We start from the raw sequence: 125,004 nt of genomic DNA, 5'->3' as shown, positions 1-125,004 counted from the left end.
GGTTACGCAAAAGGATTCGGACCCGTTCTGCTTTGTTTCCTTTCTAAGGAGGATTTTTCCACACAAGGCAAAGACCTCGACCAAGGATGCTAGAAATTCCTGTTGCCAAAAGATCCACCATCATCTGGGTATGAGTTGAATCTGCTCCTTGAAATTCCATTTCAGAACATGCGACTTAACTCTTAGGGAAAGGAGACAGGGTAGTATGATTGTGCATGTAAATTTTATTACACTGTTTTTGATCTATATACGATTGATTATTGATTTGTATGTCGCATGTCCCTGCTTAAGCTTGCTTAATAAATTTATACTATAAAATTCTAACGAGGTTGGTGGACATTGGAATTAATAGAGTCCTTTAATCTTTGTCCAATTCTTTTAATTAAGGTAAAACTAATGTACATGATTCCAGTAAATAGGAGGCTTCATAATTTCCTTTGGTGAGAGTAAATAATGACCCTGGGACTTACATCTAAGTCACTAAACATAATCTAGCCGGTTCCAAGTGCAAGTTATGATTTAGAAAGTGGGCTACCGTTAACAGAAGTGGTTATTGGAATTATGCAGCTGCGAGGGCTACTCAGCTGATTGTTTCTTAACTGTAAAGGGTCATAACTTCTGGATTGAAGGTAGTTAGAGCTAGACGAATCACTTTCGCCACCAGTTTAAATAGATTATCTCTTATAGAGTACTTTTAGGGTAATACCCAGATCTCAGAGATTTTCCGGACCTGTTAGACAGAGAACTGGTCAGTAGGCAGCCCTGTGAAGTTGTGAGGAGTGGGCGGGGCTGACTATTGCAGGATAACCTTCATGGCGCCCAACGTGGGGCGGCGCACAACTGAGTAGGCGGGCCCCAAAGAAACCAAGTCAGTAAAAACAGATGTGAGACTCTGAATAGCTCACTTGGGTTACTAACTCTTAGGGAAGAGAGTTAGTGGTGACTGATAAGGCCTTCAGTCACAACCCTCGCAGTAACTGTATAGCATACAGGTGAGGGAAAGCTTCTACTGAGGATAGAATGACCAGATCCAGACAGTGAAGCCAGTAGCCAACACAGCCTGGACCCATCCCTACTCGAAAGCGCAAAGAGAGGCTTTGGGGGATAGGCAACTCGAAGACAAAGACAAGTATGAGTGAAGACGAAGAAAGAGGGGGACTGAATCCCCTGCAGAAGCCAGCAATGGGACAAGAGGCAAGCCACATCAGCCGAGATGGGGAGAATCATCAATCCCGCCTTTCCAAATCTATATTATCGCAAATTCCTGTAAAATTGATATTACTCGGTGATGGATTGGACTCCTGGACTGAGATAAATAAGAAGACTTTCTTTGAATCTCACTATACTACTAATAAGGACGTGGCTCGGAACCCGATGGAAATCATAGTGCAAAGCCGGATATACTATTGCACCCAGCTTAAACACGGCCACAGACTGGGGGTCGTCAGATGCCCAGTGAAGGTTACTAAGAAGCCGGAGGTTAAAGGATGGCTGGAATGGTTCGCTGAACTCCTTGAAGGATGGACGGATGGTGAGCTGCGGGTTGTCTACAGCCCCTCCGAGAAGTATGACCGCGTAATAAAAACAGCAACCTTAGCGGCGGGCATTGACGGAATCCTGGTGGACCCGAACGCCAGGGGAGTGCGCCAGTACAAAGAGTACGAGGAGGTCCTGCAGAGACTCTCGACCTACAAAAAAGACAAGGAAAAGGAGCAAGCCCTCGAAGAGGCGAGGTCGGAGGTGGCTGAGCCTCCGTCCCAAATGCCCAGCAGAGCCACAACACCGACTCACCAGCAGAATCAACCTTCGAGGGTTCTGATAGACCTGACGGGCGGCAGCGACGACAACGACGGCGGGGGCAGCAGCGACGACAGCGACGGCGGTGACAGCAACAACGATAACGACGGAGGTCCCTCGGCTCCACCGGGTTCATCACGGAACGAGGACATCCTACCTGCACCAGCCAATGAGGAAGACCCCAAGGGACCGCTCATCGACAGTCTCACTAGGGAGCAGTGGGCAGTGATGGAGGAAGCAGCCAAGGAGTGGTCCCCTCAACGAGGTCTGGAGCCCGGGTTTCATCCCCGAGTCCACAGCACGGGAAAAAAGACTCCAGCGGCCAGCAGTTCCGACGAAGACGAAGAGGAATCGGACGAGGAGCAGTGGGGCCCCGGCCGCCCCAAGAAGAAGACTCAGAAATCGGACACCTGGAGGATGGCCCGAGAACTGGCCGAAATACCACCAGGGACCGTCAACATAAGACTGCAATCCGGGCTCATGATTTATCAGTTTATTGGAGGGATATGGGATCTTGAGGGTGATGGACTAATTGTGTTCACCAACGACAGATACAAGATCCACAATAAAAACTTCCGACGCAACCTTAAGGACCAGGCAGGAAAGTGTTACAAAACCGATTCAAAATTGCTGGAAGCTTCCTGTAGCGCAGCAACTCGAGGAGACGTAATAATAATGAAAGGCCATAATCTCCCTTATGGTGCTGTAATTCTAGTCCCGATTGACGTTTACCAAGAAGGAAAGAGTCTGGAGGAATATCGGAAGAAGATGTGGCACGGACTCGAGCGGGGCCTGACAGCAGCCAGCAACGAATGCATGAGAAGAGTGATAGTGAGTGTACAGGGACTAAGATCGCCAGATCTGCCAAGGGACACCGCCAGATCAATTGCGGAGAACGGAGTGGTGAATATAGCCAGAACCAACAGTCATTTCTTTGTGCTCAAAGAAGTGGTGGTGGTGGTTGACCCCCGTCTGCATCGACTCCGCACTGAACAGGGGGTGAAATTGGCAGCTGAGATGGAGGAACAATGCCGCATTAGTCATCCATCACAAGAAATCAAAAAATATCCCTTAAAAATTCCCCAGAGTGAGGTTTCAAACACCACCCAGATAGGTAAAGCCAAGGCCGTGCAGCCACCCAGGATAAAGATAAAGGAGACACCTGTTGAACCAGGGCTCTCCGCAGCAAGGTACGTTAAGGAGTTCTCGTTTGAAGAGAGCCGCAGTAAACTGAAAAAACCCAATATGGGAAGAGTCAAGAATGAGCAGCCGACGGTCCCGAAGGAAGAAGGACCGATGAAACCAGCTAAGATTCGACCGCTGAACTCCCCTGGGAGAGAACCTCTTCGACAACAACAGTATGAGGACCTCAGCGACCCGGAGGACGAAGAGGAGCAGCCGGAGATCGAGCATCCTGGAGAAGAAGACGAGGAAAGTGATCACGGCAGTGTCTTCTCCGACCCGAAGCAACCACCAACAGAGCACAAGACACTCCGAACAGGACAGCACCGGGGTAAGAAGAAAGAAATGGAAACTTTTGACATCGAGAAACCTTCTGAAAGACTGGCAAGAGACGTGACCTGGGGTCCAGTACAGGCTAAGGACGGACGGAGTACGTATGTACCCGAGGTCGGCCAAACCGAGTACCAGATCCCGGCAGGATGGGCCAGCAGGTTGGGAGACCGGGTGCAGCTCGAGGTGGAAGCGACAATCGGAGAATGGGCTAACATCCTGATGACACCATCCTGCTCCACCCTGACAGCACACTATTCCCTGACTACCAACTTCAGGAACGCATACATTGGAATTATGTATGATGTGATGCTGCGACGACTGAAGAAAGCCGCCTACAAATACTCTAGGGAAACTCAACAGCAGCTGGACGAAGTGTCGGCTGATGAAGAGGAACCTCGGGCGACGTCTTCGGAGCCAGGACCGCAGATTCCGGCGAGACAACCAGAGGTGTCAGCTCAGCCACCTGCCACTAATACAGGACAGGACGCTTACGCCGAGCTGAAGAATCTAAGGCTGGTGATTAGGAGTAAAAACGCAGACGAAAACAATGAAGAATACTTGAAAGATGTTTGGCCAACCGTGCTGTCTACCACCAACCATGAAGGAGCCAAAAAGTTGTGGCTGACCAGCGTGACTACGGACCCGATGGTTGGAACGGATTCAGCACAGAGCAACTACGAAAGGCTGGTGTTGGAGGACATGGATGATGAAGAGTCCCAGGTGAAGAGGGCCAGAGGACGGCTGGATAGAGGAAGCCGGTTGGAACCGCTTTGGCACACACTTAAGCAGACCGTTTCCCCTGCGAGATATGTGAAAGTACTGCGTGAGGTGACAAAAGGACGCAGAGGAGAGATCGTGTTCGTGAAGTTGCCAGTGAGAAGCACAACGGTCGCTCAGATGGATGTAGCAGTGCAGGGGTTCGACCTGGAACAGCAGTACTACGAGGACAAAAGGAAGAAGGAGGCTAGCCAACCGGCAAAGCCACCTGGAAGGGTTAACATCAGACAACCATCCAACTTCCAGAGCAGACCGTTCCAGCAAGGAGCACCGCCATCCAACTTCCAGAGCAGACCGTTTCAACAAGGGGCACCGCCATCCAACTTCCGGAACCGGCCGTTCCAGCAGAAACCACCAGGACCACAAGGGAAACCGACCAACCCTCCGGCTTCATCAAACCAGCCAGGGAAAGGTCAGTTCCTGACAGATGAGGAGTATAGGAAATTGAGCCCAGAAGAGAGGACGGCCCTCCGTGAGTCCCGTAAAGCCGGGGCCGGAGGGTCACCAAAGTAATGGCGTCCAGGTCGCGGGTCATTCTAGAAAATGCCTACTGGGAGGGGGACGAAATCTACGCTAAAGTGGAGGGAGTACCCTACCTAGTGGACACAGGAGCGGAGGTGTCTATGACCCGCAAAGACCTAAAAACAGCAGGACACCTGAAGGTTCAGTTTGCTAATGGAAAAATAGAAGAAATGCCGTATGGAACCTGGAAGGGAGTAGTGTGGGTGAAAGGTCCCTACAACCTCCTCACGGTGAAAGACTTAGATGAACTCAGCAAAAAGAAAGGCACACATCGCAGACTGGAGCGAAGGCTGACAAGCTTGAAAGCAAGATTGGTGAAAGTCGGCCCGACCCAAACAGGATCAGAGAAGCAAGACTGGTACAAGCCGGTCGACATACCAACGGTGACAGAACAGAAACTTGAAGAGAGTGACTTCTCCCCGGCTGGGAAAGAGAAGCTGCGTGAGATCATCGTTACGGCGCAGGTGGCACGGTTCAAGAACGATTGTGGAGATTTGGGCCCAAAGTTTGTTCATCACATCGAAGGTGGGGTTCATCCACCTGTTCGGCAGTACCCGTTGAACCCAGGGGCAGTCGAGGAGATGGACAAGATCGTGAAGGAACTGGGGGCCCTAGAGATCATCAGAGAGGAACTCAACCCGATCACCAACAGCCCCATCCAGGCGGTGAAGAAACCTGAATCGGCTGGAGGGGGTTGGAGGCCAGTTATCAACTTCAAGGCCCTGAATCGGAGAACAATAGCAAACCGAGCCAGTCTAATCAATCCACAAGGAGCGCTGAAAACTCTTCGAGTCAAGAAGTTCAAGTCTTGCATCGACCTAGCTAATGGATTTTTCTCCCTACGCCTCGCCAGACAGTCGCAAGGTAAAACTGCATTCACCCACAAAGGCAAAAGCTATGTGTGGCAAAGGTTACCCCAGGGCTACAAGAACTCCCCAAATGTGTTCCAGTCAGCAGTGATGGAAGTACTGGGGGACGTAGGTGCTACTGTGTACATTGATGATGTTTTTATTGCTGATGACACAGAAGAAGAACACTTAGAAAGGCTACAAAAAGTAGTTGAAAACCTCACTAAGGCAGGTTTGAAACTAAACCTCAAGAAATGTCAATTTGGACAGTTTCAGGTGAACTATCTGGGTTTCCAAGTCACGTCAGACTTGGGACTCTCGGATGGGTACAGAGAAAAACTGACGAACATTCAACCACCTCAGTCAGAAAATGACTTACAGAAAATATTGGGACTGTGCAACTATGTCAGAGACCATGTGCCCAACTATCAGAAATATGCCAAACCCTTGTACCACTGCCTGAGGAAAAGTGAGGACGACGAGAAAGACGGAAAAAGACCCTGGGTTTGGACAGCAGACAATCAACAGAACCTAGAGGAACTAAGAAGGGCCATTCAAGCAGCTGTGAGACTGGAGCCAAGAAGTTTATCAGAAAGACTAGTGGCAGAGATCAGCTGCGAGAATGACGATGCCATGATCAAAGTGAGTAACGAAAATGGAGGCTTGGTTACCCTGTGGAGTTACACCCTAACTTCTGTTGAGAAGAAATACCCGCAGGAAGAAAAAGAGCTAGCGGTGTTAGCCCGCTATTGGGGTGTGCTGAAAGATTTAGCACAAGGACAACCAGTTAAAGTCATCACACAAAGCCAAGTTCACAAGTACCTAAGAAAAGGCACTGTGGAAAGTACTAAAGCAACCAATACTCGGTGGGGAAGATGGGAGGACATCTTGCTGGACCCGGAGCTTGAAATTGGGCCAGCACAACCCACCAGTAAGAAAAAACCACAAGAAACACCTGAGAAGCCAGGACAACCGGAATGGACAATCTACACCGATGGATCCAGAAAGGGGTCCGACCAGTCGGCTTACTGGGGATTTATTCTGAAGCAAGACGGCAAAGAGAGATGCCGTCAGAAAGGAAAAGCTCCCGGTAGTGCTCAAGCCGGAGAAGTGACGGCAGTACTGGAAGGATTGCTGGAGCTGGTGAAAAGGAAAATCAAAAGTGCCAGGTTAGTAACCGACAGTTACTACTGTGCTCAAGCCCTTAGAGAGGACTTGGCCATTTGGGAAGAAAATGGTTTCGAGACAGCAAAGGGCAAACCAGTGGCACACAAAGACTTGTGGAAAAAGATTGCTGAGCTAACACTGCAGTTGGAAATAGATGTTGAGCATCAAAGAGCACACACGCATGAGGGAGCTCATTGGCGTGGGAATGATGAAGTGGACTGTTATGTCCAACAAAGAAAGATCGTCTTTGTCGGTACCGAGAAGTGGGACAGTACTCCCAGAGGACGGGAGGTCCCAGAAGAGTACGTGGTCGAGGTCGTGCGGAGCGTGCATGAGGCCCTTGGACATGCAGGCGTGCGACCTACCCGTAAGGAGCTGGAGGAGCAAGATCTTTGGATCCCAGTGAAACAAGTCCAACGCGTGCTAAGGGACTGTGAAGTGTGTGGTCAATACAACGCAGGTCGCCGAGGGCAGCGGATGGATGGGTTGTCCATCAAAAGCACAGTCCCCTGGGGCTCAGTCTGCATGGATGTTGCAGGTCCCATGGGGATAACAGGAAGAAGAGGTGAAAAGTACCTTTTAGTGCTGGTGGATTCTATGTCGGGGTTTGTAACTACAAAAGCAGCCAGGAAAGCAAACGGCAATAGCGTTGTCGGCATGCTGGAACAAGTATGCAGTGCCCTGGGAATCCCGAAAGAGCTGCGCACGGACAATGGGACTCATTTCCGTAATTCACAGGTTGACCAGTGGTGTCAGAAGTATGGAGTAATGCGAGTTTACTCGCCACCCTACACCCCACAAGCCAACGGAGTGGTGGAACGAGCCATTGGGTTAGTAAAAAGCTGGATAGCTAAAAATGCTAACACCAACGGTTGGAGCACCCAAGCGGTGGAAATAGGGCAGGCCCTGAACGACAGAAGCAGAGCCGAAAGACCCGCCCCTGCGATGGAGCTCAACCAACGGCCGTTCACCACGAAGGAAGTGGGGCGGGGCTCCAGCGACAAAAAGGAGAAGCTGACGCCCAGAGTGCCATTCCGAGAGGGACAGCGCGTATGGGTCAAAGCAAGAGAGCAACCTGTACATGCAGCAGTAAAACCCAAGTTTGAGACAACTGACATCGTCAAGCAAGTACTGGACAGGAACACAGTATTGCTGGAAAGAAAAGGGATCCAAGGAGTTGAGCAGCTCAAGCCAGTTCCTGACTAAAGCGAAACAGAAGCCGGTGAAATGGCCAGTGAATCATGTACCATTCCACCCTATCTCGGACTGGCCACCGTGAAAGGGGTGGTTGTAATTAGAAGAACACCTTCAGGGATTTGGGCAGGACGAGCCCTGAAGAAATTGGATTGGGCTAAAAATGGAGTCCTGTCGGAGGAGAGAGAAATGCTGATTTGGGGAAAAGCTAAGGGTCGCTGTCCAATCTGTTTGGCAGGCAACCAACTCCCCATCATCTGGGAAGGACCGGGCCGTGACAAACCCGTTCGACAAGGAGCTACTGCGGAGGCACTACAACATCTTCGTGTTTCCCCGGTCACGATTTTGAGCAACCTGATCTGCGGGAAATGCCGTGTGAGTTACCTACCCCGGCTTAAGTTGGAGACCCACTGGACCTGGCAGGAGGACGAACCAAGTGGTTGTTTTTGCATGTGGGATGGGGACGATCTAAGCCACTGTTCTGTATGCCGGGACCAGCTGCGAGGGGGAGAAGTTACCCTAACAGGTGAAGCTGAAGGATGGCAGGTGGCACGATTTTATAGCTCACTGCGATACTACAGAACGTATGGACAAGTACAGCCAAACTATGGGAGCCCCATACCCATAGGATTACTAGGGCCTTCAGCTCCCCCGAACACCCCAGAGGAAGCAGACCAATGGGTATGGAGAAGGGACGAGGGGCCCCATGATATCCTGTGGGAATCTATCAACGCCGCCTGGCCGTACGATCCCGCTAGAGCGTCCCTGTCATTCCCACCACTGAACACCATCCATTACCCCATGGTCTTCCGTGTCTTACGACAGCAGGAGTACCAACCGTCGGCTGGGGGGCTTAATGCACTTCCAGATGACACAAAAGAACAAGCCATTGAGGGAGGTTGGACAGGCCCCTGGGAGCTGACTACGTGGGCACATCTGATCCTGGAGGTCATCAATGACTGCACCATTCCTGTGACGGATCTACCGGACGTACCGAGAGAAAGTGGAGTACGCAGCTCGGATCTGTATTATTGCACCACTGAAATAGACGGGTGGGGCAGTAGTACGGTGAGACCGAAGGAGAAGTCCCGCCTATACAGAGTGACGGCGGAGTCCCGGTTTCGGGATGGGATTTTGCAACACCCAGGAGGCGTGGCCCAGAGAGTGGGAACGCCCTCTGATCCCAGCACCACCTGTCAAGTTCAGCTGTCAGTGCGCATGGTCACCGTCCCCTATAAAGGGATCTACTCGGTCGGAGCAACCATTACTACGGTGCCGGACGACCAAACTTTTGCCACCGCGTCCTGCACGGAACCAGAGCCTCCTAAGAAGAAACCAAAGACGCACGCCTGGCAAAAACTCACTTCAGCATTTCCATGGAGGAAGACAAACCAAGACTAACGGACAAACCGGACGGAGGAAAACGAGTCGTCAAGGCTAGAGGTCAGCAAGAGCCCAAAAAACGCAGCGGAAAACTGTTTTTCATGACTAAATTGTTCAAGGTGGGAACAGGAGTCTTATCGGGACTGTCCGACAAAGGCCCTTTTCTGAAACTACCTACTACTTCCATCCTACTAGATAAGCCAAGAGAAGATTTCACGGTCCCCTATCCGCTTACCGAGGCCTACTTTCTCCAATACTTCATATACCTCCGACCCACTGATTTTCAAAACACAAAGGAGGTGAGGGAAAGTGAAGAGTCCACATCACCCCCTGTACATAAGCCATTTTTGTTCGTTCCCTCATTGCCGGCCACGTGGCAAGGACGAGGATCCCCTAACACGGTTAATTATGCATCGATTTCACCGATGTGTCCGAGACCCCTGCCATGGACTTTTAACACAGTGTACCTGAGAATACGGGGAATCGAAGTGCGGATCAGATGGGGTCCCCATTACCTTGAACCATTGCAAGGACTGTATTGTGAAATTTCGATTAACGGTATGATCATCTGGACTACCTCACCAGGTATGGCGAAAGCTATAGTAAAGAAAGAAATGCACCCAGAAGGTTATGTATTTAACAATACCAGACTTCCATTGTTGTTGCAAATAGATAGGGTTTACCCCAATCCACCACACCAGAGGATTTTTACTCCGTCAACCTGGGGGTACCGCACCAGACTGACTTTGGATGGGCAATCATTGTACACCTACATCACAGTACCCGCCCCGATTGGGTACAACCACGACCTCTGGAACGATCCAGCATTGAAAAACGGCACCGCCCAAGGCCCGTTTCCTCGGCCAGACTATTGGAGAGTCTTCCTCTGGAAGTGGGTGTGGAGGGGGTTGGAGCCTGATTTACCCTACCCCTCTCCAATATATAAGACATTGCTGCAGGGACGAGCCACCAGACGGGTTGCGAAGAACCCTACCACACAAAGCCACTTCAAGGTTTTGAAAAGAATTTGTGCAACACCTGATGCAGCTGATCCCAGAGAATCACTGATCTGGCCCTTGTACTAACCAGGATGGAAGAAATCTACCTGCGGCGCAAGCCTACAGACCCGAGTTTGCTGGATGTCACCTCGGATTCGGACAGCTCTACTGACACTGACGACGACTCGGAAACCTCTAACGAACCCTTGCTACGGAAAACGACTACGATAACCGGAAAATCCCTATGCCTGAAAGGGCTGCTAACGCTTCTTGCCTTGCTGTTTGCTGCTGCTGTTCTTGCTACTATCTTCTACTTCATCGGAGTTGGACCGTGGTATCTTACGCATACAAGAGTCACCTATGGACATTCCAAGTACGCTAACTTCAACTGTTGGAATACAAGCACCACGGCTATTTTTGTGCCATGGGACAACGAAACTTCTGTCCAGAATCGAACCGACCTATTCAGCAAGGACAACGGGAAAAAGTACGTGGAACGCCGAGCTTTCGGATTGAACGACTCCACTCTGGACGACCTTCTGAATCGCACCTGGGAGATCTACAACTATGACCTCCTCGACACCGGAGTGCTCTGCTGGATACGGGTTCTGCAAAACAAAGAACGCCGGACCGTCAGATGCAACTGGATTCACCCGGACCGAGGTATGCCAGAATGGCATTGCAACATGGCTTGTCGATCGCTGCTATTGTTGCCAAGTCAAGGGTACTGGGATACCGAAGTAGTATACCCAGCCCCACACAGGTCCTCAGGCTGTCGAGCCTGGCTCCCACGAGGAGAGTTTTGGGGAGACTATCACCTCAACTGTAGAGAGGATGACACCATCCCAACAGCACCAACGGGGAACTGGACCTTCCGGAATGCCTCCCGAGGTAATCTTCCAGTCAATGCAACGATTTCGCCTACACTAGCCAATTTAACTAACGTGACGGCTTTCCTGATCAAACAAGGACCTAGACGGTTTATGTATCAGGCCGAGCAACAGCACTGTTACAAACACCACTTTCTTTGGTTAAATCCTTGCCTCTGGAACAAGTTTGTGAAATGTGCAGGACAAAATTATATAGTATCAGCCATAGAAGAGTACTGGGCTGATTTTTGGCACTCTACACGTCCACACCGTACAGAAATTGAACCCTGGCTGAACAACACGTTCCCGTGGACGTACATAGCCAAAGACCAAACGTTCTTTATGGGAGACTTCCCAGAGGGGACCGTTCGTTCTCACACTGGATTAACGGATCTCTACATTGCCAACTTGCGTACGCAACGCCTTCCAACTCCTGATGACCTTCTGGGCGCTCCTAAAACGGACTTTGCAAAAATTGACAAATGTGTCGCCGAAAGAATTTTTGAGAGCCTAAATGACACCTGCTGGAAGAAAACCCTCTCATCGCCACGGTGCGACCTCTGGCAGGTCGGCAACGCTTTGCACTCTACCTGGAGGTATAACTGCCCTGATCCTGATAAGGCTCCTACGGCTAAATGGGCCCTACGAGCCTGGTACGAGGATTACTATCGAAAATGGGACTACGAGTGGTGGGGACTCCAACAACATGAGTTTGAAGCCTGGGTGACACCATGCCTTACAGAATCAACAAACTATTGGGTACAGTACCAGTACATCGCTACGGTCTACTCTAAGGAACGCATGATTTGGCCTGGGATTTTTTGGAGACCGGCCAGTTACGTCAGCCCAAGACCTTGGCGCATGACTTGTAAAAACAACACCAGAAATATCCTTGAATGTGTAATAGGTTTGGCCAGACGACCCTGCGGAGAGCTCCGAGGATGGGAAAGTTACTGCAAAGACCATTATGCAGACGAGTATGACACTCACTCTTCTGAGGTTACTTGGCGAAAGTTCAATGGAACATGGCGAAGGGCGATAGTGAGTGGAGGAACCTGCACCGATGCAATTCTAGGATATCATCTCCAGAAGCGTAAGAGTATACTTGGTCTTCCTGTTCCGTTCATCCCAGACTCCCTTATGGCCATCGCAGAAGGACATGCTTTCCGTAAGAGTCTGTGTGATGGCAACATAGACTCAGGGTTTGAGTGGGTAGGACCTAACCTTTTGTATTCCAATCTCACCTGCTCAACCACTACAGAGAATTGGCAAAAATGTGGAGAAGGCTCTGATCAACATGACTGTTACTGGTACGAGACTATGGGGGCAACATTGGTGGCCGCTATTTCTGAGGTTGCGGAAGAAGTTGCTCATGTGGTGGAAGAAGGCCTCAACATTGTTGAACAATGGTTGATGAGTGCTTTGAGTCTGCTGTGGCCATACCTCTTGGGCCTCCTGGGCGTCGCTGTCGCGTTGATCATCGGTAAAATCGTCCTGGAGGCGTGGCTAAAAGCACTGTGTCGTTGTAAAAAGAGGAACTACCAGCCCCTCCCCCCGAAGGAGGAGCCTACTTCTGCATAAGAGAGAGCTGCCGTGTGCCTGCGAGCCATTCAACCTTCACCGCAGCTGCCGAGAAGACCTGATCCAGAGCAACCATCATCGGACATCATGGAAACCAACTCTTCGACTAACTCTTCAACCAACTCGTCGGATCCTAACTCACTTTTTGCACCAATTCAAGTGAGTATCCTTGAGCATTTAGGGATTACCCTGGCCTGGGTAGTCTTCTGCCACACCGGTCCTTGGCCTAGGGGACACCCTATGAGGATCTTCGTCGCGCTACAAGGATATGCCAAGCTGATCCTCCGTCCCATCGTACTTCACAAATGGGGGTTGGCTTCATCCCTCTTCGCTTGTTACCTGATGGGCCGTACCCGTGTCAATTGGCGCAGGGGTGTTGTGGTCTGCCTGTGGCTCATCACCGATACCGCAGCCCTGATATTGGAATTGGTCCTTGGGGGCGCACAAGCCGCACGAACCGCCCCATTTAAGATCCTCACAGCTATTCTAGAAGGGCTTTTCGCAGTATCCATCCTCATCTACTTAGCGCGCCAGGCCTTGTCTATCAAGGGTCGGGGACGGCGAATCTGGATGCAAAAGTGGATAATTCTGGCTCTTTGGGCAACGGTTTGGGGGATCCTGGTGGTCCTCTACTGGCTCCATGAGACCTCGGACCTGGCCATTGTTGTATGGCTGATGACCTACGCGGCAATATTCCATGATTCAGCTCACGTCTATGATCGAGGTGAACCAGCTCCAGATCATGACATTCCGGCTCCTGTGATTAACTCACCTTGGCTCGCAAAACAAGCCGGCACACGGGCTTAAACCAGCCTATTCTCTCAGCTTTCGCTTTTGCATTTTCGTCGTTGTAAGTAAATGTAGTTAATCAATAACCACTGATCATGAAGTTACCTGGGTTGCTGTTTCTCCTCAGGCATCAACCTGCTGTGTGGGGTGTGGAATAGCTGCAGAATCTTATGGATTCATTTGGGTTGCATCGTCTTCCCGTTGGTGTCACAACTGCGTGAGCAGTCATTTCACCGATGTAACGGCAATTCTCTGCGCCACTGGGCGAGAGGATTTGCCCTACATTGCGGCTTCCACATCTAGATCCCTGGAACGGGTGCACAAAATCGTGTGGACCTCTGCGTTTGGCCAAGAAGACGAAGAGCTTACAACATCTCCGCTGTACAGGGGACTACAGCTGCCCATAATTCAGAAGTTATGGGAACACCAGCTTACTCGGCAATGCCTCCCAACTTTACATCTTCTGGATGGACGAGTTGTGGCAGTGGGCAACTACCTGCCGCCTACATGTCCCATGTCTCCGGATTTGTTTATTGACGTCGGATGCCAAGCCTGCAGTGCAACTAACGTGAAAAGTACCCAAACTGAGACCCTCAGTTCATCTCACCAAGCCTGCCAGACTGAGGACACCCTTTCCCCATCGTCTCCATCACCAAGTGATATGGATTTCCAGGATCTGCTGGCAGAGTTGGACAGCTACTGCAACAACCCATCAACGACGCCAGACTTCGGGATGGACCTGCCCTCGCCTCTGCAGCCCCCGCAGGAACGAACCACCCTTTCCGTCTCAGGTGGATCTACACTTGACAACGGTTTGGGCGCAGAAATCTGGCTTTCTCCGCCGTCCAATCTGACGGAGTATGAGGTTGTGGATTCCTGGACACCTTCATCATCTCCGGTTACCTGCTACGAGCGGGACATCCTGACTGCCGACTGTGGTGATGGGCTTGACCTCTTTTGACTTTGGACTGTGTGGTTTCTGCGCAGCACCGTCCGATCTCAAGGAGGGGGTGTCAAGAAAACTGGCATAGGGTGTGAGATCTTTCCGGGTGCATGCAGAAAAGGTGCATAGAGGCCTGAGAGAGAATAAGTAATCTTGTAGTTGATTAAAAGTTAATTAAGTTGAATATGAATGAATATAATTAGTAAACTGACTACCAATAATCACATAATAACCTTCTGAAATGTACTTTTTCTGAAATATGATCTGTAATGATTTCTGTAATGATTTAACTTGATTTCTGTAATGATTTAACTATGAAACGATTATGGTTGATGAATTATAATAAGTGAGAGATGTGATTAATTATTAACTAAGGATCAAACTTGTGATAATTTGAAGTCAATGTTCAAATGGGTTTAATACAGGTTAAATGTGTTTAATGATTGTAAAAGATGGAAAAGTGAGTTAGAAAAAGAGAGGAATACAGCACAGTCCTGAAACAGGAAATGTCGCAAGCAGTTCTGAACAGATGGCCAGGGCGCACAGGATGGTTGGTGTGTTGAGTTTGGCTGAAGCAACGGAGAAAGGAGAAGCACGGGACTTTCCACTATGGTCAGCAAAAACAGGTTGAGAAATGTGGGGGCTTTTCATGAGAGACAGAGCAGATGTGAAGAAAGTCACGTAGACCACACCTCCCCATACACACACATGGTGGGGAGATGCATAAGAAGGGGCTGAAAAGAGGAACCAGCCGTTCCCAGTCCGGCGGCGCAGAAGGAGAGACAACTTACAGGAGCAGCTTGAGCTACGGACCGCACTTCAGAACCACGGAGGAGCTCGGACTTCGCACCACCAAGAAAGGACTGGGTCCCATCGCCCCATCTCTGGTTCCTCATTCGACCGTCGGTCTCGTCTCAACCCAGCACTTTCAAACTCTACAACAAGACTTGGAGGAAGGACAAAGGTCCCTCAGGGATAAAGAACTGGGTTACGCAAAAGGATTCGGACCCGTTCTGCTTTGTTTCCTTTCTAAGGAGGATTTTTCCACACAAGGCAAAGACCTCGACCAAGGATGCTAGAAATTCCTGTTGCCAAAAGATCCACCATCATCTGGGTATGAGTTGAATCTGCTCCTTGAAATTCCATTTCAGAACATGCGACTTAACTCTTAGGGAAAGGAGACAGGGTAGTATGATTGTGCATGTAAATTTTATTACACTGTTTTTGATCTATATACGATTGATTATTGATTTGTATGTCGCATGTCCCTGCTTAAGCTTGCTTAATAAATTTATACTATAAAATTCTAACGAGGTTGGTGGACATTGGAATTAATAGAGTCCTTTAATCTTTGTCCAATTCTTTTAATTAAGGTAAAACTAATGTACATGATTCCAGTAAATAGGAGGCTTCATAATTTCCTTTGGTGAGAGTAAATAATGACCCTGGGACTTACATCTAAGTCACTAAACATAATCTAGCCGGTTCCAAGTGCAAGTTATGATTTAGAAAGTGGGCTACCGTTAACAGAAGTGGTTATTGGAATTATGCAGCTGCGAGGGCTACTCAGCTGATTGTTTCTTAACTGTAAAGGGTCATAACTTCTGGATTGAAGGTAGTTAGAGCTAGACGAATCACTTTCGCCACCAGTTTAAATAGATTATCTCTTATAGAGTACTTTTAGGGTAATACCCAGATCTCAGAGATTTTCCGGACCTGTTAGACAGAGAACTGGTCAGTAGGCAGCCCTGTGAAGTTGTGAGGAGTGGGCGGGGCTGACTATTGCAGGATAACCTTCATAGTTCAGAATTCATTAAACATTGTTGCCTCAGACTGAACATTCATTTGAGCCGCATAATTCTGGTGAAAGTTGCATCGAAGGCAAACGAGGACCAATCGGTGCAGTCAGCAGGAGGTGAGGCTGGAGCAGCAGAGGACAGAGTTGTCTTTAGTTTAGCAACAATGTCCAGTGAAGGTTCATCACATTGATTTTAGTTATTGCACGTTAATGTGACATAAAAAGCTGTGAGTAGTGTGTCGTGGAAAAAATACTATTTCCAAGCACTGTTCAGGTGAAATCACTCAATCAGGTTTATTCATATATTGTGCTTGTAGGAGCTTGTAGGACAATCAGTAATGAAGCAGGTCTGGATGAAAAGCTCTCCCAGGCAGAGACAACACATGAGTTTTATACCAAAGATAAAGAATTAACAACAAAGGGTGAGACAGTCTGGTTCTGATGCAGCTGTAGAAAACAACTTCCAACCTTCTACATGTAACCCAAATAGTTCTTTTGGTGAGAGTTCACAATCATTCATATAACATGGCTAGCAGATGTGACCTTATTGTAATTTTTCCATCACAAGTGAAATCACAGGCGGCAACAAAACAGTCTGTGCCGCTCACCTTCCTGTCCATCACATGTGGAACATTAGAGAACTGAAAACAGACACAAATGAAAATAAATGAAACAGTAAATTCTTCTGTTTTATTCAGCAATATTTTTGTCTTACAGTGAAGGTGTAGAAATCAAACCAATGAACATTAAATGTGACACTTATTGGTGATATGTTCGAATAGCAACATCTGTAATGAAAATTAAAACAAGATACGGATTAAGATTCACCATCTTAATCCGGTAGAACATTTACATGTTACATTTCTACAACGTTCATTTGCACTGCTTATTTTTCATAGCTGCATGTTTAATATATTCAAGTAAGGCGTAGCTCTCATCGGCCAACTGGAAACTCCCTTAGGCACTCAGAGAAACTTAGGAACTCCCCCTAATTTACGCCAAAGATCAAAGGGCCATCTGGTCTCTGGTAAAACAAAAGAGCCGACAGCTGCATGCTGACCCCTGTGGTTCTACGGTCATTTGAGCAAAGAAAAAAACATGAGATAAGATTTCACACCATCCCAGATGTTGGTTTCTTGCAGGCTTTTTTGATTTTCTGTGAACAAAACAGGTTTCTCTCCCCCAAGCTCAATTTATTGCCCTGCAGGAAATGCTAATTTTATGGCCTCCTGTGCTGTGGCCGCACAGCACAGGAGTCTGTTCTGTCTGTTTTGTCTGTTCTGCAGTAATAAGAGTTTTTACTTGTTTAAACGACTAGAATAGCTTTCCATTTTATTGATCAAACCTAACCATTTTCACTTATAGCTGACCAGAATGTTTTGTTTCCCAGATGTTTTTCTCCACAGACAACCTCAGCCCAAATACAAGACAAAGAAGTCTAATTAACTGATGAGTTTTATCAGCCTTTTTTATTTTTTATCATAAAGCACTTTCTCCTGACTTGAAGAAAGTTTGAATCATTCCTCACTGGTCAGTCATTCCCTTCAGCAGCACACACAATATGAATTATTTCACCAGGAACTCTAAGTTATTGCAAAGTGACACATAAACAATCAATTCATTTATCTGGGGTGTGGATAACTGTAATTTTAGCTCATACTGATCCGTATGTAAATAGAAGCTCTGCAGACTTAAAGTGAAAGTATTTGCTGTTGCTTCAGATAAGCTGCAGGGTTTATTATAAGTCACATGTTCAGTGCAGGATGGTGCAGGGTGGGGACGGAAACACCCTGCACCAAAAGCCGCATAATTCTGGTGAAAGTTGCATCGAAGGCAAACGAGGACCAATCGGTGCAGTCAGCAGGAGGTGAGGCTGGAGCAGCAGAGGACAGAGTTGTCTTTAGTTTAGCAACAATGTCCAGTGAAGTTTAATCACATTGATTTTAGTTATTGCACGTTAATGTGACATAAAAAGCTGTGAGTAGTGAAATCACAGGCAGCAACAAAACAGTCTGTGCCGCTCACCTTCCTGTCCATCACATGTGGAACATTAGAGAACTGAAAACAGACACAAATGAAAATAAATGAAACAGTAAATTCTTCTGTTTTATTCAGCAATATTTTTGTCTTACAGTGAAGATGTAGAAATCAAACCAATGAACATTAAACATGACACTTATTGGTGGTTTGTTCCAGTAACAACATCTGTAATGAAAATTAATACAAGATACGGATTAAGATTCACCATCTTAATCCGGTAGAACATTTACATGTTACATTTCTACAACGTTCATTTGTTTATTTTTCATAGCTGCATAACATTTAAAGTTTCTCAATTTGAGGTTGAGGAAAACATTGGAACCTTCTGTAGGAAAGGGTTTGAGCAGAGAAGTAGGATTACATCACAGGAAGTTCATCCAGCAAACAGGAAACTGACTGCAGCCTAACAGCATGAAGTTGATGAACATTTCCTGTTTATCTTCTGTTCTTGTTTTCTTTTATTTGCCGATTAGTTTCAGCCTTAAACCTCCGTAGAATCAGAACAAACTTGTAGTTCGCTATATAATACATTCTGTCAGAACTAAGCATTCAGAAAACACAGAATTGAAAATAACTGGAAGAAAAAAAATTGCTGTTTACAGTCAGAAGATCAGTAATTTTAGATTTAGATTTTCCTCTTTTATTCCATCATCAAATATGCAATTGTGGTCTCTGCTGAAAGGTGTCGATAAATTAAAGCACTTAAAACAAAACTGATAAAAAGCAGAAGCTCTCTATGTCTGGCAGAGAAGTACGTCTTCAATTACTTTGATTGCTCGGGCATTTTGTGAACATTCCAGTAATCCAGGTTTATTCTCATGGTAAAAAACATGGACATAAAACACATTTTTCAGCACTTCAGAGACGTCACATCCTGCAGTGGAATAGTCCGGGTCTCTGGTGTGATGCATCAGAACCAAAATGAATGGTTTACCAGATGATGAGACTGGAAAAAAATAATATAAAGTAGTCGTCATGAAGAGTTGAGTTCATCAAAAGAAAATAAACTTCTCTCTCAGTTTAAATCTGGAAACGTGAATTGGAAAAAAATAAATCCTGGCCTCCAACACTAGTCTGAACCAAGAAGTTGATCATACTCTGTAAAAATTCTCTTGTTACAAGTCAAAATGAAATGAAACAGCAATTTTCACTTCAATTTTAACTTATGTTTGGTAATTTAGGTTAACTGTATTATTTTACACAATCAAAACTCCAACAATCCCTTATCCTGATTGAAATATACCTTATACTCTTTTGACCTACAAGTTTAGTTCTGATATGAAATGAAATATATCTCTCAAAGCATATGGAAGTAATTCAAAAGGAGCATAAAATAGGACAAAAGGTTTTGGTTTTTCCTAAGATTTCATTAAAGACTAAGATAATGAAACTTATTTATATCCTTCTGAATAATAAATATATTTTTAGGCCTTACAGTAATCAGACTCTTATCATTGTTGACCAGATTGTTGCCTGATTTCTGGAAGACACTCATGTTTAGCGTGAGTATTTGCCTATTTTAAACAAAAGGGTTTGTTGAAATCTTTATAAATTAGCATAAAAAAATTCGGTAACACTTTATTTGATGGGTTGTGAATAAGACTGTCATGACACCTTCATAAACATGACATAACACCTGCCATGAACATGAGTAAGTCTTAATGAATATTTATGACTGTTATCATAAAGTGTCATTCGGTAAATCATGACACTTTTAATACAAAGTTGACATTATTCAAAATGTCTGTTAAGACAACTTGACATTAACCAAGAAATCATGATCTGACATAAATTTGTTATAAAAGTATTACTGATTAAACTTTAAAAATTATGTAGCTTTATGTTATTAAAGCTAAACGTAAATAAGACGGTGTCATGACAGTCTTATTCACAACCCGTCAAATAAAGTGTTACCAAAAATTCTTCTAAGCATTTAGATGTCAGTTGTTATTAGTGAACAAAGATGAAGCCCTGATTTATTTATACTAACCAGATTGTTGTGCAAGAAATTCTAGTATTACATGTAGACAAAAGTAACGCAGTGATGAAAAACTGGGAAAGGAGATTTTTTTTTTTTTTTACTATGGGGAGGTAGAAGACACAGCAGGTTCATTTTAATTATCCTTTAAGTGCAACAAATAATGTGAGAAATCAAACTATTCAGCTGGAATCAGATGCTGGTAGTGGTGAAATTAATGTAAAGTTGTAAATGATTTTATTACCTGCTTCCTTTTCCATGGCAGACTTTACTTCTGATTCATAATTGCGGCCAACTGGACAGAAGACAATGATGATGTTGCAGTTCTTCCTGGTTGTTTTTTCCAACTGTACTGATGACTTTAAGTTGTTCTTCAATTGTTTTATTATGGCAGTATCAGCACCAAACGTATCACTGGTAGGAGTATAGTGAACCTTCACCACTGGGGCTGGAGGTTTGAAATGGCTGGAAAAAGACCGCTTTTCACTGTTTGCTGAAAAAGTTGAATAATAGTTGCCATTAATGTCTGTCAAACTTTCACACATTACAAAATGTGTAAAAATGGAAGATGAACTTACTGGTTTGATTTGATTGCTCAGGTTTCGCTAGAGTAGGTAGTTTATCTTATAATTGAAAGTAACAGGAATAAAAACAAACACAGTAAATATTATGATTAAACTCTTGGCACAGTTTATGATTGACACTAAAGTAAATTTCAGACAAGTTCAGTCATTAACAGTAAAAGAAAAAGAGGATAAATAATCTCATTATGAATGTATTCATTAAATGATATTTATTTAATAACGGTTTGAATTTTTTTAAATTAAAGAGGTCATATTCTACTACAAATATATTTTTTGTATTAATACAACATTTTACACGAACCTGGTATCTTAGGCAGCCAATTTTTAAAAGTCGTCCATAGAGAGGGGTCATCAGTGTTACTTCCTGATATTTGAAAGAAAAGAAGAAAGTTTCTTTCAGAGCTGTAGCTGAAACTGAAACTAAACATTATGTGAGATCCAATTATAACAAGCATGTTGTCTCCAGCGCAACACAAACTTATCATGACTCAATAAGTACTGGAATAAATCTACACCACACAGAATAACGATCAGCATCTATAACTACTCCACTCACCAGGCCACAACTGTTACCAGGCTATCACTATGTTCATAATCATGTATGTAAGAAAATAACTTGATACTCATAATTGTGCAAAATATTTTCAGGGTATTTGTGGATCTTGTATTATTGAGGCAGAAGACATGCATTACATGATCCAGAGCCAAAAACCCTGGGACAGCTGCATTGAGGATTGTAGCATCCTCATATGGTGAGTTTTCTTCAGCACCAAACTATCTGGAATCCTCAGGTATGAACAGATACATACAGTTACTTTACAGTCTTCAATGTGTGCAGTATTTTCTTGGTGCCTTTTGGTGTTTTTAACAAGCTTCTCAAGACTTATTAAGCCGTGAGCCATAACTGTGTTGCACTTTGGCGCTTTGTGGATTGTTTAAAAATAATCCTATTCTATTATTTGTTGGAGTGACTGTAACAAACAGTTTCTCTGTGGAATCAATATCTTTTTTTACTTCACAGTTATTTTAGCTTAACATACCTGTTGACGTTTCTGAAGAACTCTCATCCCCGTCATCTTGCTCCATCCCTTTATCGTCACAATTCCCGTTTTGTGATTGTGTCACAGAGATTTTCACACAGTTTGTGAGTTAACTTTATTTGCAACAGTTACTAAAATAAAATTGTGTTGACTTACCCAAGTTGTCCATCATTGCAGATGATGTTTCTGCAGAGAGAGCAGGTAGTTCTAACTTAGCTCTTACATAAACAATGATTTAGCTTTCATGTAGCTAAAATTTTGATTTAAAATTTTATCAAAGGAAAACAACGAACCAACAGTCTCACCTTCCAGCTTGTCCTCCTACACACAGAAGAAACATCCAGAAAACAACATGTAAGAATAAAGATATACACTGAATGCGAATGATTTTCCATTGCCCCCCTTTGCAGAGCAAATATGGCCTGACACCATAAAGGCAACCGGACCCACCATCCTATTTGCCCAAACTGTCAGGACTGGACACATGGAAATAATGAAAACCTGCTACTGTTATAACTGTAAGCTTTTATCAACTCTATAGACTTTTTATAAACCAGTTGTGGTTTTGATTAGAGTTAATTTTTACACCACATTTTAATTTAGTTTTAGTCACTTGCACTATATTAATATACTGAAATTAAATAACCTGAATAACAGCATTTCCAGTACAGTGTGAATGCTTCAGTCAAGAAAAAACTATAAAAATGTATTGTTTTTAAATCCTTTTACTCAAGTCAGTAGAAACATTTAATAAATTAAGTGAATTTTATTATTTACTTCATCTTGAAAAATTGAAGATTATTGAACTGAAAATAGTAAGTTCTAAGCAGGTATTAGACATGCCTGGATAGAAATATGCAATAATAAACATCCTAAATGTTGATGTTTAGGAACTTTACAATAGGACTGTGCCATTATTAGCAAAGAAAAACAAAAAACATTAAGTCTTTGTTTTGACATGTAGACAATCCAGTGTATGAGTTTTTACTGAATGTAGCATAAAAGCATCAGGAGGAATTTGTCCTAAAATCTTCGCAGAGTTTGTGTGGGTTAAATGCTCAGGGAGCTAAATTTGGAAAATAAACTGATTATTTTCTCACTATGTGTGAGGACATTTGGCTTGGAGTTGTTCAATTATTACTAATAACATTAATAATTCTGATCCAGAGATTTCATTTAGTCCCCTCCCATTTTCCATCATCGCTGTAGAACTATAATAAACTTTAATGTTCTCAAACTTTTGACTTTAGAAATAGTTGGGAGTTACCTCTGCTTTTTAAAATTGTGTGTCCAACCACAGCTTTGCTCTCTCAGTCCTGTACATAAACATGCTGTATGTTTTCATGTTCAAAGTATTGCATCCATTCAATACATGTCTTTGAAGCTGCAAAAGGACTGTACTGTAGGTCTTCAGAAGACACTCATGTACCTTCACACCACAATCTCCATCATAAGAACAATATCTTCACATTCAATATTAGTGAGAAGTAACTAACTACAACTAGATCTGACTGAATTTCATCTCCTAATATTTGTGTCAATTATCTTCTTCATGCAAGATCCAGTCAAAACATTACAAATTTTTTGTAAGCTTCATCTTGTTGATAGAGAAGTCTGATGATAACTTATTGTCAACAATTCAACACTGGTTTAGACCTGAAGCCCCTTCGCTGGAGAAAAACAAATTGAAATACGCAGACAGGAGCTGTGCACAGGCTACAGAAGATGAAACTGTAAAAACTTTGAGTTCAGCTCTACATACATAGATCTACAAACCCTGATGTTTAAAATCACCTGCTCTGCACAGAAAAAACTTTTATGAAAAAAGCCTGACTAGTCATCTTAGCTTACCTTAGAAATATTGATGGATAATTCAATGTTGAATCCACCCATCGTATTAGTCCTGCTAGCAACACTGTGCTTTACAGGAAAACTGTGATTACAGTTGGGACATGGCTTGCTATTCTTGATATCTGCAAGCTGAGGAGACAAGAGAGAAACTTTTCACTGTAAAGTTATATTACATGCTATTGTTATACAATAGTCAAACAAGGTGATAGAGTGATGATCTTAAACTGGTTTAGAACCTGCAGAACTTTCTGTAATGATTGTAACCATATTGTAACCTACCTGAAACTCCTGCAGGACCTTTTGGTTTTGTAGGACATTCATGCTTAAACCATTTAGTTGAATCAAAACAACTCCTGACAAAATTCTTCGACAAATATTTAAAACAATCGTTGCCAGTTTTAAAAAATGTTTGATAGGAGTTGTTGCTGTCAGGGGTAACACTACCAGTTAATTGTTCAAGGGCAATGAATTATCTTATCGTTTTGCACTTTAGTAAATTAAACAATTAGTTGAAGACCTTTTTTTACTTATTTTTCTCTACCTAAAGTTAAACTTTCTCTGAAGAGCTGAAATGCTGAAGTGCAAAATAAATAATAATAAATAAATAAATAAATAAATAAATAAATAAATAAATAAATAAATAAAGGAAAAATTCCTTTCCTATAACACCGTATAAAGATCTATGAAGTCAGAGGTTTGACCTCACCTGTTCTGTGAAGGTTAACTTGTCCTCGAACAAGGCAGTGTGGTCATCTCCATTGTCCTGGTGCAGACCAATACTGAATTCACACTGGTCATTTTTCTGCTTACAGAACGTGACAGATGGAGAAATCCCAGCTTTACACTTTGGACATTTCATCAACTTCTCAGCCTAGAAATCAAGACAGACCATTGGTGTTAAAAACTAAAGATGATAAAAAGTTTGTTTATTCATTTTATTCTATAGACATTTTCATTATTTCACCTCACAGACTTCAACATTTTACAAACAGAAACTTTTCAAAAATCGGATTTTCATAATTTTTTGAAAATCACAGAAAACTTGTCTTCAACCCCCTAATAACAAATATGTCACAAGAGACCTTACCCTGGATCCTTTGGTTTCTTTTCCCGACTCATTGTTTTGCTTTGTCTTTTTTTGGGGGGACTCAGATGTATCCATAGGAGTGAGGTGTTCTATAAAAACAGGTGATTGGATATTCAGGTAAACAGAACAGACTTCATATTTATTTAATTGTGACGTTGTAAATTTTAAACGATTATGGTCCATGTTTTCATGGATTTTTCCAAAGGTGCAAAAAACACAGCAAGTTTTTACAACAGATAGTATTTTGTTTGATGATTTTTGGTATCAGCAAGGTTATTAATAATGACTATAATTTGATCATTTGATTTCCCAAACTAATTCACAAATATTTTCTATGTAAAATGCTTACTTAAAGTAATCTGAACCTTGTTTCTTCAGTTTTTTTCCATTGTTTGTCATAGTCCTTATAACCAATAAGATTCAACCAAAGTGCTAACTGATGAAATTATGTGTTTTGATTATTAATAGTTTACTGTTCTGTAATAAATAACTCGCTTCATTTTAGTTGAATTAATTAGCACTTTTACCAAACATGACATCCTACAAACCACGCTATTGTCCTGTCTGTCATCTTCAAATTTTATTAAATAAAACTATTTTAGGAGGTTAGTAAAATGTTAGTGTAATTTAATTATACAAAAATGAGAATCAATCAGATCTATTTGAAGGTCTGAAAAGATTTGGCCTCAGATTTCCAGTGGAAAGAGAAGATTTAACTGTGTGCATATTTTGAAGGGAGGCAAATAGTTTTAGAGTGATTTTGCCATTGATATAATACTTTTTAATTGTTAAGCAAATACTGAGAAGAAAGACATAAAAATCTCTATAATGAAGTGTTTTATATTGGCCAAAAATAATGAAAATCTATTTATTCTACTTTGACATCCACGATGGAATGGACATTTTGTGGACATTTTGTGACAAAATATGTACTTGTAGTGAATAAAAAAAGATATGGCATCTTGTTAAGTGTACCAACTAGAAATAGTGCACCAATAAAACTTTGATCAAAGGCAGAAATGTAAATCCTTTTTTAACTTTGTGGGTCAGAGTCTCATCCAAGGACACTCTGCCATGTTGTGGAGGACTGTGATGGAGTATAATGAGTCGTAGTAAGTTCAGTTTAGGTTTATGTGCTAGTAGTTCTCACTTGTGTTATTACTGATTAAAAAATGATTGTCAGAAACACCTTCTGACTCTTATCTTGTTCTGATAAGGAGAAGACTTATCAGAACGAGCACTGAAAATGTTGCTTGAGTTTTCTCCTTACCAGATCTCTGGCTCTCTCCATCCAAATAACAACAGCTCTGAACCAGGGAAATTGAAGAGTAAAAACAATCTAGAGGAAACACACTGGTCTGATCAAAGGCTCACCAGTGTGACTGTTTCCAGGTTGGTAGATCTGGAGGGCAGTCTCCAGTTTGGGCCCTTCTGGCAGACTTGCTGCTTTGTGATCCTTTTCTCCTGCAGAGTAGTTGACCTCCATGTTGTTGTCCTCAGCCCCCACTGCAGCCATCTCCGCCTGTGGAATTTATTCAAACTTCTGATCGAACATTGCGTTTTCGTCTTAAATCAAAAATCATCCCAGTTGTTCCTTTTACATCAAAATCACACCCAATAGTTAAAATATGCTTAACACTGTATCATATCGCATGGCAACTACTATTGTAATGCAAGATTGATAAGAAAAGGCAAAGCAGGATTATTTGTACAACTTATTTGCACACAGGGTGATTTAAAGTGCTTCACATAAAAAAAACAGATGAAGCACATCAGGAAAATATCACATTCAAATGAAAAACAATTATATAGCAGAACCTTTTACATAAAAAACAAGCACCAGAAACATACAACAGATTTAGCTCTGATTTAAGATAAATGTTCAAAAGATTCAAATTTGTCCTACATTGCGTTTTAATGACATTAAATTGCATTATTGCAACACCATCAACATTCTCTCTCCTAAAGCTGCTGCACCTCACTGTTTTCTCTATATATCAGTTTTAACCTTCTCAATGAAGTCGTCTCCAAAGTCGACCATTTTCCTCAGAGCGCTCAGGATCAGAGTATCAATGTCATCGTTCATGTCGATTTCTTCACTGTAGTTCTTCACAGGAAAGATGCAGTTCACTGGGATTCCCACTGCTGAGCTGAAGTCTTTCATCTGAACAGTAAAAACCAGTCAGTCACAGTCTGAAACATTTTTTTGTGTTTTATTGTTGAACCAGGGATGTGCTGTGAGGTCATGAGCCTCATAGCACATTTAAATCTGAGTCAAATTTTCGAATCCAAAAGCCTGCATCTCAATTTTGACCTGAACTGCACACATTATTTTGAAATCCTAAATGCAGTATTATAGTCAAATTATCTCAATAAGATGAGATAATGACTATAAAGTTGTAATACTACGACTTTATTCATTATTTTTCCTTATTTTCATATGACATTATTCTCATAACATTATTACTATTCTCTTAATACCATGACTTTATTCTTGTACGGCTTTATTCTCATCATTTAATTTACTTAATTTTTTTTCTTAGTGTGGCCTTAATACTCAGCATGCTTAGCAAATGTGTAATTTAAAAAAGCGGATTAGCGATAAAAAGAGACAACAATGCGCATGTGTCGACTGTTTGCTTCATTCAGTGTGACACAGCGCCACCAGCGGTGAGATACAGTATTGCACTGCCTCACCTCGGACTTCTTCAATATACAGTACAGACCAAAAGTTTGGACACACCTTTTAATTCAATGACTTTCCTTTATTTTCATGACTATTGACATTGTAGATTCACACTGAAGGCATCAAAACTATGAATAACACATGTGGAAATATGCACTAAACAAAAAAGTGTAAAACAACTGAAAATAGCCCTTATATTCTAGTTTCTTCAAAGTAGCAACCTTTTGCTGTGATTACTGCTTTGCACACACTCTGCATTTTCTTGATGAGCTTCAAGAGGTCGTCACCTGAAATGGTTTTCACTTCATAGGTGTGCCCTGTCAGGTTAATAAGTGGGATTTCTTGCCTTATAAATAGTCATGAAAATAAAGAAAACCCATTGAATTAGAGGATATGTCCAAACTTTTGGTCTGTACTGTAGGTCATGCATGAATTCACAGATTTTCATCCATAAATGTTGAAAGAACAGAAAACAAATTCATCAGTCAAATGGACTTCCCAATTATTTCCCAATTTGACCATTTTTCTAGTCAAAATGAGACATTGCTTCACCTGTGTGCAGGTCGCAGCGCTGAATAAAATGACTGAAACTCACCTTTTTTCTCAGGTACTTGCTCTTGTAGACATTCTTTAAGTCTTTGTCAGTTTCACAGCAGGCTTCATCTATACGTGTCATCATGGCCATTTGAGGAATTCCTGCAGAAATAAAATACACCCAAGTAAATAATATTTGTATTTTTATCAGTAATTGTCAGTGAATGCAGATAAAGTTTCCATCAGATTGGAAACAGAGACCCCGAACTGGACCTTGTTATGGATTTTCTCTGTTAACATGAAGTCTGAATAAGATCATTATCCATAAACTCACCCAGGTCACTGGCTGTTTCCCTGACGCTCTTCATCTTCTCCAGAACTGATGAATTCATCTGAGAAGTGTTGGCAGACATCACACAGACCAGGACATGAACTCTGTCATCAGCAGAGGGGGTCGGGTTGTAGCCTGGGTCATCCTGAGATATTGGAGCAACTTGGTTGAACTGGAAGAGATTAAAGATACATCATGAAAAGTATTTCAAATAGACACACCTCTGGTCTTTAAATCAAGGCTACATTCATTCATTCATTCATTCATTCATTCATTCATTCATAAAGAGTTTTTATAACTTGTTCATGAAGTTGCTGCACCTTGTGACCTTCCTTCACATGACCTTCCAAAGCCAGTTTGATGTCGTCAGCATGAACTCCCCTGTTGGTTCCATCTTCCAGTCCCATGATGTCGTTGAAGACCAGAGGGTAAAGCGTCTTTGCACTTCCTCGTCTTTTATTGAATTTATGAGTTTCATACTAAAGCAGAAAAAAAATTATTTTGATCCAGAGAAAACTCTTGTTGCTGAAACAGTTATTTTCTGACTGGTCCATTAAAGTTTATATTCTGAAATATAAACAGAAGCGTCTTAATTTTCAAACCTTTTTGGTGAAGCTTTTATCAGACGTGGTCGCGCTGGCCAAAGCAGGAATTGTCATCCGACCTCTGAGGACGCTACTGACAGAGTTGATGAAACTGGACTTCCCAGCTCCGACGGGTCCGTAAAGGAGGACCCGGAGGTACCTGATGTCATCTTGTTCTGGTTTGTATTCCTGCACATATTTAAGGTTCTCCTGTTTTTCTCTAAAAACGTAAAGTAAATCGGTTAGTTCCATCCCAAAATGAACAAAATGCATAAAATAATCCAACAGGATACCAACCCAGTTAGATTCAGAGACCAGCAGAAGAACTCAATAAAAGAAATCATCTCAATTTAAAGACTTTTATTTACAAAAATCCTAAAAAATAATGAACCAGGAAATAAAATCCTGTATTTGCCAGCCTGAGGTATTTAAAAACCACTTATTAAATCATTTCAGACTAATCTTTTGGACTAATCCCACTTCACTCTCCATTTGGTCCTTGTCATGAATTGTGAAAGTTTCTATTATTTGTACAAATCAAAGGTCATTTTTTGTAATCCTATTCAAGTAGAAGAATTGCATAAAGCTCTTTTAATTGGACTGTCAGAGAGATTTAATGTTTATTGTATGTCACTACTGGCAGCCTTATCACATGGCTTCCTGGTTATTTTATTAACCATTTTAAAGGGACAATATCATGTAATATCAACGTTTTTCAGCTTCACACCAGGTTATAATGTAACTTAATCATCAAAAACATACCTGGAGTGTTGTCTTGATTTTTTTCATGCATGTTTGAGAAATCCTTTAGTTTCCCATGGCAACCATTCAGCTGTGTAAAACACCTGGGTGGATTGAGTGCCAGGTGGAAGAAACTCCACCTCAGAGCAGCCCTCCCCAGCAGCACTCCTGCTCAGTTCCTCTAAACTAGCCAGCAACAATTAGCAAACAAGTGTGCGTCTACTGAGCTCATCGTACGAGCTCCTTTTCAGTGCAGTGCTGGTAGAAACGTTGCTGAAGGGTTAATAGAGGAGCGATATTGTGATGACTTACTAAAAGAGCAGGAGTTTTTAAAGAGACAGACGCCCAATTTCAAGGTGTCAAATCAGGAGGTAAAATTTCTCTTAAGTCATATTTAATATAACATTGTTAAAACATTTTTATAACTGAAGGTAATATGCTTACTTGATTATGCAATAAAATGGCATGTATCTGCAAAACACATAGCACTGCACCTTTAAGTTTATTCATTGCATATTAGATTTGTTCCAACCCACTCATGAGCATTTTAATCATGAATGTCTCTCACTTCATAATCCTTTTGCTCTTCATTATCCCTGTACTCCTGCTCTTACCTAAGAGCAAAGCTGAGCTTCGACTCCACCACATTCTTATCTTCTGATATCAGTGGTCAGCTCATCTGTTTTATAGTCCTCCATCTTGTAGCAAAGCTTTTTCAGCTAAAAATAATATCTACATTCATTTAAACTGTGTCCCTCCTATATGTTGATGATTTTCCCTACAGTATTTTTTTCATTTATTTCATTTTCTGCTCAACACTTTATTGTACAGTCCATGCAGTTTCCTTCCTGTTCCAGTGACTCTCAAACCCTTTGGGTGAAGCAGCTGTGATCAGAACAAGCAGAACGTCCCACAAAAAGCCCATGTGAAGCTGTGCTTTTTCTTTTTTCACTGAGCTCTGGAGCTGCATTTTTACATTTCAGCAGAGTGACAAACAACCTAGCAGCAGTAAACAGGCTGTTATTGATCAGATGTGACAGTTTTACTGTAAACTCACCCCCAGTCTAGTTCCCTCCACGGTTCATCCAGAGCTGAACAGAAATATGAATTATTATTCTGCAAAGATACCGGAAACATTTCAGAAACTTAATGTGATCACTTACTTGGAGACTCTGCCTTTTCAGCTTCAGACAGCAAAAACAAAAATAAAACATGAATTAAACTGTTCCTGAAAGACTTTTTTCAAATCAATTTCCCATGTTATCCAAACTAAATTATGATTTTACAATCACCCACTTGGAAACTGAGCTTAATTGGAAAAAAAAACAGAAGAGAAATTATAATAAGCTGTCGTTGAAGGATATTCTTTGATCAAGTTAGTCTTTCCAAATGTATTAAAACTGACATAAATAACACTTTAAAATCTTGAAGGCAGTGAATGTGGAGCATTAAATAGCATTGAATTTGACACTTTAACTTACCAGCACGTTTTGCCTTAATCCTTTCCTCTTCTAAGAAAAGAGAAAAGAAAGTAAAATAAAAACTTATGATGGTCACTGCAGAGTAAATAGGTGATTCATAAAGTATCCTGCAGATTTTTTTGTACGATTTGCTGAATCTGAATCAATTCATACAAATATCTAGAAAAGTCATCTGAAGTAAAATATACTGACCAAGTAGACGCATAAAAAATTACTGTGTTGAGCCATTCTGCTGTCGCTGCTGCTCTGCTGCAAAATGAACCAACAGCAACCTTCTCCTCCCTTAAATTATGTAAGTTGCTCTGATGAACCACCTGACTTCTGATAAATCCCTTTTACTTTCACTTTCTGTTTTGTCTGTTCTGCAGTGATAAGAGTTTTTACTTGTTTAAACTACTAGAATAGCTTTCCATTTTATTGATCAATCCTAACCATTTTCACTTATAGCTGACCAGATTGTTTTGTTTCCAGACGTCCCTCTCCACAGACAACCTCAGTCTTGTCCAAAGACTGAGGGCAAGACTTTAAATAACATTAACTGATGGGTCTTATAAGGGTTTATGACAATCTTTAATAATTTTTATCATACAGCCTCATAAAGCAGAACTTCTATAGGAACAGAAGTTTACAGAAGAAGAAGCTCTGGTCAGTCATTCCCTCCAGCAACACACACATTATATCAGTACTGCATTGTTTAAATAGCAATAGTTTGTATGTGTTGCTTCCAACTAATGAGTAAACCAGGGATTACGGAGAAGATTACAAATTGTTATTAAGTTTATTCATACATCTGGTTGAACATTTTATCATCTTCCTCTTGCATCAAAATTTCACCATCTCCAGTCAGTCAAATATTCCATAAATGATTAACATTGTATCATATTTCACAGCAACTGTGAAATATGATACAAGACTACGGTTGTCTGTGGAGAAGACAACCTCAGTCTTCACTGAGATATTGATTGATGAGATATTGATTGATAAGATATTGATATCTTACACAGGTCCATTTAAAGTGCTTTGCGTGAAAAGCAGATCAATCAATCAATCAATCAAATTTTATTTGTATAGCACATTTCAGCAGCAAGGCATTTCAAAGTGCTTTACATCATTACAAACACAAAACACAATGCAAGATAGAATCAACAATAAAAACACAACATTAAGTCAAGTTCCATCAATAAAATTGTAATTGATTGCATTTCAAATACAATCCTAAACAGGTGGGTTTTTAGTCGAGATTTAAAGGAAGTCAGTGTTTCACATCAATTTCCCATGTTATCCAAACTACATTATGATTTTACAATCACCCACTTGGAAACTGAGCTTAATTGAAAAAACAGAAGAGAAATTATAATAAGCTGTATTTGAAGGATATTCTTTGATCAAGTTAGTCTTTCCAAATGTATTAAAACTGACATAAATAACATTTTAAAATCTTGAAGGCAGTGAATGTGGAGCATTAAATAGCATTGAATTTGACACTTTAACTTACCAGCACGTTTTGCCTTAATCCTTTCCTCTTCTAAAAAAAGAGAAAAGAAAGTAAAATAAAAACTTATGATGGTCACTGCAGAGTAAATAGGTGATTCATAAAGAATCCTGCAGATTTTTTTGTACGATTTGCTGAATCTGAATCAATTCATACAAATGTCTAGAAAGGTCATCTGAAGTAAAATATACTGACCACGTAGACGTATAATAGAATGACGGTGTTGAGCCATTCTGCTGTCGCTGCTGCTCTGCTGCAAAATGAATCAACAGCAACCTTCTCCTCCCTTAAATTATGTCGGTTGCTCTGATGAACCACATGACTTCTGATAAATCCCTTTTACTTTCACTTTCTGTTTTGTCTGTTCTGCAGTGATAAGAGTTTTTACTTGTTTAAACTACTAGAATAGCTTTCCATTTTATTGATCAAACCTAACCATTTTCACTTATAGCTGACCAGATTGCTTTGTTTCCAGACGTCCCTCTCCACAGACAACCTCAGTCTTGTCCAAAGACTGAGGGCAAGACTTTAAATAAAATTAACTGATGGGTTTTATAGGGGTTTATGATAATCTTTAATAATTTTTATCATACAGGCTGATAAAACAGAACTTCTATAGAAACAGAAGCTTACAGAAGAAGAAGCTCTGGTCAGTCATTCCCTCCAGCAGCACACACATTATATCAGTACTGCATTGTTTAAATAGCAATAGTTTGTATGTGTTGCTTCCAACTAATGAGTAAACCAGGGATTACTGAGAAGATTACAAATTGTTATTAATTAAGTTTATTCATACATCTGGTTGAACATTTTATCATCTTCCTCTTGCATCAAAATTTCACCATCTCCAGTCAGTCAAATATTCCAGAAATGATTAACATTGTATCATATTTCACAGCAACTGTGAAATATGATACAAGACTACGGTTGTCTGTGGAGAAGACAACCTCAGTCTTCACTGAGATATTGATTGATAAGATATTGATATCTTACACAGGTCCATTCAAAGTGCTTTGCGTGAAAAGCAGATCAATTAATCAATCAATCAAATTCTATTTGTATAGCACATTTCAGCAGCAAGGCATTTCAAAGTGCTTTCCATCATTACAAACACAGAAACACAATGCAAGATAGAATCAACAATCAAAACAAAGCATTAAGTCAAGTTCCATCAATGAATTTGTAATTGATTACATTTCAAATACAATTCTAAACAGGTGGGTTTTTAGTTGAAATTTAAAGGAAGTCAGTGTTTCAGCTGTTTTACAGTTTACTGGAAGTTTGTTCCATATTTGTGGTGCATAGATACTGAAAGCTGCTTCTCCTCGTTTGGTTCTGGTTCTGGGGATGGAGAGCAGACCAGAACCGGAAGACCTGAGAGGTCTGGAAGGTTGATACAACAGCAGATCTTTAGTGTATTGTGGTGCTAAGCCGTTCAGTGATTTGTAAACTAACAACATTATTTTAAAGTCTATTCTTTGAGCTACAGGGAGCCAGTGGAGGGACTTTAAAACTGGTGTTATGTGCTCTATCTTCCTGGTTTTAGTGAGAACGTGAGCAGCAGCATTCTGGATCAGCTGCAGCTGTTTGATTGATTTGTTGGACAGACCTGTGAAGACGCTGTTGCAATAATCAATACGACTGAAGATGAACGCATGGATGAGTTTCTCTAGATCTTGCTGAGACATTAGTCCTTTAATCCTGGAAATGTTCTTCAGGTGGTAGAAGGCCGACTTTGTAACTGTCTTTATGTGGCTCTGGAGGTTCATCAGATGTGAAAAATCTGATTACCGTTTTGGCATGGGTCTCTTTCAGTCAGGAATAAGAAATGCTTGCATGACATTGTTAAAGAATACAGTAAAATTGCCAGAATTTTTGTGACAATTTTACTGACATCTACATTAAAAAAAATCTAAGATTATCCAATCCTGGTCACCCACAATGGCAGTAAACTGGTCATTTTGCGAGTTATATTTTAAAGCAAAATCTTTTATTCAAAATACTCCCCTCCATCTCTCTCTCCTCCATCCCTTCATCCATTCATCAACAAATCTTTAAACATATATCTTTGTGCCGTGGTCCTTGCTAGTGAAACAATACATTTGGAGGAGCTGCTCCCAGTATTACTCTATACTGTTTTCTTAACCTGTTATAGAGATCAGTGACCTTTTCAGGTCAAGGTTTTATAGAATAGATAGAAAAATTTAACTAACCAAACAGCCCCGCAACATGATGCTTCCACCACCATACTTCATAGCTCCTAAAATGAAGATCTTTGTCTCTGTTTGAATTTGTAATCTGCAATCTGACCTTTTATTGTTTAATTTGAGGTAATGGTTTCCTCCTCACTGAGTGACGTTTCAGCCCATGTCACTACTGAAGATGTTTCACTGTGGATAAAAACTCAGTCTTATCAGCATCTGGCATTTGTTCTAGGGTGAATCTGCGCATTTTTGACCGAAAGACATTCATCTGTGGGACACAGAACCGTCTCCTTCCTGATCATTATGATGGTTAGATATTTTCATCAGGTTTATACTCATATATGATTGTTTGAACAGATGAACGCAGCACCTACAAGCTTCTGGAAATCGCTCTCATGGATGAACCAGGCTGGGGCAGCTCCACATTTTTCCTGATATCTTGTTTGATTTCTTTTGACTTTATAAAATCAAACAAGAAACCAGCTTTTACCAGATGTGAACTTAAAATACATCCACATGTCAGTTAACCTATCAGACGTTTCCAAAGTCATGACATCATCATCTTGGGTTTCCCTAACTGTTTAAAGAGACAGTAATCATTCTGTAAGTTTCAGATGTTTAAGATATCAATAAATAAATCTATATCCTGTCCCATTAATGTGGCATTTATCAAATAGAAATCATTTTGGTCATTCTGAGTGACGTAAAGCAAGAGATGTTTGATCTGCCTTAATATTAGGCACAAATTAAAAAAGTCTACGTATCTTTTTATTCAGTGTTTGTAAAAAAAAGATAGGAAATTTGAAACAACAGCGCCACCTGTGACCCTAGTGTTCCTGTTATTTTACAGCAGAGGAATACAATCAATGAAATGTGCCAAATTGTAAACCATGCTTCTTCACATAACCAAATTAAAGCAAAAAATATGCTATTTGTTTCATCTCTACTTCGGGTAGGAACCGAGAGTTATTAAACTGACAAGTTTAGGAGGGAATAATAATGAAGTTTATTCAAACTTCTGACAGAACACTGAATCTCCCTCTTACATCAAAATGACACAATCTCCAATCAACACAAATGGCCAGACATGCTTAGCGTTGTATCTTCTTGCATAGCAGCTACTGACGCAATCTGAAATTGATAATAAATAAAAGGCAAAGCAAGATATTTTTACAGCCTCTTTGCATACACGGTTATTTAAGGTGCTTTACATGAGAAGCAGCGATGAAATACATCTGATAAAACAAAAAGATCAAGTAAATGTAACAGAAGTGTTTGAAAATGATTTTGTATTTTAAGAAAATTAAAAAATCTTAACAACAGTAAGCAATTTTGAGTTTGATTTAAAACAAATTCTGTCTATTCCTTTGATTAAAAGCCTTCCTATTATTACCTTGCATTGAGATTTTAAATCACATTGCAACACCCATCGCTTGTGCCTGTCCTGATTTTATATAAAGTTGGAGGATCAGCTCCCAGTAGTAATTTCTGTTGTTATAATGACCTAACCAAGTTCACTTAAAAATAAAACATTAAGTTTTTATCCATTGATAGAATAACTTAAAAGACAGAAAAGTTGTTCTGTTAAACGTCTCAAGTCCAAAACTGGATTCCAAATTTAAAAAGACTTAACCTACATAACATAATGAAGCTTTCATTGTGTGCTGTACATATACAGTTTATGGAACTGAGCCTGCTACACCTCACTGTTTTCTCTACATATCAGTTTTAGTCTTCTCAATGAAGTCGTCTCCAAAGTCGACCATTTTCATCAGAGCGCTCAGGATCAGAGTATCAATGTCATCGTTCATGTCGATTTCTTCACTGTAGTTCTTCACAGGAAAGATGCAGTTCATGGGGATTCCCACTGCTGAGCTGAAGTCTTTCATCTGAACAGTAAAAACCAGTCAGTCACAGTCTGAAACATTTTTTTGTGTTTTATTGTTGAACCAGGGATGTGCTGTGAGGTCATGAGCCTCATAGCACATTTAAATCTGAGTCAAATTTTTGAATCTAAAAGCCTGCATCTCAATTTTGACCTGAACTGCACACATTATTTTAAAATATTAAACTCAATAGCATATTGTTAAACAATAATACAGCAAGAAAAAATAAGAAATATAGGAGAAAAAATTTCAGTTTTTCATTAAATGTTGTCTACTGTTGATCTCTCTTTCCTTATTAAAACTGAAACTCACCTGGTCTCACCTTTATTTGTATATAAATGCCATATTTCTATCTTTTTACACAAATGTCTTTGTTAGTCTGTAAAACTTCCCAAGCTTGTCTCTCATTTTTATTTATTTTTTTCACTGAATTTAAGGCCAATCAGAAAGATTTAGCATATCGCTCACATTTATTAAAAAGGCTAAACAGGCTATGGAATATCTACAATGGGGTGTTAGTGTCATATTAAGAAATAATAAATAATAAAATTATTACAATAAAGACAAAATTACGAGAATAAAGTTGAGATAATATGACTATAAAGTTGTAATACTATGACTTTATTCATTATTTTGCCTTATTTTCATACGACATTATTCTCATAACATTATTACTATTCTCTTAATAACATGACTTTATTCTTGTACGGCTTTATTCTCGTCATTTAATTTACTTAATTTTTTTCTTAGTGTGGCCTTAATACTCAGCATGCTTAGCAAATGTGTAATTTAAAAAAGCGGATTAGCGATAAAAAGAGACAACAATGCGCATGTGTCGACTGTTTGCTTCATTCAGTGTGACACAGCGCCACCAGCGGTGAGATACAGTATTGCACTGCCTCACCTCGGACTTCTTCAATATACAGTACAGACCAAAAGTTTGGACACACCTTTTAATTCAATGACTTTCCTTTATTTTCATGACTATTGACATTGTAGATTCACACTGAAGGCATCAAAACTATGAATAACACATGTGGAAATATGCACTAAACAAAAAAGTGTAAAACAACTGAAAATAGCCCTTATATTCTAGTTTCTTCAAAGTAGCAACCTTTTGCTGTGATTACTGCTTTGCACACACTCTGCATTTTCTTGATGAGCTTCAAGAGGTAGTCACCTGAAATGGTTTTCACTTCATAGGTGTGCCCTGTCAGGTTAATAAGTGGGATTTCTTGCCTTATAAATAGTCATGAAAATAAAGAAAACCCATTGAATTAGAAAGGTGTGTCCAAACTTTTGGTCTGTACTGTAGGTGATGCATGAATTCACAGATTTTCGTCCATAAATGTTGAAAGAACAGAAAACAAATTCATCAGTCAAGTGGACTTCCCAATTACTTCCCAATTTGACCATTTTTCTAGTCAAAATGAGACATTGCTTCACCTGTGTGCAGGTCACAGCGCTGAATAAAATGACTGAAACTCACCTTTTTTCTCAGGTACTTGCTCTTGTAGACAATCCTCAAGTCTTTGTCAGTTTCACAGCAGGCTTCATCTATACGTGTCATCATGGCCATTTGAGGAATTCCTGCAGAAATAAAATACACCCAAGTAAATAATATTTGTATTTTTATCAGTAATTGTCAATGAATGCAGATAAAGTTTCCATCAGATTGGAACCAGAGACCCCGAACTGGACCTTGTTATGGATTTTCTCTGTTAACATGAAGTCTGAATAAGATCATTATCCATAAACTCACCCAGGTCTCTGGCTGTTTCCCTGACGCTCTTCATCTTCTCCAGAACTGATGAATTCATCTGAGAAGTGTTGGCAGACATCACACAGACCAGGACATGAACTCTGTCATCAGCAGAGGGGGTCGGGTTGTAGCCTGGGTCATCCTGAGATATTGGAGCAACTTGGTTGAACTGGAAGAGAGTAAAAGATACATCATGAAAAGTATTTCAAATAGACACACCTCTGGTCTTTAAATCAGGGCTACATTCATTCATTCATACAGAGTTTTTATAACTTGTTCATGAAGTTGCTGCACCTCATAACCTTCCTTCAGATGACCTTCCAAAGCCAGTTTGATGTCGTCAGCATGAACTCCCCTGTTGGTTCCATCTTCCAGTCCCATGAAGTCGTTGAAGACCAGAGGGAAAAATGTCTTTGCACTTCCTCGTCCTTTATTGAATTTATGAGTTTCATACTAAAGCACAAAAAAAATTATTTTGATCCAGAGAAAACTCTTGTTGCTGAAACAGTTATTTTCTGACTGGTCCATTAAAGTTTATATTCTGAAATATAAACAGAAGCGTCTTAATTTTCAAACCTTTTTGGTGAAGCTTTTATCAGACGTGGTCGCGCTGGCCAAAGCAGGAATTGTCATCCGACCTCTGAGGACGTTACTGACAGAGTTGATGAAACTGGACTTCCCAGCTCCGACGGGTCCGTAAAGGAGGACCCGGAGGAACCTGATGTCATCTTGTTCTGGTTTGTATTCCTGCACATATTTAAGGTTCTCCTGTTTTTCTCTGAGAAAGTAAAGTAAATCGGTTAGTTCCATCCCAAAATGAACAAAATGCATAAAATAATCCAACAGGATGCCAACCCAGTTAGATTCAGAGACCAGCAGAAGAACTCAATAAAAGAAACCATCTCAATTTAAAGACTTTTATTCATAAAAACTTTGAAAAATAATTAACCAGGAAATAAAATCCTGTATTTGCCAGCCTGAGGTATTTAAAAACCACTTATTAAATCATTTCAGACTAATCTTTTGGACTAATCCCACTTCACTCTCCATTTGGTCCTTGTCATGAATCGTGAAAGTTTGTATTAATTGTACAAATCAAAGGTCATTTTTTGTAATCCTATTCAAGTAGAAGAATTGCATAAAGCTCTTTTAATTGGACTGTCAGAGAGATTTAATGTTTATTGTATGTCACTACTGGCAGCCTTATCACATGGCTTCCTGGTTATTTTATTAACCATTTTAAAGTGACAATATCATGTAATATCAACGTTTGTCGGCTTCACACCAGGTTATAATGTAACTTAATCATCAAAAACATACCTGGAGTGTTGCCTTGATTTTTTTCATGCATGTTTGAGAAATCCTTTAGTTTCCCATGGCAACCATTCAGCTATGCAAAACACCTGGGTGGATTGAGTGCCAGGTGGAAGAAACTCCACCTCAGAGCAGCCCTCCCCAGCAGCACTCCTGCTCAGTTCCTCTAAACTAGCCAGCAACAATTAGCAAACAAGTGTGCGTCTACTGAGCTCATCATGGGAGTTACTTCTCAGTGCAGTGCTGGTAGAAACGTTGCTGAAGGGTTAATAGAGGAGCGATATTGTGATGACTTACTGAAAGAGCAGGAGTTTTTAAAGAGACAGATGCCCAATTTCAAGGTGTCAAATCAGGAGGTAAAATTTCTCTTAAGTCATATTTGTTATAACATTGTTAAAACACTTTTATAACAACCGAAGGAAATATACTTACTTGATTATGCTATAAAATGGCATGTGAATGGAAAACACATAGAACTGCACCTTTAAATTTATTCATTGCATATTAGATTTGTTCCAACCCACTCATGAGCATTTTAATCATGAATGTCTCTCACTTCATAATCCTTTTGCTCATTATCCCTGTACTCCTGCTCTTACCTAAAAGCAAAGCTGAGCTTTCACTCCACCACATTCTTAGCTTCTGATATCAGTGGTCAGCTCATCTGTTTTATAGTCCTCCATCTTGTAGCAAAGCTTTTTCAGCTAAAAATAATAACTACATTTATTTAAACTGTGTCCCTCCTGTATGTTGATGATTTTCCCTACAGTATTTTTTTCATTTATTTCATTTTCTGCTCAACACTTTATTGTACAGTCCATGCAGTTTCCTTCCTGTTCCAGTGACTCTCAAACCCTTTGGGTCAAGCAGCTGTGATCAGAACAAGCAGAACGTCCCACAAAAAGCCCATGTCAAGCTGTGCTTTTTCTTTTTCCACTGAGCTCTGGAGCTGCATTTTTACATTTCAGCAGAGTGACAAACAACCTAGCAGCAGTAAACAGGCTGTTATTGATCAGATGTGACAGTTTTACTGTAAACTCACCCCCAGTCTAGTTCCCTCCACGGTTCACCCAGAGCTGAACAGAAACATGAATTATTATTCTGCAAAGATATCGGAAACATTTCAGAAACGTAATGTGATCACTCACTTGGAGACTCTGCCTTTGGAGCTTCAGAAAGCAACAACAAAAATAAAACATGAATTAAACTGTTCCTGAAAGACTTTTTTCAAGTCAATATTAATGTAATCACTCACGTGGAGACGGAGACACGGAGACACAAACTTTAGAGAAAAAACAGAAGATACATTATAACTAAACTGTAGTTGAAGGATATTCTTTGATCAAATCAGTCTTTCAAAATGCATTACAACTGACATAAATAACATTTTAACATCTTGACTTTTACTTTAAATCAGTTTCAGCATCAGGAGCAGAAGGCAGTGAATGTGGAGCATTAGATAGCATTGGATTTGACACTTTAACTTACCTGTACGTTCTGGGGACCCAAACCCTAAAAGAGAAAAGAAATTAAAGTAAAAACTTATGATGGTCACTGCAGAGTAAATAGGTGGTTAATAAAGAATCCTGCAGATTGGTTTTGTACGATTTGCTGAATCTGAATCAATTCATACAAATATCTAGAAAAGTCATCTGAAGTAAAATATACTGACCAAATAGACGTTTAAAAAAAGCCATTCTGCTGTCGTTGCTGCTCTGCTGCAAAATGAACCAACAGCAACCTTCTCCTCCCTTAAATTACATCTGCTGCTCTGATGAACCACATGACTTCTGACAAATCCCTTTTACTTTCACTTTCTGTTTCGTCTGTTCTGCAGTGATAAGAGTTTTTACTTGTTTAAACTACTAGAATAGCTTTCCATTTTATTGATCAAACCTAACCATTTTCACTTATAGCTGACCAGAATGTTTTGTTTCCCAGATGTTTTTCTCCACAGACAACCTCAGCCCAAATACAAGACAAAAAAGTCTAATTAACTGATGAGTTTTATCAGCTTTTTTTATTTTTTATCATAAAGCACTTTCTCCTGACTTGAAGGAAGTTTGAATCATTCCTCACTGGCCAGTCATTCCCTTCAGCAGCACACACAATATGAATTATTTCACCAGGAACTCTAAGTTATTGCAAAGTGACACAGAAACAATCAATTCATTTATCTGGGGTGTGGATAACTGTATTTTTAGCTCATACTGATCCGTATGTAAATAGAAGCTCTGCAGACTGAAAGTGAAAGTATTTGCTGTTGCTTCAGATAAGCTGCAGGGTTTATTATAAGTCACATGTTCAGTGCAGGATGGTGCAGGATGGGGACGGAAACACCCTGCACCAAAATCAGAGCTGTTTATTATGTAAACTGTTTAGAGCTGTGCAGAATTAAATGCAAACTATTTTGTTATGTGCCTTTACTAAGGGTTGCACAACTTCATATTGTTTTTTAACGTCAAGGTCAACATGATAAAAGTAAAGTCAATGACGACTAATAGTGATATCATAGAAACATAAAAAAGACTTCACAGCAGCTTACAAGCTTTATTAGCTATTTTCATAGCAAATATTGACAAATGATCACTTAGGCAGAAGTCTATTATGTAGCATGAAAAGAAGAAAAAGAAAGAGTGGTGATCTTTTGTCACTGTGGACCAAAATATTACACAAAGTCGAGTCTGACTTTTATTTTTTCTAACACCAGGTTGACTAATATTATTGGTATCTTGTGTGAGCCAGGTGTTACCTGTTTCTGTTAGGAGGGCATCAAGGAGCCTTTGTGTGACATGGAAGTGTTTTGGGGGTGAAAGTTAAGGGGTTAGGAGTTAAGTTGATTTTTAAGTGAGGTATATAATCTGAATAACAAGGAACATCAACAGGTATTCTGAAAGGAACTTCCTTAGAGGCAGAAAAGTATACGATCTGATCGGTTATTACCCTATTTAACAGCTTTAATATTCATTTGGAACAGTGTTTTTTTTGTTTGATAAAAATAAATGTAATTGGAAAACCAGTCTACATTAGCTTAATGAAACTGTTATAATTCTTATTCACTCTGACTAATCAGGTTTCACTTTAGGATGGAAATCTTTTATTTCTAAATTAGAGGCTGCTCTATATTGTTTATCACTCCAAGTCAAGTTGAAAATATCTTGTAATTCTTCTTATTGCTGGTAAAGGTTCAGTTTGTTTATCTGAATAAAGACAGAGATGGCTTCTCTCAGTTAAAGCACATTCACTAAACTGTGCTACAAACTAAAAACCTGATCGATCAGGGGCTCACTGAATGTTTCTTACAATTTGCTACAGTCTCAAAATCTCACAATTAACTTCACAGAAAACACAATGTAGATATTTGTTTCTTCTATAACTTAATTCTCTCAAACAACTAATTATTTTGAAGAGTCTAGGCTTATTTCTTTGAACTTCATTTCAATGCGTAAAACAAGAGAGAAGGTTAGACAATAGTTCAGAATTCATTAAACATTGTTGCCTCAGACTGAACATTCATTTGAGCCGCATAATTCTGGTGAAAGTTGCATCGAAGGCAAACGAGGACCAATCGGTGCAGTCAGCAGGAGGTGAGGCTGGAGCAGCAGAGGACAGAGTTGTCTTTAGTTTAGCAACAATGTCCAGTGAAGTTTCATCACATTGATGTTAGTTATTGCACGTTAATGTGACATAAAAAGCTGTGAGTAGTGTGTCGTGGAAAAAATACTATTTCCAAGCACTGTTCAGGTGAAATCACTCAATCAGGTTTATTCATATATTGTGCACAATACAGAGAGCTTGTAGGACAATCAGTAATGAAGCAGGTCTGGATGAAAAGCTCTCCCAGGCAGAGACAACACATGAGTTTTATACCAAAGATAAAGAATTAACAACAAAGGGTGAGACAGTCTGGTTCTGATGCAGCTGTAGAAAACAACTTCCAACCTTCTACATGTAACCCAAATAGTTCTTTTGGTGAGAGTTCACAAGCATTCATATAACATGACTAGCAGATGTGACCTTATTGTAATTTTTCCATCACAAGTGAAATCACAGGCGGCAACAAAACAGTCTGTGCCGCTCACCTTCCTGTCTATCACATGTGGAACATTAGAGAACTGAAAACAGACACAAATGAAAATAAATGAAACAGTAAATTCTTCTGTTTTATTCAGCAATATTTTTGTCTTACAGTGAAGGTGTAGAAATCAAACCAATGAACATTAAATGTGACACTTATTGGTGGTTTGTTCCAGTAACAACATCTGTAATGAAAATTAATACAAGATACGGATTAAGATTCACCATCTTAATCCGGTAGAACATTTACATGTTACATTTCTACAACGTTCATTTGTTTATTTTTCATAGCTGCATAACATTTAAAGTTTCTCAATTTGAGGTTGAGGAAAACATTGGAACCTTCTGTAGGAAAGGGTTTGAGCAGAGGAGTAGGATTACATCACAGGAAGTTCATTCAGCAAACAGGAAGCTGACTGCAGCCTAACAGCATGAAGTTGAGGAACATTTCCTGTTTATCTTCTGTTCTTGTTTTCTTTTATTGCCGATTAGTTTCGGCCTTAAACCTCCGTAGAATCAGAACAAACTTGTAGTTCGCTATATAATACATTCTGTCAGAACTAAGCATTCAGAAAACACAGAATTGAAGATAACTGGAAGGAAAAAATGCTGTTTACAGTCAGAAGATCAGTAATTTTAGATCTAGATTTCCCTCTTTTATTCCATCATCAAATATGCAATTGTGGTCTCTGCTGAAAGGTGTCGATAAATTAAAGTACTTAAAACAAAACTGATAAAAAGCAGAAGCTCTCTATGTCTGGCAGAGAAGTACGTCTTCAATTAACTTGATTGCCGTGTCATTTTGTGAACATTTCAGTAATCCTGGTTTAGTCTCATGGTAAAAAACATGGACATATAACACATTTTTCAGCACTTCAGAGACGTCACATCCTGCAGTGGAATAGTCCGGGTCTCTGGTGTGATGCATCAGAACCACAATGAATGGTTTACCAGATGATGAGACTGGAAAAAAATAATACAAAGTAGTCGTCATGAAGAGTTGAGTTCATCAAAAGAAAATAAACTTCTCTCTCAGTTTAAATCTGGAAACGTGAATTGGAAAAAAATAAATCCTTGCCTCCAACACTAGTCTGAACCAAGAAGTTGATCATACTCTGTAAAAATTCTCTTGTTACAAGTCAAAATGAAATGAAACAGCAATTTTCACTTCAATTTTAACTTATGTTTGGTAATTTAGGTTAACTGTATTATTTTATACAATCAAAAATCCAACAATCCATTATCCTGATTGAAATATACCTTATACTCTTTTGACCTACAAGTTTAATTCTGATAATGAAATGAAATATATCTCTCAAAGCATATGGAAGTAATTCAAAAGGAGCATAAAATAGGACAAAAGGTTTTGGTTTTTCCTAAGATTTTATTAAAGACTAAGATAATGAAACTTATTTATATCCTTCTGAATAATAAATATATTTTTAAACCTTACAGTAATCAGACTCTTATCATTGTTGACCAGATTTTTGCCTGATTTCTGGAAGACACTCATGTTTAGTGTGAGTATTTGCCTATTTTAATCAAAAGGGTTTGTTGAAATCTTTATAAATTAGCATAAAAAAATTCGGTAACACTTTATTTGATGGGTTGTGAATAAGACTGTCATGACACCGTCATAAACATGACATACCACCTGCCATGAACATGAGTAAGTCTTAATGAATATTTATGACTGTTATCATAAAGTGTCATTCGGTAAATTATGACACTTTTAATACAAAGTTGACATTATTCAAAATGTCTGTTAAGACAACTTGACATTAACCAAGAAATCATGATCTGACAAATTTGTTATAAAAGTATTACTGATCAAACTTTAAAAATTATGTAGCTTTATGTTATTAAAGCTAAACGTAAATAAGACGGTGTCATGACAGTCTTATTCACAACCCGTCAAATAAATTGTTACCAAAAATTCTTCTAAGCATTTAGATGTCAGTTGTCATTAGTGAACAAAGATGAAGCCCTGATTTGTTTATACTAACCAGATAGCTGAGCAAGAAGTTCTAGTATTACATGTAGACAAAAGTAACACAGTGATGAAAAACTGGGAAAAGAGATTTTTTTTTTTTTACTATGGTGAGGTAGAAGACACAGCAGGCCCATTTTAATTATCCTTTAAGTGCAACAAATAATGTGAGAAATCAAACTATTCAGCTGGAATCAGATGCTGGTAGTGGTGAAATTAATGTAAAGTTGTAAATGATTTTATTACCTGCTTCCTTTTCCATGGCAGACTTTACTTCTGATTCATAACTGCGACTGACTGGACAGAAGACAATGATGATGCTGCAGTTCTTCCTGGTTGTTTCTTCCAACTGTACTGATGACTTTAAGTTGTTCTTCAATTGTTTCATTATAGCAGTATCAGCACCAAACGTATCACTGGTAGAAATATAGTGAACCTTCACCACTGGGGCTGGAGGTTTGAAATGGCTGGAAAAAGACCGCCTTTCACTGTTTGCTGAAAAAGTTGAATAATAGTTGCCATTAATATCTGTCAAACTTTCACAGATTACAAAATGTGTAAAAATGGAAGATGAACTTACTGGTTTGATTTGATTGCTCAGGTTTCGCTAGAGTAGGTAGTTTATCTTATAATTAAAAGTAACAGGAATAAATACAAACACAGTAAATAAAATTATTAAATTCTTGGCAACACGTCAGCACAGTTTATGATTGACACTAAAGTAAATTTCAGACAAGTTCAGTCATTAATAGCAAAGGAAAAAATGATAAAAAATCTCATTATAAATGTATAATTTAAATAATATTAATTTAAAAATGGTTAAAATTTTTGAATTTAAGAGCATATTCTACCAAGATTATATATTTTGTATCAATACAATTGTTTCCACATACCTGTCAGATTAGACCAACCATCTCTCAGACGACTCCATGTAGGAGGGTCATCAGTGTTACTTCCTGGTATTCGAAAGAAAAGAAGAAAGTTTCTTTCAGAGCTGCAGCTGAAACTGAAACTAAACATTATGTGAGATCCAATTATAACAAGCATGTTGTCTCCAGTGCAACACAAACTTATCATGACTCAATAAGTACTGGAATAAATCTACACCACACACTATAACGATCAGCATCTATAACTACTCCACTCACCAGGCCACAACTGTTACCAGGTAAATGTCACACAGGTTACCGTGTGAGATCACTATGTTCATAATCATGTATGTAAGAAAATAACTTGATACTCATAATTGTGCCCATTTTTTTCAGGGTATTTGTGGCTCTTGTGTTATTGAGGCAGAAGACATGCATTACATGATCCAGAGCCAAAAACCCTGGGACAGCTGCATTGAGGATTGTAGCATCCTCATATGGTGAGTTTTCTTCAGCACCAAAGTATCTGGAATCCTCAGGTATGAACAGATTCATACAGTTACTTTACAGTCTTCAATGTGTGCAGTATTTTCTTGGTGCCTTTTGATGTTTTTTACAAACTTCTTAAGACTTATTAAGCCATGACCCATAACTGTGTTGCAATCTGGCGCTGTGTAGATTGTTTAAAAATAATCCTATTCTATTATTTGTTGGAGTGACTGTAACAAACAGTTTCTCTGTGGAATCAATATCTGTTTTACTTCACATTTCTTTTAGATTAACATACCTGTTGACTTTTCTGAAGATCTCTCATCCCCGTCATCTTGCTCCATCCCTTTATTGTCACAATTCCCGTTTTGATTGTGTCACAGAGATTTTCACACACGTTTTAGCTTTCATGTAGCTAAAATTTGGATTTAAAATTTGATCAAAGGAAAACAACGAACCAACAGTCTCACCTTCCAGCTTGTCCTCCTACACACAGAAGAAACATCCAGAAAACAACATGTAAGAATAAAGATATACACTGAATGCGAATGATTTTCCATTACCCCCCTTTGCAGAGCAAATATGGCCTGACACCATAAAGGCAACCGGACCCACCATCCTATTTGCAAGGACTGGACACACGGAAATAATGAAAACCTGCTACTGTTATAACTGTAAGCTTTTTTCAACTATAGACTATTTATAAACCAGTTGTGGTTTCAATCAGAGTTCATTTTTAAACCACATTTTAATTTAATTTTAGGTACTTGCGCTATGTTAATATGCTGAAATTAAATAACCTGAATATTTTTTGTGACAGCATTTCCAGTACAGTGTGAATGCTTCAGTCAAGAAAAAACTATAAAAATTTATTATTTTTAAATCTTTTTACTCAAGTCAGTAGAAACATTTAATAAATTAAGTGAATTTTATTATTTACTTCATCTTGAAAAAGTGAAGATTATAGAACTGAAATTAATAAGTTCTAAGCAGGTATTAGACATGCCTGCATAGAAATATGCAATAATAAACATCCTAAATGTTGATGTTTAGGAACTTTACAATAGGACTGTGCCATTATTAGAGAAGAAAAACAAAAAACATTAAGTCTTTGTTTTGACATGTAAACAATCCAATGTTCAAGTTTTTACTGAATGTAGCATAAAAGCATCAGAAGGAATTTGTCCTAAAATCTTTGCAGAGTTTGTGTGGGTTAAATGCTCAGGGAGCAAAATTTGGAAAATAAACTGATTATTTTCTCACTTTGTGTGAGGACATTTGGCTTGGAGTTGTTCAATTATTACTAATAACATTAATAATTCTGATCAAGAGATTTCATTTAGTCCCCTCCCATTTTCCATCATCGCTGTAGAACTATAATAAACTTTAATGTTCTCAAACTTTTGACTTTAGAAATAGTTGGGAGTTACCTCTGCTTTTTAAAATTGTGTGTCCAACCACAGCTTTGCTCTCTCAGTCCTGTACATAAACATGCTGTATGTTTTCATGTTCAAAGTATTGCATCCATTCAATACATGTCTTTGCAGCTGCAAAAGGACTGTACTGTAGGTCTTCAGAAGACACTCATGTACCTTCACACAACAATCTCCATCATAAGAACAAAATCTTCACATTCAATATTAGTGAGAAGTAATTCTGGGCACCCGATCCATTTTTTTTTCTTTTCATATTTTATTGCTCTGGCAACACCTGACCTCCACTTTACACTGGACATAAACCTTTATTCACTCCCTACTTTTTAAGAAGATCAGTTTTTATCTGATATTTTAATAATGTATAATGTCCTTCTAACTACAACTAGATCTGACTGAATTTCATCTCCTAACATTTGTGTCAATTATCTTCTTCATGCAAGATCCAGTCAAAACATTACAAATTTTTTGTAAGTTTCATCTTGTTGACAGAAAAGGTCTGTCTGTCAACAATTCAACACTGGTTTAGACCTGAAGCCCCTTCGCTGCAGAAAAACAAATTAAAATACGCAGACAGGAGCTGTGCACAGGCTACAGAAGATGAAACTGTAAAAACTTTGAGTTCAGCTCTACATACATAGATCTACAAACCCTGATGTTTAAAATCACCTGCTCTGCACAGAGAAAATTCTGACTAAAGAAAGCTCACTAGTCATCTTAGCTTACCTTAGAAATATTAATGGAGAACTCAATGTCGAATCCACCCATCTTATTAGTCCTGCTAGCAACACTGTGCTTTACAGGAAAACTGTGTTTACATTTAGGACATTCCTTGTTCTTGGGAACCTGAGGAGCCTGAGGAGACTAAAGAGAAAGTTTTCACTGTAAAGTTATATTACATGCTATTGTTATACAATAGTCAAACAAGGTGATAGAGTGATGATCTTAAACTGCTTTGATTGTTTAGAACCTGAAGAACTTTCTGTAATGATTGTAACCATATTGTAACCTACCTGAAACTCCTGCAGGACCTTTTGGTTTTGTAGGACATTCATGCTTAAACCATTTAGTTGAATCAAAACAACTCCTGACAAAATTCTTCAACAAATATTTAAAACAATCGTTGCCAGTTTTAAAAAATGTTTGATAGCAGTTGTTGCTGTCGGGTAACACTACCAGTTAATTGTTCAGGGGAAATGAATTATCTTGCTATCCTTTTGCACTTTAGTAAATTAAACAATTAGTTGAAGACCTTTTTTAACTTATTTTTCTCTACCTAAAGTTAAACTTTCTTTGAAGAGCTGAAATGCTGAAGTGCAAAATAAATAATAATAAAAAAATAAATAAATAAAGGAAAAATTCCTTTCCTATAACACTGTATAAAGATCTATGAAGTCAGAGGTTTGACCTCACCTGTCCTGTGAAGGTTAACTTGTCCTCGAACCAGGCAGTGTGGTCATCTCCATTGTCCTGGTGCAGACCAATACTGAATTCACACTGGTCATTTTTCTGCTTACAGAACGTGACAGATGGAGAAATCCCAGCTTGACACTCTGGACATTTCATCAACTTCTCAGCCTAGAAATCAAGACAGACCATTGGTGTTAAAAACTAAAGATGATAAAAAGTTTGTTTATTAATTTTATTCTATAGACATTTTCATTATTTCACCTCACAGACTTCAACATTTTACAAAGAGAAACTTTTCAAAAATCGGATTTTCATAATTTTTTGCAAATCACAGAAAACTTGTCTTCAACCCCCTAATAACAAATATGTCACAAGAGACCTTACCCTGGATCCTTTGGTTTCTTTTCCCGACTCATTGTTTTGCTTTGTCTTTTTTTGGGGGGGCTCAGATGTATCCATAGCAGTGAGGTTATCTATGAAAACAGGTGATTGAATATTCAGGTAAACAGAACAGACTTCATATTTATTTAATTGTGACGTTGTAAATTTTAAACTATTATAGTCCATGTTTTCATGGATTTTTCCAAAGGTGAACACGGCAAGAGTTTTGTCAACAGGTAGTATTTTGTTTGATGATTTTTGGTATCAGCAAGGTTATTAATAATGACTATAATTTGATCATTTGATTTCCCAAACTAATTGACAAATATTTTCTATGCAAAATGCTTACTTAAAGTAATCTGAACCTTGTTTCCTCAGTTTTTTTCCATTGTTTGTCATAATCCTTATAACCAATAAGATTCAACCAAAGTGTTAACTGATGAAATTATGTGTTTTGATTATTAATAGTTTACTGTTCTGTAATAAATAACTCGCTTCATTTTAGTTGAATTAATTAGCACTTTTACCAAACATGACATCCTACAAACCACGCTATTGTCCTGTCTGTCATCTTCAAATTTTATTAAATAAAACTATTTTAGGAGGTTAGTAAAATGTTAGTGTAATTTAATTATACAAAAATGAGAATCAATCAGATCTATTTGAAGGTCTGAAAAAATTTGGCCTCAGATTTCCAGTGGAAAGAGAAGATTTAACTGTGTGCATATTTTGAAGGGAGGCAAATAGTTTTAGAGTGATTTTGCCATTGATATAATACTTTTTAATTGTTAAGCAAATACTGAGAAGAAAGACATAAAAATCTCTATAATGAAGTGTTTTATATTGGCCAAAAATAATGAAAATCTATTTATTCTACTTTGACATCCACGATGGAATGGACATTTTGTGGACATTTTGTGACAAAATATGTACTTGTAGTGAATAAAAAAAGATATGGCATCTTGTTAAGTGTACCAACTAGAAATTGTGCACCAATAAAACTTTGATCAAAGGCAGAAATGTAAATCCTTTTTTAACTTTGTGGGTCAGAGTCTCATCCAAGGACACTCTGCCATGTTGTGGAGGACTGTGATGGAGTATAATGAGTCGTAGTAAGTTCAGTTTAGGTTTATGTGCTAGTAGTTCTCACTTGTGTTATTACTGATTAAAAAATGATTGTCAGAAACACCTTCTGACTCTTATCTTGTTCTGATAAGGAGAAGACTTATCAGAACGAGCACTGAAAATGTTGCTTGAGTTTTCTCCTTACCAGATCTCTGGCTCTCTCCATCCAAATAACAACAGCTCTGAACCAGGGAAATTGAAGAGTAAAATCAATCTAGAGGAGGTGTTAACTCAGGGGAATGGTGTTTGTGTGTGTTGGCTAAAAGCGACTACCTTTTGCAAACAAACTGCAACATACTTTCCCCAATACAGAGGTAGATCACAAAAATTAGAATAAATATAAAGTGTACATTGTTTGTCACTTATTCTAAAAAGTTATACTCATATTACTAAATTTGATGATTATTTCTTACAGATAATGAAGCTAAAATTCAGTGTCTCGGAGAAATGAGTAAGATGCTTTTGTGGGATTGTCTAGTTTTTACTTAATATCTTCTCAAGACTTTCTGATACTGGTGCACCTTTTCCTTCCACACGTTTTCTTTTCACTTAACTTTCTATGAAAGTCCTTCAAACATGAGCTTCTGTGGTTAGCCCTCCATGTTGAGGGTGTTGATGCCCAGTCAGCAGTTTTTCTCATGATTTTCTCATAATCTTTCTGACCCTTAGTGAGAGACTGCTGAGAGGCTTAGACGACCTTTATATTTGTTTTCAGTTATTTGACTAAATAAGGTGTGACATCATGACTTTCCAATATTCCGAGACACTGACTTTTTGCTTTCTCATTTCTGTAAGCAAATGAGAAAGCTTACATTTCTCATTGTAATGCTTTCTGTATAAAGTACAGAAAGCTTCTGTACTTTATTAAAAGTACAGAATATAAAAGTTTGAAATATCTCTCTCAATCTGTAATGAATCTGGAGTCTCATAGGAGTTTCACTTTCTAAAATATAAACTTTTTCAAGCTATTCAGAATTTAGATGCACGTGTATGAGCATTTGCATGATGATCCAGTTACTTTTCAGATATTCTGTTGAATCTCAGTTATGTTTATCCAAACTCTAAAGTTATATTTGGCAAATCCTAGGCTTCAGACTAGATTATGTCTTCAAATTTATATGATAGTTTTTCAGAAACACAAAGATAAAATATAGTGGTGAAAAAAATCTTAACATATTCCAACTCGCCCTAATCTGATAAACGATGTTATTTCTTTAAACCTTCTTTTCGTGTTTTCTTTTCTGCTTGACCTGAAAACCTTTTCATGTAAAGCCACCAAGCTTAGCTTCATTTTGCTCACGCCTCATTCTTTCACAGATTCGTCTAAGCGAACGGGATTTGCTGAGTCAAGCGGCACATTAATAACTTCAAAAAAGTAAGTAAATAGTAACTCAATAGATTTTGCAATTCTGAGTTGTTTGTAGTTTCTTAAACACAGCTTACAAGAATCAAATTGTATGAAATGTGAGATAAATTTAACTGAAGAAAACCGGGTATATGTTCCCCACAGAGATTTTAAGACCGACATAGAGAAACAACAGCTGACGAATGTAAGCAAGAGAATATTACCTGAAGAGTTCGTGGTGTTCTGATCCAGTATATCCGTGTTTTGTTGCTCTGCAGCGTCACTAAATGAGTCTTGGTAGAAATCCCTCCCATTAAGACTTGATCATGTGACTTACAGTAAACTCTGCAGCTTCTGCTAAAGAACAGCTTTTACTTTCACTTTCAGTTTTGCAGGGTCGGTGTGTCTATACGGATTACTGATTTAATCTGTAAAATCTACTCTCACTCACTTTCAAAAGGATATTTGCAGACTGTTGATGAGTCGGTTCAAAGGCTCTCTAAACTCACTTTGTTAAACTGGTTCTTATGATCAATGTCCCAAAATTAAATGAAAAAATAAATGGAAAACTAGTTTCTCAATCATGTATTTTAAAGTTGTTTGAGGGGAAAGCTGGATGCATGTTGTTTCTTAGATGTTGTAGAAAATAAAAATGTTTTGATTATTTGTTTAGGGTGTTTCTTTTGAAAACATTTATTTTAAATGCCTTTATGAATTAATTTGTCAAGCAGTTATTATAAGACATATTTTGAGCAGAAAGTGTTATAAAGTGGCTCTATCTACTGATCCTTCTTTTTTGTGGCGATATTTAAGGAAATAGAAAAGAAAAAAAAATCAGTAATTGATCCATCACCAGAACTACAGTACGTGACTTCCTGGTTACTATCTGCAGTGCAGCACTTAATACACATTTCCTTGGTATTTGGACACAAGTGAATTTAAGAAATATCATAACATTAGAAAATCAAAGGAAAATAAATACCACAGATCAATGTAATATTTTCATCTTTAATTTTGGATTTTTATTAGATGTAACCAGAAAATAATAAGTAAGAGAAACAGAGGATTGAAAACATCACTTTTAAACCAGCATGCTGATGTTTAATTAATCCCTACAATCGGTTCAATGCATGAATAAATGAATAAAAGAAAGAAAAAAGAGAGGAGAAAAGAAAGAGAGAAGGAAATAAAAAAGGAAGAAGATAAGAAGTGAAGAAAGAAAGAAAAAGAGAAAGGGTTGCAGTCAGGAGAAGGCGTTTCCAGTCATCACGTGATAAATCTAAAAGGGGAGTGGTTACTTATGCGGAGGGAAGGAAGCTTCTGGTTTCATTTTGCACCACAGAACTGACAGTGGGATGTTTTGAGGACCAAACAGCTCATTCATTTATTTATTGTTCGCTTTCACTGCCTTTAGTCTGTATCTACCTTTTCTGTTGAGTAAAACATTTTGCAGCATTTTACTGTGAGACCTTTGCAGAGCTACACTGTCCAAATCATCTTGGTAAGTACAAACCTAATATCTGTGATTGAAGCAAATGTTTAAGAGAAGTTAAATGAAAGGCTGAACATGATTACATTACTGTTTGTCTTTGCAGAGGAAATATAATGGCTACTTCTACATGTAAGTAAACAAATTAGGTTTCTGAAAGGTTGTCAATTGTTTTTGAAGAATTATAATTAATGTTTTCATGCAGTGCTGGACAAACCATGGAGGGAACTACGATGGGGGTGAGTTTACTGTGAGACTTTTTAAATTGATAAATATTAATCAGTTTACTTCAGCTGCTTTGTCTCTCATTCTGCTAAAATCTAAAAACAAAAACATTACAGCAAACAGAAAGTACTGGGAGAGATAAATTGCTGCTGATCAGTCAGGCGAGAGGTTATTGCTCATTGTGTAAGATCCTGGTTTATGATTCAAAGGCACAATGAATAAAAACGAAATGAAGAGAGAAACTGGATCAGATCAAGAAGCTGAATCTGGAACAAAGACGTGTTCTGTGTAATAAATATTCATCTTTGAGTGACAATTCAAGCAAGCAAATATAGACAATAATTTGATGGTAGTTAAGCAGTAACTAATAAAAGTGTTTTATAACTCTACAAAACTTGATCCTGAGGCATCTTTAGATGCCATAAAAGCGATCAGAGGTTATCAGAGAGTAGAGATTGCATGTCAGCCAGATTAGTATCAATGTTCAGGCCGAAGCTTTCATTCTTATTAACACTGTTGTTAGAAACAGAACAAAATTTTAAAAGCATATAAAAATAAGATTCTTTTTGAATTAAAAAAACATAAACAAGTACAAACCATAGCCAGTTGCATTTCTGTATAAAACTGCTCATTGCAAATGTAATCCCTCTGTACAATGACACCAACGAGTAAATGCAGTTTTCTGAATCAACCATTATATTCATATATCCACTTTATGTTCTCAGAGAGAAGGAGAAGGAACTTCAGTATGTGAAGGAGTACAAACCTGAAATTGAAGACGTTAAGCATCTTCGAGTCCTCATGTTTGGACATGTTGGAGCCGGAAAATCCAGTTTCATCAACTCCGTCAGTAACGTCCTCCGAGGCCGAATGTCCATTCCTGCTTTGACCAGTGCGACCACCTCCGACAGAAGCTTCACCATAAAAGTAATGAGCGAAGATGTTTCTCTCCACAACTGGAGCACGACTGCATCACATTGTAATATGATGTCAATTATTTAGCCAAAAGGTCTTGTAGATTGATTTAATTCATTTACAAATAGTACTTTAATCTTCTGAGAAACTGAATTTAGGGATTCATCAGCTGTTTGCCATAAATTTTGACCACTGCTATGTGAATAATGAATATGGATTATCTTTTAGATGTCTGAGATCAAACAGTTAGCCCTGATGCAGATTTGCTCTTTACTTTCTCCCGTTTCCAGCAGGAATTTTGTTACATGTTATTTCTCTGTGTTTCAGTATGAAACTTATAAAATCCAAGTAGGACGAGGAACTTCAAAGACATTTCTTCCTCTGGTTTTCAACGACGTCATGGGTCTGGAAGACGGGAACAACCGTGGGATTCATGCTAGCGACATCACATTGGCTATGAAAGGACACGTAAAGGAGGGTCACAAGGTGAAAGAACCCACTGCTGGAACCAGTTAGGATACTGGTTTTATTTCAAGTTGTTAACAATAACAAACATTTCAACAAACTACAGACGCCCAGACCAATTATTGTTAATGCTGGATCTCCAGGAAGACACTTTCAGGTGACAAACATGAAAGCTGGTCAACTTTTATGGTAAAATGACAAGATATGGACACTGTTGCTCCTGCACTATAGTTATATGATCTGCATGCAAATCCTCTTTACCTAGTTCCATGATAACTTGCATAAAATTAGCAGGTACCCAGAACACAGAGCATTCTGGGTAAATACAATCAAAACCAACTCACAAGTCTAGCGTTAGTGGGAGAAATGGTTCATAGACAAAAGTGAAATCCAACAGCCACTAAAATCTGACTCCATTCCATTTTTGTTTACATGTTATAAAGAAAGAAGTTGTGCTCAGTGTCTTCCTCACATGTTTTTGTGTTGTTTGCTTCAGTGGCTCTTGGTGCAGCGCCAAGGTGAGGGGGTGAGCAAGTTTCTCAAAGAGTCTGGTACATACAGTATAACACAGTGCAGCGTGAAAGCAAAATGTACCAGCTGATAATGTAGCAAACAGTTTTGGTCTCCAAAAAAAATGAGTCTACTGGACTACAAGGTGTTAAAACACCCTTAAGTTGCTTTCTGAAATTAGGTTTTAAAATTTAGCAAACATATCCTAACATTAGATGCTTAATAGTTGTTTGGATCTCTGCAGCAGCTGCTCTTTGTCCATTTGGGCTCTATGCTCTACCAGCAGGGATTTGTCTAGTTTCAAAGGAGACATGAATAACTTGTAACTTGCAATGTTTGGAAGATAATACACTGTTTGGTAAGGATGAAGGGGGCATGGCTTGAGAGGCCAAAGTTGCTAAAGCCGACTGAGTGAGGACACAAAAAATCCAGTGTTTGTTTTGATCAGCAGGAATTAGCTATAGCACCTTTTCCTGCTCATTTATATCCCTTGGATAAAAAGATGGATTATCGTCACCTCCAAGTAAACATGCAGCATGTACTCCTACAATAAAGATTATGCTGTGTATTGGTTTGAACACCTCCACCACAAAATCTCTGAATTAAGTCGGATGTCCCCTCTGCACGATGAAGCAGTGGGTCTGCTGAAAAACATTGCTGACAAAGGAGTCCTTCTGGTGTATTTTAGCACATTCCCCTGCTGCTTGAATATTAGGATACGTAACAGGAGCTGCTCCCCTCTCAGATGTTGTAAGATTTGCAAATATCTGAAGGATATTAGTTCATCCAAAAAAATATAGATATTTTGTTTTGATTTTAAAATTTCATGTCTCATTTTGCTTTTTCTGTCTTTTTTTTTTTTTTGCAGTTTAACCCAGTAGGCCCACTGACTAAAGACGATTATGGTTACAACCCAAATCCCTCACTTAATGACAAGGTTCATGTCCTGGTCTGTGTGATGTCTGCCAACGCTCCAGAGATTAATGCTTCAGTTCTGCAGAAGATGAAGGAGGTCAGAGAAACAGCCAGTAAACTGGGTGAGTTTATAGAGAACTATGTTATTTAGACAAGCGACAGGAGGAAAAGTCAAAGTGAGTTCCATCAAAGTCGATGTGAATTAATCAGGAGGCATCCTGATCACCACTCCAGTTAATTTCCGCTTTGAATTACTCATATAAATTAACCTTCAGTAATGTTCTATAAATGCAGAAAAACTTAGAAATACTTTGAAAGGCCTATTTTGGTTTTGATTATTTTTCCCTTTCTAGTTTGGCATGTTGACCCTTGATGGGTGGCTGTCTCCATGGATACCGTTTCCATGACTCCCTCAGCATCCGTTTCTGTCTCTGCAGACATTCCTCAGATGGCCATGATGACCCACATCGATGCTGCCTGCGGGGAAATAGAGAAAGACGTGAAGAATGTTTACAGAAGCAAACACTTGCAAAAAAAGGTGAGTTATAGACCATTTGTCAGGAGATTTTACACAACTAACTATAAACTGTAAGTGTAACAGTTAGTTTTTACATTCAGATGAAAGACTTCAGTGCAGCAGTGGGAATCCCTATGAACTGCATCTTCCCAGTGAAGAACTACAGCGAAGAAATCAACATGAAAAACGATGTTGATATCCTGATCTTGAGTGCCCTGAGGAAAATGGTCGACTTTGGAGACGACTTCATTGAGAAACATTTAAATTGATATTAACAGTTTAAGAAGAGGGCTTGCGGGGCATTAAAGTTTAAAAAAGAAAATGGTATGCTGGAAACTATTTCTTGAATAATTAATATTCAGAATAACTTGTATTTACCTGGATGTGGTGTTTGTACTGCTTGATCATATTATGCAAAACTTTAGTCTGGAATATAAATATTATTGGAAGTACTTGTTTTACAAAAGGAAATTCTTTGAAGTTTTCTCTGGACAGCATCGACATTGAAACAGAGGAGACATTAACTCAGAGCTATTTGTATGTGTTGGCTAAACAATGACTAAATAAAGTTGTTGCACATTGACTTTGTCTTGTACATTTGATTATTATGCCTCATAGATAAACAAAAACCTAAATTCAGTGTCTCAGAAAAATAGAATATCAGATAAAACAATAAAAAATAGCACTTTAAGTAGACGTAGGCTTATGGAAAGTATATACATTTTTCATCACTCAGTCTTGCTAATTCCTCAGTGAAGTTGTCCCAGAACTACTTTTGATTTCTGTCATGTTATTCTCAGATCTTTCAGGGACTGCTTATCTAATGGTACTAAACAGAAATATTTCTGCACCTTATTAACTCAGAGCTATTTGTATGTGTTGACTAAAAAACAACCACCTTTAGCAAACAAACTGCAACACATTTTCCCAATATACAGGTAGATGACCAAAAAAAGAGTGGAGCAGAGTTTGGAGGTATCCCACTTCATTGCATTCATTAAGAACCGTGTTATACACTGTGAAGAAACGCTGAATACATTTTAATTTTGAATAACAACTGCTCTAAACCTGGAAAATGGAAGAACATAGAGAAACAACACCTGATCTGATCAGAGGCTCACCAGTCTCCTGGTTGGGCCCTTCTGCCTGACTTTCTGCTTTGTGATCCTTTTCTTCTGCAGAGCAGCTGATCTCCATTTTGTTGTCCTCTGCAGCCATTTCTATACAGCTTCAACATTTAAAAAGAGGAGACATTAACTCAGGGGGATGGTGTTTTTGTGATGGCTACAAAGCAACTACCTTTTGTAAACAAACTGCAACATATTTTTCCCATTATGCAGGTAGATCACAAAAATTCTGTTTGTTTTGTTGAATCTGTTTATGTTAATCCTGCCCCTAAAATTATATTTGGCAAACCTTGTTGATTTGCCAAATATACAACACGATTTGTATATTTGGTTAATCTTGATATAGTATTTTATGACCATCTCATAAAATATATATGACAGTTTCTTTAGAAGCATTTGTCTTTTCTTAAGCACATCTTACAAGAATCAAATTGTATGAAATGTGAGATAAATTTAACTGAAGAAAACCGGGTATATGCTCCCCACAGAGATTTTAATACCGACATAGAGAAACAACAGCTGACGAATATAAGTGTGACAGCTGTCCCGACTGTCACACGCAGACACTATTGGTAATGGTTTTTTGTTTTCCCTTAATATTACTTTATATATTGATTAATGAGTAGTTTAGATTTTTATCTTTAAATTTGTTTTCATTAGTCTGACTGTTTAGTTAACTATTTGTTGTGCACCCATTTAGTTAACTTTATGTGTCAGTTCTTTGTATATTTTGTTAAATATAACAAATTAATTTCTTTCTTTTGAGTTACCAGTTTCCTCTGGACCTGTTCATGAAAATCATACAGATGAGCTCCAGCTGATCGGTGTCCATATATGGGTGTCAAACTTCCTCAGCGGGCCATTCCATTTGTTCACTAGGGGAGGGGGAAATTTGATCTTTAGTTTAATTTTACCATTTATTTAATGTTTCTTCTTTTGGAAAGTTAGTTAAATTCTGATATTTATTTAATTTATAGATTTAGTAATATTCTGACCAATATTTGTTAGGTTTTTGTGTGTTTAATTACCCCCTAATGTTTGTTAATGGTCTGATCAGCCACTATTTAACTTCCCCTCATGTCTTGTTTGTTAGGTCAGTTTGTGCTTGAGTTTGTTCTGTTACCACCTGACTTGTACTTTGTTATGTTGACCTCAGTTTGGGCCCAATTTATCATTTTTGGATTTTTTTTTTTGTTTATAAATTAAGATTATATTTTGAATTTTCTTCAACGTCTCTCTGCCTGGTTTATGCAAAACCTTCACAATAAGCAAGAGAATATTACCTGAAGAGTTCGTGGTGTTCTGATCCAGTATATCCGTGTTTTGCTGCTCTGCAGCGTCACTAAATGAGTCTTGGTAGAAATCCCTCCCGTTAAGACTTGAACATGTGACTTACAGTAAACTCTGCAGCTTCTGCTAAAGAACAGTTTTTACTTTCACTTTCAGTTTTGCAGGGTCGGTGTGTCTGTACTGATTACTGGCTTAATCTGTAAAATCTACTCTCACTCACTTTCAAAAGGATATTTGCAGACTGTGGATGAGTCGGTTCAAAGGCTCTCTAAACTCACTTTGTTAAACTGGTTCTTATGATCAATGTCCCAAATTAAATGAAAAAATAAATGGAAAACTAGTTTCTCAATCATGTATTTTAAAGTTGTTTAAGGGGAAAACTGGATGCATGTTGTTTCTTAGATGTAGAAAATAAAGATGTTTTGATTATTTGTTTAGGGTGTTTTTTTAAAAAACATTTTTTTAAATGCATTTATGAATTAATTTGTCAAACAGTTATTATAAGACATATTTTGAGCAGAAAGTGTTATAAAGCGGCTCTATCTACTGATCCTTCTTTTTTGTGGCGATATTTAAGGAAATAGAAAAGAAAAAAAAAATCAGTAATTGATCCATCACCAGAACTACAGTATGTGACTTCCTGGTTACTATCTGCAGTGCAGCACTTCATACACATTTCTTTGGTATTTGGACACAAGTGAATTTAAGAAATATCATAACATTAGAAAATCAAAGGAAAATAAATACCACAGATCAATGTAATATTTTCATCTTTAATTTTGGATTTTTATTAGATGTAACCAGAAAATAATAAGTAAGAGAAACAGAGGATTGAAAACATCAGTTTTAAACCAGCGTACTGATGTTTAATTAATCCCTACAATCGGTTCAATGCATGAATAAATGAATAAAAGAAAGAAAAATGAGAGGAGAAAAGAAAGAGAAAAGGAAATAAAAAAGAAAGAAGATAAGAAGTGAAGAAAGAAAGAAAAAGAGAAAGGGTTGCAGTCAGGAGAAGGCGTTTCCAGTCATCACGTGATAAATCAAAAAGGGGAGAGGTTATTTATTTGGAGGGAAGGAAGCTTCTGGGTTCATTTTGTACCACAGAACTGACAGTGGGATGTTTTGAGGACCAAACAGCTCATTCATTTATTTATTGTTCACTTTCACTGCCTTTAGTCTGTATCTATCTTTTCTGTTGAGTAAAACATTTTGCAGCATTTTACTTTGAGACCTTTGCAGAGCTACACTGTCCAAATCATCTTGGTAAGTACAAACCTAATATCTGTGATTGAAGCCATGGGCGTAGGTTTGGGTATGGACGGTCGTGACATGTCACGACCAATATTCAAGGGATATAAAATAGTCCCGACCAATTTTTGCCATATTAATTAAAAAAAAAAAAAACATGTATTTTTTAACAAAAACAAAATAAATAAACGAAAATCTACATTGATTAGTTTAATATTTCAATATACTACGCAGTGGTAGCATTCATTTTAAAATTCGCTGTTATGAACTATGACGACCCAATGCCGCTATTGGCTCAAAGAACGTGGATCTTCGTTCTTTGATTAGCTGCAACAGGCGGCGGCCAGCTGGCCTCACGCGGAACGGAAGCCTGGTCCATGGTGCTGACAGTGAACGCGTCTCCTTCTGAGTTTGACATTTATTATGAGTCTCCATGTCGCCACCAAAAAAGAAAAGGACGACAGACATTAGAAGTTATTTCGCTACCTCGGCTGTAAGTACAGTGAGTGGACCCATAAGTTAGATATCTATCACGCAACGCATTTGTTGTAAAGTCCGGTGTTTAGTAAGGTCAGCACTGAATGTGAGGTAGAATAGGTCTGTTAATTATGTAATATTTTTTCACATAGGATGTTCAGACAGCAGAGCAAGGGGCAGAGCAGAACGATGGAGAGGTGGCTGGAGCTTCAGGGCTCCAGGTGAGGTGTTGGATCTTTTTCCTGAAGTGCAAGAAGTCATTTTTTGTTCTTATCTGCAATTGTGTTTGTTGTATAATCAGTAGATCCAGAGAATATTTGTTTTGATCTTACTTGTAATGTTTGTTTATCTCTTTGCAGAGATAATATAATGGCTGCTTCTCCATATAAGTAAACAAATTACATTTCTGAAAGGTTGTCAATTGTTTTTGAAGAATTATAATGAATGTTTTCATGCAGTGCTGGACAAACCATGGAGGGAACTACAATGGGGGTGAGTTTACTGTGAGACTTTTTAAATTGATAAATATTAATCAGTTTACTTCAGCTGCTTTGTCTCTCATTCTGCTAAAAACTAAAAACAAAAACATTACAGCAAACAGAAAGTACTGGGAGAGATAAATTGCTACTGATCAGTCAGGCGAGAGGTTATTGCTCATTGTGTAAGATCCTGGTTTATGATTCAAAGGCACAATGAATAAAAACGAAATGAAGAGAGAAACTGCATCAGATCAAGAAGCTGAATCTGGAACAAAGACGTGTTCTGTGTAATAAATATTCATCTTTGAGTGACAATTCAAGCAAGCAAATATAGACAATAATTTGATGGTAGTTAAGCAGTAACTAATAAAAGTGTTTTATAACTCTACAAAACTTGATCCTGAACCATCTTTAGATGCCATAAAAGCGATCAGAGGTTATCAGAGAGTAGAGATTGCATGTCAGCCAGATTAGTATCAATGTTCAGGCTGAAGCTTTAATTCTTATTAACACTGTTGTTAGAAATAGAACAACATTTTAAAAGCATATGAAAATAAGATTCTTTTTGAATTAAAAAAAACATAAACAAGTACAAACCATAGCCAGTTGCATTTCTGAATAAAACTGCTCATTGCAAATGTAATCCCTCTGTACAATGACACCAATGAGTAAACGCAGTTTTCTGAATCAACCATTATATTCATATATCCACTTTATGTTCTCAGAGAGAAGCAGAAGGAACTTCAGTATGTGAAGAAGTACAAACCTGAAATTGAAGACGTTAAGCATCTTCGAGTCCTCATGTTTGGACATGTTGGAGCCGGAAAATCCAGTTTCATCAACTCCGTCAGTAACGTCCTCCGAGGCCGAATGTCCATTCCTGCTTTGACCAGTGCGACCACCTCCGACAGAAGCTTCACCATAAAAGTAATGAGCGAAGATGTTTCTCTCCACAACTGGAGCACGACTGCATCACATTGTAATATGATGTCAATTATTTAGCCAAAAGGTCTTGTAGATTGATTTAATTCATTTATAAATAGTACTTTAATCTTCTGAGAAACTGAATTTCGGGATTCATCAGCTGTTTGCCATAAATTTTGACCACTGCTATGTGAATAATGAATATGGATTATCTTTTAGATTTCTGAGATCAAACAGTTAGCCCTGATGCAGATTTGCTCTTTACTTTTTCCCGTTTCCAGCAGGAATTGTGTTACATGCTATTTCTCTGTGTTTCAGTATGAAACTCATAAAATCCACGTAGGACGAGGAACTTCAAAGACATTTCTTCCTCTGGTTTTCAACGACGTCATGGGTCTGGAAGACGGGAACAACCGTGGGATTCATGCTAGCGACATCAAACTGGCTATAAAAGGACACGTAAAGGAGGGTCACAAGGTGAAAGAACCCACTGCTGGGACCAGTTAGGATACTGGTTTTATTTCAAGTTGTTAACAATAACAAACATTTCAACAAACTACAGATGACCAGACCAATTATTGTTAATGCTGGATCTCCAAGAAAGTCTGTGCAAACATGAAAGCTGGTCAACTTTTATGGTAAAATGACAAGATATGGACACTGTTGCTCCTGCACTATAGTTATATGATCTACATGCAAATCCTCTTTACCTGGTTCCATGATAACTTGCATAAAATTAGCAGGTACCCAGAACACAGAGCATTCTGGGTAAATACAATCAAAACCAACTCAACTAACAAGTCTAGCGTTAGCGGGAGAAATGGTTCGTAGACAACAGAAAAATCCTACAGCCGCTAAAATCTGACTCCACTCCATTTTTGTTTACATGTTATAAAGAAAGAAGTTGTGTTCAGTGTCTTCCTCACATGTTTTTGTGTCGTTTCCTTCAGTGGCTCTTGGTGCAGCGCCAAGGTGAGGGGGTGAGCAAGTTTCTCAAAGAGTCTGGTACATACAGTATAACACAGTGCAGCGTGAAAGCAAAATGTACCAGCTGATAATGTAGCAAACAGTTTTGGTCTCCAACAAAAATGAGTCTACTGGACTACAAGGTGTTAAAACACGTAAAATACGTAACAGGAGCTGCTCCCCTCTCAGATGTTGTAAGATTTGCAAATATCTGAAGGATATTAGTTCATCCAAAAAAATATAGATATTTTGCTTTGATTTTAAAATTTCATGTCTCATTTTGCTTTTTCTGTCTTTTTTTTTTTTGTGCAGTTTAACCCAATGGGCCCACTGACTAAAGACGATTATGGTTACAACCCAAATCCCTCACTTTGTGACAAGGTTCATGTCCTGGTCTGTGTGATGTCTGCCAACGCTTCACAGATTAATGCTTCAGTTCTGCAGAAGATGAAGGAGGTCAGAGAAACAGCCAGTCAACTGGGTGAGTTTATAGAGAACTATGTTATTTAGACAAGCGACAGGAGGAAAAGTCAAAGTGAGTTCCATCAAAGTCGATGTGAATTAATCAGGAGGCATCCTGATCACCACTCCAGTTAATTTCCGCTTTGAATTACTCAGATAAATTAACCTTCAGTAATGTTCTATAAATGCAGAAAAACTTAGAAATACTTTAAAAGGCCTATTTTGGTTTTGATTATTTTTCCCTTTCTAGTTTGGCATGTTGACCCTTAATAGGTGGCTGTCTCCATGGATACCGTTTCCATGACTCCCTCAGCATCCGTTTCTGTCTCTGCAGACATTCCTCAGATGGCCATGATGACCCACATCGATGCTGCCTGCGGGGAAATAGAGAAAGACGTGAAGAATGTTTACAGAAGCAAACACTTGCAAAAAAAGGTGAGTTATAGACCATTTGTCAGGAGATTTTACACAACTAACTATAAACTGTAAGTGTAACAGTTAGTTTTTACATTCAGATGAAAGACTTCAGTGCAGCAGTGGGAATCCCTATGAACTGCATCTTCCCAGTGAAGAACTACAGCAACGAAATCAACATGAAAAACGATGTTGACATCCTGATCTTGAGTGCCCTGAGGAAAATGGTCGACTTTGGAGACGACTTCATTGAGAAACATTTAAACTGTCACCATCCCCCCATTTTGCTCCAAAACGAACCAAACTGGGCTATTTCGTTAGTGCTCCGTTTGTGGAGGTTTGTGCTGTTAAAATGGTAGTTTGTGCAGCTTTCGTTTCTGAAATATTAAAAGTTATAATTTTGGCCGATGACGTCACCATCCCCCCATGTTGCACCAAAACAAAACAAACTGGGCTACGCTCATTATGAGATATTACATAATTTTCTTTCATACGCCAACTGACTTCACCTAAATTGATGACTGTGGCCTGCTCTGGACATAACCACAAAGCAAGCAGTTATTAATTTCGTATTGTGTAAGTTAAATTCTGCAGATTTTCAGCTGTTGTACAATGTGTACCTTCTTTTGTTTTGAACTTCAATAAAGATTTAGAACAAGAAGAAATTTGTCTCATTTCAAGAAATGTTTTTAGATAGCAATGTTTTCTCACCAATATAAGTTTCTCCACAATAAATGAATCCTGTCAATACAGGACATGCGGCCGTGACCGTAACGTAATGTGTGTATTTGTATGACTGTTCAACTGTGCTTTGGTTTCGGAGGTGGTATTAAGGAAGAATAATTTATAAATTAACTTTGGACATAAATTAACTTTCCTTAATCCTCCGGGTCCTCAGCGGGCGGCGTGCAGGCACAAGGAAACAACAACGCTGCGCATTGACGTCACAGAATCACAGAGTTTAATCTCATACAAAGCAACGCATGAATCAATCAACAAAGCTGCAGAGGAACAGAGATATGCATTCGTTACCTTATACAGACAAAGACAGACAAGACAGAGACAAACAAAAAACAAAACAAAGACGCGTCTTTGGAGAGAGCGATGCAAAAAAGCAAAAATAGTGGCAGCTCTCTGAATTTTTTCTCCTGTGCACGAAGTCTTATACTGTAGGTGTGTTTATATTCAAGTAAGGCGTAGCTCTCGTCGGCCAACTGGAAACTCCCTTAGGCACTCAGAGAAACTTAGGAACTCCCCCTAATTTACGCCAAAGATCAAAGGGCCATCTGGTCTCTGGTAAAACAAAAGAGCCGACAGCTGCATGCTGACCCCTGTGGTTCTACGGTCATTTGAGCAAAGAAAAAAACATGAGATAAGATTTCACACCATCCCAGATGTTGGTTTCTTGCAGGCTTTTTTGATTTTCTGTGAACAAAACAGGCTTCTCTCCCCCAAGCTCAATTTATTGCCCTGCAGGAAATGCTAATTTTATGGCCTCCTGTGCTGTGGCCGCACAGCACAGGAGTCTGTTCTGTCTGTTTTGTCTGTTCTGCAGTGATAAGAGTTTTTACTTGTTTAAACGACTAGAATAGCTTTCCATTTTATTGATCAAACCTAACCATTTTCACTTATAGCTGACCAGAATGTTTTGTTTCCCAGATGTTTTTCTCCACAGACAACCTCAGCCCAAATACAAGACAAAGAAGTCTAATTAACTGATGAGTTTTATCAGCCTTTTTTATTTTTTATCATAAAGCACTTTCTCCTGACTTGAAGAAAGTTTGAATCATTCCTCACTGGTCAGTCATTCCCTTCAGCAGCACACACAATATGAATTATTTCACCAGAAACTCTAAGTTATTGCAAAGTGACACATAAACAATCAATTCATTTATCTGGGGTGTGGATAACTGTAATTTTAACTCACACTGATCCGTATGTAAACAGAAGCTCTGCAGACTTAAAGTGAAAGTATTTGCTCTTACTTCAGATAAGCTGCAGGGTTTATTATAAGTCACATGTTCAGTGCAGGATGGTGCAGAGTGGGGACGGAAACACCCTGCACCAAAAGCCGCATAACTCTGGTGAAAGTTGCATCGAAGGCAAACGAGGACCAATTGGTGCAGTCAGCAGGAGGTGAGGCTGGAGCAGCAGAGGACAGAGTTGTCTTTAGTTTAGCAACAATGTCCAGTGAAGTTTAATCACATTGATTTTAGTTATTGCACGTTAATGTGACATAAAAAGCTGTGAGTAGTGAAATCACAGGCGGCAACAAAACAGTCTGTGCCGCTCACCTTCCTGTCTATCACATGTGGAACATTAGAGAACTGAAAACAGACACAAATGAAAATAAATGAAACAGTAAATTCTTCTGTTTTATTCAGCAATATTTTTGTCTTACAGTGAAGGTGTAGAAATCAAACCAATGAACATTAAATGTGACACTTATTGGTGGTTTGTTCCAGTAACAACATCTGTAATGAAAATTAATACAAGATACGGATTAAGATTCACCATCTTAATCCGGTAGAACATTTACATGTTACATTTCTACAACGTTCATTGTTTATTTTTCATAGCTGCATAACATTTAAAGTTTCTCAATTTGAGGTTGAGGAAAACATTGGAACCTTCGGTAGGAAAGGGTTTGAGCAGAGAAGTAGGATTACATCACAGGAAGTTCATCCAGCAAACAGGAAACTGACTGCAGCCTAACAGCATGAAGTTGATGAACATTTCCTGTTTATCTTCTGTTCTTGTTTTCTTTTATTTGCCGATTAGTTTCGGCCTTAAACCTCCGTAGAATCAGAACAAACTTGTAGTTCACCATATAATACATTGTGTCAGAACTAAACATTCAGAAAACACAGAATTGAAGATAACTGGAAGAAAAAAAATGCTGTTTACAGTCAGAAGATCAGTAATTTTAGATTAAGATTTCCCTCTTTTATTCCATCATCAAATATGCAATTGTGGTCTCTGCTGAAAGGTGTCGATAAATTAAAGTACTTAAAACAAAACTGATAAAAAGCAGAAGCTCTCTATGTCTGGCAGAGAAGTACGTGTTCAATTAACTTGATTGCTCGGGCATTTTGTGAACATTCCAGTAATACTGGTTTAGTCTCATGGAAAAAAACATGGACATAAAACACATTTTTCAGCACTTCAGAGACGTCACATCCTGCAGTGGAATAGTCCGGGTTTCTGGTGTGATGCATCAGAACCACAATGAACGGTTTACCAGATGATGAGACTGGAAAAAAATAATATAAAGTAGTCGTCATGAAGAGTTGAGTTCATCAAAAGAAAATAAACTTCTCTCTCAGTTTAAATCTGGAAACGTGAATTGGAAAAAAATCAATCCTTGCCTCCAACACTAGTCTGAACCAAGAAGTTGATCATACTCTGTAAAAATTCTCTTGTTACAAGTCAAAATGAAATGAAACAGCAATTTTCACTTCATTTTTAACTTATGTTTGGTAATTTAGGTTAACTGTATTATTTTACACAATCAAAAATCCAACAATTCATTATCCTGATTGAAATATACCTTATACTCTTTTGACCTACAAGTTTAGTTCTGATATGAAATGAAATATATCTCTCAAAGCATATGGAAGTAATTCAAAAGGAGCATAAAATAGGACAAAATGTTTTGGTTTTTCCTAAGATTTTATTAAAGACTAAGATAATGAAACTTATTTATATCCTTCTGAATAATAAATAATTTTTTAAGCCTTACAGTAATCAGACTCTTATCATTGTTGACCAGATTTTTGCCTGATTTCTGGAAGACACTCATGTTTAGTGTGAGTATTTGCCTATTTTAAACAAAAGGGTTTGTTGAAATCTTTATAAATTAGCATAAAAAAATTCGGTAACACTTTATTTGACGGGTTGTGAAATAAACCCGTCAAATAAATCCTGGCCTCCAACACTAGTCTGAACCAAGAAGTTGATCATACTCTGTAAAAATTCTCTTGTTACAAGTCAAAATGAAATGAAACAGCAATTTTCACTTCATTTTTAACTTAAAACCCGTTAAGAACATGACATAACACCTGCCATGAACATGAGTAAGTCTTAATGAATATTTATGACTGTTATCATAAAGTGTCATTCGGTAAATCATGACACTTTTAATACAAAGTTGACATTATTCAAAATGTCTGTTAAGACAACTTGACATTAACCAAGAAATCATGATCTGACATAAATTTGTTATAAAAGTATTACTGATCAAACTTTAAAAATTATGTAGCTTTATGTTATTAAAGCTAAACGTAAATAAGACGGTGTCATGACAGTCTTATTCACAACCCATCAAATAAAGTGTTACCAAAAATTCTTCTAAGCATTTAGATGTCAGTTGTCATTAGTGAACAAAGATGAAGCCCTGATTTATTTATACTAACCAGATTGTTGTGCAAGAAGTTCTAGTATTACATGTAGACAAAAGTAACGCAGTGATGAAAAACTGGGAAAGGAGATTGTTTTGGTTTGTTGTTTTTCTTTTTACTATGGTGAGGTAGAAGACACAGCAGGTTCATTTTAATTATCCTTTAAGTGCAACAAATAATGTGAGAAATCAAACTATTCAGGTGGAATCAGATGCTGGTAGTGGTGAAATTAATGTAAAGTTGTAAATGATTTTATCACCTGCTTCCTTTTCCATGGCAGACTTTACTTCTGATTCATAACTGCGGCCAACTGGACAGAAAACAATGATGATGCTGCAGTTCTTCCTGGTTGTTTTTTTCCAACTGTACTGATGACTTTAAGTTGTTCTTCAATTGTTTCATTATAGCAGTATCGGCACCAAACGTATCACTGGTAGAAATATAGTGAACCTTCACCACTGGGGTTTGAAGTTTGGAAAGGCTGGAAAAAGACCGCTTTTCACTGTTTGCTGAAAAAGTTAGATAATAATTGCCATTAATATCTACCAAACAGTCACATTACAAAATGTGTAAAAATGGAAGATGAACTTACTAGTTTGATTTGATTGCTTAGGTTTTGCTAGAGTAGGTAGTTTATCTTATAATTAAAAGTAACAGGAATAAAAACACAGTAAATATTATGATTAAATTCTATGCACAGTTTATGATTGACAGTAAAGTAAATTTCAGACAAGTTCAGTCATTAATAGTAAAAGAAAAAAGGATCTTTGTGGATCTTGTGTTATTGAGGCAGAAGACATGCATTACATGATCCAGAGCCAAAAACCCTAGGACAGCTGCATTGAGGATTGCAGCATCCTCATATGGTGAGTTTTCTTCAGCACTAAAGTATCTGGAATCCTCAGGTATGAACAGAGACATACAGTTACTTTACAGACTTCAATGTGTGCAGTATTTTCTTGGTGCTGTTTGGTGTTTTTTACAAGCTTCTCAAGACTTATTAAGCCGTGAGCCTAACTGTGTTGCAATCTGGCGCTGTGTAGATTGCTTAAAAATAATCCTATTCTATTATTTGTTGGAGTGACTGTAACAAACAGTTTCTCTGTGGAATCAATATCTTTTTTATTTTAATAATGTATAATGTCCTTCTAACTACAACTAGATCTGACTGAATTTCATCTCCTAATATTTGTGTCAATTATCTTCTTCATGCAAGATCCAGTCAAAACATTACAAATTTTTTGTAAGCTTCATCTTGTTGATAGAGAAGTCTGATGATAACTTATTGTCAACAATTCAACACTGGTTTAGACCTGAAGCCCCTTCGCTGGAGAAAAACAAATTGAAATACGCAGACAGGAGCTGTGCACAGGCTACAGAAGATGAAACTGTAAAAACTTTGAGTTCAGCTCTACATACATAGATCTACAAACCCTGATGTTTAAAATCAGCTGCTCTGCACAGAAAAAACTTTTATGAAAAAAGCCTGACTAGTCATCTTAGCTTACCTTAGAAATATTGATGGACAATTTAATGTCGAATCCACCCATCGTATTAGTCCTGCTAGCAACACTGTGCTTTACAGGAAAACTGTGTTTACATTTAGGACATTCCTTGTTCTTGGGAACCTGAGGAGCCTGAGGAGACTAAAGAGAAAGTTTTCACTGTAAAGTTATATTACATACTATTGTTATACAATAGTCAAACAAGGTGATAGAGTGATGATCTTAAACTGCTTTGATTGTTTAGAACCTGAAGAACTTTCTGTAATGATTGTAACCATATTATAACCTACCTGAAACTCCTGCAGGACCTTTTGGTTTTGTAGGACATTCATGCTTAAACCATTTAGTTGAATCAAAACAACTCCTGACAAAATTCTTCGACAAATATTTAAAACAATCGTTGCCAGTTTTAAAAAATGTTTGATAGCAGTTGTTGCTGTCAGGGGTAACACTACCAGTTAATTGTTCAGGGGCAATGAATTATCTTGTTATCCTTTTGCACTTTAGTAAATTAAACAATTAGTTGAAGACATTTTTTAACTTATTTTTCTCTACCTAAAGTTAAACTTTCTTTGAAGAGCTGAAATACTGAAGTGCAAAATAAATAATAATGAAAAGAATAAATAAATAAAGGAAAAATTCCTTTCCTATAACACCGTATAAAGATCTATGAAGTCAGAGGTTTGACCTCACCTGTTCTGTGAAGGTTAACTTGTCCTCGAACCAGGCAGTGTGGTCATCTCCATTGTCCTGGTGCAGACCAATATTGAATTCACACTGGTCATTTTTCTGCTTACAGAACGTGACAGATGGAGAAATCCCAGCTTGACACTCTGGACATTTCATCAACTTCTCAGCCTAGAAATCAAGACAGATCATTGGTGTTAAAAACTAAAGATGATAAAAAGTTTGTTTATTCATTTTATTCTATAGACATTTTCATTATTTCACCTCACAGACTTCAACATTTTACAAAGAGAAACTTTTCAAAAATCGGATTTTCATAATTTTTTGCAAATCACAGAAAACTTGTCTTCAACCCCCTAATAACAAATATGTCACAAGAGACCTTACCCTGGATCCTTTGGTTTCTTTTCCCGACTCATTGTTTTGCTTTGTCTTTTTTTGGGGGGGCTCAGATGTATCCATAGCAGTGAGGTTATCTATGAAAACAGGTGATTGGATATTCAGGTAAACAGAACAGACTTCATATTTATTTAATTGTGACGTTGTAAATTTTAAACTATTATGGTCCATGTTTTCATGGATTTTTCCAAAGGTGAACACGGCAAGAGTTTTTACAACAGATAGTATTTTGTTTGATGATTTTTGGTATCAGCAAGGTTATTAATAATGACTATAATTTGATCATTTGATTTCCCAAACTAATTGACAAATATTTTCTATGCAAAATGCTTACTTAAAGTAATCTGAACCTTGTTTCTTCAGTTTTTTTCCATTGTTTGTCATAATCCTTATAACCAATAAGATTCAACCAAAGTGTTAACTGATGAAATTATGTGTTTTGATTATTAATAGTTAACTGTTCTGTAATAAATAACTCGCTTCATTTTAGTTGAATTAATTAGCACTTTTACCAAACATGACATCCTACAAACCACGCTATTGTCCTGTCTGTCATCTTCAAATTTTATTAAATAAAACTATTTTAGGAGGTTAGTAAAATGTTAGTGTAATTTAATTATACAAAAATGAGAATCAATCAGATCTATTTGAAGGTTTGAACAGATTTGGCCTCAGATGTCCAATGGAAAGAGAAGATTTAACTGTGTGCATATTTTGAAGGGGGGCAAATAGTTTTAGAGTGACTTTGCCATTGATACAATACTTTTTAATTGTTAAGCAAATACTGAGAAGAAAGACATAAAAATCTCTATAATGAAGTGTTTTATATTGGCCAAAAATAATGAAAATCTATTTATTCTACTTTGACATCCACGATGGAATGGACATTTTGTGGACATTTTGTGACAAAATATGTACTTGTAGTGAATAAAAAAAGATATGGCATCTTGTTAAGTGTACCAACTAGAAATAGTGCACCAATAAAACTTTGATCAAAGGCAGAAATGTAAATCCTTGTTTAACTTTGTGGGTCAGAGTCTCATCCAAGGACACTCTGCCATGTTGTGGAGGACTGTGATGGAGTATAATGAGTCGTAGTAAGTTCAGTTTAGGTTTATGTGCTAGTAGTTCTCACTTGTGTTATTACTGATTAAAAAATGATTGTCAGAAACACCTTCTGACTCTTATCTTGTTCTGATAAGGAGAAGACTTATCAGAACGAGCACTGAAAATGTTGCTTGAGTTTTCTCCTTACCAGATCTCTGGCTCTCTCCATCCAAATAACAACAGCTCTGAAGCAGGGAAATTGAAGAGTAAAAACAATCTAGAGGAAACACACTGGTCTGATCAAAGGCTCACCAGTGTGACTGTTTCCAGGTTGGTAGATCTGGAGGGCAGTCTCCAGTTTGGGCCCTTCTGGCTGACTTGCTGCTTTGTGATCCTTTTCTCCTGCAGAGCAGTTGACCTCCGAGTTGTTGTCCTCAGCCCCCACTGCAGCCATCTCTGCCTGTGGAATTTATTCAAACTTCTGATCGAACATTGCGTTTTCGTCGGGGGAGTGAAAAGTGGCTAACAGCTAAACAAATAATCACATCAGACTCCATTTTGGTTTGCTTTATTTGGGACAAAAATGGAGGGTCCTTAGCGCACCTGCATTACACAATTCACATATTGCCGCATAATTTCATAGCATCACCCTGACTCTCTGAAAGCAGGGAGTATTTATACTACCCTCTTTCAGGGTGTATGTAGGGTTCTCAACCAGGCCAGTTTGTTCTTTGGTTGATGTAGATCACTTGGCTTGCGTTCTGCTGCAGTCTTATTAGAGTTTCCTGGAATTGTCCAGCTGGGACCTTTCAGGATTTGGCTAGATATATGTTTACACCAGGTTAGCAATTGACATTTCCACTTCTCTCTAAATCTGAATTCCTTTCTGACTTCTAGGTCAGAGTGACTCAGTACATTTGACACAATATACGTCCTTAAAACATGCCTCAGTGCAAAACAGTCAACCAACATAATTATTAACTATTAACAATTTTATTCCTCTACAATTTCTACAGCTTTCTTACACAGGTCCATTTAAAATGCTTTACGTGAAAAACAGATGTGAAAAATCTGATTACCATTTTGGCATGGGTCTCTTCCAGTCAGGAATAAGAAATGCTTGCATGACATTGTTAAATAATACAATAAAATTGCCAGAATTTTTTTTTGTCAATTTTACTGACATCTACATTAAAAAAAGCTAAGATTATCCAATCTTGGTCACCCACAATGGCAGTAAACTGGTTATTTTGTGAGTTATATTTTAAAGTAAAATCTTTTATTCAAAAGACTCCCCTCCATCTCTCTCTCCTCCATCCCTTCATCCATTCATCAACAAATCTTTAAACATATATCTTTATGGCATGGTCCTTGCTAGTGAAACAATACATTTGGAAGAGCTGCTCCCAGTATTACTCTGCACTGTTTTCTTAACCTGTTATAGAGAGCAGTGACCTTTTCAGGTCAAGTTCTTATAGAATAGATAGAAACATTTAATAAAACCAACGCTAACACAGTGAAATGCTGCAATCTTTTTGCCTCTCGTCTCCAAAACTGGATACCAAAATTAAAATTCTCAGTTTAAATCTTCTCAATGAAGTCGTCTCCAAAGTTGATCATATTCCTCAGAGCGCTCAGGACCAGAGCATCAATACGATCGTTCATGTCGATTTCTTCACTGTAGTTCTTCACAGGAAAGATGCAGTTCATGGGGATTCCCACTGCTGAGCTGAAGTCTTTCATCTGAAAAATAAAACAGTTAGATACAGTCTATAACATTTTTGTGTTATATCTCTGAACAAACGGACTGAAAGTCACCTTTTTTCTCAGGTACTTGCTTTTATACACATTCCTCAAGTCCTTCTCAGTTTCACCGCAGGCTTCATCGATGTGCGTCATCATGGCCATTTGAGGAATTCCTGCAGGAAAATAAACTCTCAAATAAAACAATTCTTATACTAAAGGTTAAAGAAAGTTTCAATGAATGGAGATAAAGTTCCCTTCAGGTTGGAACCAGACACGCTGATGGTGGATCTTGTTATGGATCTGCTCTGTTAAGAGGTAGTCTAGATGTGTATTCATACCAGGCAAGTCCTTTGGTCTATTTGTTTGGTTTGGGCCAAAAGCAGACTTTATGTTTTTCATTTAATGCAGTTTGCTTTCACATTGTGCCTTTTGCAAGTGGACTATAATTTGAAAACAAAGCTATGTGGGTGATGATACTCTCATTCCACAGAAATGATGGTGGAACAGATCACAGACTTGAAAAAAAAACAAAGATGGAAGTCTTGCCAACTGTATTTGTGCTGATACTTTAACTGCAATACCATTTTGAATGTTAAGAGCATCTCTTTAAATAATATTTGTAATTTTGGAAAGGCGTGCTGCAAGCTGAATGAGACAAGATTCTCTATCTGCTCTGGCCCACAAAATGCTGGCAGTACCATTCCTAAGCAGAAAATGGTGGATCAGGTATGATTTTATTACAATTAGTACATGCAGCAGTGTTGGCAACACTGAAGGACAAATCTTTACCATAATGGCCAGCACTGATGGCTCGTGAAGTCCAAAAAGATGTACTGTTTCGTAGTTGGTTCGCATTGAGGTCAGTTAAATTCACGCCAGAAGCAAACAGTGCAAAAATAAGTTTGCAAGCCGACTGAGATCAACTTTAAAAGTGGGTCTTCATGTGGTTGTTTGGTCCCCAAAAGGATTTGCATGAGTGTATCATACCTGCACATAAGGTCAAGACCAATGGGGGAAACAAACTCTGGTTTTATTTAAAGTGGATCGCATGTGTCAGGTGTGAATACATCCTTCATAAGATCAGAATCTGTAAACTCACCCAGATCACTGGCTGTTTCTCTGATGCTCTTCATTTTCTCCAGAACTGATGATTTCATCTGAGCAGTGTTGGCAGACATCACACAGACCAGGACATAAACTCTGTCATCAGCAGAGGGGGTCGGGTTGTAGCCTGGGTCATTCTGAGATAGAGGAGCAACTGGGTTGAACTGGAAAGAAACAAAATTTACAGCATGAACTTGTTTTCAAACACAACTGTGATTTTTAAATTAAGAGTACATTCATTTGTGTAAATATCTCAGAACTTCAGAACAGTTGCTGCACCTTGTGACCTTCCTTCACATGTCCTCTCAAAGCCAGCTTGATGTCGTCAGCATGAACTCCCCTGTTGGTTCCATCTTCCAGTCCCATGATGTCGTTGAAGACCACAGGATAAAATGTCTTTGCGCTTCCTCGTCCTTTAATGAACTTATGAGTCTCATACTGAAACACAAGTAGAAAGAAAAAATGTTGTCTGTACCTGATGCAAGAATTTTGAGAAATAGAAGCATCTTAATTTTCAAACCTTTTTGGTGAAGCTTTTATCAGACGTGGTCGCGCTGGCCAAAGCAGGAGTTGTCATCCGACCTCTGAGGACGTTACTGACAGAGTTGATGAAACTGGACTTTCCAGCTCCGACGGGTCCGTAAAGGAGGACCCGGAGGTACCTGATATCATCCTGTTCAGGTTTGTATTTCTGCACATATTGAAGATTCATCTTGTTTTCTCTAAGAACATAAACTCAATCAGTTAGTCTTACGTCAGTTGTTGTAATTATTTACCAGTTGCTACCAGACTCAGAGCTTCTGCCGCTGCTCATCTGTGCTGCCTGGATTTTGGGAATCGTTTGTTCACTAAAACCATAATTTTCATCTTAAACCTGAGTCCAACTGCCAATAAACATTATTTATGTTAGTAAATAGCTCAGTGCACCATTTATTGACAGGAGGCAAAGTTGTTACATCCACTACTGAGAGTTTTACAAGAACTTGAGAGTAGCTTTGAGAGTTGAAGTGTAAGGAAGCTAGCAATCATTGGAGGAAATTCTGTGCTTGTATCTTTAATGAACATAATATCTAAGATACAGATTTTGTTACAGAGTGTTTTTAGTATTTATCTATAGGCTGTTTGTTGAATCTCTTTTTATATGCTGGGTAATATTTGTAAAAGTTACAAATATTTGGGAATTTCAAAGGATTTCAGCCTATTGCAAAGTTTGTAAGCTTATGTGTGGATGTTAATTTATCCATAAAACATGTTATATACCAGAGTGAACCAAGACTGTGGTGAACATAGTGAAGTTGTAGTTTAAATTAGAGAGGAACGTCAATTTTATTCCAGAGACTTTAAAGAAACTTTCACACCAGATATGATTGCTCCTTATATAAGATTATATTAACCATTTTTAATTTTAATCATTGAGTATTAAAACAATTTTAACCTTCTGGATTTTTTGTGTTTTGATGAACATTGTAATCACAATGTTTCTCACTTCATATATATTCCTTTGCTCTTTCTTTTCCTTGCCCCTCTGCTCTTATTTGAAACCAAACCTGAGCCATGATGCCACCACATCTTTATATTTATCAGTGGGGTTGTTTTATATCCCTCATCATATAGCAGTATCTTGTTTTCAGCTTAAAAGGATTCTTTCTGTATCAGTCTCAGCTTCACTACACTGTGGTTTTGTCTCCTTCCTCTGTTTCCTGTCAAACTATGACCAGACTCCATTTAAACCCAGCAAAACCTCCCAGAAAGAGGTATTTAAAATCATCTTCTGAGCTTTATATTTGTCCATTTAGATCTAAAGTTCTAATTTATACATTTCAGCAGAATGACAACTCAACAGCAGTGAACAGGGTGTTATTGATCAGCTGTGAGTGTTACTGAGAACTCACCCCAGCGCAGTTCCCTCCATGGTTCATCCAAAACTGAACAGAAACAATCAGTCTTGTTTCTGTTTTAATTTAGTTCAGTCCTTCAATGATTGCAGCTTATTGTGCTTCTTTATTGTGTCTATTGTGTCTATGGATGTTAGGTCTAGTTGTTCTTTCATGTTAGATTTATTTCCTAGTCTCCTGTATCATTTTCTTTCTCCCCTCAGACCTGCATCCATTAGCTAATCAGCCATCTGTTCCTTGTTCAGTCATCAACCTCTCTAATATATATAAAACTCATTCTCAGTTCCTTCTTGTTGGTTCCTCCTGTTATAACCTGTTATTTACCCAATTTCTTTCCTGTGTTCCCTGTTGGCATTTTTCTTGGATTTGTGGTTTTTGTTCTGCTCGGGCTCCCTGTGGTTTTTATAAGTGTTTCATTTTTTTATTATTATTATTATTTTTTTTATTAAAACGGTCTTCACCTACAAGCTGTCTCTGCCTCTTTGCATTCATGTCCACCATCAATAACACATATCATGTCTTCAGCTTAATCAATCTGTTATAATTCTTATTCACTTTGGCTAATTAGGTTTCATTTTAAGATGAAATCTTTTATTTCTTATTTTGAGGATTGTGTATATTTTTTTATCACTCCAAATCACATTCAAAAGATCTTTTTTGAATTTAATGCTATTAAGAGTTCAATTTGTTTGTCTCAATAAAGACTGAGATTACTTCTCTCTCAGTTAAAGCACATTCACTAAGGCTGGGCTACAAGGGGGGCAACACAAACCTGATCAATCAGGGGCTCACTGGATGTTTCTTACAATTTGTTTCAGTCTCAAAATCTCACTTAACGTCACAAAAATCACAATCTATTAGTTGAATGCAATTTACTAAACCAAGTCACTTTAAAACATTGTTTTTTGCTTCCTCCAGTTTAGAATTATGAATTTTCCATAATCAACTTGATCTTTTCTAAAGACTCCCCTACTGCAAATTCAAGATCCATAAACTGTTTCAAGATTTATCTGGATAATACTATCGATGAAATGGTTCAGAGGCACAACAAGTTCATAGCTTTGTTTAAATTTGGCCAAGTTTAGAGTCTGCTTTTTTCAGCACTGTCTAAAGTTATAAAGTTCATTTGTAAACCAGATTCTGATGTAGCTGTGTTGTGGTAGTCAGGTAAATAATCTGCTCTCATAAAGGCACAGTGTAATTTGTTTTCTTCTATTACCTAATTTTCTCAAACAACTAATAATTTTGAAAATATTGGAAGAATCTAGGTTTATTTATTAGAACTTCAGTCAAATGCATAAAACAAGAGAGAAAGTTAGACAATATTTTGGAATTGATTGAGCATTGTTGCCTCAGACTGAACATCAATGTCAACTAGACAACTCTGGTGAAAGTTGCATCCAGGGAAACGAGGACCTATCAGTGTGTTCAGCATGAGGTGGGACTGGAGCAGCAGAGGACAGAGTTGTCTTTAGTTTGGCAACAATATCCAGTGAAGTTTCATCACATTGATTTTACAGTTATTATATTAATACCACATAAAATGCTGTGAGTAGTGAAATCAGAGGCGGCAACAAAACAGTCTGTGCCGCTCACCTTCCTGTCTATCACATGTGGAACATTGGAGTATTGAAAACAGACACAAATGAAAATAAATGAAACAGTAAATTCTTCTGTTTTATTCAGCGATATTTTTGTCTTACAGTGAAGATGTAGAAATCAAACCAATGAACATTAAACATGACACTTATTGGTGATATGTTCCAGTAGCAACATCTGTAATGAAAATTCATACAAATAGGATCTCATCATCTTAATCCAATAGAAAATCTACATGTTTTACAACATTTATTTCCACAGTTTCTATTTTTCAAAGCTGAATAACATTTAAAGTTTCTCAATCTGAGATAGAGGAAAACATTGGAACCTTCTGTAGGAAAGGGTTTTAGCACAGTAATAGGATTACATCACAGGAAGTTCATCCAGCAAACAGGAAGCAGACAGCAGTCTTACAGCATGAAGTTGAGGAATAATCTCAGACCAGAACATCTGCTGTATAGCTGTCTATCTTCTGTTCTTGTTTTCTTTTATTTACCAATTAGTTTCAGCCCTAAAATTTCCGTAAAATCAAAAAAACTTGTAGTTCGCTCGAAAATATATTCTGTCAGAACTAAACATTCAGAAAAAACAGAATTGAAGATAACTGGAAGAAAAAAAATTGCTGTTTGCAGTCAGAAGCTCAGGAGTTCCACGTTTTTCCTCTTTTATTTCATAAGTAAATGATAACTTTCTATTGTGAGCCCTGCTGAATTCTATTGAGATAATCAAATAATTAAAACAAGACTGATATAGCCACAAAAAGCAAATGTTATCTATTTCTTGTGGGTTTTCAGTTTTTTTTCAATGTCTTTGATTGCTTGGGTATTTTGTGAACATTCCAGTAATCCTGGTTTAGTCTCATGGTAAAAAACATGGACATAAAACACATTTTTCAGCACTTCAGAGACATCACATCCTGCAGTGGAATAGTCCGGGTCTCTGGTGTGATGCATCAGAACCACAATGAATGGTTTACCAGATGATGAGACTGGAAAAAAATAATATAAAGTAGTTGTCATGAAGAGTTGAGTTCATCAAAAGAAAATAAACTTCTTTCTGTTTAAATCTGGAAATGAGAATTGGAAAAAATTAAATCCTGGCCTTCAACACTAGTCTGAACCAAGAAGTGGATCATACTCGGTAATAGTTCTGTTGTTACAAGTCAAAGAGGACCTTCAACTTTCACTTTTGTTTGGTAATTTATGTTAACTCTTTTTTTAGACAATAAAAAATCCAACAATTCATTATCCTGCTTGAAGTAAACTTTATACTCTTTTGACCTAGAAGTTTAGTTCTAATATGAAATGAAATATATTTCTCACAAAGCATATGGAAATAATTGAAAAGGAGAATAATATAGGATAAAAGGTTTTCTACTTTTTGTAAGATTTTATTAAAAAATGAGATACTGAAACTTATTTATATCCTTCTGAGTAATACATAGATTTTTTGGCCTTACAATAATCAAACCCTTGTCATTGTTGACCAGCTTTTTGCCTGATTTCTGGAAAACAGGAATCAGCAGCAACAGAAACAAAAATGGAAACGAGATGCGCATTTTGTTGCTGGAAAAACAGGAACTATTTTGAGTTTCTGTCGCCAAGTCCGATTATTATAAGCAGCTTCGGGCTTGTTTTTTTCTAAAGTCGCTAGCAAATGTAATGAGTCACGGGTTGCAGTGTTTTGGGCTTGTTTTTGAACATGAAGTTGCTCATTTGGGCTTGGAAAAAAAACAGAGACACATAATCAGCCCCAGAATTAGTCTGACATCCAGGTAGTTTTAGTCAGACTCTCCTTGTCCATCATTTCCCAGATGACCCGTCCCGCTGTGTCTTTGTTAATGTCAAAGTAATATAAATACCTGTGACTGACATCAGCTTCGCGTTGCGCTAAAGAAAGCTGCAAACATGGAGACCAATATGAACAACGCAATAAACGTGAAAACAGCCACGAATTAATGTCTACGTAAAGTTGCGCAACTAACCGCCATTATAACAATTGATATTTAGATAAGTGTCGCAAATATGTGCAGAAGGCGAGCTGAGCTGTGGAGCCGCAGAAGGAGCTCTGTGTGCTGCGCTCTGACAGCAAACGCTGGAACAGTGAGAGGAGCGGGGTTATAAAATCCTATTTAGAGTTTCCAGACAATAGTTGAATATGCAAAAATTACAAAAGTTTTTTTTTGTACTGTTATAACCATTAAACAATCTCCCCTTCAGTTCAACTTTATAAGTGGAGATACATTGTTGATGTTACCATTACAAAATAATTAAGTGTTGGCAAAGGTCAATGTAATTTTCACAGATGGCGGAGCGTTGTTGTCAGCAGCTGCTGAAAGTAACTAAAAACTTACTTTTAATGTAACTTAGTTACTTTCCAAATCAAGAAATCAGTAATCCAAGTTATTTTTCTAAGGAGTAATCAGTAATCCAATTGAAGTTACTTTTTCAAAGTATCTATGCCATCACTGCTTGTAGACAAAAATAACAGTGATGAAAAACTATGAAAGCAGTTTGTTTTTTGTTTGTTTTTCTTTTACTATGGTGAGGTAGAAGACACAGCAGGTCCATTTTAATGATCCTTTGAGTGTAACAAATAATGTGACAAATCAAACTATTCAGCTGGAACCAGATGCTGGTAGAAGTGAAATTAATGTAAAGTTGTAAATGATTTTATTACCTGCTTCCTTTTCCATGGCAGATTTTACTTCTGATTCATAACTGTGGCCAACTGGACAGAAGACAATGATGATGCTGCAGTTCTTCCTGGTTGTTTCTTCCAACTGTACTGATGGGTTTAAGTTGTTCTTCAATTGTTTCATTATAGCAGTATCAGCACCAAACTTATCACTGGTAGGAGTATAGTAAACCTTCACCACTGGGGTTGGAGATTTTAAAATGTTGGGAAGGACAAACCATCCTTTGCTGTCTGCTGAAAAAGTTGGATAAAAGTTGCCATTAATGTCAGCTGAACATTCACACATTAAAACATGTAAAAATGGAAGATGAACTTACTTTGATTTGACTGCTCAGGTTTCCTTGAATTGGAATTTCTATTTTCTAATTAAAAGTAACAGGAATAAAAATAAACACAGTAAATATTATGATTAAACTCTTGGCAACACGTCAGCACAGTTTATGATTGACACTAAAGTAAATTTCAGACAATTTCAGTCATTAATCGTAAAAGAAAAAAGGATAAATAATCTTATTACAGATGTATAATTTCAATGATATTTGTTTAAAAAAGTTTTAATTTTTTTAATTTACGAGCATGTTCTACCACAATTATATATTTTTTATTAATAGAATTGTTTCCACAGACCTGCAGACTTAGAAAGAACAGTGTTTCCTCTCCGTTTAGAAGAGTGATCAGCCTTACATCCTGGTGTTTGAAAGAAAAAAAAAGTTCCTTTCAGAGCTGCAGTTGAAACTGAAACTAAACATTATGTGAGATCCAATTATAACATGCATGTTGTCTCCAGTGCAACACAAACTTATGATTCAAATCAAAGTAAATAAATCTACACCACTCAGAATAACCATCAGCATCTACAGTATAACTACTCCACTCACCAGGCCACAACTGTCAGGGCTTTGCAAATACTTATCTCATGAATAAGTTGTCTCTCTGCTCTTAGCTGAAATTGGGAGTGGGGGAACCTTCCTGCTCTCAGGGAAACTGGTTTCAGCCAGGTTAAACAGACCCCCACTCTCTGTCTTTAAGTCTCTTATTTTTTGACCGACCCCTACCCTGTTTGTAATAAAACCAGGCCGCCGAAGGGAGTTGTTGGAGTTGTTTGGAGGCACCGCCGTGATCTGCAGCACCCAAACTCTGCCCCTTTATAAAGGCTGAAAGTTAAATACTCTGTGTGGTTCTTTATATTTATATGTAAAAATACCCTACAACAACCATCACCAGGCAAATGTCCCACAGGTTACTGTGTGGAATCATTATACTCATAATCATGTATGTAAGAAAATAGGTTAACACTCATAACTGTGAAACGTTTTTCAATGGTTCTTTTCAGTGCTATGAGGCAGAAGACATGTATTAAATGGTACTAAGTCAAAAAACCTGCAACAGCTGCATTGAGGATTGTAGCATCCTCATATGGTGAGTTTTCTTCAGCACCAACGCATCTGGAATCCTCAAGTATGAACAGATCTATACAGGGTTACTTTACAGTCTTCATTGTGTGCAGTATTTTCTTGGTGCTTTTTGGTACTCTGTCCAGCCTCCAGCTATTACAAAATTCTGCTGCTGGAGTGCTAACCAAGACCAGACGGCAGGCTCACGTCACACCTGTTTTAAAATCATTGCACTGGCTCAAAGTAATCAGGATTGATTTTAAGATTCTTAAATGTCTCAATGATCTTGAACCATCCTATTTTGCAGAGCTGTTATTACCTTATGAATACCTGCGGACCCTGAGGTCTATTAGTATTAATAATAGTCTTGGACTATTAAAAGTTCCAAGAATCAGAACTCACACTTATGGTGAGGCTTCTTTACAATATCACAGCCCCCGTTTGTGGAACGGTCTGCCAGAGAACCTGAGGGCAGCAAAAAATGTTGCTGTCTTTAAGAACAGGATCAAGACCCGACTTTTTAACTGCATTTCCTGAACTGGACCATTTCTGTGTACTTTGCATTTTCCATACAATTCTGTGTGATTTTCCATGTGGGGTGGGTAATTGCTTTTGTTTTTATTGATCTGTACAGCACTTTGAGCTGCTTTTAGTATGAAGGGTGGTTTATAAATGAAACTGATTGATCGATTGCTTGATGTTTTTTACAAGCTACTTATTAAGCTGTGACCTTAATCATGTTGTACTCTGCATGTCATGAAGTGCGGTGCGGTGTTGGTGGTGAGGCAGACGCAGCGGACCCAGGTATGATGAATATGGTGATTTTAATGATAAAGCACAGTCCAAACAACGAGCAGCATGCACATGGACACGACGAGGAACAAGGAACACAGGTGGAGTTAAATACACGGGAGGGTAATCACAGAGACGAGACACACCTGGGAACAATCAAGGGGAGGACAGGACAACGAAGAGACTTAAGGACACAGAAAACTCTAAATAAACACAGAAAAACACAGATCCTGACACTGCAGCTGTGTGTATTGTATTAAAAATAAATTTACCCTATTCTTTGCTGGAGCAACTGTAACAAACAGTTTCCCTGTGGGATTAATATCTTTTATCAACTTCAGATTTCTTTGAGCTTAACACACCTGGGGACTTTTCTGAAGAACTGCCATCACCGTCATCTTGCTCCATCACTTCATCACAATTCCTGTTTTGTGATTGTGTCCCACCTAAACACAGAGATTTTCACACAGTTTGTAAGTTAACTATATTTGCAACAGTTACTAAAATAAAAATGTGTTGATTTACCCAAGTTGTTCACCATTGCAGATAATGTTTCTGCAGAGAGAGCAGGTAGTTCTAACTTAGTTCTTACATAAATAATGATTTAGCTTTCATGTAGCTAAAATTTGGATTTAAAAATTTTATCAAAGGAAAACAACGAACCAACAGTCTCATCTTCCAGCTTGTCCTCCTACACACAGAAGAAACATCCAGAAAAAAACATGTAAGAATAAAGATATACATTGAATGTAGATGATTTTCAACTACCCTTTACCCATTGCTGAGCAAATATGGCCTGACACTGTAAAGGAAACCAGACCCACCATCCTGTTTGCCCAAACTGTCAGGGCTGGACACACGGAAATAATCAAAACCTGCTACTTCAACTTTTAGAAACCAGTTGTGTATTTTGGTTAAGAGTTCATTTTTACACCACATTTTAATTTAGTTTTAGTCACTTGCACTATATTAATATACTGAAATTAAATAACCTGAATAATTTTTTGTGACAGCATTTCCAGTACAGTGTGAATGCTTCAGTCAAGATAAAACTATAAAAATGTATTATTTTTAAATTCTTTTACTCAAGTCAGTAGGAACATTTAATAAATTAAGTGAATTTTATTATTTACTTCAGCTTGAAAAAGTGAAGATTGAACTGAAATTAGTAAGTTCTAAGCAGGTATTAGCCATGCCTGGATAGAAATATGCAATAATAAACATCCTAAATGTTGATGTTTAGGAACTTTAGGATAGGACTGTGCCATTATTAGAGAAGAAAAAAAGTCTTAAGTCTTTGTTTCGACATGTAGACAATCCAGTGTAGGAGTTTTTACTGAATGTAGAATAAAAGCTTCAGAAGTGATTTGTCCTAAAATCTATGCAGAGTTTGAGTGGGTTAAATGCTTAGGGAGCTAAATTTGGACATTTGCTAATTTTTCTCTATTATATGTAAGTTTTACATTTGGAGTTGAAGTTGTGTAACTATTATAAGAGATTTTGTTTAGTTTCATTCTCCATTGTCACTGTAGAACTATAATAAAATGTAAACAATAAAGGACTGTATTGTAAACTTCCAGAAAACACTCGTGCAGCTTCATACCTCAATCTTAACGAAATGCTCATGTAAAACCTTAGAGGTAATTCTAATCCACAATTTATTATTTTTATCTTTGCATCATTCTTGTGAATTTCCTCTGGAAACAAATGATTTTCACCTTGTTGCCTTTTACTTTATACTTTTTTAGAATAGGCATTATCTGATATTTTTCCAACTTATCTTGTCTTTCTATATGACTAAGATTGAATATGACTGAATTTCATCTCCTAATATTTTTGTCAATTATATTTTTCAAAGTTCAAGTCAAAATATTTACTTTTTCATTTTACGTTTTCTGGATTGTTGACAGAAAAATATGATAAAAATTTATTGTTGACAATTCAACACTGGTTATGAAATAATACACAGACAGGAGCTCTGCATGAACTATAGATGATTAAATTGTGAAAATTTTGGTTTCTTTAATTCAGCTCTTTGTACATAAATCTATAAACCCAGACGATTAAAATCAGAGGACTAAAGAAGGGTGACTAGTCATGTTAGCTTACCTTAAAAATATTAATGGACAACTCAATGTCAAATCCACCCATTTTATTATTCCTTTTAGCAAAACTGTGGTAAATGATACTCTGTCCACAGTGCAGACAATCATTCTTATTCAGATTACCAGCACCCTGAGGAGAAAAAAGAGAAAGTTTACATTACAAAATTAAAAATACTATGTATTTTGAAATATGTATAATAAGTTGGATACAACAAAAACAGATCCAGCTTTTCTGCTATTTTAATGCATGCATCGAACATTGTAACACCATGTGTGAAAATGAGAAATGTATTGTAAATAGTTTCTTCCCTGCTGGGACCTCATACTTGTTCAGAATATAAAATGTATGTTTATTACAAATAAGTTTTTGGGGCAATTTATGAATGATGTGTTTTAAAACAAAGCGCAAAGTGAAAAAGGTTGTAAAAATTGTGTATTAAACATTGAATGCATTGTGAATGAGATGGAAATGTGCTTAATGAAAGGGTGAATCTGTGAAACTCATTTTGGTTACCTAATTTGAGTATGTTAATTTGGGAGATGTCTTGATTAATATTTGTATATAGATCAGAGACAAAAACAAAACTGAAAGAAATATTAAAGCACAGACTAGAGATCATATTCATGGTCCTCAAGACTTTTGGGAAAACATTATGTGGACTTTTAGGAGAGAGTGTGTCTCACTACATCTGGACAAAACTAGGAAGATGACATCAATAGTCAAACATGGTGGTGGTAGTGTGATGGTGTTGGACTTCTTTGATTGTTTGAACCTTCTGTAAAATGTAATAGGCATAAATTCTGTTTTCTCCTGATCTGAAAGAGTACAAGTTAGACACTACTAGGCTGAAATGCAGGAAAATAATATTTTTTTTGTAATAAGAAAAACTCAGTTGGCAATGGTTGAGGACAATATCTTCTCAAATTGCTTAGGCTCTGTTCAGACTAAATGTTTATGAGCAGAATTCAGTGTGATGTTTAATAAAATATATTATCTAATTAGATACTTTTTTCATGGAAGTTGAATAAGATAAATTTTCTGACTAAAATTAAATAGTAACTTTAACTTGATAATGTGAGAGAAAATACAGAAATGTGTTCTTTTTCAAAGTGAAGGAAATTTTCTTGCACATTGTGAAATAATTATTTGATTTACAGTAAGCATTGTATTAAGTTCACACAATTTACTGTCAGGGGCAGCATAACCAGTTATTAGTTTCAGTGGTAAGAAAGGTTTGGTGTCCTTTCTTACCTTAGGAAATTCAACCATAATTTGAAGATCTTATTTTATTTTTACTTTTATTATCTTTTGCAAATGTTAAAGTTTATTTAATTATCTGAAGCACTGAAGTGGAAAAAAGAAAAAGGAAAAAGAACAAATGAACGGCAAAATTGTTTTTCATAGAGCAGGAGATTTTAACTCACCTCTGTAAAAGCTAATCTGTTTTCGAACAAGGCAGTGTGGTCATCTCCATTGTCCTGGTGCAGACCAATATTGAATTCACACTGGTCATCTTTCTGCTTACAGAATGTGACAGCTGGAGCAATCGCAGCTTGACACTCTGGACATTTCATCAAGCTCTTTTTAGTGCCTTCAGTCTGAGAAATCAAGAGAGACCATTGGTGTTAAAACTAAAGATGATAAGAAGATTGTTTATTTGTTTTATTTTATTGACATTTTCATTATTTCACCTCACAGACTTGAACATTTTACAAACAGAAACTTTTCAAAAATCAGATCTTCATCATTTTTGCAAATATAAGAAAATTATTGCCTTCAATCCTCCTAAAGCAAATATGTGCAGAGGTGGACAGAGTAACTAAACATTTTACTCGAGTAAGACTATCATTACTTCAACACACTCTAAAAAGTGTTTCTGGCCGTAGTTCAGTTTATAGACCTATTTACATCAATCTCACTTAATTCATTTGGTTTAGTGATGACAACTCACATTTTTATGTTAAATTAACTGAAATGTTACAAATCTAACCAACTTAAATTAACTTAATTAACTTAAGGGAACTTTTTACTTTTACTTTACTTGAGACAATTGAGTTCAATGTAAGTTTCATTGCAAGTTTCAGAGTTGGTCATATTCAATCGACCAACTCGCTTGAATATGTTCATTCAACTCAATATATTATGATCATCCAACTCAATTCATTAAGTTTATCCAATTCCATTTGCAACATTTTTATAACTTAATTCATTAAGTGTATTTAACATTACAAATTTAAGTCACTCATACTAAAACCGTTTATTTTTTTCTAATAAATAATTTAAATCTCGTTGAATTCAACAGAAAGTCGACTCAAACTTTTAAGTTGTTGCAAATAAAAAAAAATCCAAAATTACGTTATCACTCACATTGTACTTAAAAGATATCTAGAACTTAAATTATTTTACATTTATTTTTTAACATGTTATTTTTGTTTTTCAAAGATCTACACTGAAAAAAGAAAATAGCTGAACCAACTTAATTGAATTGCTTCAATTGGTAACAGTTAATTCAATTGTGTTTATGCAAACTTAATGAATAAGAGGGGGAAGACATGCAGTAAAGGTCATAAGGCTGGAATTTAACCTGCATGGAGGACCAAAGGTCTTCTTATGTGAGTTGTGCTCTACCCCTGTGCCACCAGATCACCCTGGTTGATACTGAATCTGTCCCTGGTGAAGCTTGCGTCATGGCGTTAGACGTCGGATACGAACACAGCATTGAACTTAATTGTTTCAAATATGCTTTTTAGAGTATTTTCTAAAAAGTGTATTTTTAGAGTACACTTCTTAGAGTTCACTTTCAAAAGTGCATTTGAAATAATTATCCTCATCCTAAGGCTGATGCCAAAACACAAGCTTCACCCGGGACAAATCCTGTATCAACCAGGTGCCGTGGTGGCACAGGGGTAAAACACAACAAGCATAAGGAGACCTTTGGTCCTCCACCCAGCCGTTGTAAGTTTGACTCCAGCATGGTGACCCTAATTGGTTGTCTTGTCTCTCTGTCATTACCCACCTTCCTGACTGAGTAATGACAGTCAGGAAAGTCTCAAATAAAACAAATAAAAACTTTAAACTCTCAAATAAAGTCTGCCGAATCAAAAACCTCTTGTAAAAAAGAGAACATTCATTAGTTTCCTTCTTTATTTGAAATAAACTAAATAATTTGAGTAAGACTGACTTAAATTTGTCATTTTAAACACACTTAATGAAGTTTATCAAAATATATTGAGTGGGCTAAACTTAATAAATTAAGTTGGATAAACTTAATTAAATTACTTGTCACAAACTCAATTCAATTAATTTGGTTAAACTAATTTCTTTTTGCAGTGCATATTGTTACTCAATTAAAAATAAAAAGTAGCCAGACAGAACACTTTTGGGCTAAAACAAGCTTGTTCTTCATTTATTAAAGTTACTCACAGTGAGTCGAGTATCCAGAAATTTAACTCAAGTAAAAGTAACGATTCTTCATAATAAGATTACGCAAGTAGAAGTAAAAGGTACAGCGTAGTAAAAATACTCCCTAAAAGTAATTTTTTCAAAATTAGTTACTACCCAACTCTGAATATAAGTGGCCTTACCTTTAGTCCATTGGTTTCTTTTCCTGACTTGTGTTTTTGCTGTGTCTTTTTGTTTTTTGACTCAGATGTATCCATAGGAGTGAGGTTATCTATGAAGACAGGTGATTGGATGTTCAAGTAAACAGAAAAGACTTCATATTGTGGGTGTGATCTCAAGTTTTTCTGTCACATTTCAGGAATTAAATGTCACAACCACTTAAGTAGCAAAAATCTCACTGAGGATGATCTGCCAACCACACAATGTGAAACTTACCACAATCCTGTTAGATATTGCCATAAAGTTCAGTTATGTTTTATTATGTTTAGTTAATTATTGTATGTGGCTTAATGTAATATTTCTTAATGTGAAAACTCTTCATGAATTCAAAATAGTGTTTTTTTTTCTTTGTGTGCAGTCTTCATCATCACTAATTAATTTAACCATATCTTGTTTAAATTGTGACATTAGTACATTTTAAAGTATTATGTCTCACATCTTCACGGATCTTTCCAAAGCTGAACACACCAACAATTTGTGTGTTTTGTGTGAACGAGCACTGAAAGTGTTGCTGGAGTTTTCTCCTTACCAGATCTCTGGCTCTCTCCATGCAAATAACAACAGCTCTGAACCAGGGAAATGGAAGACTAAAAAAATCTAGAAGACACACTGGTCTATTCAAAGGCTCACCAGGAGGTGTGTTTTCAGCTTGGTTGATCAGGGAAGGAGTGCCCCGCCGATTGGACATTTTAGGCTGTTTTTCTGCTTTATTTTTATTTTCTTTTGCAGATCTGCTGACCTCCATTTTGTTTTTCTGAGTCGCCTCTGAAGTTTTCGCTGGACAGCATCGACATTGAAACAGAGGAGACATTAACTCAGAGCTATTTGTATGTGTTGGCTTAAAGAATTACTAAATAAAGTTGTTGCACATTGACTTTGTCTTGTACATTTGATGATTATGCCTCATAGATAAACAAAAACCTAAATTCAGTGTCTCAGAAAAATAGAATATCAGATAAAAACAATAAAAAATAGCACTTTAAGTAGACGTAGGCTTATGGAAAGTATGTACATTTTTCATCACTCAGTACTTGCTAATTCCTCAGTGAAGTTGTCCCAGAACTACTTTTGATTTCTGTCATGTTATTCTCAGATCTTTCAGGGACTGCTTATCTAATGGTACTAAACAGAAATATTTCTGCACCTCATTAACTCAGAGCTATTTGTATGTGTTGACTAAAAAACGACCACCTTTTGCAAACAAACTGCAACACATTTTCCCAATGTACAGGTAGATGACAAAAAAAAGAGTGGAGCAGAGTTTGGAGGTATCCCACTTCATTGCATTCACTAAGAACCGTGTTATACACTGTGAAGAAATGCTGAATACATTTTAATTTTGAATAACAACTGCTCTATACCTGGGAAATGGAAAAACATAGAGAAACAACACCTGATCTGATCAGAGGCTCACCAGTCTCCTGCCTGGTTGGGCCCTTCTGCCTGACTTTCTGCTTTGTGATCCTTTTCTGCTGCAGAGCAGCTGATCTCCATTTTGTTGTGCTCTGCAGCCATTTCTACACAGCTTCAACATTTAAAAAGAGGAGACATTAACTCAGGGGAATGGTGTTTTTGTGATGGCTACAAAGCAACTACCTTTTGTAAACAAACTGCAACCTATTTTTCCCATTATGCAGGTAGATCACAAAAATTCTGTTTGTTTTGTTGAATCTGTTTATGTTAATCATGCCCCTAAAATTATATTTGGCAAACCTTGTTGATTTGCCAAATATACAACATGATTTGTATATTTGGTTAATCTTGATATAGTATTTTATGACCATCTCATAAAATATATATGACAGTTTCTTTAGAAGCATTTGTCTTTTCTTAAGCACAGCTTACAAGAATCAAATTGTATGAAATGTGAGATAAATTTAACTGAAGAAAACCGGGTATATGCTCCCCACAGAGATTTTAAGACCGACATAGAGAAACAACAGCTGACGAATATAAGCAAGAGAATATTACCTGAAGAGTTCGTGGTGTTCTGATCCAGTATATCCGTGTTTTGCTGCTCTGCAGCGTCACTAAATGAGTCTTGGTAGAAATCCCTCCCATTAAGACTTGATCATGTGACTTACAGTAAACTCTGCAGCTTCTGCTAAAGAACAGTTTTTACTTTCACTTTCAGTTTTGCAGGGTCGGTGTGTCTATACTGATTACTGGCTTAATCTGTAAAATCTACTCTCACTCACTTTCAAAAGGATATTTGCAGACTGTTGATGAGTCGGTTCAAAGGCTCTCTAAACTCACTTTGTTAAACTGGTTCTTATGATCAATGTCCCAAATTAAATGAAAAAATAAATGGAAAACTAGTTTCTCAATCATGTATTTTAAAGTTGTTTAAGGGGAAAGCTGGATGCATGTTGTTTTTTAGATGTTGTAGAAAATAAAAATGTTTTGATTATTTGTTTAGGGTGTTTCTTTTGAAAACGTCAAGCAGTTATTATAAGACATATTTTGAGCAGAAAGTGTTATAAAGCGACTCTATCTACTGATCCTTCTTTTTTGTGGCGATATTTAAGGAAATAGAAAAGAAAAAAAAATCAGTAATTGATCCATCACCAGAACTACGGTACGTGACTTCCTGGTTACTATCTGCAGTGCAGCACTTAATACACATTTCCTTGGTATTTGGACACAAGTGAATTTAAGAAATATCATAACATTAGAAAATAAATACCACAGATCAATGTAATATTTTCATCTTCAGTTTTGGATTTTTATTAGTCGTAAGCATAACATAATAATAGAATAACAGAAATAGAGGATTGAAAACACTCTATTAGTCTGGTTAGTGAGGGAAATATATTACTGTTATAAATGAAGTGTAAAACCGAAAGACAAAGAAGATTTAAACCAGCGTGCTGATGTTTAATTAATCCCTACAATCGGTTCAATGAATGAATGAATGAATAAAAGAAAGAAAAATGAGAGGAGAAAAGAAAGAGAAAAGGAAATAAAAAAGAAAGAAGATAAGAAGTGAAGAAAGAAAGAAAAAGAGAAAGGGTTGCAGTCAGGAGAAGGCGTTTCCAGACATCACGTGATAAATCAAAAAGGGGAGAGGTTATTTATTTGGAGGGAAGGAAACTTCTGGTTTCATTTTGTACCACAGAACTGACAGTGGGATGTTTTGAGGACCAAACAGCTCATTTATTTATTGTTCACTTTCACTGTCTTTAGTCTGTATCTGTCTTTTCTGTTGAGTAAAACATTTTGCAGCATTTTACTTTGAGACCTTTGCAGAGCTACACTGTCCAAATCATCTTGGTAAGTACAAACCTAATATCTGTGATTGAAGCCATGGGCGTAGGTTTGGGTATGGACGGTCGTGACATGTCACGACCAATATTCAAGGGATATAAAATAGTCCCGACCAATTTTTGCCATATTAATTAAAAAAAAGAAACATGTATTTTTTAACAAAAACAAAATAAATAAACGAAAATCTACATTGATTAGTTTAATATTTCAATATACTACGCAGTGGTAGCATTCATTTTAAAATTCGCTGTTATGAACTATGACGACCCAATGCCGCTATTGGCTCAAAGAACGTGGATCTTCGTTCTTTGATTAGCTGCAACAGGCGGCGGCCAGCTGGCCTCACGCGGAACGGAAGCCTGGTCCATGGTGCTGACAGTGAACGCGTCTCCTTCTGAGTTTGACATTTATTATGAGTCTCCGAGACCATGTCGCCACCAAAAAAGAAAAGGACGACAGACATTAGAAGTTATTTTCAGTTTCAGGAAGTTCTAAGGTCCCACCAAAACTTAGACCAAACCTACGCCCTTGATTGAAGCAAATGTTTAAGAGAAGTTAAATGAAAGGCTGAACATGATGACATTACTGTTTGTCTTTGCAGAGGAAATATAATGGCTGCTTCTACATGTAAGTAAATAAATTACATTTCTGAAAGGTTTTTAATTGTTTTTGAAGAATTATAATGAATGTTTTCATGCAGTGCTGGACAAACCATGGAGGGAACTACGATGGGGGTGAGTTTACTGTGAGACTTTTTAAATTGATAAATATTAATCAGTTTACTTCAGCTGCTTTGTCTCTCATTCTGCTAAAATCTAAAAACAAAAACATTACAGCAAACAGAAAGTACTGGGAGAGATAAATTGCTACTGATCAGTCAGGGGAGAGGTTATTGCTCATTGTGTAAGATCCTGGTTTATGATTCAAAGGCACAATGAATAAAAACAAAATGAAGAGAGAAACTGGATCAGATCAAGAAGCTGAATCTGGAACAAAGATTTGTTCTGTGTAATAAATATTCATCTTTGAGGGACAATTCAAGCAAGCAAATATAGACAATAATTTGATGGTAGTTAAGCAGTAACTAATAAAAGTGTTTTATAACTCTACAAAACTTGATCCTGAGGCATCTTTAGATGCCATAAAAGCGATCAGAGGTTATCAGAGAGTAGAGATTGCATGTCAGCCAGATTAGTATCAATGTTTAGGCCGAAGCTTTCATTCTTATTAACACTGTTGTTAGAAATAGAACAACATTTTAAAAGCATATGAAAATAAGATTCTTTTTGAATTAAAAAAACATAAACAAGTACAAACCATAGCCAGTTGCATTTCTGAATAAAACTGCTCATTGCAAATGTAATCCCTCTGTACAATGACACCAACGAGTAAACGCAGTTTTCTGAATCAACCATTATATTCATATATCCACTTTATGTTCTCAGAGAGAAGGAGAAGGAACTTCAGTATGTGAAGGAGTACAAACCTGAAATTGAAGACGTTAAGCATCTTCGAGTCCTCATGTTTGGACATGTTGGAGCCGGAAAATCCAGTTTCATCAACTCCGTCAGTAACGTCCTCCGAGGCCGAATGTCCATTCCTGCTTTGACCAGTGCGACCACCTCCGACAGAAGCTTCACCATAAAAGTAATGAGCGAAGATGTTTCTCTCCACAACTGGAGCACGACTGCATCACATTGTAATATGATGTCAATTATTTAGCCAAAAGGTCTTGTAGATTGATTTAATTCATTTATAAATAGTACTTTAATCTTCTGAGAAACTGAATTTAGGGATTCATCAGCTGTTTGCCATAAATTTTGACCACTGCTATGTGAATAATGAATATGGATTATCTTTTAGATGTCTGAGATCAAACAGTTAGCCCTGATGCAGATTTGCTCTTTACTTTTTCCCGTTTCCAGCAGGAATTGTGTTACATGCTATTTCTCTGTGTTTCAGTATGAAACTTATAAAATCCAAGTAGGACGAGGAACTTCAAAGACATTTCTTCCTCTGGTTTTCAACGACGTCATGGGTCTGGAAGACGGGAACAACAGTGGGATTCATGCTAGCGACATCACATTGGCTATGAAAGGACACGTAATGGAGGGTCACAAGGTGAAAGAACCCACTGCTGGAACCAGTTAGGATACTGGTTTTATTTCAAGTTGTTAACAATAACAAACATTTCAACAAACTACAGATGATCAGACCAATTATTGTTAATGCTGGATCTCCAGGAAGACACTTTCAGGTGACAAACATGAAAGCTGGTCAACGTTTATGGTAAAATGACAAGATATGGACACTGTTGCTCCTGCACTATAGTTATATGATCTGCATGCAAATCCTCTTTACCTAGTTCCATGATAACTTGCATAAAATTAGCAGGTACCCAGAACACAGAGCATTCTGGGTAAATACAATCAAAACCAACTCACAAGTCTAGCGTTAGTTGGAGAAATGGTTCATAGACAAAAGTGAAATCCAACAGCCACTAAAATCTGACTCCATTCCATTTTTGTTTACATGTTATAAAGAAAGAAGTTGTGCTCAGTGTCTTCCTCACATGTTTTTGTGTCGTTTGCTTCAGTGGCTCTTGGTGCAGCGCCAAGGTGAGGGGGTGAGCAAGTTTCTCAAAGAGTCTGGTACATATAACACAGTGCAGCGTGAAAGCAAAATGTACCAGCTGATAATGTAGCAAACAGTTTTGGTCTCCAAAAAGAATGAGTCTACTGGACTACAAGGTGTTAAAACACCCTTAAGTTGCTTTCTGAAATTAGGTTTTAAAATTTAGCGAAGATATCCTAACATTAGATGCTTAATAGCTGTTTGGATCTCTGCAGCAGCTGCTCTTTGTCCATTTGGGCTCTATGCTCTACCAGCAGGTATTTGTCTGGTTTCAAAGGAGACATGAATAACTTGTAATTTGCAATGTTTGGAAGATAATACACTGTTTGGTAAGGATGAAGGGGGCATGGCTTGAGAGGCCAAAGTTGCTAAAGCCGACTGAGTGAGGAGACAAAAAATCCAGTGTTTGTTTTGATCAGCAGGAATTAGGTATAGCACTTTTTCCTGCTCATTTATATCCCTTGGATAAAAAGATGGATTATCGTCACCTCCAAGTAAACATGCAGCATGTACGCCTACAATAAAGATTATGCTGTGTATTGGTTTGAACACCTCCACCACAAAATCTCTGATTTAAGTCGGATGTCCCCTCTGCACGATGAAGCAGTGGGTCTGCTGAAAAACATTGCTGACAAAGGAGTCCTTCTGGTGTATTTTAGCACATTCCCCTGCTGCTTGAATATTGGGATACGTAACAGGAGCTGCTCCCCTCTCAGATGTTGTAAGATTTGCAAATATCTGAAGGATATTAGTTCATCCAAAAAAATATAGATATTTTGTTTTGATTTTAAAATTTCATGTCTCATTTTGCTTTTTCTGTCTTTTTTTTTTTTTTGCAGTTTAACCCAGTAGGCCCACTGACTAAAGGCGATTATGGTTACAACCCAAATCCCTCACTTAATGACAAGGTTCATGTCCTGGTCTGTGTGATGTCTGCCAACGCTTCACAGATTAATGCTTCAGTTCTGCAGAAGATGAAGGAGGTCAGAGAAACAGCCAGTAAACTGGGTGAGTTTATAGAGAACTATGTTATTTAGACAAGCGACAGGAGGAAAAGTCAAAGTGAGTTCCATCAAAGTCGATGTGAATTAATCAGGAGGTATCCTGATCACCACTCCAGTTAATTTCCGCTTTGAATTACTCAGATAAATTAACCTTCAGTAATGTTCTATAAATGCAGAAAAACTTAGAAATACTTTGAAAGGCCTATTTTGGTTTTGATTATTTTTCCCTTTCTAGTTTGGCATGTTGACCCTTGATGGGTGGCTGTCTCCATGGATACCGTTTCCATGACTCCCTCAGCATCTGTTTCTGTCTCTGCAGACATTCCTCAGATGGCCATGATGACCCACATCGATGCTGCCTGCGGGGAAATAGAGAAAGACGTGAAGAATGTTTACAGAAGCAAACACTTGCAAAAAAAGGTGAGTTTTAGACCATTTGTCAGTAGATTTTACACAACTAACTATAAACTGTAAGTGTAACAGTTTGTTTTTACATTCAGATGAAAGACTTCAGTGCAGCAGTGGGAATCCCTATGAACTGCATCTTCCCAGTGAAGAACTACAGCGAAGAAATCAACATGAAAAACGATGTTGACATCCTGATCTTGAGTGCCCTGAGGAAAATGGTTGACTTTGGAGACGACTTCATTGAGAAACATTTAAATTGATATTAACAGTTTAAGAAGAGGGCTTGCGGGGCATTAAAGTTTGAAAATGAAATAGCTGAGTGAAGCTGACACCCCACCCACCTCAAAAAATTCAGCAAATAGTCTGAGTGGTTAGTGCTCCGTTAGTGCAGGTTTGTGCCGTTAAAATTTTCGTTTGTGCAGCTTTCGTTTTCGAGATATTAAAAATTATATTTTAGGTCATCCAGAGTTCACCATCCCCCCATGTTGCTCCAAAACACACCAAACTGGGCTACTTCGTTAGTGCTCTGTTTGTGCAGGTTTGTGCAGCTAAAATGGTCGTTTGTGCAGCTTTCGTTTCTGAAATATTAAAAGTTATAATTTTGGCCGATGACGTCACCATCCCCCCATGTTGCGCCAAAACAAAACAAACTGGGCTATGCTCATTATGAGATATTACATAATTTTCTTTCATACGCCAACTGACTTCACCTAAATTGATGACTGTGGCCTGCTCTGGACGTAACCACAAAGCAAGCAGTTATTAATTTCGTATGTTATTGTGTTAGTTAAATTCTGCAGATTTTCAGCTGTTGTACAATGTGTACCTTCTTTTGTTTTGAACTTCAATAAAGATTTAGAACAAGAAGAAATTTGTCTCATTTCAAGAAATGTTTTTAGATAGCAATGTTTTCTCACCAATATAACTTTCTCCACAATAAATGAATCCTGTCAATACGGGACATGCAGCCGTGACCGTAACGTAATGTGTGTATTTGTATGACTGTTCAACTGTGCTTTGGTTTCGGAGGTGGTATTAAGGAAGAATAATTTATAAATTAACTTTGGACAAAACGTTTGGCTCTCTCTTCCTTAATCCTCCGGGTCCTCAGCGGGCGGCGTGCAGGCACAAGGAAACAACAACGCTGCGCGTTGACGTCACAGAATCACAGAGTTTAATCCCATACAAAGCAACGCATGAATCAACAACAAAGCTGCAGAGGAACAGAGATATGCATTCGTTACCTTATACAGACAAGACAGAGACAAACAAAAAACAAAACAAAGACGCGTCTTTGGAGAGAGCGATGCAAAAAAGCAAAAATAGTGGCAGCTCTCTGAATTTTTTCTCCTGTGAACAAAGTCTTATACTGTAGGTGTGTTTTTTCTGTTTAATATATTCAAGTAAGGCGTAGCTCTCGTCGGCCAACTGGAAACTCCCTTAGGCACTCAGAGAAACTTAGGAACTCCCCCTAATTTACGCCAAAGATCAAAGGGCCATCTGGCCTCTGGTAAAACAAAAGAGCCGACAGCTGCATGCTGACCCCTGTGGTTCTACGGTCATTTGAGCAAAGAAAAAAACATGAGATAAGATTTCACACCATCCCAGATGTTGGTTTCTTGCAGGCTTTTTTGATTTTCTGTGAACAAAACAGGCTTCTCTCCCCCAAGCTCAATTTATTGCCCTGCAGGAAATGCTAATTTTATGGCCTCCTGTGCTGTGGCCGCACAGCACAGGAGTCTGTTCTGTCTGTTTTGTCTGTTCTGCAGTGATAAGAGTTTTTACTTGTTTAAACGACTAGAATAGCTTTCCATTTTATTGATCAAACCTAACCATTTTCACTTATAGCTGACCAGAATGTTTTGTTTCCCAGATGTGTTTCTCCACAGACAACCTCAGCCCAAATACAAGACAAAGAGGTCTAATTAACTGATGAGTTTTATCAGCCTTTTTTATTTTTTATCATAAAGCACTTTCTCCTGACTTGAAGAAAGTTTGAATCATTCCTCACTGGTCAGTCATTCCCTTCAGCAGCACACACAATATGAATTATTTCACCAGGAACTCTAAGTTATTGCAAAGTGACACATAAACAATCAATTCATTTATCTGTGGTGTGGATAACTGTAATTTTAGCTCATACTGATCTGTATGTAAATAGAAGCTCTGCAGACTTAAAGTGAAAGTATTTGCTCTTACTTCAGATAAGCTGCAGGGTTTATTATAAGTCACATGTTCAGTGCAGGATGGTGCAGGGTGGGGACGGAAACACCCTGCACCAAAAGCCGCATAACTCTGGTGAAAGTTGCATCGAAGGCAAACGAGGACCAATCGGTGCAGTCAGCAGGAGGTGAGGCTGGAGCAGCAGAGGACAGAGTTGTCTTTAGTTTAGCAACAATGTCCAGTGAAGTTTCATCACATTTATTTTAGTTATTGCATGTTAATGTGACATAAAAAGCTGAGTAGTGAAATCACAGGCGGCAACAAAACAGTCTGTGCCGCTCACCTTCCTGTCTATCACATGTGGAACATTAGAGAACTGAAAACAGACACAAATGAAAATAAATGAAACAGTAAATTCTTCTGTTTTATTCAGCAATATTTTTGTCTTACAGTGAAGGTGTAGAAATCAAACCAATGAACATTAAATGTGACACTTATTGGTGGTTTGTTCCAGTAACAACATCTGTAATGAAAATTAATACAAGATACGGATTAAGATTCACCATCTTAATCCGGTAGAACATTTACATGTTCCATTTCTACAACGTTCATTTGTTTATTTTTCATAGCTGCATAACATTTAAAGTTTCTCAATTTGAGGTTGAGGAAAACATTGGAACCTTCTGTAGGAAAGGGTTTGAGCAGAGAAGTAGGATTACATCACAGGAAGTTCATCCAGCAAACAGGAAACTGACTGCAGGATAACAGCATGAAGTTGATGAGAGACGTCACATCCTGCAGTGGAATAGTCCGGGTCTCTGGTGTGATGCATCAGAACCACAATGAATGGTTTACCAGATGATGAGACTGGAAAAAAATAATATAAAGTAGTCGTCATGAAGAGTTGAGTTCATCAAAAGAAAATAAACTTCTCTCTCAGTTTAAATCTGGAAACGTGAATTGGAAAAAAATAAATCCTGGCCTCCAACACTAGTCTGAACCAAGAAGTGGATCATACTCTGTAAAAGTTCTCTTGTTACAAGTCAAAATGAAATGAAACAGCAATTTTCACTTCAATTTTAACTTATGTTTGGTAATTTAGGTTCACTGTATTATTTTACACAATCAAAACTTCAACAATCCATTATCCTGATTGAAATATACCTTATACTCTTTTGACGTACAAGTTTAGTTCTGATATGAAATGAAATATATCTCTCAAAGCATATGGAAGTAATTCAAAAGGAGCATAAAATAGGACAAAATGTTTTGGTTTTTCCTAAGATTTTATTAAAGACTAAGATAATGAAACTTATTTATATCCTTCTGAATAATAAATATATTTTTAGGCCTTACAGTAACCAGACTCTTATCATTGTTGACCAGATTTTTGCCTGATTTCTGGAAGACACTCATGTTTAGTGTGAGTATTTGCCTATTTTAATCAAAAGGGTTTGTTGAAATCTTTATAAATTAGCATAAAAAAATTCGGTAACACTTTATTTGATGGGTTGTGAATAAGACTGTCATGACACCGTCATAAACATGACATAACACCTGTCATGAACATGAGTAAGTCTTAATGAATATTTATGACTGTTATCATAAAGTGTCATTCGGTAAATCATGACACTTTTAATACAAAGTTGACATTATTCAAAATGTCTGTTAAGACAACTTGACATTAACCAAGAAATCATGATCTGACATAAATTTGTTATAAAAGTATTACTGATTAAATTTTAAAAATTATGTAGCTTTATGTTATTAAAGCTAAACGTAAATAAGACGGTGTCATGACAGTCTTATTCACAACCCATCAAATAAAGTGTTACCAAAAATTCTTCTAAGCATTTAGATGTCAGTTGTTATTAGTGAACAAAGATGAAGCCCTGATTTATTTATACTAACCAGATTGTTGTGCAAGAAGTTCTAGTATTACATGTAGACAAAAGTAACGCAGTGATGGAAAAACTGGGAAAGGAGATTGTTTTGGTTTGTTTTTTTTTTTTTTACTATGGTGAGGTAGAAAACACAGCAGGTTCATTTTAATTATCCTTTAAGTGCAACAAATAATGTGAGAAATCAAACTATTCAGCTGGAACCAGATGCTGGTAGTGGTGAAATTAATGTAAAGTTGTAAATGATTGCATTACCTGCTTCCTTTTCCATGGCAGACTTTACTTCTGATTCATAACTGCGGCCAACTGGACAGAAGACAATGATGATGCTGCAGTTCTTCCTGGTTGTTTTTTCCAACTGTACTGATGACTTTAAGTTGTTCTTCAATTGTTTCATTATGGCAGTATCAGCACCAAACGTATCACTGGTAGGAGTATAGTGAACCTTCACCACTGGGGTTGGAGATTTGAAATGGCTGGAAAAAGACCACCTTTCACTGTTTGCTGAAAAAGTTGAATAATAGTTGCCATTAATGTCTGTCAAACTTTCACACATTACAAAATGTCTAAAAAATGGAAGATGAACTTACTAGTTTGATTTGACTGCTCAGGTTTTGCTAGAGTAGGTAGTTTATCTTATAATTAAAAGTAACAGGAATAAAAACAAACACAGTAAATATTATGATTAAATTCTATGCACAGTTTATGATTGACAGTAAAGTAAATTTCAGACAAGTTCAGTCATTAATAGTAAAAGAAAAAAGGATCTTTGTGGATCTTGTGTTATTGAGGCAGAAGACATGCATTACATGATTCAGAGCCAAAAACCCTGGGACAGCTGCATTGAGGATTGTAGCAACCTCATATGGTGAGTTTTCTTCAGCACTAAAGTATCTGGAATCCTCAGGTATGAACAGATACATACAGGGTTACTTTACAGTCTTCAATGTGTGCAATATTTTCTTGGTGCTGTTTGGTGTTTTTTACAAGCTTCTCAAGACTTATTAAGCCGTGAGCCTAACTGTGTTGCAATCTGGCGCTGTGTAGATTGCTTAAAAATAATCCTATTCTATTATTTGTTGGAGTGACTGTAACAAACAGTTTCTCTGTGGAATCAATATCTTTTTTATTTTAATAATGTATAATGTCCTTCTAACTACAACTAGATCTGACTGAATTTCATCTCCTAATATTTGTGTCAATTATCTTCTTCATGCAAGATCCAGTCAAAACATTACACATTTTTTGTAAGCTTCATCTTGTTGATAGAGAAGTCTGATGATAACTTATTGTCAACAATTCAACACTGGTTTAGACCTGAAGCCCCTTCGCTGGAGAAAAACAAATTGAAATACGCAGACAGGAGCTGTGCACAGGCTACAGAAGATGAAACTGTAAAAACTTTGAGTTCAGCTCTACATACATAGATCTACAAACCCTGATGTTTAAAATCAGCTGCTCTGCACAGAAAAAACTTTTATGAAAAAAGCCTGACTAGTCATCTTAGCTTACCTTAGGAATATTGATGGATAATTCAATGTCGAATCCACCCATCGTATTAGTCCTGCTAGCAACACTGTGCTTTACAGGAAAACTGTGATTACAGTTGGGACATGGCTTGCTATTCTTGGTATCTGCAAGCTGAGGAGACAAGAGAGAAAGTTTTCACTGTAAAGTTATATTACATGCTATTGTTATACAATAGTCAAACAAGGTGATAGAGTGATGATCTTAAACTGCTTTGATTGTTTAGAACCTGAAGAACTTTCTGTAATGATTGTAACCATATTATAACCTACCTGAAACTCCTGCAGGACCTTTTGGTTTTGTAGGACATTCATGCTTAAACCATTTAGTTGAATCAAAACAGCTCCTGACAAAATTCTTCGACAAATATGTAAAACAATCGTTGCCAGTTTTAAAAAATGTTTGATAGCAGTTGTTGCTATCAGGAGCAACACTACCAGTTAATTGTTCAGGGCCAATGAATTATCTTGTTATCCTTTTGCACTTTAGTAAATTAAACAATTAGTTGAAGACCTTTTTTAACTTATTTTTCTCTACCTAAAGTTAAACTTTCTTTGAAGAGCTGAAATGCTGAAGTGCAAAATAAATAATAATAAATAAATATAGAAATAAAGGAAAAATTCCTTTCCTATAACACCGTATAAAGATCTATGAAGTCAGAGGTTTGACCTCACCTGTTCTGTGAAGGTTAACTTGTCCTCGAACCAGGCAGTGTGGTCATCTCCATTGTCCTGGTGCAGACCAATATTGAATTCACACTGGTCATTTTTCTGCTTACAGAACATGACAGATGGAGAAATCCCAGCTTGACACTTTGGACATTTCATCAACTTCTCAGCCTAGAAATCAAGACAGATCATTGGTGTTAAAAACTAAAGATGATAAAAAGTTTGTTTATTCATTTTATTCTATAGACATTTTCATTATTTCACCTCACAGACTTCAACATTTTACAAAGAGAAACTTTTCAAAAATCGGATTTTCATAATTTTTTGCAAATCACAGAAAACTTGTCTTCAACCCCCTAATAACAAATATGTCACAAGAGACCTTACCCTGGATCCTTTGGTTTCTTTTCCCGACTCGTTGTTTTGCTTTGTCTTTTTTGGGGGGGGCTCAGATGTATCCATAGCAGTGAGGTTATCTATGAAAACAGGTGATTGAATATTCAGGTAAACAGAACAGACTTCATATTTATTTAATTGTGACGTTGTAAATTTGAAACTATTATGGTCCATGTTTTCATGGATTTTTCCAAAGGTGAACACGGCAAGAGTTTTTTCAACAGGTAGTATTTTGTTTGATGATTTTTGGTATCAGCAAGGTTATTAATAATGACTATAATTTGATCATTTGATTTCCCAAACTAATTCACAAATATTTTCTATGTAAAATGCTTACTTAAAGTAATCTGAACCTTGTTTCTTCAGTTTTTTTCCATTGTTTGTCATAATCCTTATAACCAATAAGATTCAACCAAAGTGTTAACTGATAAAATTATGTGTTTTGATTATTAATAGTTAACTGTTCTGTAATAAATAACTCACTTCATTTTAGTTGAATTAATTAGCACTTTTACCAAACATGACATCCTACAAACCACGCTATTGTCCTGTCTGTCATCTTCAAATTTTATTAAATAAAACTATTTTAGGAGGTTAGTAAAATGTTAGTGTAATTTAATTATACAAAAATGAGAATCAATCAGATCTATTTGAAGGTTTGAACAGATTTGGCCTCAGATTTCCAGTGGAAAGAGAAGATTTAACTGTGTGCATATTTTGAAGGGAGGCAAATAGTTTTAGAGTGACTTTGCCATTGATACAATACTTTTTAATTGTTAAGCAAATACTGAGAAGAAAGACATAAAAATCTCTATAATGAAGTGTTTTATATTGGCCAAAAATAATAAAAATCTATTTATTCTACTTTGACATCCACGATGGAATGGACATTTTGTGGACATTTTGTGACAAAATATGTACTTGTAGTGAATAAAAAAAGATATGGCATCTTGTTAAGTGTACCAACTAGAAATAGTGCACCAATAAAACTTTGATCAAAGGCAGAAATGTAAATCCTTTTTTAACTTTGTGGGTCAGAGTCTCATCCAAGGACACTCTGCCATGTTGTGGAGGACTGTGATGGAGTATAATGAGTCGTAGTAAGTTCAGTTTAGGTTTATGTGCTAGTAGTTCTCACTTGTGTTATTACTGATTAAAAAATGATTGTCAGAAACACCTTCTGACTCTTATCTTGTTCTGATAAGGAGAAGACTTATCAGAACGAGCACTGAAAATGTTGCTTGAGTTTTCTCCTTACCAGATCTCTGGCTCTCTCCATCCAAATAACAACAGCTCTGAACCAGGGAAATTGAAGAGTAAAAACAATCTAGAGGAGGTGTTAACTCAGGGGAATGGTGTTTGTGTGTGTTGGCTAAAAGCGACTACCTTTTGCAAACAAACTGCAACATACTTTCCCCAATACAGAGGTAGATCACAAAAATTAGAATAAATATAAAGTGTACATTGTTTGTCACTTATTCTAAAAAGTTATACTCATATTACTAAATTTGATGATTATTTCTTACAGATAATGAAGCTAAAATTCAGTGTCTCGGAGAAATGAGTAAGATGCTTTTGTGGGATTGTCTAGTTTTTACTTAATATCATCTCAAGACTTTCTGATACTGGTGCACCTTTTCCTACCACACACTTTCTTTTCGCTTAACTTTCTATGAAAGTCCTTCAAACATGAGCTTCTGTGGTTAGCCCTCCATGTTGAGGGTGTTGATGCCCAGTCAGCAGTTTTTCTCATGATTTTCTCATAATCTTTCTGACCCTTAGTGAGAGACTGCTGAGAGGCTTAGACGACCTTTATATTTGTTTTCAGTTATTTGACTAAATAAGGTGTGACATCATGACTTTCCAATATTCCGAGACACTGACTTTTTGCTTTCTCATTTCTGTAAGCAAATGAGAAAGCTTACATTTCTCATTGTAATGCTTTCTGTATAAAGTACAGAAAGCTTCTGTACTTTATTAAAAGTACAGAATATAAAAGTTTGAAATATCTCTCTCAATCTGTAATGAATCTGGAGTCTCATAGGAGTTTCACTTTCTAAAATATAAATTTTTTCAAGCTATTCAGAATTTAGATGCACGTGTATGAGCATTTGCATGATGATCCAGTTATTTTTCAGATATTCTGTTGAATCTCAGTTATGTTTATCCAAACTCTAAAGTTATATTTGGCAAATCCTAGGCTTCAGACTAGATTATGTCTTCAAATGTATATGATAGTTTTTCAGAAACATAAAGATAAAATATAGTGGTGAAAAAAATCTTAACATATTCCAACTCGCCCTAATCTGATAAACGATGTTATTTCTTTAAACCTTCTTTTCGTGTTTTCTTTTCTGCTTGATCTGAAAACCTATTCATGTAAAGCCACCAAGCTTAGCTTCATTTTGCTCACGCCTCATTCTTTCACAGATTCGTCTAAGCAAACGGGATTTGCTGAGTCAAGCGACACATTAATAACTTCAAAAAAGTAAGTAAATAGTAACTCAATAGATTTTGCAATTCTGAGTTGTTTGTAGTTTCTTAAGCACAGCTTACAAGAATCAAATTGTATGAAATGTGAGATAAATTTAACTGAAGAAAAGCGGGTATATGCTCCCCACAGAGATTTTAAGACCGACATAGAGAAACAACAGCTGACGAATGTAAGCAAGAGAATATTACCTGAAGAGTTCGTGGTGTTCTGATCCAGTATATCCGTGTTTTGTTGCTCTGCAGCGTCACTAAATGAGTCTTGGTAGAAATCCCTCCCATTAAGACTTGATCATGTGACTTACAGTAAACTCTGCAGCTTTTGCTAAAGAACAGTTTTTACTTTCACTTTCAGTTTTGCAGGGTCGGTGTGTCTATACTGATTACTGGCTTAATCTGTAAAATCTACTCTCACTCACTTTCAAAAGGATATTTGCAGACTGTTGATGAGTCGGTTCAAAGGCTCTCTAAACTCACTTTGTTAAACTGGTTCTTATGATCAATGTCCCAAATTAAATGAAAAAATAAATGGAAAACTAGTTTCTCAATCATGTATTTCCATCACCAGAACTACAGTACGTGACTTCCTGGTTACTATCTGCAGTGCAGCACTTCATACACATTTCCTTGGTATTTGGACACAAGTGAATTTAAGAAATATCGTAACATTAAAAAATCAAAGGAAAATAAATACCACAGATCAATGTAATATTTTCATCTTTAATTTTGGATTTTTATTAGATGTAACCAGAAAATAATAAGTAAGAGAAACAGAGGATTGAAAACATCAGTTTTAAACCAGCGTGCTGATGTTTAATTAATCCCTACAATCGGTTCAATGCATGATTAAATGAATAAAAGAAAGAAAAAAGAGAGGAGAAAAGAAAGAGAGAAGGAAATAAAAAAGGAAGAAGATAAGAAGTGAAGAAAGAAAGAAAAAGAGAAAGGGTTGCAGTCAGGAGAAGGCGTTTCCAGTCATCACGTGATAAATCTAAAAGGGGAGTGGTTACTTATGCGGAGGGAAGGAAACTTCTGGTTTCATTTTGCACCACAGAACTGACAGTGGGATGTTTTGAGGACCAAACAGTTCATTCATTTATTTATTGTTCACTTTCACTGCCTTTAGTCTGTATCTTTCTTTTCTGTTGAGTAAAACATTTTGCAGCATTTTACTTTGAGACCTTTGCAGAGCTACACTGTCCAAATCATCTTGGTAAGTACAAACCTAATATCTGTGATTGAAGCAAATGTTTAAGAGAAGTTAAATGAAAGGCTGAACATGATTACATTACTGTCTGTCTTTGCAGAGGAAATATAATGGCTGCTTCTACATGTAAGTAAACAAATTACATTTCTGAAAGGTTGTCAATTGTTTTTGAAGAATTATAATTAATGTTTTCATGCAGTGCTGGACAAACCATGGAGGGAACTGCAATGGGGGTGAGTTTACTGTGAGACTATTTAAATTGATAAATATTAATCTGTTTACTGAGGCTGCTTTGTCTCTCATTCTGCTAAAATCTAAAATCAAAAACATTACAGCAAACAGAAAGTACTGGGAGAGATAAATTGCTGCTGATCAGTCAGGGGAGAGGTTATTGCTCATTGTGTAAGATCCTGGTTTATGATTCAAAGGCACAATGAATAAAAACAAAATGAAGAGAGAAACTGGATCAGATCAAGAAGCTGAATCTGGAACAAAGACGTGTTCTGTGTAATAAATATTCATCTTTGAGGGACAATTCAAGCAAGCAAATATAGACAATAATTTGATGGTAGTTAAGCAGTAACTAATAAAAGTGTTTTATAACTCTACAAAACTTTTATGGCATCGCTTTGCATAAAAGCGATCAGAGGTTATCAGAGAGTAGAGATTGCATGTCAGCCAGATTAGTATCAATGTTCAGGCTGAAACTTTAATTCTTATTAACACTGTTGTTAGAAACAGAACAAAATTTTAAAAGCATATGAAAATAAGATTCTTTTTTAATTAAAAAAGACATAAACAAACCATGGCCAGTTGCATTTCTGAATAAAACTGCTCATTGCAAATGTAATCCCTCTGTACAATGACACCAACGAGTAAACACAGTTTTCTGAATCAACCATTATATTCATATATCCACTTTATCTTCTCAGAGAGAAGGAGAAGGAACTTCAGTATGTGAAGGAGTACAAACCTGAAATTGAAGACGTTAAGCATCTTCGAGTCCTCATGTTTGGACATGTTGGAGCCGGAAAATCCAGTTTCATCAACTCCGTCAGTAACGTCCTCCGAGGCCGAATGTCCATTCCTGCTTTGACCAGTGCGACCACCTCCGACAGAAGCTTCACCATAAAAGTAATGAGCGAAGATGTTTCTCTCCACAACAGGAGCACGACTGCATCACATTGTAATATGATGTCAATTATTTAGCCAAAAGGTCTTGTAGATTGATTTAATTCATTTATAAATAGTACTTTAATCTTCTGAGAAACTGAATTTAGGGATTCATCAGCTGTTTGCCATAGATTTTTGACCACTGCTATGTGAAAAATGAATATGGATTATCTTTTAGATGTCTGAGATCAAACAGTTAGCCCTGATGCAGATTTGCTCTTTACTTTTTCCCGTTTCCAGCAGGAATTGTGTTACATGTTATTTCTCTGTGTTTCAGTATGAAACTTATAAAATCCAAGTAGGACGAGGAACTTCAAAGACATTTCTTCCTCTGGTTTTCAACGACGTCATGGGTCTGGAAGACGGGAACAACAGTGGGATTCATGCTAGCGACATCAAACTGGCTATGAAAGGACACGTAAAGGAGGGTCACAAGGTGAAAGAACCCACTGCTGGGACCAGTTAGGATACTGGTTTTATTTCAAGTTGTTAACAATAACAAACATTTCAACAAACTACAGATGATCAGACCAATTATTGTTAATACTGGATCTCCAGGAAGACACTTTCAGGTGACAAACATGAAAGCTGGTCAACTTTTATGGTAAAATGACAAGATATGGACACTGTTGCTCCTGCACTATAGTTATATGATCTGCATGCAAATCCTCTTTACCTGGTTCCATGATAACTTGCATAAAATTAGCAGGTACCCAGAACACAGAGCATTCTGGGTAAATACAATCAAAACCAACTCACAAGTCTAGCGTTAGCGGGAGAAATGGTTCGTTGACAACAGAAAAATCCTACAGCCGCTAAAATCTGACTCCACTCCATTTTTGTTTACATGTTATAAAGAAGAAGTTGTGCTCAGTGTCTTCCTCACATGTTTTTGTGTCGTTTCCTTCAGTGGCTCTTGGTGCAGCGCCAAGGTGAGGGGGTGAGCAAGTTTCTCAAAGAGTCTGGTACATATAACACAGTGCAGCGTGAAAGCAAAATGTACCAGCTGATAATGTAGCAAACAGTTTTGGTCTCCAACAAAAATGAGTCTACTGGACTACAAGGTGTTAAAACACCCTTAAGTTGCTTTCTGAAATTAGGTTTTAAAATTTAGCGAACATATCCTAACATTAGATGCTAATAGCTGTTTGGATCTCTGCAGCAGCTGCTCTTTGTCCATTTGGGCTCTATGCTCTACCAGCAGGTATTTGTCTAGTTTCAAAGGAGACATGAATAACTTGTAACTTGCAATGTTTGGAAGATAATACACTGCTTGGTAAGGATGAAGGGGGCATGGCTTGAAAGGCCAAAGTTGCTAAAGCCGACTGAGTGAGGAGACAAAAAATCCAGTGTTTGTTTTGATCAGCAGGAATTAGCTATAGCACCTTTTCCTGCTCATCTATATCCCTTGGATAAAAAGATGGATTATCGTCACCTCCAAGTAAACATGCAGCATGTACGCCTACAATAAAGATTATGCTGTGTATTGGTTTGAACACCTCCACCACAAAATCTCTGAATTAAGTCAGATGTCCCCTCTGCACGATGAAGCAGTGGGTCTGCTGAAAAACATTGCTGACAAAGGAGTCCTTCTGGTGTATTTTAGCACATTCCCCTGCTGCTTGAACATTAGGATACGTAACAGGAGCTGCTCCCCTCTCAGATGTTGTAAGATTTACAAATATCTGAAGGATATTAGTTGATTAAAAAGATTTTTTTGATTTTGTTTTGATTTCAAAATTTCATGTCTCATCTTGCTGTTTCTCTTTTCTTTTCTTTTTTGCAGTTTAACCCAATGGGCCCACTGACTAAAGACGATTATGGTTACAACCCAAATCCCTCACTTGGTGACAAGGTTCATGTCCTGGTCTGTGTGATGTCTGCCAACGCTCCAGAGATTAATGCTTCAGTTCTGCAGAAGATGAAGGAGGTCAGAGAAACAGCCAGTCAACTGGGTGAGTTTATAGAGAACTATGTTATTTAGACAAGCGACAGGAGGAAAAGTCAAAGTGAGTTCCATCAAAGTCGATGTGAATTAATCAGGAGGTATCCTGATCACCACTCCAGTTAACTTCCGCTTTGAATTACTCAGATAAATTAACCTTCAGTAATGTTCTATAAATGCAGAAAGACTTAGAAATACTTTAAAAGGCCTATTTTGGTTTTGATTATTTTTCCCTTACTAGTTTTCCATGTTGACCCTTGATGGGTGGCTGTCTCCATGGATATCTCCATGGATACCATTTCCATGACTCCCTCAGCATCTGTTTCTGTCTCTGCAGACATTCCTCAGATGGCCATGATGACCCACATCGATGCTGCCTGCGGGGAAATAGAGAAAGACGTGAAGAATGTTTACAGAAGCAAACACTTGCAAAAAAAGGTGAGTTTTAGACATTTAGACATTTGTCAGGAGATTTCACACAACTAACTATACACTGTAACTGTAACAGTTTGTTTTTATATTCAGATGAAAGACTTCAGTGCAGCAGTGGGAATCCCTATGAACTGCATCTTCCCAGTGAAGAACTACAGCGACGAAATCGACATGAAAAACGATGTTGACATCCTGATCTTGAGTGCCCTGAGGAAAATGGTCGACTTTGGAGACGACTTCATTGAGAAACATTTAAACTGATATTAACAGTTTAAGAAGAGGGCTTGCGGGGCATTAAAGTTTAAAAAAGAAAATGGTATGCTGGAAACTATTTCTTGAATAATTAATATTCAGAATAACTTGTATTTACCTGGATGTGGTGTTTGTACTGCTTGATCATATTATGCAAAACTTTAGTCTGGAATATAAATATTATTGGAAGTACTTGTTTTACAAAAGGAAATTCTAATTACAATGGTAATTGTAATGCCTCATTTTACAGAACATTTTATGGTCTACAGTCAAATATTTGTGATAATCTGAGGATTGTTTGGCAGAAATGCCTGTATTGTGATTTAACTACAAAAGAGTGGCTGAAAATCTTATCAAATATAAGAAGACACATAAAAGGGAAGCTTAATGAAGTTATTCATAGGTTTTATTTTACTCTCTAACATGTGCTATTCTTTTGATGTTAGTCATTCTTATTTACTTTAACATTTCATGCAGGGTATATTGTCTATTTAAGCTTTTGTTTTCTTCAATGTCTGTAATAAGATGAAAAATGACACTACCAAACTTAGATAATAAGAAAAAGGTATAATAAAGGGATGTTTGCATGTAATGTGTGGGAATATTATGTCAGTTAAAATAAAATTACACTATTGTATGTCTTAATCTACTTCTGAGATAAATGTTCTAAGGAATAAAGCTATTAGAACATAATGAGGGATCAAATGTGTTTTAATGTGGTTTGAGGTTTCTCATCTTCCTGTTTACTCTGTCGTCATGATGCAAAATAAAAAATGGAGAAAAAAAACCCAGATTCGAGTTGCCATCACTACTACGGATTTGTTTGGCAGAGAATAAAAATATAAATTAAAACAGCTTGATGGCTTAGACTTTAAAAATAACCATTAAAGAACAAAATACATTTAAATTGGGAAAAAAACATTGCATTTGGTTTCAATGATATGTTGTAAAATATTCACGTTTTCAGTTTTAATATATTTAACTAGTAAAACCCCTGAGAATTAAAATCCCATATAGCTAAACACACACAAATATACCTGGTTTTAAAACAAGCTGTATTTATGTTACAGAGTGTAAAAGCCTTTTCTGATTTTTAATCCTATTCTACATTTTTTTTGCACCAGTTTTGAAAACAAACCAGAATTTAGCTGTTTGAGCTCACCTACATTTAACACAAAGTGATTAACAGATTACTGCTGCCTTGAACCAGATCATGCATCACATCATGCATCTGCTGAACACCGAACGGGTTCAAAGTCACCAAGTGACATTGTAATGTAGAGCTGTTTAATTAGCTTTTTGCTTCTCAGAAGATTTATATTTACATTTCAGGAGTTCATAGCAGATTACCTCCATCTGCAGGCAAAACACACAGCGGCTCTGTCAGAGTTGAAAGTGAAAGTAGCTGCTGCTGCTGCATTGAAGCTGCATAGTTTCCTGTAAGTCACGTGGTCAGGGCTGGGTGGAGCTTCATATATAAAGACTGAAGTCAGCAGGAAGGGAACGGCACAACTCCAGATCAGTTGAAGTGTGAGACTTTAAGGTAAATCTGTTTCTCTACTCATATTTTACTTGGTTTTTGCTGTTCCATCTTGTAAACCTTGCTGTAGTTTCTTTGTCAGTGTTACTGTAGCATTTTGGCTTTCTGCTGTTTAGCTCAGAACAGTTTTTAGTTTGAATCGCTTTAGTTTTTAAAACAGAATCAAAAATGAAAGTTTTCACTCTCCACCTGCAGTTGGAATTACAGCATCATCGGTACATCTGGCACAAATGAACTCAGTTTTACTTGTTGCACACATATTGAGATAGTTTTTCATTGGATCTTCTGATAATAAAGAGTGTTACTTTATGAAGTCAGATTTGACAGATACACTTGAGCTCCCACATAAAGACTTTCTTGTCCACATGAAAAACCAATCATCTGTCTCCATAGGTATCTTCACCTCTATTGAAGCCGATGAGCAGGAACTATGTCAGCACCTAAGAAAGCACAATCCAACCAGGTAAGTTAGATTTTCTTGTATTCATGTGATCAAAATGACTCAAGGACGACATAATTTTAATCTTTGCCTACAAACATGAGAATCAATCAGACTTCATTGGAGCATTTTTCACATATCTTCTGCTACTGCCAAAGATACAACAAAAAACAGGCATATAAACAAGCATGACATCTAAATAAATAAAATGATTATTAATCAAGTCCAATAAGTTGTCTTATAACTTTTTTGTCATAAGTTGTGAGATCCCTAAAATGTAGGGATCTTGTAATGTCAGCTTGTGTATATATACAGTATATATAACACTAGAGAATGCATAAACAGTCAACAGTAGAATGCAGAACAATATCTAAGCACTGACAATCTCTCTTGGCTCAGTTGAACTCAGTGTTCATAATAAAATAATAAATCCCTTCTTGGATCAATCGAGTTATCTTTGTTTGATTTTAAAAGTTGTTTGACACTTTCAGTCTGATTTGAATCAGACTGAAAGTGAAACTGTAAAAATTTGCAGAGAGAGAAATTAACTTTTTAAACTCTGCATGCTCTTATCACCTCAGATTACTGAAAGTTATCAGTTTCACTCTTCAAGTAATCTTTTTAACACAAACCTTTTTTTTTCAGGGTCTGGAGAGATCAATGACTTGTCCAAATTGTAGACAGATGTTTTTGACTTTTGTCAACTTTGAACTGAAGAAGGATGGCAGGTTAGATTTCCAAATGGAAGTATTTGTAGCTAACAATGTGGAATCAGCCCTTGTCAGTCAGAGCTTTACCTATAAACAACAGGTGAGGCAGAGCTTTACCTATAAACAACAGGTGAGGCAGAGCTTTACCTATAAACAACAGGTGAGGTGAAATTTCAATGTTTTGATAGATCTATTTTATTTTTGAATGTATATCATTAAGTCTTTTTTTTCTATGTTTGTCACAGGATTTTATTGCAGGATTGTTTCAATAATAGACACTCCTTTAAACACTAAACTGTCCCAAAGTCTTAGTACACCTACAATATATTAACGGCAGACAAGATGACAGAATTTTTTTATAAAGTCAATTAATCACGTAATGGTTGCTGTTTCTCTGTTTTTATTTTGGTTTTCTATCTTGACCGAGTGGCTTACACTTTGTACAGTGAACTTGAATCTCCTTTAGGGTGACTTTGAATAATTAATGTACATGTAATAACTTTATTATTATGATTAAGATTATTATAAGAAGAAAAGTGTTCAATGTCTTTTGTACTTTAATAGAATTTTTCTGTTGCTTTGGCAGGACGATGTGAAACAAACGAGCAGAGTGGAGTGTCCATATTGTGTAAAGATGTTTGAGCTGATCATTCACCTTACTAAGACTATTAAAGAGAGCCAATTAAATCTTAAACTGTCCATCACAACTTGTGCGGTGAGTAAATCTTTTTCAGTTCAGGTTAAAGGTCAAAGGTTGCTAGATCTGTATTACTGAAAGTGTTCTTTAAATGAACACAGAAGTTTCTGGGTCTGAATCAGAAAAGAAAAGTGTGGTGTGGTCTTGTTTGAGTTGTTCAACATCAGCTAAACCACCAAAGCCATGTCTGGATCAGAGGTTCTGTAAAATGGTTTGATAAAAAGAAAAACAACAAAAAACAGTTAACCTGTTCTTTGCCGGATAGAAACACAGCAAAGAATAAGTTTGGTTTTCCACAGTTAAAAACAGCAGGCTGACATATTTACATATTTTGTCAATAAACCAGTTATTTAGCTTTTTTTTTTGCCATCATCACATAGTATCCAAACAGAAGTTACAAAAACGTTTTTCCTAGAATGGATGAACCCTTATTGAGGTTAAATGATGAGACAGTTAATAAATAGAATAAATAACTGCATTTACATATTTACCTGAAAACATCAACTGTGAACACATCAGACGCAAGGGAGAAAATGAACCCTTGTTAGCCCATAGCTTATCTGATTTGTTTTCTTTATGTTGAAGCTCAGAGTTTTGCTGTTGTTCTTGAATTAGGAAGATTTAAGTTAAAACAATTCTGCATGGTTGAACAATATTCATGAGCCTTCTGATAAAAAAGCTAATTTACTTGTAAGTTTTCTGTGGTATAATAAAATGGACACCTTTCAGTAAATGATTGCACTTTGTGTTTACAAATCTGTGTTCAGGTCTGTGTGCCGGGTGAAAAAAAGGAAAAGGAAGAAACACCAAGAGGTTTGTAAAGTTAATTACTTCAGATTGGTCTGAAATACACAGAAATCACAAGTCACCACATATTACTGCATAATCTCAAAGTGCTAAGCAAACATAAAAACAACCATAGAAGCAATTCTAGAAAACTGTATATAAAAAGTATGAACCATACAATATCACGTTGACAAACTTTTAAAGTCTGGTTCACTAGTGGATTTCTCAAAGCTTAAAAAAGAATTAAGTATTGAACTGCCTAAGGTTTAGAGATCAGGAACAGTGCAGAAATTCAATTTATGCACATACAAAAGTCTCTATTCTTGAAATAAATATCTATACCAACAGGTCAGGCTGGAAAAAGTATGATGTAATCTTTGTATTATTACACAACTAGGTTTAAAATCAAAATTATACACTTTTGTTTTACTAAACCTGTCTTAATTGTTTCTCTGTTCTTTTGTAGGACAAAAAGGCCCATCAGAAAAAACAGGTACCGGTACATGCCTTAAAACAGAACTGACCAGTGGACAGTTATCTCCCTGGTTATATCACACTGAGGTCACACACAGTTTTGGAATTTATTTGAGTCCTGATCTAATAGACAAATATTAAAAGGTGTCTTCATTAGAGCCTGTATGTGAGGATTTAACCCTTTCATGCATAGTGGTCACTGCAGTAGTGACCACTATGCATGTTGAAGTGTCAGTTGTCAGATTACAATTAAGCTAGTTTTGATATAACTAGCTACTATGCAGCTAGTTATCTAAAAGCCATTTTCTTCTTGTGGATTTTTATGTTATAAATGCACACAGAGCACTGAAGTGGACACTAAAGCATCATAAAATATACTATCAACTACTGGCCATCAGCTGCAAATGCAAGAAATTATTTTTGTTAAATCCAATATGGCTGACAGACAAAAAAGCATCCCAACCTGTCCCTCCTTCCACTGTAGACGACTCTTGAAAAATATTGTGACATCAGATAACCCCTGAAGTACAATACTACCAATGTATTTTTCAAATAACAACTTTGTATTTGGAGAAAATTACAATTGATCACCTAAAAAAAAATTAACAAAATGTTTTTTTCCTACCTTTTTAATGCCTTAAGAAAATAAAAATAAAAAATTGGATAAACATCCTGACACAAAGGATCATAATTCATGCATGAAAGGGTTAAACACACCATCATTTTTGTCAGAAGCCATTCTAATTAAAGTCAGGAATAGGTCTATTTAAAGTCACAAATGTATATTACAAATATTCTGTAGAAGCAAACAAATATTTGTATATCTAACAAATAAATATTTGGTAGAAAATATGGAAAATTACATTTATCAAGTTAATATAATTGAGTCATTTTTTTCTATTTACATATTTCTGATTTTATTTTACTCCATCTGTCATGGGACAGTTTTTTTTTCACAAAAGTTTGCAGTGCCTTCCACACCTAATATTGCAGGTGGTAAACATCTCTAAAAATACTAATAATTTTTTTTTTTCGCACACAACTGTTCATCTTGGATCCATTTTCAGATTTGACAATAATTCTTAAAAAACATGGAGAATAAGATATAATTCTTTAGTGCTTCTAGAAAAACCTGATTCATGCCTAGACCCAGATCACTAGATAACTTCAAGATCACTATTTTGCCGAAAGAGTCTTTAAATATGGTGCGGGAACTTCAACCTTTTGACTGTCAAACAACAACTGGTAAAACTGGTGACTGCTTGTTTTTTCAGGCTTAGGCTCACCTGTACTACGCAGAGTGAAGGTTTTCTATATGTGCTCTGGTGAGACATTTCGTGGTGATGATCAAGTGAAGGAACAATTGATGATGGACAAACGGCGGACACTTGATGTCCAGGAGACAAAGCTGAAAGATTCTGACATTGTCGTTGTCTTCTGATCAATCACATCCCGCGTTGGACTAGTGAAATTCTCAAAGCGTAAAAAAGAATTAAGTATTGAACTGCCTAAGGTTTAGAGATCGGGAACAGAAGTACAAAATGTATGTGCAGAAATTCAATTTCTGCACATACAAAAGTCTCTATTCTTGAAATAAATATCTATACCAACAGGTCAGGCTGGAAAAAGTATGATGTAATCTTTGTATTATTACACAACTAGGTTTAAAATCAAAATTATACACTTTCGTTTTACAAAACCTGTCTTAATTGTTTCTCTGTTTTTTTGTAGGACAAAAAGGCCCATCAGAAAAAACAGGTACCGGTACATGCCTTAAAACAGAACTGACCAGTGGACAGTTATATCCCTGGTTATATCACACTGAGGTCACACATAGTTTTGGAATTTATTTGAGTCCTGATCTAATAGACAAATAATAAAAGGCGTCTTCATTAGAGCCTGTATGTGAGGATTTAATCACACCATCATTTTTGTCAGAAGCCATTCTAATTAAAGTCAGGAATAGGTCTATTTAAAGTCACAAAGGTATATTACAAATATTCTGTAGAAGCAAACAAATATTTGTATATCTAACAAATAAATATTTGGTAGAAAATATGGAAAATTACATTTATAAAGTTAATATAATTGAGTCATTTTTTCCTATTTACATATTTCCGATTTTATTTTATTCCATCTGTCATGGGACTGGTTTTTTTTTCACAAAAGTTTGCAGTGCCTTCCTCACCTAATATTGCAGGTGGTAAACATCTCTAAAAATACTAATAATTTTTTTTTTTTCGCACACAACTGTTCATCTTGGATCCATTTTCAGATTTGACAATAATTCTTAAAAAACATGGAGAATAAGATATAATTCTTTAGGGCTTCTAGAAAAACCTGATTTATGCCTAGACCCAGATCACTAGATAACTTCAAGATCACTATTTTGCCGAAAGAGTCTTTAAATATGGTGCGGGAACTTCAACCTTTTGACTGTCAAACAACAACTGGTAAAACTGGTGACTGCTTGTTTTTTCAGGCTTAGGCTCACCTGTACTACGCAGAGTGAAGGTTTTCTATATGATGATCAAGTGAAGGAACAATTGATGATGGACAAACGGCGGACACTTGATGTCCAGGAGACAAAGCTGAAAGATTCTGACATTGTCGTTGTCTTCTGTCCAATCACATCCCGCGTTGGACTAGTGAAATTCTCAAAGCGTAAAAAAGAATTAAGTATTGAACTGCCTAAGGTTTAGACATCAGGAACAGAAGTACAAAATGTATGTGCAGAAATTCAATTTCTGCACATACAAAAGTCTCTATTCTTGAAATAAATATCTATACCAACAGGTCAGGCTGGAAAAAGTATGATGTAATCTTTGTATTATTACACAACTAGGTTTAAAATCAAAATTATACACTTTCGTTTTACAAAACCTGTCTTAATTGTTTCTCTGTTTTTTTGTAGGACAAAAAGGCCCATCAGAAAAAACAGGTACCGGTACATGCCTTAAAACAGAACTGACCAGTGGACAGTTATATCCCTGGTTATATCACACTGAGGTCACACATAGTTTTGGAATTTATTTGAGTCCTGATCTAATAGACAAATATTAAAAGGCGTCTTCATTAGAGCCTGTATGTGAGGATTTAAACACGCCATCATTTTTGTCAGAAGCCATTCTAATTAAAGGTCTATATACAGTCACAAAGGTATATTACAAATGTTCTGTAGAAGCAAACAAATATTTGCCTCTAACAAATAAATATTTGGTAGAAAATGTGGAACATTACAAATTACATTTATCAAGTTAATATAATGGAGTCATTTTTTTTAAATTGACATATTTCTGATTTTATTTTACTCAATCTGTCATGGGACATTTTTTTCCACAAAAGTTTGCAGTGCCTTCCACACCTAATATTACAGCTAGTAAACATCTCTAAAAATACCAATGAATATTTTTTTATTTTTTTGCACACAACTGGTTTTCTTAGATCCATCTTCAGATTTGACAATAATTCTTAAAAATCATGGAGAATAAGATATAATTCTTTAGTGCTTCTAGAAAAACCTGATTCATGCCTAGACCCAGATCACTAGATAACTTCAAGATCACTATTTTGCCGAAAGAGTCTTTAAATATGGTGCGGGAACTTCAACCTTTTGACTGTCAAACAACAACTGGTATAACTGGTGACTGCTTCTTTCTTCAGGCTTAGGCTTACCTGTACTACACAGAGTGAAGGTTTTCTATATGTGCTCTGGTGAGACATTTCGTGGTGATGTTCAAGTGAAGGAACAATTGATGATGGACAAACGGCGGACACTTCATGTCCAGGAGACAAACCTGAAAGATTCTGACATTGTCATTGTCTTCTGTCCAATCACATCCCGCGTTGGATCAGACGTGGAGTCATCCATGAGAGATAAAACAGGTACAGGAATTACAACTAAATGTTTGAGTTTGTTTGACATTTTTTAACTTTGTTTCCCAGCTTGTATGGAGGAATGTTTGCCTGATTGAGATAATAGACTCACTGGTTGTTACATATTTTTTAACTGTAAAAATAAGAGACATTCTAAATAACACAGTGACACTTAGAAACTTCTTCTTAGAATCCTCCTTATTTAAGAACTAGATGTTCAGTTCTGTTTTGAGGGTCAGTGTCTGTCTCAAGTCGAGGAGTTTAGGTAATTTGGTGTCTTGTTTATAAATGACTGCAAAGTCGAATAAGACAAAGACAAACAGACTGGGCAATTTTTCTGTGGCAATGTGTGTAGACTACCAGTAAGTTGTGGTGAAGAAAAAGTTGAGCCAAAAACTTTCCTACATTGAGTGGGAGGGTGTCACCATGGAGATTTTTAAAATTTTGCTATATCAAAAGGCAGAAAAATGAGACATTTCTAGAATTACAACCATGTTCTTGGATGAAAATATTTTACTGGCTTTAATTGTGCACCTTAATAATTAAACTGGAGAAAAAAGTGATTTGTTAAATGTGATCTAATCACATCTGTCTTCTGTTTCAGCGTCATCATTGAAGAAACCAATCATCTTGGTTCTGATGCATCACACCAGAGACTTTGAGTATTCAACTGCAGGAACAACCTGGTCTGACGTTTATCCAAATGTTGTCCTTGATGTTCATGTTCTGTTCCATGAGACTAAACCAGGACTATTGAAATGTAGACAAAATGAGGAGGCTTTTGAGATGATTAAAAAAGAGCTAAATAAACATTCAAAACCAGTCTTTGGAATGTTAGCACACCATCAGACTCGTTGAGAATGTTACGAAACATTAAATATCCAGTGAGCAGCAGTTATCTGGGGAGAAATACTGAATAATCAGAAGGAGAATGAATAGACTGGTTCAAAATTATAGAAATTAAGCAGTAGCTAAAAACCCACTTATTAAAACCCAAATATGTCTAACATACCGTTTCTGAACACAATATGTTTAATCATAAAGCAAATGGACTATATTGACAGAAGAGAAAACTCCTACCAGCCCAGAACAGGAAGCATCAACAGAGCATCGTTTAAACACCACAGCCTAACTAAGTATGATTCCTGACCATGTCCATCCCTTTATGATCACCGTTTACCCATACTCTGAACGCTACTTCCAAAAGTGTAACGACATTACGTTACAAATGTAAAATAATTGTAATCTGACAACTGACACTTCAACATGACAAGTTCACTCAGCTCTAAAGATCTCAGTCCAGGTGCTTTGGGATGTAGTGAAATTAGAGACTCATGTCATTGTTATTGTAAGGCTGAAATGATTAATCAAATTAATCATAATGGATCAAAAGCTGTTCATTACGCTTAATGAATTAATTTAATAATTAATTAATTGAAGTACGGAGTATAGATACCCTTAAAAACGTAATATGCTGAAAGAACAACACCCTCTGCTGTAGTTCAGCCAAAACTGTACAAAAAATATAAACATTTACATTTAAGATAAAAAAAACAACTTTATCTGTAAACACATTCCACCCAGAACTCCTCAAGTTGCAGCTTTAGCTTAATTGGTTCCAAATCTGTAAAAAACAACCTATTAAGCACTTTTTGCTATCCAGTTAATAACCATTTCAATTGTTATTTTATTTCAAACAGGAATTGAATTGTTCATTTGCATCTTTTGATATATTTCTAATATTGCATAAAAATACTTAAATAAATGAAAAATCTGCAGAATGTGCTCTTTTTTTCCCGAATAGTCGATTCATAATCAGAATTATCAATAGATTAATCGACTACTAAAATAGTCGCCCTACATAATTGGTTTGCAGCTAATAAATCTGCATCACCTCTTGCTGCTATCATATCAGTATGGACCAAAATCCTTTCATTGTCTATACCAGCTTATTCATTATCTGGATCATATGGGCATCGTTAGATAAGAGGTTAGATAAGGGTATTTCCTGGACAGCTCAGCAGTGCTTCACAGGGCAACGCAGAGACACTAAAGACAAACATCCATGCATGCAGGAACTTAGTCCTGCAGAAAATAAAATCACTGATTAACCTAGCACAGGAAGCCGGAGCAGCCAGAGAGATCTTACACATGCAGGGGTGAGAACATGGAGCTGCATTGTGAAACCTCCTAAATTTTGTCTCATTTGTGCAGTTCTGAAAACAAGGTGTCAATCTGATACTATTACTGTGGACCTAATAATGTAACCGGTGGGTTTTTATGCTGTATATTCTACTGAAGGAAGAAAAAAGTTTGAAGTGCATGAAAATGTTTTGCTTTGCTTTATGCTTATATTTCAGCTTTGCTGAGACATATAAGAACGTTAGGAATTAAGTATTTGGTCTTTTGTTCTTATGTTTTTATTTGATATTGTTTTAATATTATCTCAACAAAACCAATCTGTGACTTTGTAAACAAGTCACAGATTGAAAAAAATGCATGATTTCTGATATTTTTGTCAGGATATTTGATTATTATTATTTTTAGTAATTGTTATCTGTGTTCTTAGCTATTTTTTGTTCTCATCCATGTTGCTGTTGAGATTATTTTAGTTAGATTATCTTTACCGTTTATTTCTTGCGTTATTCTTTGTAACAGATTTCTGTTTTGCCCATTGTTTTCCTCCTCCATACTCCTATGTACCATCTCTGTTCTCCCTCCCTCTCACCATCTCACCTGGTTTTTGTCAATAATCAAGAGCTTCTGTTTATAAGCTCTACTCCTGACAGTATATGAGCCGAATAATCTGTGAAAAAAACTGAGCTTCCCTGCACTCCAAAAGACCTCTGCCTCCTTGGCGGGTAGATTATGACTGACGGTGCGTTTCTGTAGACGGCAATAGTAGCACTGGGAGAAGGTGGAAAATCTTGCTCTGGTTTAATTTTTGTTTGTTTTTTTTCCCCACAGATTATCTCTCCCACTGTACTGTCACAACATAGTGACAGTTTTTAACACATGTCTAAATAAGTAAATAAATGTAGTGAACTATCAGAACTTAAACAGTGTTTAGACAACTCTTGTTGATGGACAGTGCTAAGATGTTCAATCAACCTAATGAACTTTAGTTTCTGAGTTAGAACAAAAACAATTTTGTTGTTTCCCTTGCATTTCCAAGGCAGCAGGTGAATTTTTGGTTTCTTTAACGCCTTCAAATGTTTAACAGTTGCCGTGTGCTTGTTCTGATTTTGCTGTAAAACGTTGGCACCTGTCAGTGTTCAATGTTTCTTCATCATTAAATGTTGTATTTTCTGTTATTAGCCTACACTAAACAGAACCTGTCACACAAAGGCATCTCTTCTTTATTTATTCTGTAAACTGTTTTCTACTTATTGATTATTACATTTTGTAATTTAACAAAGAAGCTGCAGTAAATCAGCTTTGAATCAGCTACAGTGAACTCACCCCCAGCGTAGTCCCCTTCATGGTTCATCCAGAGCTGCACAGAGGCATGAATTATTTTGCAAAGACAATTGAAAGTCATTAGAAACATTACTCATTTCCAGAAGTATTTTCTTCTGTAAAAACAAACATAAAATCTGTTAAAAATTTATTAAAACTGCTCCTGAAACACAGTCAGTATTTAAGATGCCAGAAACAAGTTAAAATATGACAGCATTAAGTTTATTAGCTGTTTAGTTTCAGTTTATCCAAACTAACGAGAAAACATTTGAAAAGTCCTTTTTTTATCCTGGACAATAGCTGGGGGTGAAACCGGGGGGAGGTTTCTTCATGTTCCTCAACAAATAAAATGAGCTAAACAGAGAATAATGGGTGGCAAAACAATCTGTTATTCAAATTATTCTCCACTCAGAGATATTTAGAACACATAACATACTCTGAGTTCAGAGTTCAAAGTGGTATCATATTTTCACCATATAGAGGATAAAGTCCTCAACACAGAAGTCCTTGGTTCCAATTACTGTAAGTCTTCTCCATTGTTCACTTTACTTTTTCCTTTCAAGCTATTAATGAATAAATGTCATAAATGTCATAAAATCCTTAAAAAAATCTTAACAGATTAAAGAAGACCATCATTTTACTAAATAAAAGCAGTCAGTTAAGCAGCACATTCATGTTTTCCTTTCTTGACACAAAATATTCCTGAAATGTATAACTAAATATTTTTGAAAATAAAAAAAATTGACACAACCATCTTTCTGCTGTGTTGACTTTTCTTTGAAGTGAAACTGCAATCTTCCAGCTCTCACTTTAAATATTAACCTTCTTTATGAGACTGGAATCTAATATTTTTATAATCATTTATTTTCACTTTCTGATCAGCCAGAACTTTCTGTTCTGCCCTCTAATCCAGCCGAAAAGTACTATCACCCTGGGAGACTGAAACTTAAAATAACATTTATTCAACCAAGATGTTTGTCTCTAATAGGGAAAGTGAGAGGTTGAAAAGTTTAAATGTTTTTAATTTATTTGTTTTCATTTATACTTTATGAAATTAAAACATACATGCAAGACTTCTTTTTATTAGGGTTTTTTCTTCTTTTTTTTTAAGGCAAGGGAAATTTATTTGTGTAGCACATTTTGTGTACAAGATGATTTGAAGTGCTTTACAGACAAATCAAGAAGCAGCCATTACAAACACAGGCAGAAATAAGACAAGACAAAACAAATGAAATACAAGGGA

General features: G+C 37.2%; 8 protein-coding genes and 4 long non-coding RNA genes across 25 annotated transcripts; 5 read left to right on the top strand and 7 right to left on the bottom strand.

Moving 5' to 3' along the window:
• Positions 1-18,266: 18,266 nt before the first annotated feature.
• Positions 18,267-41,549, bottom strand: LOC116723091 (uncharacterized). Of its 5 annotated transcripts, XM_032567668.1 has the most exons (22): positions 41,449-41,503; positions 41,265-41,288; positions 32,614-32,643; positions 31,119-31,148; positions 30,801-30,821; positions 30,695-30,728; positions 28,915-29,116; positions 28,633-28,791; positions 28,316-28,484; positions 28,043-28,143; positions 26,770-26,925; positions 26,136-26,283; positions 24,762-24,850; positions 24,381-24,545; positions 23,675-23,803; positions 22,129-22,144; positions 21,980-22,009; positions 21,824-21,871; positions 21,085-21,147; positions 20,778-20,822; positions 20,444-20,692; positions 18,267-19,167 (listed from the first exon to the last, which is right to left on the bottom strand). In XM_032567668.1, the coding sequence occupies exons 1-22, from the start codon at positions 41,471-41,473 to the stop codon at positions 18,956-18,958; spliced, it is 2,145 nt and encodes a 714-aa protein (XP_032423559.1). In that variant the 5' UTR covers positions 41,474-41,503; the 3' UTR covers positions 18,267-18,955. The 5 variants fall into 5 exon arrangements, with proteins under 5 accessions (XP_032423559.1, XP_032423561.1, XP_032423558.1 ...); XM_032567670.1 differs by lacking the exons at positions 28,043-28,143; positions 28,316-28,484; positions 28,633-28,791; ... (3 more) ...; positions 31,119-31,148; positions 32,614-32,643 and adding exons at positions 38,190-38,290; positions 38,463-38,631; positions 38,757-38,915; ... (2 more) ...; positions 40,925-40,945; positions 41,032-41,058 and having other exon boundaries at positions 22,117-22,144; positions 41,449-41,549; XM_032567667.1 differs by lacking the exons at positions 41,265-41,288; positions 41,449-41,503 and adding an exon at positions 32,806-33,009 and having other exon boundaries at positions 22,117-22,144.
• A 2,365-nt stretch (positions 41,550-43,914) lies between these two features.
• On the bottom strand, positions 43,915-73,846 carry LOC116723095 (uncharacterized). The gene is made up of 10 exons (XM_032567689.1): positions 73,672-73,846; positions 72,301-72,389; positions 71,920-72,084; positions 71,230-71,367; positions 47,660-47,687; positions 47,500-47,547; positions 46,737-46,799; positions 46,424-46,468; positions 46,090-46,338; positions 43,915-44,816 (listed from the first exon to the last, which is right to left on the bottom strand). The coding sequence occupies exons 1-10, from the start codon at positions 73,811-73,813 to the stop codon at positions 44,605-44,607; spliced, it is 1,179 nt and encodes a 392-aa protein (XP_032423580.1). The 5' UTR covers positions 73,814-73,846; the 3' UTR covers positions 43,915-44,604.
• Positions 54,276-58,514, top strand: LOC116723100 (interferon-induced protein 44-like). The gene is made up of 8 exons (XM_032567697.1): positions 54,276-54,396; positions 54,491-54,516; positions 54,590-54,623; positions 55,335-55,536; positions 55,852-56,010; positions 57,368-57,536; positions 57,852-57,952; positions 58,033-58,514. The coding sequence occupies exons 2-8, from the start codon at positions 54,501-54,503 to the stop codon at positions 58,198-58,200; spliced, it is 849 nt and encodes a 282-aa protein (XP_032423588.1). The 5' UTR covers positions 54,276-54,396; positions 54,491-54,500; the 3' UTR covers positions 58,201-58,514.
• LOC116723106 (uncharacterized) lies at positions 56,037-60,419 on the bottom strand. Its single transcript, XR_004339911.1, has 3 exons — positions 60,342-60,419; positions 59,032-59,159; positions 56,037-57,891 (listed from the first exon to the last, which is right to left on the bottom strand). It is a non-coding gene; the product is annotated as an uncharacterized LOC116723106 (long non-coding RNA).
• Positions 61,427-65,986, top strand: LOC116723097 (interferon-induced protein 44-like). 3 transcript variants are annotated; one of them, XM_032567691.1, is made up of 9 exons: positions 61,427-61,614; positions 62,229-62,297; positions 62,436-62,461; positions 62,535-62,568; positions 63,281-63,482; positions 63,798-63,956; positions 64,758-64,926; positions 65,242-65,342; positions 65,423-65,986. In XM_032567691.1, exons 2-9 carry the CDS (start codon positions 62,230-62,232, stop codon positions 65,678-65,680), a joined length of 1,017 nt encoding a protein of 338 aa, XP_032423582.1. In that variant the 5' UTR covers positions 61,427-61,614; position 62,229; the 3' UTR covers positions 65,681-65,986. The 3 variants fall into 3 exon arrangements, with proteins under 3 accessions (XP_032423582.1, XP_032423585.1, XP_032423583.1); XM_032567694.1 differs by lacking the exon at positions 62,229-62,297 and having other exon boundaries at positions 61,428-61,614; XM_032567692.1 differs by lacking the exon at positions 61,427-61,614 and having other exon boundaries at positions 61,763-62,297.
• On the bottom strand, positions 67,672-70,223 carry LOC116723105 (uncharacterized). The gene is made up of 2 exons (XR_004339910.1): positions 69,981-70,223; positions 67,672-68,574 (listed from the first exon to the last, which is right to left on the bottom strand). It is a non-coding gene; the product is annotated as an uncharacterized LOC116723105 (long non-coding RNA).
• A 92-nt stretch (positions 73,847-73,938) lies between the features above and the next one.
• Positions 73,939-79,373, bottom strand: LOC116723102 (interferon-induced protein 44-like). The gene is made up of 5 exons (XM_032567699.1): positions 76,730-79,373; positions 76,489-76,647; positions 76,205-76,373; positions 75,178-75,278; positions 73,939-75,102 (listed from the first exon to the last, which is right to left on the bottom strand). The coding sequence occupies exons 1-5, from the start codon at positions 76,919-76,921 to the stop codon at positions 74,941-74,943; spliced, it is 783 nt and encodes a 260-aa protein (XP_032423590.1). The 5' UTR covers positions 76,922-79,373; the 3' UTR covers positions 73,939-74,940.
• Positions 79,374-79,750: 377 nt separating this feature from the next.
• Positions 79,751-107,041, bottom strand: LOC116723096 (uncharacterized). The gene is made up of 11 exons (XM_032567690.1): positions 106,964-107,041; positions 104,273-104,361; positions 103,892-104,056; positions 103,203-103,331; positions 85,262-85,277; positions 85,112-85,141; positions 84,949-85,032; positions 83,028-83,087; positions 82,718-82,762; positions 82,383-82,634; positions 79,751-80,691 (listed from the first exon to the last, which is right to left on the bottom strand). Exons 2-11 carry the CDS (start codon positions 104,345-104,347, stop codon positions 80,477-80,479), a joined length of 1,071 nt encoding a protein of 356 aa, XP_032423581.1. The 5' UTR covers positions 104,348-104,361; positions 106,964-107,041; the 3' UTR covers positions 79,751-80,476.
• LOC116723099 (interferon-induced protein 44-like) lies at positions 93,334-97,892 on the top strand. Its single transcript, XM_032567696.1, has 8 exons — positions 93,334-93,586; positions 94,182-94,207; positions 94,281-94,314; positions 95,026-95,227; positions 95,543-95,701; positions 97,054-97,222; positions 97,538-97,638; positions 97,719-97,892. Exons 2-8 carry the CDS (start codon positions 94,192-94,194, stop codon positions 97,884-97,886), a joined length of 849 nt encoding a protein of 282 aa, XP_032423587.1. The 5' UTR covers positions 93,334-93,586; positions 94,182-94,191; the 3' UTR covers positions 97,887-97,892.
• Positions 107,042-107,828: 787 nt separating the features above from the next.
• Positions 107,829-112,555, top strand: LOC116723101 (interferon-induced protein 44-like). The gene is made up of 8 exons (XM_032567698.1): positions 107,829-107,984; positions 108,079-108,104; positions 108,178-108,211; positions 108,911-109,112; positions 109,429-109,587; positions 110,938-111,106; positions 111,434-111,534; positions 111,622-112,555. Exons 2-8 carry the CDS (start codon positions 108,089-108,091, stop codon positions 111,787-111,789), a joined length of 849 nt encoding a protein of 282 aa, XP_032423589.1. The 5' UTR covers positions 107,829-107,984; positions 108,079-108,088; the 3' UTR covers positions 111,790-112,555.
• On the bottom strand, positions 110,928-113,242 carry LOC116723107 (uncharacterized). The gene is made up of 3 exons (XR_004339912.1): positions 113,131-113,242; positions 111,335-111,473; positions 110,928-111,063 (listed from the first exon to the last, which is right to left on the bottom strand). It is a non-coding gene; the product is annotated as an uncharacterized LOC116723107 (long non-coding RNA).
• On the top strand, positions 113,241-124,514 carry LOC116723103 (uncharacterized). 8 transcript variants are annotated; one of them, XR_004339906.1, is made up of 10 exons: positions 113,241-113,323; positions 113,714-113,783; positions 114,405-114,569; positions 115,056-115,184; positions 115,934-115,979; positions 116,419-116,445; positions 117,701-118,184; positions 119,341-119,367; positions 120,090-120,311; positions 120,907-124,514. It is a non-coding gene; the product is annotated as an uncharacterized LOC116723103 (long non-coding RNA). The 8 variants fall into 8 exon arrangements; XR_004339908.1 differs by lacking the exon at positions 119,341-119,367; XR_004339905.1 differs by having other exon boundaries at positions 118,909-120,311.
• The last annotated feature ends 490 nt before the right edge of the window (positions 124,515-125,004 follow it).

This window comes from Xiphophorus hellerii, chromosome 7 (assembly GCF_003331165.1).
Source record: "Xiphophorus hellerii strain 12219 chromosome 7, Xiphophorus_hellerii-4.1, whole genome shotgun sequence".
Taxonomy (NCBI): Eukaryota; Metazoa; Chordata; class Actinopteri; order Cyprinodontiformes; family Poeciliidae; genus Xiphophorus; species Xiphophorus hellerii.
This window is presented reverse-complemented; position numbering and strand designations above follow the sequence as displayed.

Bases quoted from the DNA above. Each gene is read 5' to 3' on its own strand.
- LOC116723091 (XM_032567668.1), bottom strand. From the start codon at position 41,473: ATGGCTTTTTTTAAACGTCTATTTG. The intron at 32,644-41,264 runs GTAAGTTAAAGT...CTCTTTTTTTAG, and splicing joins TGGGTCCCCAGAACGTACAG to AAGAGGAAAGGATTAAGGCA. The intron at 31,149-32,613 runs GTAAGTTAAAGT...CTCTTTTCTTAG, and splicing joins GATTAAGGCAAAACGTGCTG to AAGAGGAAAGGATTAAGGCA.
- LOC116723102 (XM_032567699.1), bottom strand. From the start codon at position 76,921: ATGAATCTTCAATATGTGCAGAAATACAAACCTGAACAGGATGATATC. The intron at 75,279-76,204 runs GTGAGTTTACAG...ATTTTCCTGCAG, and splicing joins AGAAACAGCCAGTGATCTGG to GAATTCCTCAAATGGCCATG. The intron at 75,103-75,177 runs GTGACTTTCAGT...TTTATTTTTCAG, and splicing joins GCAAGTACCTGAGAAAAAAG to ATGAAAGACTTCAGCTCAGC.
- LOC116723095 (XM_032567689.1), bottom strand. From the start codon at position 73,813: ATGGCTGCAGTGGGGGCTGAGGACAACAACTCGGAGGTCAACTGCTCT. The intron at 71,368-71,919 runs GTGAGGTCAAAC...CTTTCTCTTTAG, and splicing joins AGTTAACCTTCACAGAACAG to TCTCCTCAGGCTCCTCAGGT. The intron at 44,817-46,089 runs GTAATAAAATCA...ATTTTTTTCCAG, and splicing joins TGCCATGGAAAAGGAAGCAG to TCTCATCATCTGGTAAACCA.
- LOC116723101 (XM_032567698.1), top strand. The intron at 108,212-108,910 runs GTGAGTTTACTG...TTATCTTCTCAG, and splicing joins TGGAGGGAACTGCAATGGGG to AGAGAAGGAGAAGGAACTTC. The intron at 111,107-111,433 runs GTGAGTTTATAG...CTGTCTCTGCAG, and splicing joins AGAAACAGCCAGTCAACTGG to ACATTCCTCAGATGGCCATG.
- LOC116723100 (XM_032567697.1), top strand. The intron at 55,537-55,851 runs GTAATGAGCGAA...TCTGTGTTTCAG, and splicing joins ACAGAAGCTTCACCATAAAA to TATGAAACTTATAAAATCCA. The intron at 56,011-57,367 runs GTGAAAGAACCC...TTTTTTTTGCAG, and splicing joins ACGTAAAGGAGGGTCACAAG to TTTAACCCAGTAGGCCCACT.
- LOC116723097 (XM_032567691.1), top strand. From the start codon at position 62,230: ATGTTCAGACAGCAGAGCAAGGGGCAGAGCAGAACGATGGAGAGGTGG. The intron at 62,569-63,280 runs GTGAGTTTACTG...TTATGTTCTCAG, and splicing joins TGGAGGGAACTACAATGGGG to AGAGAAGCAGAAGGAACTTC. The intron at 64,927-65,241 runs GTGAGTTTATAG...CTGTCTCTGCAG, and splicing joins AGAAACAGCCAGTCAACTGG to ACATTCCTCAGATGGCCATG.
- LOC116723099 (XM_032567696.1), top strand. The intron at 94,315-95,025 runs GTGAGTTTACTG...TTATGTTCTCAG, and splicing joins TGGAGGGAACTACGATGGGG to AGAGAAGGAGAAGGAACTTC. The intron at 95,702-97,053 runs GTGAAAGAACCC...TTTTTTTTGCAG, and splicing joins ACGTAATGGAGGGTCACAAG to TTTAACCCAGTAGGCCCACT.
- LOC116723096 (XM_032567690.1), bottom strand. From the start codon at position 104,347: ATGGATACATCTGAGCCCCCCCCAAAAAAGACAAAGCAAAACAACGAG. The intron at 104,057-104,272 runs GTAAGGTCTCTT...CTTGATTTCTAG, and splicing joins AAGAAACCAAAGGATCCAGG to GCTGAGAAGTTGATGAAATG. The intron at 103,332-103,891 runs GTGAGGTCAAAC...TTGTCTCCTCAG, and splicing joins AGTTAACCTTCACAGAACAG to CTTGCAGATACCAAGAATAG.